Here is a 114,289-nt window from a genome sequence, read left to right as displayed (position 1 = left end):
CATTTTTAGTTTAAAAATTGCTCACTTACTCCACTAAGAGTTTTTTAATCTCATTTACCCAATCTAAAATTCATTGACAATTTTGCCCCCATTAAACAAATTAAAACTCATCATCTCTCTCCTCTCAGAATCACTCTCCTCTCTCTCTCTCTCTCTCTCTCTCTCTCTCTCTCTAACACGGACCTCCGGCGATTCATACCACGACCTCAGACCGCCGGCCTCCTACATCTCCTTCCCCCGAAATGACGTCTGGATGGCTGCATCGGGAACGATTTCTAAACGCCTAACAGAGGCTCCATTTTCGTTTTTGATCTTCGGTGCCAAATCGAAAGATCCGATTGTGCTGTTCCTTCCGAGATGTTGCTGGAGGATGGCTTCTCAACTCCGATCGATGTCTATGGATATTAGTCAATTATGGTGATGCAACGGGCTAGCGGTGGATTCGTCAATTACCCAGACAAAACTTTAGTGTGTTTTTAATGCTTGTTTTCAATGGGCACAGTTGGTTTTCGGTGGAGGAGGGTCCCCCATAATATTGACATCAATTAAATTCAAGCTTTGGGTCTGGAGTCTGGACCGTTTCTCTCTCCCATAGTCCCATGCATGAATTGATGGATGATGATGTTCTCCCTCCCATGCATGAATTGATGGATGATAATGTGGGTGTTTCGGGAATGCTCGCAAAATTAGTGACGATGGGTGAGCAATAATAATATTATTGAGGGGTAATAATGTTTCTATTAGGGTAATAATCATATTACTGGGGTCAATAATCATATTATTAGGGGGTAGTGATGTTTTTATTGGGGGGGGGGCAATAATAATATTACTGGGAGGCAATAATATGAGTATTGGGGGGCAATAATATGCATATAAATTGATCATTTGTGTCTGTAGTGTATTCATTTTGGTTTCGGGAGTTTATACAATTCACTGGAGGGCAATAATATGAGTATTGTGGACAATAATATGATTACTGGGGGACAATAATATGATTAATGGGGGCAATAATATGGTTAATGGGTATTATTGGGGGGGGGCAATAAATTCAGCCCCCGAAATCCGGTCACCGGTCGCCGGAGTCCTCAGCCGGCCACTGGTCACCGGAGCACAACAAGGTGGAGGATGACTTTTCTCTTTAAGTGAGAAAGAAGGAGAGGGCAAAAAGGTCCTAAAAATAAATAAAAAGAATAATAAAAAAAGAATTAATTGGGTAAAGGGGAAATAATCTCTTAGAGTGTTTTGGGTAAATGGGGTTAAAAAACTGTTAGTGGATCAAGTGGGCAAATTTTAAGCTGAAATTGGGTAAATGATCATTTCCCCTATATATATATATATAGTTGTCCTAGTTTCACATCTACCCCTTCCCAAGTTCTAAATATAATGGTATATATCTAAACTATAAAGTATATTGATCGTTTCCCATGTATACATGCAAGCACACATATGGATCTGGCCCTTCAAAAAACCTTCATTGCTGATGGGTTCTTAACTTCTTATGGAAAATCCTTGTTATGCTTCATCCGGTCGTATCCTACGTTCATCAAATTTTGATTTTGATTTTTTTTTATCTGATTAAATTCTGATGTTTTTTTATATTTTTATTCTGATGTTGAATGCACAACTTTGAGTGTGTTCATGAGGTCTAAATTTGATTTTTTTTTTTATCTGATTAAATTCTGATGTTTTTTTATATTTTTATTCTGATGTTGAATGCACAACTTTGAGTGTGTTCATGAGGTCTAAAAGGACACCCGGACAACTACAAAGTAGATGAGACCCAAATAGGCCCTGAGATTTTCTAAAGAAGAATTTCTAATCAAAATTAATTAACTAATGTCAGTTTTACCTATTTGTCCTTTTTGTTTATTATTATTTCTTCTATCTAATTATATGACTAAACCATATATATATAGTCGTCCTAGTTTCACATCTACCCATTCCCAAGTTCTAAAAGATAATGGTATACATCTAAACTATAACTTATATCACTACTAAAAAAAATTGCAATTGCTTCGCCTTTTTACTTCGGCAACAGTTGCCGTCGCAATTGAGACCCTATTGCTACGGAAAATCTTCCGTCGCGATTAAACTTTATCATTTGCGACGGAAAATGTTTGCCGTAGTAACTCTGCAATCAATTGCGACGAACTTTTCTCGTACCGTCGTAAACTTTTCTCTTACTCTTGGCGCTAACCCAATTATTTTCCCCCTGTTTTTACTTTTGGCCAAAGTTCCCACCAACAATACAGCCCTAATTCTTTATCCCTCTTTTTCCCAAACAACACCTCTCTCTCTCCCCCTCCCTCCCCAAGCTTTGTAGCTCCTCGAACTGGAACTTACCGCAGAGATCGACGAGGTCCGCACCGCAACCTACCGCCAACAGTGACGAGCTCCTCCGTCGACGTTAACGAGGTCTGCGCGCCGGAACATACCACCGAGACTGACGAGCTCCTCCTTTCCATCGAATAGCTCCTCCTTCACCAAATAAACTGTAACAACAGCTCTCTCACACCCCAGACACAACAAATCCAGATCAATATCTCTAGGAATCTAAGGTAAATCCCTTTGTTCTTTCCATTTGTCTCTTGTTGAATATTAATATTTATAGTCTTAGTTTAGTTTGAGATTGGGCTCTGTTAATTCAATTGGTTGTATATGAGAGGTCAATATTTAGATTGTGAGTTCAATTTTGATATGAAACTAATTGGGCACAAATTCAAATTTGAGCACCAGTGGCCAATCCTCCTGGATTATCTTCATGTTTAGTAAATAGATGGGTATCTTTCTCTTAGACATCGATACATTGACGAGTTTGAGGTTGAGCTTGATTTGATGGGGTCAGAACTTGACCTATACATTTGGGGTTTCTTCTTGCATGCAACTTAAATTAATGATGCATCAGATCGTAAATTTAAGTGTTCTTCTGGATTTTATAGGGCTACTGTATACTAATGGTATCTAAATTAACTAAAGGTCAGCAGTAGACTAAAATAATAGAGCTCAGAATAACTAAATAAACTTCTTTTGCAAGTATGCGTGCAGATTGAACGAGGTCTGATAGAATAACCTAGTTGCTCATTGTTAGATAGATATATGATTGAAAGTTAAAGTGCCATTTACAAGTGTTGACTTAATCTAAATAAGCATATGTAAACTTTGTTGTATCAGTTTCAAAGTTTGGCAAAGATAGTTCCTATTCGTGCCTAAGCTTTATTAGCAATATCTTTACCATTTTTAGACAAATTCTCTGAGTAGGGATGAAGAATTTCAGAGTTAAACAGGCATATAAAAGGTGGAAGTTAGAGCTAATAAAGTGGAAACATCCTGAGCAGTTCCTCTCCATTTTTGTTTTAATATTGTTCTTGTGGAAACATACTTTTGAGTATTCATGCCATATAGTAGGAACAGCTTTTTTTGCTAGGTTCCGAAATGTAGTCTTCACCTGAAAAGTTAATCTATAGACTTCATAGTTTAAGCTACAGCTTACAGGAATTTAAAATTGTCAGTGAACACATAAAACTCGGAAATTCTGGAAAAAGAATTTTGTTACCTAGCTTGTTAAGGTTGTTTCTCCAGGAGTTTGACATCAGTCTTTTGTTCATGGAATTGCTATTACAGGTTTTGATATGTCAAAATGAGGCTGAAAAATGCTTAATTGAGACATCTATTAGTTCCCTTCGTATAAGCCTCAAGGTGAGTATCCATATTTGAATGGTTTTTAGTAATGTAAGTGAGAGTTGGAACTATGGCTTTCTGAGTTTGAAATTATTTAAATAAATCACTACTTTTGGTTGGATTTTTTTATTTCTTTCGTCTGCTCGTCTGAACAACCTAAAAACAACTGTATCTTTCCACTCAGTTGTTATAGACCTTTCTCAATAAACCTGTTTTATAGAGGGTTTATATTGGGGACATCTATATGTACTTATGCTTTCTGTGAACCTTATTGGTGGATAATTTCTGAAATTTCTATTCACATTTGATCCAACTAATTGGAACATTACTATTTTCAGTCTTCAAAATAAAGTTTAATATGTGAATGATCGATGAAGTGGTCAAAAATAGTAAAGGTTATATAGTGATATGTAAAGTTCTAGCAAAATAATACACAGAACACACTATTTCCAATTATTAAACAATGTAGTTAAGGGAAGGGGCAGAAAGTGCACTCAATCTGACAACAATTCCATCTTCTCATTCATGGAATCAACAAGTTTTTAGTGTTAGTTTCCTTTAAGTGGAAACTTTGATTAGAGACTTGGAATATCAATTTTTCTGCAGCCTTATGTTTACAGTTTATTCCTCCTTTTAGAGAGGTTCTATAGTGTAATATAGTATCCTTTGTATACCAGAACCGTGTGGTAGGTTTCTTGTTTATGGAGGCAAGGTCCCAACTCTATTGGATGTAGATTAGGTACATTAGTTTAACGGTTCATGATCATTGAAAACGATGTCTTTACATTGCTGTACTTGGAACTTTGCATTCTTTTAAGTTACTACTTCTATTTAATGTAGGCATATAACATTACATTATCTTGCATTATACAGGAATAAGTCCTCTGATGTGCGAACTCTTTCTAAGAGAAAGATACATTGATTTCTAGATTGATGTATTATAATCTGCCATATGGCTAGTTGGTTCATGCTTACTCGATCACATTAGCATCTGCCATAATGTATTTTCTTATAATTATAACTCTGTTGAATTTTTTGTTTGTGCCCCAATGTGATTGGTCTTTGAAGTAGATGTTCTGGGTTTTGAATTTTCAGACTAGCAGGCCTAAAGATTGGGAGAAAGTCCCTGATCCTAAGAAGTATTTTGTCCAATTTTTTGGAACAGAAGAGATGTAAGTATATATTCTTTGATCATTTTAATGCCTATAAAGTGCAGTTTGTTAGTCATATGTATTACGTTCACTTTGAACTACCTGTTATACATGGGTCTCTTGACAAAACAAAAGACATTATGTATCTGAAAACTTAGGCCAGATATCACAGAATGGTTAAGAAACTTTGCATGGTGAGGCTTTACCCATAAATTGTTGTAAGATATTATCTCCGAATGTAAGGTAGATCGATCTGAGACAGTGTTAAAAGGACTTGGTTGTTTTGAATGTGGTATTCAGAGTCTAGTTTTCTATATGAACTGAACATAAATGCTCATAAAAATGACTAGAATAAAAAGCTTATTTTATTCAAAATTATATGGGAAAAATGTTTGGGTAGTAGCTTTTTATTCATTTGCGCTTCTCTAATGACAAGCAACACTCATATTTTATTTTCTGCAGCAGAGAACACCATCCATTAGTTGAAAAGGCAGCTCATTAGCAAGTCAGTAGTGAAGAATCTGGAGTTGATTTTGGCAATCCAAAGCCAAGAGCTTGATATTAGCAGGTTAGTACTTCATCCTCATTTTTGTATATATTTCTTGGTGTTATGATTCTGATCTTGTTACTTCTTCACTACATACGCATTTCACCTACTTCATGTGCTTATATTCAGATAATGAGTCTGCCAAAGCATCAAGACAACAGCTTAAAGAAGCTAGAAAAAAAAAGCTCACGTTTCCTAGGCATAAGCTAGCATACAGTTACTTTGGTGCTGCAATTCTTTATCTTCCTGAACTAGTACATAGGTGCCACAATCTTTGTGAAGAAATTCTATTCAATGTGCCACGATGGGCTTTAGTTATTTATTTCGCTAATATGAGGTTGTAATTGTTGATTGGTTTAGTTATAATGGATATTTGTAGTTTAACTTTAGATGCATGTATAATAGTTTTCATTTTTGCATGTTCTTAGAATGAAAATATGGTGCAATTTTCACCATATTTTTTTTTTAAAAAAAAATTCGTTTTTTGCGACGGCAAGGTTACCGTCGCAAATACCTCCACATGGATTATCCTAAAACAGACATTGCGACGGAAGTCACCGTAGCAAATGGGCCGTCGCAAAACAATAAATTTGCAACGGCAAGAGAAAACCGTCGCAAAAAAGTATTTGCGACGGCAAATTGCCGTAGCAATTGGATTTTGTGACGCCACCTATTGCAACGCCTGTCTTGCCGTCGCAAAAACCTCAATTTACAGTCGCGAAAAGTTTTTGCCGTCGCAAAAGCTCAATTTGCCGTCGCAAAATAGGCGTCGCAAAAGCAATTGTTTTTAGTAGTGTATTGATGATTTCCTAAGTATTTATTTATACTTACAACCTTGATGCACACTATAAGCCAGCCTAAGTCATGAGTTAAACTCGCTACTTAAGCTTGGCAAAAGAACTTCCTCTAGTTTCATCATAACCCTCCCCTACGAGTTGAAGAAACAAAACGCATTCAATATTGGAATGTTAACAGTGGAAAAGTAGTCGAACAAGGTTTACACTCCTTCTACGAGTGAAGGTAACTGTGGAATTAACGTGTATAGAGACCTTTAATAATTTGCTAGCTACCTAGTACTATTAATTGATGGTTCCCTAGTATGGTGAGACTTAAATCGGAAATTTCTTTACCGGCAGAAAGAAATGAACATTATTAATTTCTCTAACAACCAGCTACCTAACTAGGTATACTGATCTAATTCTGAGATGCATGTAGAATTCCAAGGGGGTTCATTGAATTGGATACAGGGCCGGCCCTGAGGGCTGCCGCCTGAGGCAGCCGCCTCAGGCCACCGGCTCCCGGGGGCCTCTGGAGTTTGGAATTTCTGTATATAAGTTAAAGATAATATATATATTAATGTTTGTTGCCAGAAGCATGTGGTTGCGTGTTGCTCCAGCGGAAGAGAGGTCAGACTCTATCCTTGGCCACCAAGGTTCGAGTCATCTTCTGCTCCATTTCTCTCTTGAATTTTTTTCAATCAATTAAGGGAATTGAGTGGCTGTGTGGGGCCCAGCAGGCAGCAGCTTCCCTTTCAGTTTTTTTTTTCATTCAATCCCTTAAACTTGGACCCGTGGCCCAGCCTCCTTTTTTATTTTTTATTTTTCCTTTCCTTTTCCTTATAAACTTTTCTTTCCTTCTATTCTTTTCCTTCTCTTTATGGAAAACTAACCCAAATTAAACCCTATATATTGATTGTGTATGCATAAAAAATTTCCCACATCAAACAAGATCGATTATTTATTGTTAAGATGCCTCCCATTAGAAAACACAAGTCTGGAGCTCAGAAGAGAAAAGAAAAGGAACGACAAGAAGCATTAACTCAATCTCTAACTAAAAATGCGAGCAGAGCAAGGTTTCAGTGATGCTTTGTAAATTTAAAGGCGTGATGGCCTAGCCTCCCACTGAGTTCCAGCCATCAAAAAAAAAATTTATGTTTAACTAGTTTTGTAATTCAGAATTTTATACAAGGAATAAATATTCATGTACTTTTGTATTGTTATTGATTTCATATTTACTTTTATTCAAAATACATGATTTTATACGGTTATTTGGCACACAAAAAAAAAATATATACATATATACACACCCACACACACAATAGGAGGCCACATTTTAATTCTTCGCCTCAGGCCGTTAGAATCTCAGGACCGGCCCTGATTGGATAGTACGTGCTTCCGTGTTTGTTAACTGCTTTCTTCATTATTCGTTGCTAGGTTAAGTAGTAGTCATATACGTTAAGGAACAAAGAGAAATATCTCGGACGTACACGAGAGGTCTGGCCTGCCATGAAAACTCAATTATGGGCAAGATGCATTGGCACGTAATAGGTAACCAAAGGTGGAATTAATATCTGTCAGTATGGTTGCTATCAATATGAAATGGATGACAAAGACTTCCCGACAGTCCAAACAATAAGAAAAACAGGTTCAAGTCAATAAAACTTAATTTTCACCAATAATCAATTATATATATCATGACCATATATATAACGAGATGCAGTCTCTCAAAATCAGATAATCAGATTGGCCGGCAGGATTTATAGAATACATTATTATTATATATTACTTCAGTAAGTCTTAGACATGGGGAACAATAATTTTTTGAACACCTGGGCACATGTATTTTGTCTGAACAGTTCCAGTAAGCCTCTACTACTTTTTACGTATGCATGTGAAGTAATTCCCGGCTTATATCCAAAATTTCCAAAGTAATAATCAGAGAATCTAATTTGAAGGTTTGTCTGTGTAAATATTTGATTTCAGCTGGCCTATATAACATGTAGGAACAGCATAAAACCCGGTCCATGTGGCCTTGCTTGGTTAGTTTATACTGGCTTCATATTTGCACGTATAAGCCATCACAGAAGTCCACCAGTATATGATTATTCTGCATAAGAATTGGTCTCTCCTTTGCACCATTGAAGATCCTGCTGTTTGGAGATTCTTCTACGTGTTTATATATCTGTTTGTTTACAATATTGCTAACATTCATAATTGAATGCTAGCTGTATATAAAAATAAGATCGCTATTCCATTATGTATATATAGCTTATTCGTTTCTATATGGATACTGAGTGGGAGCATGGATTTCACTTAATTATATATTTCTCGATCCGCAGATTATATATTAGGCCAGTTGGGTATATATGCCGCATGCGTTTGTGTATAACATTTAGCTAATTTTTTATTTTTATTTTTGGTAATATGTATACATCCCATCGATACAATATAGGGTCTGAAATTACAATAATTTTAAAGCATCATCATTTAGTAATGGATGTCAAATTTCTGTAAATTGGTGATCATTTTATGTCCGTTTATAGCTAGGTTAATTATCCAAATCTGCGGCATTTTATAACGAAATCTAACATTAGTTACAAAAGATGATTGATCATGTGCATTCAATATTTACTGTATGTCACATGTAAAGTAGAGAGTGCATGCCTATATCTAAACCCCAAGCTCTTAAACAACCAAAGCATCCAAAATTTATATGGCCGGGGTTATGTGGAAAGTACTATTTCTAGAAGCATATGTCTGTTGTTGCACTACAACTGGAAGGAAATTGATTGCAACGTAGAGCAAGAGAGACTGGGTTTTTGTTTTTGTTTGAGCATGTGAAAACACGAGAGCTAAAATTGATAGATGTGTGAAGATAATGGGATCCAACTTGATCTCAGATATCCCTAATTAGATTCCCAAATTGAAAAGTGAAACAACAAGAAAAGAAAGAAGTCGGTAACACAATATTGGGCCATGCATCAATCAGTAGTGGAAGATTGGTGACCACTTGAAAACGAAAGTAATAATGTGACAAAAATGGGCAATGATATGGGGCGAGGCCTAAGATTTGTGGCCTCAAATTCTAGGTGTTATGTCATGTAAGTAAATATAAATTTTATTTTCAATTTCACATAATATATCTTGCCACATCATACTATTGCAACACCAATTTTACCCTTTTACATTTTCTTTTAGATGTTAGGGGGTGAATAATTACATTAATGAGTTTAATTAGGTGACGAAAAAAAATCAGCTATTAATTATGTATTAATTTAAGAGATATATCTACAGATTATTTGACCAATATTTTTCTTCATTTAATTAAATGCTTTCCTTTAATTTTTCTTTCCAAATGGCATTAATATATTGAATTATGTGTCAAGAAATAGACGTTAACTTTTCTTTCCAAATATTGATTAATTTCATCCAAAAAAATAGTATTAATAAATTGAATTTGGCAAATATTGATGTCTAAATTAAGAGGTAAGAAAAAATTCCACATTAATTAGCAGCCATTAATTAACATCTTCAATATCTAAATATAAGGGAAAAATAAACAAAAAATAATAAATTTAGATCTAACGTTTAAACCCTAGCTACATAAAAGAAAACAATGAACAAAAGAATATATACAATCATATGAAATATGTATTTTTCACATTATATTTTTAAAATTTGCAGGAACCCAACAAAGGTTGAATTCATATACATGTGTTCTGCAAATCTATTGACTAAATTACATGAAATTTTTTCTGCTCTTGATTGAAGAAAAAAAAATTGTTGTGGTTCTAATCAGAGCTCCACATTTACTATTTGGACCTCCTTTTCAAGATCTTTCCCTTAATCTTCCAGTTTTGTCCCTCTATATTTTTTTAATATTTTTGTTGACCTGCACGCCACTCTTTTGGCTACCTCCTGCTTTTGCAACTGCTGCCTTCAGCTACATCCTTATAACCCCTTATTTAATGTTTTCGAGGAAGGACATATAGTTTGGTTTTCCAATAATTCAAGTTTAGATATTTAGTTCATGCTTTGGGTATGAATTCAACGGGAGAGTGATATTTTAGGAATTCAATTGCAAAGGATTAATGATTAATTGTCTAAATTAAGGGAATTCCTTGAATTTGAATGGTGACAGAGATAAACAGAAGGACTTGGAGCAGATCACAAACCTTAATAAGAAGCTTATTCTTATAGATATGCCTCAAACTTTCAGGAATGATGCAAAGACGGGGAAAAGTAATCACTCACATATATACTGAACTAGTATTCAATAATTAAATTCTAATAACCATGTATTGATTATGAATATATAACAATAGACATACAATGATTTGATAGCTAATAAGAAACCCAGGTGAAATAAAGAGTTTGGGAGAAGAAGAAGAAGCAGACGGAATGGCCTGTGCTTAGTCTATATATTTTTTTTGTTATTCTGTTTTCTAGAGGGGTGAATTAGGAATTAAATTTTTACAAAAATGAGTGGAGGTCCATATAACAAATATGGAGGTCTAAATAGAACCACCCTTGTTTAAATCTAAGCATGAGAGTAATGAAAAGAAAAAATTGAAAGAAAGCCAAATTTTTTTTTTTTTTTTTTTTTATAGAAGAAGCTAAAATAATTTAGAGTCATTAGATTTTGGAATGATAAAATGATATTTTTCTCAAGAATTACATGACATGATTTGACAAATACATGATGTGTGTAGATGACAAGACATGACACCTAAGATTGAGGCCACAAATCTTAGACCTCATTGAGGCCGCAAATCATTTTTCAATGAGAAATTAAGTATTTTCTCCATATATCTAGCTAAGCTCTCCTTTCCTCTTTGGCGTCTACTGCTTCATTCATACACGTGTCATCACACTCGAATGACGTGAATGGCTTCATTCACAGTCATGCAAATATGCAATACACATCTTAATCTCATTTTCTGTACTATGGAAATTAGGAAATATATATCGTACGTAAGCAGATCATCTTACTTTATCGATCTTCTGCTAAATAAGCCAGTATATTATAATTCTTTCATGATTAGTTCGATCACGATTTCAACTTAGTCAACTAGCTAACGTTGGTCTAATTCAGAACTAATGCCCTTGATCAATAAAATTGGTTGTTTGATCGATCAATGCTAGCTAGCTAGCTAGCTGCTAAACCTCTCTCTGTCAGTTTTCTTCCCTTCCCCAACCTCAACGTAATAGTACATAGCTAGTCTCATAGTTTAAAGATAACTTATACCAAAAACCATACTATAAGTAGGTAAACGATTTTGATAAAATTCAATAATTGATATATTTTATAATAATTACGACGTACTAAATAATTTTTCGATTTAGTTGGTTTTACCAATTGATTATGAAAGGGTTGTACGTTGTGAAAATGAATTCCGACTATCAAACTATACTACAAGATAGTACGAAAGATCAAAAGAAGTTCGAGAGCAGAGTTGCAACCTTCCTCCGGTTAGGTATGTAAATCCGATGAACCACGTTTTTCAAAGTAGCAAGCTAGGCAAGGTTATGAGTTATGACCAAAAAAAAGTTAGGCAAGGTTGCTCTGCATACATAAGAACCAAAATAGGGTTCCATGGGGTCCCTGACCTAATTTCACCATTACAAGCAAGAAAAAGAACAAGCATTTAGGAAAGTGGGCATGATGGGGGTCCATGCATGCACCCATGGATGTTATTTATTAGTGCTACATTTTCAAAAAAATTTGGTAGGTTTGGCTCTGTGTTACGTTACAATATTCTTCTTCTTCCTTGTAGTAGTTTGCTTGAAAAGAGTATTCAACCATGATTTTTTAATTTGTAGTAGTTTGCTTGAACAGAGTATTTAACCATGATTTTCTATCAGGTTTCCCGATATGATTGTACTCTTATTTGTTTTATTTTGATTTCTTTAGCCTTTCTTTGATTGAGGAGTTAGGTTCTTGCCCTCATGTTCAGGTATACCATTCTTACTGTAACTAATAAACCTTTTCTTTATTTCAAAAAAAAAAAAAATAATAAACCTTTTCTTAGTATCAAGGTTATAACTTATTTTATTTTCTATGATCTTTGTACCTTGGCTTAGAAGTTGTAGATGCTCTTAGAATCCAATTACGTAGATTAGGAAGCATCTGGTTCTTGTAAGATAGCTTAGACTAAAGAGTGAAATTTGCTTTAATAATATAAAGTAAAACTATATGTTCTAGATGCTTTGGGAGGCTTAACAGAATTTTTCTCTGGTTTATCTGAATTAGCTACATAGCTTAAACTTTGAATCGACATCTTCACTTTCGCGGCTAATATTCACATTGTAAGAAAGCTCTCACTGAGGGAAATACAAGGCCAGATGGAACCCGCATAGAATGGTGAATTTGGTGAGTCAAACTAAGTTCATTGTCGTTCAACAACAGCACACCTTTGAAATTTATTTATGCAAAGCTAGGAATCTATGAAATTCTGAGGTTAGGGATTAAGACATTAAGCTACGTCAGCTAACTTATGAAGTATGAGTTTAAGATAGTAGGTGGTGGTAGGCTAGTAGTCTAATCAATACTGAGAGAACAATGATACAAATAATTTGTTGTCAATTCCAAAGATAAATGACCATCATTTTCAAGTTTCATGAAATTTAATACTTATCCATTTATTTTGAAAAGATTCGTGAAATTTAAAGAAATCATGTTATACAAAATTTATATATTATGAATTTTTGTATGAGATATACATACGTATATTATATGTGTTTTGTGTTTTAGTTAACTATCTAAAAGATAAAGAAGGATTTACAATTAAAATCATTAGAATGGATTATAATGCAGATAAAAGCGACGAATGCAACATACGCCAGTCATCGTTGTTCTCCTCCATCGCTTCAAGCATTTGTAGGTTGCATGCCCTGCTCTACGCCCAATCTCCTCTAGTTTAGAACAAGTTTGTTGGTCTCTGTCTTTACTCTTTAGTCATTGTGATCGTCACTTCTCTCTGTAACATCAATCTACTTTAGGCAGGTGCCTTAGAGCCTTCTTGATGGTAGCAGGTTAGGTTTGAGATTTGTTTTGAGTTTGAGATTTGTTTTGAGGCGGCTCAAATTCGGAAACTGTCTTGCCATCCTGGGTAGCATTTTTGAATTTGCGGGTGGAGGATTTGTTTCTTAGGGGGGTGTATTGTATATGGAATTAGTGGAACTTTTAAAGAAATCTATGGAATTTAAAAGTCTGGGTGTATTCAATATAGACTTTTAACAGTCCATGAAAGTCTTGAGGTATTCAATTAGGATTTTTAAAGACTTTATGAATTCCACCAAAATCTAGGGGTATTCAATTAGGACTTTTAAAAATGAATCAAAGTACAGAGGTATTCAAAATATCATTCATACTTATGGAATTAGAAAATCATGGATAATCATAGACTTTGTAGTGTTAACTGTACATACCAAACTCCAATAATTTTCCAACCTCCAGACCAAAGATTTCAAAAAGTCTATCAAAGTTTCCTCTTCAAAAAAAAAAAAAAAAAAAAGTCTATCAAAGTTCTTCTCTCTACGCACGAAGAAGTTTGTCCTTCATCATATTAAGAAATTTTTTTGTCTTTTCTCTAATCTTTTATGATATCAACCTTTTTTGATACCCAACATGTTCATTGTAGTTGTTGAATGTGATTTTTGCTTTTGTTTGTTTGTTTTTTTTTTTTTTCAATTGTGATACTTCGAACCCTAATAGCAATAAAAATGATTTATGAAACCCTAAAACTCAAATATTGTGGTCTAACCCTAAGACCTTGAACCATACTAAATTTTATCTTATTAATTAATTATTCTCATTAATTTGAATTTATATTATGGTTCAAAAAAAGGTTGAACAATTGAATTTCAATTGATTGATTATAGATCAAGACATTGACCAATATTGCTACAATATATGTTAATCGGCGAAAACAAAATTGATGAGAATTAATCATAAACATCAAGTGATCTATATTGTATATTTATGTTGTTGGGAGATTAGGAATGAGAACAAACTCGCTAGACAGACTAACAATCATTTATTTGAGTCAATTTCTATTAGAAGATACTGAAGCATTGAAGAGACAACAAGTTATTATTTTGTTTTGTGTTTGGGCTGCATTTGTTTTATTTATTTATTATTTTTTTGTTTTTGTTTTTTTTTTTATTTTTATATTTTGTACATCCTAGGAAATCTGTAGAAGTCATTCATAATAAAGTATATAGATTTTCATGAATCAATAAAAGTCTGTTGCTAAAATCAATGGTTTTAAGAAATCCATAACAGTCTATCAACTTTTTAAAGAATCTGTGGACTTTTCAAAAAGTCTGTCATTTAAAAAAAGTCTGCACAAATCCAAATACAATACACCCCCCTTAGTAACTCCTCACAAGCTCGGAGTATAAGCTTTGACCTTTCATTACCTTTTTATCTTTCTTTTTTCTTTTCACTTAAACCACGGTAAAACACTAAGAATTTATTGCGCACCACAAATTTTTCTTTTATTGGAAGCACAAACCTCCTCGTTTAAGTGGCTTAATAATTTAGGGAAACAAAAAGTTTTTATCTATACTATTATTAAGAGAAGAGGTTTTGTTAGCCAAAATTGAAAATTTTGACAGATTTAACCCTGAAAGATTAAAAAACTTTGAGAATAAATTAAATCACAAGGATAAATAGGACAATTATAAAATAGATTTTTATTAAGAAAATTAAAAAGAAATGTTCCACAACCCTCACTTTTCTCTCCCACTATTTTCTCTATGCAATACGTCAATAACTACCAATAACTACCCACCTTTTTTTTTTAAAACCAAAATTTTTCGTACAGCAGAGCATGTGATTGCAAACTAGTTTTTATTATTATTATTATTTTTTTTTTTAGAAGGAATTAAACTTTATAAACAAACGTTACCTTTTTTCGGGGTAACTGAAATAAACGTTTGCCCTGTTTTTAGAGCGCGAATAATCACTTGTCCAATTACGCATTTCCCTCTACATCACCACACAACTTCAAGAATGCCATTCCCTTGGGTTCTTCTAGAATCTAGATAGAGACCAGTGAATCATTGGCAAGTGAGTGATGAGGAGGAAGCAGACTCAAGGTTTCAGTTTAATTGCTGTGTCAGAGCATTAATCTGAGGCAAGGAAAATATATAGATTATATAATTGGGTTTTTTTTTTTTTTTTTTTTCCTGATTTGAGAGGTCACACTAGAATTTGCCAGTTAGTGCATGCTTGTTTACAGAGCACTTGCCCACACTCTTTGTTTCCAGAGAGAGAGCCAAGTGGAGAGAGGAGAAGGATAACACCTCCAAAAATATTCCATCTAGAATCCAAACTAATCAAAACAACTACTTTAGCTGAAAGTGAAAACTGAGCTCAAAACCCACCATTGATTTACAAACCAAAAAACAGAAGAAGACCATCCTATCTCTCCCTGACCCCTCTTAAGTCATATTATATTCTGCAAGCTCAAATTCCAAGTTTTCAACCACCCCTCCTTGTTCTCTATATTTGTTTTTCCAATTGTCTACATTGGTTGGTCCTGGAAGATCAAATCTGCTTTAGTATCTTTTTTTTTTTTCTCAATTTGCTTGGCTTTCTTGGACTTGGTTGAACTGGGGAGGGTCTAATCCGGTCTTGTTTTATGTTTGCTTCAACTTGCTTGGGAAAATGGGTCTTCTATAATTCTTAAAACAACCCACAATGGATCTGGAGGGTGTGATCCGTACCCGTCCAAATAAGGTAAAAGCAAGTGGCAGAGAGTGGCAGTGTCAGTTTATAACTAAACTCAATTCAAATTTCTCAGCTTTCTGATAGTTTCTCAATTGTTGCAGAAGGATTCATGGAAGACACTGCTGACTTTGGCTTATCAGAGCTTGGGAGTTGTCTATGGAGATTTGAGCACTTCACCTCTGTATGTTTACAAGAGCACTTTTGCAGAGGACATTCACCATTCAGAGACTAATGAGGAGATTTATGGTGTTCTGTCCTTTGTGTTCTGGACACTCACACTGATTCCTCTAGTGAAATATGTGTTTATTGTGCTTAGAGCTGATGACAATGGCGAAGGTGGCACTTTTGCTCTGTATTCATTACTCTCTCGGCATGCCCGAGTTAGCTCCTTGCCAAATTGCCAGCTTGCAGATGAGGAGCTATCAGAGTACCGCAAAGATGGGATCGTTGCAAGCAGTGACAACTCTTTTGGGTCGAGATTGAAATCGACATTGGAGAAGCACAGAGTGCTGCAGAAGGTGTTGCTTGTTCTGGCTTTGATTGGGACTTGCATGGTTATTGGTGATGGCGTGCTTACACCAGCAATTTCTGGTACTTGGGATTATGTATGATACCGTTGGTTTTGGATGTTTAAGTTGTGGGATTGGGATTTTTTTAATAATGAGAATTGCTTCGTGTGGCTGCAGTGTTTTCGGCTGTATCAGGATTGGAGCTATCTATGTCGAAAGAGCAGCACCGGTGTAAGTTCTTCTCTATCAGAGCTTTCAATTGTTTCAACAACATTAATTAATTACGTACGAGTGGTTTCTGTTTGTGGTTGCAATTATGAGGGATTTGGGTTGTGTGGTGGAGTTTCTCAATTATTTTGGCATTTGGATGGAGTAGAATTTTTCAATTCCAGTTTAGGAGCTCAAAGAATAGCTTAGGAAGGTGAAACTGTTTGGTAGTCAGAATATATGCCTCTATTTGACACCAGGACTATCTTGGCTGCACTGTTTTTCACATAATTTCTTTGCATCTATCCTGGTTTCTTTTTTCTGCGAAAATGCTATTAGCAGAGTCATTAGGTATCTAATCTTGCGTTTAGTGCTTCTTATTCATATCTTGCTTATTCCAAATTCCAGAGGCTTTTTCTTCCTTTATGTCGCATAGATGGTGAAGTAGTGAGTAGTGACAAGCAAACAATACCAAATTCTATAATTTGATAGCATTACTGTGGGACCCTTTACAAAGACTTAAGACAAATTATCCTGCTTTAAGTAAAGTCAGATCACCATCAAGCTAATTAAATATAATTAGTATGATTGTAAGTTGATTGTTCTCTCTTTATATAAAGGAAAGCTGAAACATGTGGCTGAAAAATAGATTTAGTTCCCTGAATAGACCATTGAGAGTAAAAAGTTTTGCCTTTTTAAAAGTTACGATGTATGTAGTTATAAGATGAAGTTAAAAATAGTTTCTTTGCTTAACACTAAATGATATGATACGAATAATAAAAAGTGGGCAACAGCAGACCTTCTTATCCAGTTTCATGTTTTAATTGGCTATGTAGCTATTGCTAGACTTTTCAAGTTGATTTAGAGCTATGATTGGAGCCTCCTATCTGACATACATAATCCTGACTTTGGTACCAAGCAAAAAACCAAGTGGTGGCTGTCTAAAACATTTGGATAACCAGAACAATAGATCACCATCTAGTTTCTATTTCAAGTGTCACTACTGTTGTAGTTTTCTAGATTTGATAAGTGCCACTCGAGTAAATGATCTCCTTTGCAGTCATTGTGGACTTTGGAAGATATATATTTTGATGAGTTTATTAGGTATCCCATTCACTATTCCTCTTGATGCCAATTTTTAAATGTGTTTTTGTTTTGCAACTAGCATTCTCTCAAAGTGGAGTATTATCTACAACCTCTTTGGGAAGGTCCTGCCAACTTGATTCTTTTGGTGTTAGCTATTTGTGGGCAATGTGTTCTCCACTAAGAATTATCAAGCGATAATGGGTTACAAAAGGTTGTCTTATCATTTGAATATTCAGCAACCATTCGAGCTAATAGTGACGATTAGAGTACTTGTGCTGATGATTCATCTTTGTTTTTAGCTTATGCATATTAAGAAATTTCCTCAGAGCTTAACAAATGACATTTCTTTAGTATTCCTAGGAATATTCTTTTCATTAGACAGTAAATTAGCTTTCAGTTTTGCAGTTTGTATGTATTATATATTACATAATTCTTTTCTGGCAAGATACTTGGAAATCATGGTTTTGAGCTTATTATGCACTTCCTAATGGCTCATATTATCATGCAGATGTTGAAGTCCCCGTTGCTTGTGTCATACTCATAATTCTCTTTGCCATTCAACATTATGGGACCCACCGAGTAGGGTTCTTGTTTGCACCAGTTGTGATTTTATGGCTTCTGTGCATCAGTTCCATTGGTTTGTACAACATCTTCCATTGGAATCCCCATGTTTATCAAGCACTCTCTCCATACTACATGTACAAATTTCTAAAGAAGACCCAGAGAGGAGGTTGGATGTCCTTGGGTGGTATACTGTTGTGTATTACAGGTACAAGATTTGTGGGGTACACTTTCTTTTCATGGATGCTTATCTTTTCTTCTCTAATTCAATTCCATTTATTTTCCAGGCTCAGAAGCAATGTTTGCTGATCTTGGGCACTTTTCACAGTTGTCAATCCAGGTATTCAAAGTGAAGAAATTATATTTGTCAGATGAAGATTTTCATCTGTACCAAGTAATCTGTAACTTTGTATCTTTCAGATTGCTTTCACCTTTGTGGTTTATCCATCATTGATTCTAGCATATATGGGCCAAGCTGCGTACCTCTCCAAGCATCATGTCATAGAAACTGACTATCGCATTGGATTCTATGAATCAGTACCTGGTAGGTGTCTACTGATAGTTGCAGCAGTTGTAACTTTGAATTGCAGATTTTGCTAATTAGATTTTTCTCCCTGTCTCAGAGAAAATAAGATGGCCTGTTTTAGCTATAGCCATACTTGCTGCAGTGGTGGGAAGCCAAGCCATCATAACTGGAACTTTCTCGATAATCAAACAATGTTCTGCTTTGGGTTGCTTTCCGAGGGTCAAAATCATTCACACATCATCTAAAATTCATGGACAAATTTACATTCCAGAGATAAACTGGACTTTAATGTTGCTAACCTTGGCTGTTACCATCGGCTTTAGAGACACAAAATCCATGGGCAATGCATCAGGTACTCTACACTTCAAGTTTGTTTTCGTGTATGAGTTTATTTTTGTATAATGTTTCTGCTTTACCATTTATGGTTTTTAGTTACCTGGTGCTATGAAAATTGGTCTGATGTGGTGATGGGATCACTTAAAAGCTTTTCTTTTATTTTTCATGGAAATTATTACATGTTTATGAGTCCTAAACATGATATTTCATTTACCTTTATTATGCAGGTTTGGCTGTTATAACTGTCATGCTAGTGACTACCTGCCTTATGTCCCTAGTCATAGTCTTGTGCTGGCACAAAAATATCTTCCTCGCAATTTGCTTTATATTATTCTTTGGCTCCATTGAGGCACTTTACTTCTCAGCATCCCTTATAAAGTTTCGCGAAGGAGCTTGGGTTCCCGTTGCTCTTTCATTCATCTTCTTAATGGTTATGTACGTTTGGCACTATGGTACGTTCAAGAAATATGAATTTGATGTCCAAAATAAAGTCTCCATCAACTGGCTTCTCAGTTTAGGTCCTACTCTAGGCATTGTTCGTGTCCGGGGAATTGGCCTCATACATACTGAGCTTGTTTCTGGGATCCCAGCTATTTTCTCTCACTTTGTTACCAACCTCCCAGCTTTCCACCAGGTTGTAGTTTTCCTCTGCATCAAATCTGTCCCAGTCCCACATGTCAAACCTGATGAAAGGTTCCTAGTGGGACGAGTTGGTCCAAGGGAGTACCGGCTCTATAGATGTATAGCACGCTATGGTTATCGTGATGTTCACAAGGATGATATGGAGTTTGAAAAAGATCTTATTTGTAGTATTGCAGAATTCATTCGGTCTGAAAAACCAGAATGTAGTGTCAAACTGGAAAAATTGGAAGATGAAGAGAAATTGACAGTTGTTGGGACTTCATCATCAAATTTAGATGGCATAAGATTGTCTGTAGATGACACAGATTTCAAGGAAATGGCAAGCACCTCAGAGTTGAAAGAGATAAGGCCTACTACAGAAAAGGTGAGAAAGAGGGTGAGGTTTGTGATGCCAGAGACTCCACAAATAGATAGGGATGCAGTGGAGGAGTTGCAGGAACTGATGGAAGCAAGGGAGGCAGGAATGGCATTTATATTAGGCCACTCATACGTGAAGGCGAAGAGAGGATCGAGTTTGATGAAGAAGCTAGTGATCAATTTTGGGTATGATTTCTTGAGGAGAAATTTTAGGGGACCAACTTATGCTTTAAGCATTCCTCATGCATCTACTCTAGAGGTGGGGATGGTCTACCATGTTTAATTCTGCTTACATGGTACAGCTTTGTGCTCAATGTCCTCTTTTGTCTTTCCTATATTTTTGATGTTTCAGTCATTTTGTATATGATAGATCATGGCATTTCTGTGCTGCCTTTGCACTGTAAATTCTAGAGCTCTTAAGCATGGAAGTGCTGATGGTTCTGAGGTTTGCCTTTGAGATAGTGTCAGAGTGATGGTCCTGTTCATATCTTCCCAAGTAAATAGAGGCAACATCAATAAGAGAATTGGGTCAATTTTTGCTGCAAAAATAGTGTTCCATAATTTATTTTTGGCCAGAATGCAGTGATCTTTAACTGGTTAGGTTTGAAGGGTGGGGTTGTTGGTATGGTTAGCAATAATTATAAAACAAAGCTACGAAGATGGTGATTGAGTGCAACATTTACGTTTAAGACATCTTAATCATTAGATGTTAGATAGTGATAGAATTATTAGTTGGTAAGATCAGATGCTGAAACAAATGTAATGATGATGTGATGGAATTATTACTGATTATCGTGGAGATTTAGTCATGATATCATTAGAATGCAACTTAACTCCTTGCATTGTTGCAAAACTCTGAAAAGCTTTTCGCATACAAAGTGTTTGATGAAATGGTTCCCGGCATTTAATCACTTCGACATTACCCTTATCACGCATTATAGTGATATAGTTGTGTGGTTGGTGAAATGATTCACCGGCACAATCATTTATATTCACTTCCGCAGGACCCTTCTAACACCTCCTAGTGATGAATTCTGGTAGCACATAAGAAAGGTACTAACTAAGATTCAAAAAATAACAAGAAAAAGAGGAACAGACCATTTTGTTGACCATCAAAAGAAACAAAGATTCAAAGGAGATAAAAAAACATTCCCATAATCATGAGATTAGTGGCAATTTGATTTGGTACCTTATGCAAATGAGATAGATCTAAGCAAGCAGCACATGATAAGAGATGAGAGATGTGGGTAAAGAAACAAAAAGACAACCAAAAACAAAGGAATACAACACAACAAATAATTGTAGTTTTATAAAGAAACTCTTTATGATCTACACATCCTACAGCCTACCAACAAGTCTCACAATTTACAGCTGCAGAGACATCATCTGATGATGCCATGGTCCAAATTTAGGAAGGGGGAGAAACATCCCACACCCTCGTGATGAAATCACAATATCACCCCTGTTTATGATAATTTTTCAAGCAAGATTAGTAAATGTAATTAATAAATAAGGCAGCCCCTAATCTTGATTAACACAAATTTTAGTGGGAGGAAAAAAATAAAAAACATAGAATATGATTCCCTATGAGACCACAGCCACACTCTCTTTTACACACTTTACTACTTTTTCTTTTGCCTTGAACAGTGCTCCCAGTGTTGTTTACTACTAAACCTTCCATAACACTACACCTTCTTGTCTCTTTTACTTTCTTTGCCTGTTTCAGAAAAGGTTCATGCTTGATTAACTTGCAGAACATTGTCTGTGGGGTCTCCTACTTAAATGGGTTTCCCTCAAGCTTAGAGCTTTCACATCTTCCATGTGTGAGCATTCTGTTCTCTGATCAAGAACAACAACAACAACAACAATGTTGAGGAAATGGGTTTCTTTGGTTCTGATCTTTGTGATTCTCTCTGGGGACTTTTCATCAGCTTCAGCCACACCTCCTCCTGCAAGTAAATTTTGCATTTTTCTAACACACTCTTAACTCCTGCTTTGAACTTGTCATTTGCTTCAATCACTGATCTTGTGTTTTTATATAAATGTACAGAAATTGTAACTGGGATTGTCTCCAATGTGGTATCTGCTCTTGTTAAATGGCTCTGGTCACTGAAATCCACCACCAAAACCAGCACAGGTATGTCTCTGAGCTTATCAGATTCTCCAGTTGTCATCTGATTTGAGCTTGTCAATGTGGTAATTAGGGAGGGTTTGTGCAATGGTGAGGTTAATGAGGTTGATGGGTTTTCAATTTTTCAGCGGTTTCTGGCCGTTCAATGGTGAAATTTGAGGGTGGATATACTGTAGATACGGTTTTCGATGGAAGTAAGCTTGGGATTGAACCGCACTCCATTGAAGTATCCCCAAGTGGAGAGCTTCTGGTTTTGGATTCTGAAAATAGTAACATCTACAGGATTTCAACACCATTATCTAAATGTAAGTTGTGTAGTATATTAGTTAGTTGTTGAATTATGCGATGAAATCAATGCTATTGTTTGCTGTACCAACAGGCCAAGTTCTAATCCAATAATAGTTAGATTTTGTGTTTGGGTTAATGTGCAAGACTTTAGCATTGTACTTGGGACATTTTTTTTCTGATTCTTTTCTTGTGTTCAGGTCTTACCATATTCCAAGTTCGTACATAAAAAGTACTGTGGTGTTTTTATATGCTTTCTGCCCAGTCAAGTGCATCTTTTTGAAGACTTCAGATGTACTTTCTTTTTCTTTTGGTCTGGGATTAGTGTTATTCTTTTATGACCAATTAAACTTCTTGTTCACACATCCTAAGTATCTTTATTTTCTTAGCCAAGATTTGAGAACTTTGTGTACTTTAACATGGGAAACTTAGATACATCATACTTGATGCAATACCTTTAAGCTTCTTCAAGATAACAATCTTTTATCATTTATTGGTTAATGAACCCCAATGCCACTTTATCAAGAACTATGACAGAACAAATAAGAAAATTTCAGATTTTGTTTATTTTAGATGAGTGGATATGCAAACAGATTGGTTCTACACTCGTCAAATCTTTTCAGTCCCTTCATAGGCGAATTTTTCTGTGCATTTCTCACTTGAATGCTTGCTTTCGAAGTTAGGCTGAATGAACTGGTGATATGCAGATAGCCGACCCAAGCTCATAGCTGGGTCACCTGAAGGCTACTCGGGGCATGTAGATGGGAGGACAAGAGAAGCAAGAATGAACCACCCCAAAGGAATGACTATGGATGACAGTGGAAATATTTATATTGCAGACACAATGAATATGGCTATCAGGAAGATAAGTGATGCTGGTATGTAACTTTATGAATTGATTTAAGACCTTCGTGTCAGGAGATAATCCTTTCTTCTATTTACATTTTGTTACAGATGCAAAGAAAAACTTACTTCATCACTGATGTGCTTTTAGATAATATTTATTAATTTCATGCTTTCATTAGAATAGACATACACTTGAGCCACTCTCAAAACCCTTATTCTCTAATTCTGTGAAGTAAATGAAATAGTTGGACCAATTTTGAATTAAGTATACATTTCGACAGGTGTTACTACTATTGCTGGTGGAAAATGGGGCCGAGGAGGTGGTCATGTTGATGGTCCAAGTGAAGATGCAAAGTTTTCTAGTGATTTTGATGTGGTTTATATTGGAAGTAGCTGCTCTCTTTTGGTTATAGACAGAGGAAACCAGGCAATTCGGGAGATCCAACTCCACTATGATGACTGTGCTGACCACCATGATGGCAGTTTCCATTTAGGTATGACTCTCAGCCAGGGCTTTGAACACTGTAATTTGCCTTGAGGCTGATGCATGGCTTTAATCTTTCTCCTCTGTCATTGTAGGAGTAGCAGTGCTGCTTGCAGCTGCATTCTTTGGTTACATGCTGGCATTGTTGCAGCGTCGAGTGCAAGCAATATTGTCATCAAAGGATGTAAGTTATTACAGGATTTTTAATATCGTCTTTCCATATTTTCAACCCATTTCCTAAATATTATTTTAATTCTGCAGGACCAAACAACTGCTGCTATAAAGAGAGCTGCATCAATGGCTCAATACCAGATGCCTCCTAAATCTGTTAGGCCCCCTTTAATTCCCACTGAATATGAACCCGAAAAACCAGATGATGGCTTCTTTGGTTCACTTGGGAAGATGTTTCTCAATACTGGCTCATCTGTGGGTGAAATCGTTGGGGGATTGTTTTCAGGTAGAAGAAAGTCCCTCCATTATCAGATTCAACAGCAGTATCATCAAACTCACAGAAGTTCAAATCCATGGCCTGTGCAAGACAGCTTTGTGATTCCAGATGATGAGCCTCCTCCACCATCCATAGAGGCTAGAACCCCAACTCCAAAGAAAACCTACCCAGTCATGACTAAAGAACTGGAGATCCCCCGCCATTCTAAGCAAAGTCGAGCCTACTATAATTCATGGGATGGTGAATATAACCAACAGCAACAACATCAGATGCAAATGCAGATGCAGATGCAGCAACAGCAACAGCAACAGCAACAGCAACAACACCAGATGCATTTGCAGATGCAGCGCCAGCAGCAACAACAGCAGCAGCAGCAGCATCATCATAGGCATTACTCATCCAACCCAAAGACATACTACGAGAGGAGCAGTGAGACTAATGAGATTGTGTTTGGGGCGGTTCAAGAACAAGGTGGACGTCGTGAAGCTGTGGTGATAAAGGCTGTAGACTATTCTGACCCTACATATAATCACTACAACATTCGACCACGAGGCAATTATACTGATTATAGTTCCCCTGGTTATTGAACAAAACTATATCCTTCATGTTGTATGGGAGATGGGAAGATGAGATTTTGGGCTTCACTGTGTCTCATATCTCCTAATTTTCTCAAGGTAATGTTAGTTTTCCTAAGTTTTCAGTAGTTAGAAGGATGTACAAGTTATATTTTGGCAAGTTTTTCCTTTGTTTAGAAATCCACTAATCCAGACTCCAGAGAGCCAAGGTAGTGCTGATTATATAGTTCCCAGAGCCAAGGTAGTGCTGATTATATAGCTATTGAAACAAGAAATCTCATGGGCATGTCCAGTGAAAGTGTACATCTTTGATTGTATCAAACAGAGGCTTGTGCTAAGAAAACATTAGAATGTATATTCTCCATCTCCTGATCATAACCTGTCTATACAGCGAAATCTTTCAAATAATTGTCTGAAATGAAACATTTTAGTTTGACTGAACACATCCATTGCTTTGAACAAGAATTGTTGACTGAATCAAGGATGGCTTGCCAAATGTCAAGACCAACTAGTATGATTGAATACATGAAGGCCAAAAAAATATCTAAAACTCATTTCTATATGATTATAAATCCATCAAAATGTCTCTGAAAATTAATGAATTGAAAACTAGGAACATGAACAGAGACCAAACTTTGTCAACCAGGTTGATCTCCTTTGTTCACCAACGTGACAATTAAGCTTATCATCCCTCTTTATTCATCTGTTGCTTCTGTTAAACTGGTACCAGTTCATTTGATGATTCTTGATGTCAAAATGGTCCTGGACTATAAATCAGAGGACAGCTCTTCAGTGGCACAATCACCTAAGAAGTCAATATCTTATTTGGACCATAATCGAACTTATCAACTTTTTTTCTTTATTAGATTCAAACATTTCTTCCCAGCTTTGCGCTTCAATATTTAAATTCACATTGAATGAATAAGAAAGACCAATGACCTATAGTTCCAACACTTTAAAGGTAATAAACTAATAATAGCACTCTAGCTTGTACATGTAATTTCAAAAGGTGTGGCACTCTAGCTTGTATCAAAACAACAGTATATATAAGCTTCTATATTGAAATGATGAAGAAATCAATGAATATTACATGTGTACACAAATTGACCTTTTTCTTTATGACCGCCTAAAACTACAAGGTAAAAATTCAAACAATTTTCTTATTTTTGACCCAGTATCACACTGGCGGCACAGCATGGGCGAAAAGTTGGCAAGCAATTAGCTAAGCCTCATTTGTGTGCTAACTAGCTTCAGCAACACAAAAGATTCACTAATGGCCTGCACCAGGACTCGGACCACTGCTCTTGACTCCCCAAAGGGTCAGAAGATCAATAAAGCCTTGACCAAATGCCCCTGCTGGGCTTGGTACAGCCTTCCTATGACCATTGTACTTGTGGTTGTGCAGCTCCTTGTGGTGGTGAAACTGATGACGATGACGATGAATCTTCGAGCCATGCTCATGCATCGGCCGGGCTTCAATGGCCAGAGATAGCAAGATGAAGCTCAGGACGAGTACAGGAACAATAAAACGCTGCAGTTTAAGTACTCCGGCCATGATCGAATCAAAGAATCGAGAAAGAGAATATGGTTTCTTGGTAGCTAGCAATGAGCTAAGTGGAATGTGTTGAATGAGTTTGAGTTGTGAAGATGGGATTAGAGGGGGTTGGTATTTATAGCAAAAGAGTATGGTAGGTTGAGGTATGTAGGATTTGACTAAAACTTCAATGGAGGAAAAAAGATTGAAAGCCGATTCAAACAAGTAAATGGGGACGTGAAGTGGTTTCGTGTGAGGAAGCACGAAGGAAATTTACGGCATGGAGAAAGATTCAACGAGCATAAATTTCAACTTTGAAGAGGGAAACATGGCTAGCTCGATTTTGGTTACGTCGTTTGGATTAGTATTGTAGCCCGTGGCTGTCTAACTTTTTCTTTGACCAAAATGGAGAAATTAAGCATCTTTTAAGCTCATGCATTCGTCGTTTTGACTACACAGACGAATATTAATCTGACTGTTTAGTTTTTTTTAGTCTGATTAGCTTAGTCTAGTTAAGCTCTCTAAAGCCTTCAAAGGAACAATGTTGATAATTAATTGTAATATTTTTGATAGGTGAACTGATTACAGAATCAACTGATCATCAAAGCGAGATTGTTGTTAGAAATTAATACCATGATATTGGAAGAACTGGAATGGAAAATAGAGGAGTAAAGACGCTGTTTAACTTTGTAAATCCGTTGGACTGATTTGAGTCATTGACATGGTTAACGAGATGACATGGAAGAAAAAAAAAGGGAAATTTTAGTCAGAACCGGATCAATGTGACATTGGAGAGAAAAGTTCGATCATTGCCAAAGTCAAAGTCAACAATGTGCTTCTTGTTCAAGCAAACAAATAATAATCTTCATGCGTCATGCCCATTAGGTTGCCTCGGTCAAAGATGAGAGAAGAACATTCCTTGACAGAGATAGATTTAGATGATACAAATTTTATAATTAGATGGTTTTATTACAACAACAACAAAAAATGGATGTTAGATGGATTTGTTGCAAAACGTATGACCATTTTAAGGAAATTTGATAAAATCTGAAACGATACAACAAAAAATATTAGTCTGATTTTTGTATAAAGATGGCATGTATGAATCGATAAGCGATCTAACTTTTTGTAAATATATACAGTTAACGTTTTCAATAGGAAGTGTGAGAGTATACCAATTGATTAAGGAACTGGTTTGTCAAAAAAAGGCTCCCAAATTAAAGATTGACGGTCATTTTCCTCTGACATAATGGTGAACGTCCAATGCCGCTGATTCATTTTCTAATTAACAGTCAATTAAAACCAGCCTAGCTATCAGTTTAACAATATCTCTAATTAACCAAACCAATAAAAATCAATACTATTAATAAGAGAAGAGGTTTTGTTAGTCAAAATCAAAATTTTTGACAGATTTAACCCTGAAAGATTAAAAAACTTTGAGAATAAATTAAATTACAAGGGTAAATATGATAATTATAAAATAGATTTTTATTAAGAAAATTAAAAAGAAATGATCCCACAACCCCACTTTTCTCTCATACTATTTTCTTTATGCAATAACTGTTTTGTTTCATCTATTTTTTTCATTTAAAAAAAAAATTATTATGAGAGAGCATAGCATGCATGAACACCACAATCATCTTGAACCGTTACAGGGCCGGCTCAGCTAATAGGACTAACGCCCCAGAGAAACTCATCGATAAACCACCAATTTGGACCATTAAAGTAGAAACCAATCACCGGATATTCAATGTCGTTCTGTTTCAGTTCAAAAAAGTCAGAATTTACAACATGTAAAAATTTGGAATGGTTATACAAATACAACGAGTCATTAAAGAAAAGACGACCCTGTCATTTGTATCTAGCAACACCGGCACTTCATTTCCGGCCAGATTTCTGTTACCAAACATGAAACTCGAAGCTATATTTCTCTCCTTCGTAAACCGCGCACTGCAACGCTAATTCAGTTCACTGAGAAAGATCAAGAGATAGAGAGAGTAAAAATACAAACAGAGCGGGAGCCCTAGTTTAGGGTTTCTCTATCGCACTTTCTCTGTTTGTGTTTTCTCTCTCAAAATGTCTCCCACAACCTCATCAATGCCGGTTTCACCCCGAAGAACCGGCATTCATGAGGGTGTCATGTTCGCCAAGAGGGGGTGCTTATATTGGATTCCCTGCTTTGGTCTCGGACCACTCCTCTCCGGAGAGATCCTGGGAGCGGATCCCAGGACACCACCACGGATCTCTGTGGTGGAACTGGGGTTGGAAGAAACTCCGAGAGTGGTCCAAACTCATAGTGAGTCCGAACTCTGAAGTGGCCGGAAAACATTCATCCGCCGGTTCAATAAGGAAAACACAAACTCAGGATGCAAGCGGTGTGGGAACAATATTTTTTTTTTTTTTTTTTTTTTTTTTAAAATTAAATAGAGGATTAGGCGATATTAGTTCCTCTGCGATAGCCGATTTGGGGTGACTGGCACCCACCCACAATCTCGAAAGAAAGGGGGCAATCGCAACCGGGAACCCACCGCCCATCCCTCTATTTTATGTTATTAATAAAAGAAAAGAAATTACAAGAAGAGAGAGGGGGACATGAACCAAAACCTCTCTGAGAACAAAATGAAGTAAAGTACTCAAAGTGAGCAGTAAACAATAGTTACAAACTGATGGAAAGAAGAAGGACATGCAGTAACCATGCAAATATATGTGACCACGCAGCAACCACATATATGGAACACACCTATAGTTCATCAGCAACCATGCAGCAGAAATCACCATAACCCAAACCCACCTTTTCATGAAGTCTATCAAGCACCACAAAATTAGCGAATACGGAAATTCGGTAAACCTTGCAGATTGTGAACAAAGGCAGCTGAAGCACAAGGAGGGCAAGAGTCCCACCAATAATGCCCCTCATGATCCACCCCATAGTTAGCTAAGCAGTCAGCCACTTGATTCCCTTCTCGATAAATATGTGAAAAACGTATCTGCATAGAGGAGAGAATGGTACAACAATTGACCCAATCAACAGATAGACGCCAAGGGACTGAGCAATTATTAGTGGCAAGAAAGTGAATTGCTACCGCGGAATCACACTCAATCCAGAGAGAATTCCATTCTTTTCCTGATGCTATTGTAACTGCATGAATAATGGCTTGAAGCTCTGCTTCTAGAGCAGTAGCAATACCCATGGAACCAGCAAAACAACCCATAAAATTGCCCAAGTGATCACGAAAAATACCTCCATAGCCTGCAAGCCCTGGCGTCCCACGAGCAGCACCATCAGTATTAACCTTTAATTGAAAAGCAGAAGGAGCAAGCCAATTTACTTCATGAATTTGATGTGTTCTTGAGGCTCTACCACTGATTCCAAGAGCACTAAAAATACAAAGTTCATCTACTGAGTTACGCATAATTCCAAAACCCCAAGAGTCAACCTCTCGAATTTGCAGCTTGATAGAGTGAATCAAATAATCAACCGTTAAGCGACGCTCATCAAAACAAATAGAATTTCTAGCATTCCAAAGAGAGTAGAAGCCAGCTCCCATCATCCCCCACCAAAGCAATTGCAATTGAGTACCAAAACCATGTTGTAATGGGTAAGAGAAGAAAGCGGATATATCCAAGAAAAGAGTAGTGATTTTAAACCAAGATAAAATTGCGGACCAGACCTTCATAGAGAAAGAGCACTCAAAAAAAAGGTGGTGGGCTGTCTCAACCGATGCATGACAGAGGGAGCACATAGAAGCAAAAGAAAAGCCTCGCTGAAGCAAGAGATCATCTGTTAAAAGCTTACCATGAAGAAATTTCCATAACGTAATAGAGTTGCGAGGGCGAAAACACTGACGCCAAACCCATCTATCCCAAGGAACAATTGCTTGTTTACTCCTCTTCAACTCATACGCTATAGATAAAGATAAGTTCCCATCAGAAGAATCCAACCACACTAGCCTATCCTCCATGTCTGAATAAGGAAGTCTAATAGCTGAAATTTCTGACCAAAGTGTAGCAAGATCAACATATAAATTAGTAGAGCAATACCAAGAGCCATCTTTGATGAAATCAGAAACTTTGGCACATAATAACTTGCCAAGTTGATGGTCAATACCCAATTTGTCAACAACTGAACCATTAAGCCAATTACCATGCCAAAAATCAATTGAACGACCATTGCCCACTAACCATTTAGAGCTATAGAAAATATCCATAAACAAGGGTCGCATGCCAGGCCAAATAGATGATTTTTTATAGTAAGGACATGGCTGACCTGAATGTGGAAGAAACCGAGCAGAAAAAAAAGCAGCTGCTGGTGTAGACTTAGTTAAGAAATCCCAAAATTTTGACAAAGTTCAACTATAAGCTCAACTATGACAAAGTTTTAAGTTACTCCCTCAACTTCGACGAAGGCCCGGGGCACGGGGGCAGAGCGGTAATTTGAACGATGACTACTTGTACATGGGCTTCTCGTTTCGATACGCGGCCATCCCGACGCCAGCTAAGTCGTGCGACGCCGAGCTTGTGCCGGAGTCAACGGAGGAAAGAGCGTGGCAGTTGACTACGTTTCATTGGTCTTAAAAGATTCTTTTCCAAACCCCTTTTCAAAAAAAAAAAAAAAAAAAAAAGATTCTTTTCCTTTTATGTGTCGAACCGCTATAAACATTGGCTACATTATTGTTTCAATGTTCGCATTATATGCCTAGGTCTGCTTGTGCTTTGTGGGAATGCGAACCTTTGAGGCTGTAGTATATAGCTCGAGGTCTAAGAAATTAAAAAAAGGACAACTAGGATTGTTCATCATGCATACGATAATGGACCTATGTCGACGGACATTGTCACTGGTTGGCTTTCGTGAAACTTTGTTCAGCTGTGGTTTCGTTCTTTCAATATTGGGGACAAGCTATGGTATTTTGTTGATGAAGTGTTTGCAAAGATGAAACTTCCGGAAATTTGTAGTTTATCGGAGAGACTTAAATGCCGCAGGTAATGAATCTCTTTAATGTTGTTTTTTGTTTTTTTTTGTTTTTTTTATTTATTTATTTAAAATAGAGGATTAGGCGATATTAGCACCTCGTTAGCGGTCATTGCGCGGAGCGCCTACCTTCCCCAAAAAGGGGAAGGGACCACTACACCCGGAAACCCACCGCCCGTCCCTCTATTTTAGTTTATTGAATAATAAAAAATAAAGTGTACAAAAGGGGAGAGGGGGAAATAAACCGTAACCCCCTCCCAAAAACAAAAAGAAGAACAACCCGAAACAAAATACGGGAACTGCGAAGGTCACCAAAAAATAAAAAATAAAAACCAACAGATAATAGACCTTTGGAAGCCAAACAACAACAATTGACAGGATCCGGTGCATCCGCGGAGGAGACTTCCATTACTAAAAAGCATAGCAAGCCAAGCTACTTATCAACCCCATGTCCCACTGATAATTAAGTCAAAAACTGAAGCGATAGTTGGGAAAACCATTTAAATCACGGGAATAGGCTGTAATTGCACAAGGAGGACATGAATCCCACCAATGAACTCCCACATTATCCACACCAAAATTTGCTAGGCAATCAGCAACACTATTACCTTCCCGAAAAATATGTGAAACTTTTACATGCATAGCAGCCAGAGTAGCTCGACAGTTAAACCAATCAGTAGTAAAACGCCATGGCACATCCAGTTTAAGCGATGAAAGAAAATGAATAACTAAAGTAGAATCACGTTCAATCCAAATCGAATTCCAACCTCGTTGTGAGGCCAGATGAATGGCATGAATGACTGCAAGCAGCTCAGCTTCCAAAGCAGTAGCGACACCAAGATTACCCGCAAAACAACCAAGAACCCGACCCAAATGATCTTTGAAAATGCCATCAAAACCTGCCAAACCAGGAGAGCCACGAGCTGCACCATCTGTGTTGATCTTGATTTGATGAATAGAGGGAACATGCCACATAACTTCAACAATTCTTAGAGCTTTAGAAGGCCTGCCACTAATACCAATCCGATGCAAAATACAAATTCCTTGTCTGTGTTGTTCTTTAATGTTGTTACTACAAGGGATGCATGTGGAATGTTTTGACATATGGGTTATGCAAGAGTATGATAATGATGAGTCCCTTGTACTAAGCAATTTACGATTGGTAATAATGAATATCAATTTAACCTAAACAGTGTAGGGTTAATCGAACATTCTACTATACACCGGTGTATGCCATGTACCGCGTTTTTAAACCACCGGAGCAGATTCAAGCAGGGATAAAATGTAATTGTGTAGGGACGAGATGAGGGCTCATCCTCCGGCATTTCATATAAATCGACAACTCGGTTGGGCCTGGCAATGCCTGGACTCACGCGTTTTGGAAGCCATAGCTTACCCCAACCTTGCCATGCGATCAAAAGAACACAAATGATCTCCCACTTAACAAAGCACTAGGGATAAACCTACATATACAAGGGACAAAATCACAAATGTAACTTATTCTAGCATTGATTGAGGTCTTGGTAACCGTGTGCTACATTTTCCCATAGGGAGGTTTAAACAAAACAAGATCATTTTACCATATCCTCATATTCGAATGCAATCCCAAAATAAATAAATAAAGTAGTAGACCCTATTCAAATCTGTTTCTTTAAAAACAAGTTTTGGCATTTGCTAGTACTTTGTAGTTTGGAGCAAATTGACAACTCGTCTCCCAAAACAAAATCACGGGTCCTCATCCCCTGCAATTTCACATCTCATATCTTATTTGAATGATTACAATGTCCAAGCCTCATCTCAACTCTTGGAATTTTGTTCAAGTACACTTGTACTGGATTTTTTAAGAGATTTTTAGCAAGCTTTTTTCAAGCCCCTTCGAGTAGCGTTTGAACCTTCTTCCAAGTGGTACTCTCTAGTAATGTGCTTGAATTCGATCCGTAATGCTCAACACAACATGGGAGGTTATATTTCTAACAACCTAAAGACTTTGTCTTCAAAAGGTGCACATTTGGACTACTTTGCAAGTTTAGGGAAACTTAAAAGTACATTTTAAAAAATATTTGAGGGAATTTGATTTCAACATGGCCACATGGGAATGGCACAAAGAGACCCCATTCCAGCAAGTTTTTGAATAAAAGGTCTCATTTCACAAGAAGGAAAGATTCTGTGTAACACAGCTTTCATGGATCCCACAATCATGATACCGCCCAAAAGATCACTAGGACACTAGGTATCGTAGCCTATTAGATTACATTCACATTATCATTCCAAGATCAGTGGCTACAGCCAAAGTCAGAACACCCAATTCATCAAGAGCCAAAAACAATGCGTACGATTGACTTAACTGACAACTAGGCCCTTGCAATGAATCATAAGCATGTAAATGGAAATGAACAACCCAAAAAAGACGGGTCAAAGCTCAAAACCAGTATAATCATTGCTTAACATTACTATGGAACTGTTGTTTTATCTCAAACACTATGCAAGTTTAACACGGGTAATAATATTGGGCAGAAACATGGGGACAGAAACATGGGGAAGATAGAGAGCTTTTTTTGGCCTCTAAAACTTTGCCCTTTCATAAAAACCTATCCACAGTGCCACAATGTATTATTGAACAGAAATCTTCTGGCTGCAAACAATTTAGTCCCATTTCATTGCATAGCCCATCTGATGAACTAGAAAAGGATTTGGATTCTCCAGTCAAGATAACTGTTTGCAACCTTGCAATTGAGGTCACCAAAATATGCTCAAGTAATCGATGTGATCAGATTAATACATTTTTCTGTAGCACACAACAATGGCATAGCCCAATATCTCAGTTGGGCACACCTAGAGAAACCATCATACATTGTCATTCCCTAAAATCAGAAAAAGCCTTCTTCACAAGACCAAACATCTCGGTTTCAAAGGACAAGATATGGTACAACAACAGTAATGCACTAATACCACACTCAATCACCACCATTACTGAAATTAGCATTGCAAAAATATTTGAAAAGGCAAAACTAGACTAGGGTGGAACAACCTTGGATCATTCTATTTAATTCAACCACGGACGGTAACAATAAGGAATTATACCTCTCACGCTTCTTGTGTTCTTCTCATCCATGGCAAGTCTGTATTAAGAGATGAAGGCATACCCGTCTGTGTATCAATTGAGCTTGAATACTTGCCCTTCTTAGACCAGAGCCAGATCTTGGAAACAGAGTAGCTTTCACCTTTAGTCACACTACCAATCTTCTTCGCCTCTACATCACTATCAATTGAAGGATTACCATTGTGTTCCTCTTTTGTTAGCTTTATATTGCGGCCCTGTTGATCCTTCGATAAGGCAACCCGGAGTTCTGAATTATCAAGCACATACTGATACGATCCCATTGAATAGCATCTTCTTGCATCCAATGTACTGCTACTAGTCTCTCCTCCTGCGGTGTCCCCTACCTCAGCATCTACCTTTCTAAACTTGCCAAGTCTCACAGGCAAAACCCCATTGTCAACAACAACTTCCTCAATGTCCACTGTCTTTTGACTAGAAGTGAACCCACTTTCTCCATGACCAGGATACCCATCTTCTTCTCTGTAGTCATCAAAATCGAACATTGGGTTCTCAACCGCATAATCGGGAGTGAAGAGGGTACCCCTACAAAGAGGACATGTCGAATTCGACAGTAGCCAAGTATCTATACAGTTGATATGGAAAGCATGGCTACACATAGGAAGCAATCTGAGCTTGTCCTTCTCAGTAAACTCACACAGACAAACAGCACAATCAAACGGCTCTTTCAAACCCACAATCTCCCTATACTGGAAAACAGGAAGAGCATCAATAAAAGCCTGATCCAGACCCGAATCGTGAAGGTGGAAGAGTTGCTGAAGCTGCCTCTGAAGAACATCAGCAGTAGAAATTTCTGGGTACCTATTATTATTAGTCTGAGAAGAAGCTGAAGATGGGTGCTTTATAAGAAATCTAACAAGCAGGTGAAGCAAACCAGAGATGAAGAACAGTACAGCCAGAATCACAATGATGAAAAGCACAGCAGGACTGATCTTTGTACCAGATGATGATGCAGGTGGTGATGGTACTACTGAGGGATTTGCTTCTCTATAAAAGGGACCAGCATATGGAGGTGGGTAGCTCAAATAACCATCATTAACCTTGATTTGTTGCTGAACCCAAGACATCTTGAATTGGGTTTTTCCCAAAAAACCATCTAACTCTTAACTCTTCTCAACTCAAAGATCAAACACAACCCAGTTTACTTCACAGCTATCTGGGCTAAAATCAACCACCTTTTCTTCCATATATCACTGACTACTTAATAAAGCACCAAATTTCTTGTCACAACTCTAGTGTAGATAACAATTTCATAATCCATATGAAAATTGAAAAATTGAGAAGCTGCTAGTAGAAAATTTAGCGTAGAACAAACATACCTAACATGATTCTGGGGTTGTACACCATTTGTGGTGTTGCAGCAGAGAACCCTAAAGAGTGAGGCTTTTTGGGTCACTGAGTTAAAAAGAAGAGGAAAGTTGATTCAATGGGTTCTGTCTCACTTCTCTGAAAGTGTCACTTTCTCTCTCTCTATTGAGTTCTTGATGGAAACCAGAGAGACCAGAAGAGGTGACAGTGGCCAGAGTTCCTAAAGTGACAAAAAGAGGCACTAAATATATTGGGTTCTCCACGTGCTTGAGGGAGCGCGTGGGAGTGGTTTGGTCAACTGCTAGGTGACAAAGTCATGGGCTTCGAGGTGGGCCTGGGCCGGTTTGAAAAAGCATTGTCCGGATTCCGGTGGATCAGGGTCGGCTATCATAACGAACCAGGTGGCTCTGTTTTCTTTGGCACACATCTAAGAGGGTGGTTGGGTTTTTGGAAAATTAATAATTAATTTAATTTGGTATTATTAGAGATGTGATGTGATTCTGACACCCAATCTGATTTGCACTCCATGTTCTATTTCCATACATTCCATAAGTTTTAGGACAAGAGGGAATTATAATTTTCTAATTTGAAGTGTAAATTTTAGTGCAAGTTAGTCACGAATTTTCAACTTTGCATTACTAATTCACTATAGTCAAATTCTTTCGCAAAACCGAACTTGGAGTGGTTGATATTATTAGCTGTTCTATAATTATTTTCAATGATCTAAATCGTTCAATTGTTGAGTCTTTATCAGTCTTTATCAGATGGTTATCTTGAAAAAGACTAAAAAACAAGTAATTGAGTTTGTCATGCATTTGTGACCAAATATGTGACCAAGTCTACAAAAATGCAATTTCCAAGTACATTTTTAAGAAAGAATCTGATACCCACTAGACACTAATTGTGTGCATATTCTAGTTTCAGCTTGTGCATATATATATAATTAAGCTGATCTGTTACATTCCTTGAGAATCTAGGTAAAAGATATTACTTGTATTTGGGGCAACCGGGTGTGCCTTAAAGTACAACACATGTGAATACTCTATCTTAAGTTTAAAGGCAAATTAGGTAGTTAGGTGTGAGGGTTCAGAATGACAATCCCATATTAGTTGAAACTCATCAGAAGGAAAGATTCTGGGTTGCAGTTAGGTAAGTGAGACATGTATAATTGCCAATCAGGTTAGGTTAGTGAACAACTAATTAAGGGCAGAGATTAAAGTAGAAGTTTGATTAATCTCTGGAAAATTATAATCCTTCTTAAAACTGTTGCTTGCATCACCTGTGATGAGGACAAGTTAACACCTTCTTTATACTCATAATCAGTCCATCTAATATGCCAATGCACTGTTAAAAGAAAATTACATATTTCTTATTTTCTATATATTCATGTATCTGCACTTCTGCAGGTACAGATAATTTCATCAAAAATCTTCAAGAATCAATATGATGGTATAACTTTTTGGTTCATTGTGTGGATTTAAATGCTTGACTTCTCGTTGGGTTGGTGACCTTTCAAAATGGAGAGGGAACAAGCATTCTGGTGCTGCATGATTTGTGGCTTGACTAGCAGCAGGGTTTTGGTATTGGTTCACTACCAGATTTGTGTTCAAGTCATGATTTTGTCGATTACTAACTTAGAAGCACTGTTTCAAATGGTAAGTGGTGCTCGGAAAAAACCCTGTCATTTCATATCAAGTATTATATCCAATGGAAATACCCAAATAGTAGTCTAGATGCCCCATCAAAACTAGTAAACATGCAGAACGAGAACTACTAGTCCTTCCTTTACCTAACAAGAAAACTACTGCTATGATTTCCAAAAAAAAAAAGAAAACTACTGCTATGATGGTTCTCTCAGCCTTGAAATGTTCTTGCTTTTAGACTTATTCACTTTGATCCATTTTGTTTCCAAAGATTAGTTTCTGTGATCTAGTATCCGTAGTTAGAAGATTAGTACTAACAGAAAGTTCTCTAGCTGCAAGTTCATTGATAAATTCAAAATTGTTGGTTCTTTTGAAAGGGTTTGAACCCTTGACCTAGCCAAATCCTAATCTGTTACCCCACCCTATCTCACTAGTTGTTGCGCGAACGAAGAAATGGGTAAAACTAATAGCGGAAAAGAAGAGAACTATCTGGTTAAGTAAACTTAGTTCTTAACTAATTAAGACATGAGCTAGAAGGTGGTTGCATAGATATGCTTTAACTTATTGGATGAAAGTACAAAATGTTCCTAAAACGATTTGATGCTATTATGGTCTTAATACATTAAAGGGAACCCTACATTAAAATACAGATATGGGATAAAAGTGCTAATTTACTTTGCAATATATATCAACACAAATCCAACTCAATTTATAGGGAGATCACTACTTTTCAGTGTCATGATTCATACATCAAAGAATGTGGATTTGTCTTCATCCTCTCTTATGGTATTGATCATGGTAGCAACTTGTTTCATGCTCGGTCTTGCCTCTGGAGAACGGTTGACACACTTTATAGCCACTTGGAGCAAGTTCACCATCCTCTCCTCGCTTGCACCTTCCGAATATAAGGACTTGTCAAACACTTCTGCAGTCCATTCCTCTCGAACCACCGAGTGAACCCAAGATGTCAAGTCAACTCCGTTGTGCTGCACAAGTTTGCCTGTAAGTAGCTCAAGAAGAATCACACCAAACCCATAAATGTCTGCTTTAAATGTGGTAGAAGCACTACTGGCAGCAGACACCTTCCCCGGCAATATATTATCATGATCGTTGATCTTCATAAGACCATACTCGCTTATGCAAGGCTCCATGTTATTGTTCAACAAAATGTTTGAAGATTTTAAGTTGCCATGAGCAATCCCATCTTTTTGAAGATCCTCATGCATAAAAGCTAATGTGTCGGCAATGGTTGCTGCACAAGAAAGTCTGCTGGTCCAGCCAAAGGCTTTGCCCCCTTGGTTTCCTGATTCATAGAGTTACCACATCAGAATCCTGGAAATTATGGATAAATTGATAAACTTCTATACTAATTGAGTAATGTGACAGTGTCTCATTTGCTTATTTCTCGATGCGCCCTTATTTATGCATAGCAAGTAAGATTGTCATGCTGTCACATCATTAAGTAACTAACATTTGGTAATATTTTTGGTGACTATAGTTCGATATTTAGTAGTCCGAATTTATAATAATGCGAAATACTTACCGTGTATGAGCCTGAAAAGGCTTCCATTGTACTGATATTCATAGACCAGAAGCTTTTCTTGTCTGGAGGAGTAGAAGGCAAGAGCAGACAATACATTAGGGTGCTTGGCTTTGTCTAACCTCTGCATCCTCAGCTTGAAATCATTAGTCGAAATCGTCCAATCTTTAATCCTTTTGACAACAAGGGTCGCCCCATAATCAATGATGACCTTGTACAGGCTACCATGCTTGCCTCTTCCAAGCATCTCAGCAGGAGCTTTGAGCAACTCCTCAAAATTCAATCCATTGACCACAGGGCTGGAGAGGACAACAAGTGAGGAGGAGGTCATATTAGCATTGCTCTCGGCTGAGAAAGTTACCGAACATTGTGATTTGCTGAAACCGCCTTTGAAGTCAGTCGATGAAGCACTGTATTTGCTGTCCATGCTTTCATCAACTGATGCTACCTTGTTCTTTTCAGGTGCATCAACAGCCTTCTTATCATTTTTCTTTTTTCTTTTGCTACATATCCTGGAAATGAGTAACACTAGACAAATCAAGGCCAAAATACCATACCCCGAGTAGATGAGAATTTTGTTTGAGGAGGTCCCCCTTGAGTGTGAGTTGTCACCCGCTGTTGCTGTAGTAGAAGAAGAAGAAGAAGTTGTTGAACAGTTGTTTGGCAGTGGATCTCCACATAATCCAGGATTACCAAGGAAGCTGCTTGCAGAGACATTGCCATTCACATTCTGGATTGGACCATGAAAGTTATTGTTGGAGACATTGAAGGTGTCAAAATGAGAGAAGTTGAATTTTGGTATCTCCCCAGTAAGCTGGTTATCTTGAGCAAGGAAATCTGTAAGGCCTGAAATCAAAGACAACTCAGGTAACTTGCCAGAGAAGTCATTGTAGGAAATGTCAAGCCTTCTCAGGTTGCTTAACATGGCAAGTGAATCAGGAAGGTTTCCTGAAAGCTGGTTTCCGCTTACATTCAATCTAGTGAGCTGCTGACAGTTCTGAATATCAGCTGAAATTTCTCCCCCAATGCTGTTGTCATTAAGGTCAAGAATGGTGAGAGAGGCAGCAACAGATTTCACATTGCAAAGGGTAGCAACATGAAGGGTTCCAATGAGGGTTTGTTTGTTTAGAAAGAGTCCTGTGACAGAAGTTTTTTGGGAATCACATGTTATACCTCCCCATTGTTTCTCACAGGGATCAGACAAGGTGGTCCAACCCAAAGTGAAGCCAGGTTGAGTAGCACCGTTTGAAAGTTTATCAAGGAAGGAGAGTAGTGAATCCCTGGTCTCATCATCCACTTTAGAACTAGTGCTGTGGAGGAAGAGAAACAATGAAAGGAAGATTATGCAGATGGAAATTCTGTTCATTTTGAATGATCTAAGCACTGTTGGTGTGCACCATATGGCATATATGAGACCACATGGTTGGGATTGTGGAAGGGGAAGAAAATTTCAAAGCTGAGGTTAGTTATAATTGCCGATATTGGCCGACTCTACAGTGAGCATTTGAATTCTTGTTGGTTACCTTGATGCTATGTAATAGTTAGTGCATAAGAAGAAGCCATTGGATGATTGGAATTTGGCTCAAACTTATATTAATTTGAAAATATGGCGCCGGCAGCTTAATAATGGTTGGAAATTGTCTGTCAGGTCGTTTTTGAATGAGGTCATGGTTTTAAGTAAAAATACTCACGTTAACAATGATATTGGTTGTGACAATTCTTATAATTAATCAACACTAAATTAATGAAGTTGATCCTGTCAAAATGTCACCTATCATAATCAACATGGCAGATTTAGAGTGGACATATGCAGAAAGAAGAAAATGATGACCTACACCATTTCAGGTCTCCAATATTACATGGATCATCTCCACGAAAAATCATCAAATCAACAATCATTTAGTCATCTAAGTTGTTTTTTTTTTTTTTGAATTATAGTCATCTAAGTTTATACTGACAAAGGTTTTTCTCTCCAATCATGTTTTAGCGAAAAAAAAAAAAAAGCTTTAGAATATCGGATGAAGTACTAAGATAAAAAATTATGGCATTCAAACGCTAAACAATTTTCGATTGAATGGTTCTGACCATTGAGTTACACGGTGGACCAAATTGAAAAATGCAGACACTTGATATAGAATCGATCGGTCTGACATGATCAGATGGTTGAGACAAAGCTTTGACCTATCAAACAAGTTCTAGAGGAAATACTACAATGCCATACAATACTACAATGCCATACAATACAACTGTACTACAACGTACAATGCAAAGTCATTTGGGGTCCTAATGCACTTGTTTAACCACCATAAGAGGGATTTGCAATTCTTTAATCCACAGCCATTAATCAAATCTCCCTTAGATTTCATATTCTAGTTGAAACTATTGGTTTTATCATTCCCTATCAATAAGCTCATCATAGTGACTGCATCCTTGGCTTGAGGGAATATTGGATTTCACAAAACTGAAAGCATAAGACAAAGAAAGCCCTATTTTCTTTAACAGATTCGCATCCTTGTGTGTTCACATGCTTCTCATTTGGCCCAGATCTCAATAGACAATCTGAGGATGCCAAACTTGTATAGTTGTATATGTTACCTGTCATTCCTGCCTGTACATATACATATATATGGACCCTAGAATTGACTCTTCATCAAGGCTTTTACTGCTAAATGCCAATTACTACCGGAAGGTGAAAATTTGATGAGGCAACTCCCGGCCATGTAGCTGTAATTTCAAGACTAAAAATTGAGAGGAAAGGTTGAGAAAATTTGGCTGCTCAAAGTTAATTACAAATTTATATATGCAGATTTTTAAACTAAAAGTCAGTACTGTGTGAAAGAGAAAAGGATGATTAATTTCATATTTACTGATTGTAACATTTTATATGATCCAGTTTGCCTGCATATATAAATAGCATATTCTGGAGATGCTGTCTCTAGCTATGTTCATGATTACATCAGAAAGTGGAAATATTCATAGAGCTGTACATATCATTAGGACCATATGTTTTCTACAACTCTCAGGATCTGCAACACTAAATCAAGACAAATGGGATTCGACAACGAGTGAGACGATTGGAATCTAAAAATCGGCCTAATTCTGTTTGAATAAGGCAACTCAAATTAAGAACAGTTTATTACCTCATCATGATGTGAACATCCTTGAAGTGCTTCAAAGGCTCAATGATAACTACTAGTCTAGACTGCAAGAAGAAGTAGTTCATGGAACCTTTTGATGCTGGTCACTATTTAATGGGAGTATGGGACGTACAGCAGGATTTGGGTCAGGCCATGTAGAACCTGTACAGGGGGAAAAAAAAATTCTTCAAATTCAAAAACCAGGATAAAAAAAGAAAAAGGAATTTTATATTTGACTTCATGTATAGAAAATCGATCCTTCACTGTTGTAAAAGAAAGCAAAGCCAAATCAGATTGACAAGATAGGATATGCAACTTCGAAATGAGTCTCATTCCATTATAGTTAGGATCTTTCATTCATCAATGAATGTTCTTCAATAGTTGCACTGGCTGGACATCAGGCAGACTTATATGATGGAATAATATATAAGTTTCACAACAACATCAGCCAAAACCCCAATAAAAGATCATCTTAAGCCAATTTCCAGCATGCTTCCTATTTCCAAAGCAACTAAGAGTTTTCTCACAGGAGTATGGAATCATGTTCAGCATTTGCGACAAGAACAAACATGTACTTAACCGCAAGTAGGATGAATGTGCCGGATGCACATCCGGATAGCCAATAGATTGGTGTGCATGATTCAAAGTAAGCACCAGAAAGCATTTTATAGTTAAGAACAAATTGGACAACAATATGGGTTGATGATAAGTTGATAACATCCAGGGCATACATCTAGAATCAGAACCGCAAATTACAGACACTTTTTTTGACAGATTCATAACAGCCAACACTCAGCTTTCAAACATTCCTAGAAATATCAGCAAATATTCAAGAAGCACATTCTTTCTTTTTGTCCCCTTGCAGACCTGGAAGAAGAGTGTCCAAAATTTAATGAAACCAGGGGAATCATTGTTGTATATTTTATGATATAAAATGGTAGCCAACAAATATGGGAATGTTGAAGTGAGAACTTGCTTGCACCTCAAAATCCTTTCATCTTTGCGTCAAATGCAAATGACAGCCTAGATGATGCAGGGTATTCGCAATTACATATCAAGCATGTAACTTGAGTAAGAACTATGGCAAAGCTTTTATCTCTGTTTTTTTTTTTTTTTTTGAGGAGCAAAACAAAAAATTACAACCGAAAGGGGGAAGCCCCTAGGACAACCGAAACTAAAAGAATCAAAGTTGAAAGCAGAAAGGGCAGAAAGGGGGAGTCTCCCCTTCCAAGTAGTAGGAGTCTTCAAATGGTGACCTTGATTTGCCATCGCATCAGCCACAAAGTTTGCTTCCCGATGGATGAACGCAAAGACAATGTGCTCAAAATTGCTAGAAAGGTTAGCGATATCTCTGGCAAGAGTACGAAGCCTCTAGGGAGTGACACTCTTGTTATTGACAACATCAATTAGAAGCTTGGAATCACCTTCAGCCAAAATCTTCCTACAGCCGAGGAGAAGGGCATGATAGAGGCCATCACGAAGTGCATTTCCTTCCGCAACTGGAACAGAGGAGATCCCGATATTCCTGGACCCGACAAAAATAGGGTTACCATGCTCATCTCGAAGGACAAAATCCGCAGCAGCACTTTTGTTCCCGACAACGGAACCATCAAAGTTTAGCTTCCAGAAACCAGGATGAGGAGGTTTCCATTTAATGTCTGAACGTTGAGGCCGAAGAACAGAAGGGGAGGCCCAATCTGAATAAGCAGTTGGAATGGACACCGAGTTGGCGCATCTGAAATCTTTAGCAATTGCCGCAGCAGAGAATACAACTGAGGCAGGGGAGGAGACTTTCTGCCGAAAGACGAGGTTGTTTCTTGCCTCCCAAATTTTCCAGCAAATCAGAACACAATTTTTAGTAGATATTTTTTCATATCCAATGTCAAACCAAGAAGAAAACCAATTTATCTCTGTTGCATACCTTTAATTTTTATGATGTGGAGCCAAGTGGTCAAAATATAACTTTTATACTAATTGTTAAAGGGCGTGGATTCCTATTTTAATTTTCATTTCTCGATCATGCTAATATTTATATCTTTGTTAACTTTAATTTTTGTCTATTTTTATCGCAAATTATACTCTATACTAAAACTCAAACGTTAAATCATTGTTCATTTTGTTTGTTTTTTTTCTTAATAGTGATGGGACGGTTTTGTTCCTGGCTATGTCTTGTAATAAATTGACGGAAACAGGGACATTGGCAGATATGAAGAAAGTCACTGTGCAACAACGTAAAATTGATAAGCTACTGTTCAATTATTTAAATAAATAAAAAACTACTGTTCAATTTGATACTTCGGGAACAAGTTAGGGTGTGTTCTAGGAAATGGGCCTCACTGTGTGTTGAGGCCTCCAGCTGCATCAGTGTGCGTGTCCGACATAGACTCAAGGCTCAAAATAAGCCCAAAACCTACGATAAAGTAAAGTGGCCCAAGACTGAAAAGAAAAAGACTGGCCCAAAGCTCAAGAAGCGGGACCGTTAATAAGAGCTAGAGGCTAAACGACATCGTTTCACCCGTTTCGCTCCCAACCGACCCACATATATAAACCTCCCGGCGGTGAAGAAACTGAAATCAGAAAGCGTTTTCAGCAAGCAATTCGAAATGGGAGTCCACGGTCTCTGGGAACTCCTCTCCCCCGTCGGCCGCCGCGTCTCCGTCGAGACCTTAGCCGGAAGAAGACTCGCCATCGGTAACACCCACCCACCCCGTCCCTCTAAACCCTAGCCCAATCCGCACCGTTTCATTCACGCTAATCTCATTTCTCTTCGTCTATTTCAATTTTCCACAGACGCGAGCATATGGATGGTTCAGTTCATGAAGGCAATGCGCGACGAGAAGGGAGAGATGGTCCGCAACGCGCATTTGCTCGGCTTCTTTCGCCGGATTTGCAAGCTACTCTACCTGCGGACCAAGCCGGTTTTTGTTTTCGACGGCGGAACGCCGGCGCTCAAGCGCCGCACTGTGATCGCTCGCCGGAGACAGCGGGAGAATTCTCAGGCTAAGCTCAGGAAAACCGCCGAGAAATTGCTTCTCAATCATGTAAGCAAATTTTGGCAGAGTTCAATCAGGTCTAGTTTGATTGTTGAAGATAGTGCATTTGAAAATTTGGTTCTTTAACTTGATCATGGTGCTTGAACTACATAAAATGACTTTGGTTGAAATTGAATAGGACTTTTTGTTGTGTATCAGTTGTGGTTAATTTATGAAGAATTTGATCTTTTGTTATAGCTTAAGTCGGCGAGGCTGAAAGACTTGGCTGAGGATATTAAGAACCAGAGGGAGAATCAAAAGAATGATGCCAAGGGTAAGGAAGTTTCGGATAAAGCTGGTAGTTCGGGGAGTGGTGATTTAGAAATGAATGATTTGGCCTTGAAGCGTTGCAACCAGGAAAAGCTGGATGAAATGTAAGCCAAGAACACAGTTGGAGTTATTAATGTTTTAATTATAATGTGGTTAGATTAGTTATTTAGTATGTAATTTGATTATAATTTTAGGTTGGCAGCATCGATTGTGGCGGAGGAAGAAGGGGGTTTAACAAACAGTTTGCCAAATACTTCTGCTGCTGTTCCTTGTGAGGAGGAAGACAAAGAAGAGGATGAAGAGCTGATACTCGTAAGTTATACCAGACTTTGAAATCTTTATTTCCTTTCCAGCTCATCTCATGTGAATGTTATTGGTGGTTTACTTCAATCCCATATCTGGCAAAATATAGACTTTCTGTTTGTGGCTTTGTTGTCTTATGCCTCAGTTCTTCGCACTTATGAATCTCTTTACTGATGTTGAAATGTGCTGTTGTTGTTGCTTGTAATATATGTTGCAGCCAGAGATGCATGGCGAAGTTGATCCAGCTGTGTTAGCTGCTTTGCCTCCATCAATGCAACTTGGACTTCTTTTGCAGGTAAGTTTCCATATTTCTTATTTTTGGTTTCAATGAGTGAAGCTCAGAGAACTGATTAAGGGTTTTTGACCAGAAAAATAAGCAGGCGAATGATGCCAAGGGTAAAAAGATTATGTCAGATCCCACTGAGGTAGTGGGAATCAACTCAGAAAAATCTGATGCGGTATTGAGGACTGTTGATCAAGAAAAGCTAGACGAAATGTAATTGCATACAAGATTGTTTAGTAGTTCTTTTAAGTATGTGATTGGATGAATATTGATATTTAATTTTTAATTTAGGATTGCAGCATCTATTGCGGCAGAGACAGATGCTAGTGTAACTAATAATGCATCAACATCAACATCAACATCAACTGCTTCTGTTCTTGTTGATGAGGATGTCAATGAAGAGGAAGATGATGAAGATGAAGAGATGATACTGGTATGTTTATTCAGATGCAAGATTTTAAAACTGATTTAGGAGTATTAATCTATAATATTTGAGAAATCTTAAGTGCATGTTCAATTGATAACTCTTAAGTTAAAATCATGTAATATGAATATAGTTGGTCTATACTACATCAGGATAGTTTAATCAACACCAAAACCTCGAATTGAAGATTATTCTTCTTGGGTCTATGGGATCTAGTGACTTAGCTTCAATAACATATGAGTCTTCTTTGGTATGTTTGACTAATATACAGTGAATGTGTATAATCTATGTTGTAGCCAGCAATGCATGGTGATGTTGATCCAGCTGTATTAGCAGCATTGCCCCCATCGATGCAACTTGATCTTCTTGTTCAAGTAAGCACTTTATATGCTGGCTATGGTTCTTTTTAGGCCCTGGTTTTATTAATCAATCTTCAGATATTCTATTCTGATGCGAATTATTGGTATATATTTTCTTTTCCTTAGATTAGAGAGAGATTGATGGCGGAAAACAGACAAAAGTATCAGAAGGTCAAAAAGGTTGGTTCCTATGGAAATGTTCACATCGAATTATGATCTATAGTTCTTCTATACTGTGAGTTATCTGCTAGATTGCAAACATGGTTTGACCTTTCAGATGAACTAATCAATGTCATCTATTTTTTTATTTTTCCTAATTGGAAGCATAAAATAGGGAAAAACTAAACAATACAATACGGGAAATATATCCCTTGGACTAACTACTGTATAATCAATGTCTCATAGGTTTTCTTTTTATGAGGAATGCTTGATTGGTATTGAAATTTGGTAGCCTGAAGTTTTTGAAAATAAAGTACTCTTGGGGAACTCTGCTTCATGATTTTTCCTTGAATGTACTCAAGGAGCAATGACACATACGTATGACCTTTGCATTGAATTAGGAGTAACTTAATAATAGTGAATAATGAGGAACTTTCATGATTGCCGTACATCTACAATTTGAGATGTAGACAATGAAGGAGGAGGTCTTTTGAAATGCTCTGCAAGCATTTTCTTTCTTGACAGAATAGAAACAACTTAGCATGATTTATTGGTTGAGAACCAATGGAAGCGACAATTTAGTAAAAGGATTAACAAATTTGTATGTTCAGAAGACACATCTTCGTGAAGCTTTGGCATGCATTATCTGTATATATGTTGTGGGCGTTTATTTTTATTATTAGGCCATATAATATAATACATATGTTTTAATCGGAGCTATTAATGATTAGTTGCATTACACTTTCACACCTATACTCTTGATCTTGATGGATTTCTAAGTCTGGGTTTGTTCTCTTTGGTTCATCTTACACATTAGGACCCTGAAAAGTTCTCCGAGCTACAAATACAATCTTACCTTAAAACTGTTGCTTTCCGTCGCGAGATAGATCATGTGCAGAAAGCTGCTTCTGGAAGGGGGTTTAGTGGTGTCCAGACATCACGGATAGCCTCTGAAAGCCACAGAGAATTTATCTTCTCATCATCATTTACTGGTGATAAACAGTGAGTAGTAATTCTCTGTTATTCTTTGATTCGCCATGATAGTGAGTATTAACTTTGTGAGGTTTAATGCTTAAATGGTTCAGAGTACTTACCGCTGCAAGAGCTGATAGAAGTGGAGACAAACAACAAGCACCAAAAGAGCATTCTTCAAAGGTCAAGAATACTGTTCCATCTACCAATAATGTGACTGGATCAACCCCTGAAGAATCCCGAAGGGTTTTTGATGATAACATTGAGACATATTTGGATGAGAGGGGCAATGTTAGAGTCAGTAGAGTAAGAGCTATGGGGATCCGCATGACCCGTGATTTACAAAGGAATTTGGATCTGATGAAAGAGATGGAACAAGAGAAAACCAATGCAAACAAGGTAACCAATGCTGGGAATGTGCTAACTAGAAATAACACTGGCAGCATTTTGAGAAGGTCCCCGAGTAATGGAACACTCAAAGAAACATCACGCGGTGATAACGGGGATCTTGATAACACTGCTGTGCCAAAAAGTCTTCCTGGTCAAAACAAGGTTGGGGAATCCTCACTCAGTGATAATAACTTGAATGAGAGAAATCATCAGTGCATTTCAAAACTTGTTACTCCTATAGAGATATCCATTGAAGACGATGGTGATGGAAAGCCTTTTGATGCTGAAGATGATCTATTTGTTCGTTTAGTAGCAGGTAATCCTGTAACTATTTCTTCAGCTAATGATACTGTAAAAGAACAATTTTCTGGTTCTGATTCAGACTGTGACTGGGAGGAGGGGACTGTAAAAAGTAGTAGTTTTCCTGTTGATAGTGAATTGAAAATTAGTTCCTCTGATTTGAAAGCCAACAATAGTGATGACAGTGAAGTGGAATGGGAGGAAGGATTTTCTGGAATTACTGAAAATACCTCATCTTACCCTGGCAGAAAAACAACATCTAAAGGTTATGTTGAAGAAGAAGCTGATTTGCAGGAAGCAATAAAGAGGAGTCTCGAGGATATAGGGGATGAGAAGTGTAGTCGTGCATCATTGGAAGATGGAAAGTTGAAACCTCTTGGAGAAGAGGTTCAAAAATTTAGTGGATATATTGATAGAGAAACCAAGATGGTTGACCCAGTTTTGTTTAGTACCCAACTAAATGGATCAGTTGTTGATGGATTTGCAAAGCTGAATGGTGTAAGATACTTAGGCTCTTCTTCAGAACAAGTAATGCAGGATGCAAGTGAAAGGGTCAATTTGCATGGAGAAATGCAATCCACAGTATCTTTTACTCCTTCAGGCACAAAGGAGGTCCATGCGATGAGGGAACAAGTCTTGGGTACTTTAAATGAGGGTGGTGGCATATCTACTGTTCCTAATGTGTGTGAAAATATTAATGCTGATAATTCTTACAGTTTGTGTGGTAACGTTACTCATTGGGTTGATGACCAGAAGAATGATATTGAAACAGAATCGTCATGTCATTTGGTTGAAATGGCAAACCCTTCTTCCATAGTGGAGTCATTGCCAAACAAGATGACAAACGAATTTGATGATCATAGAAAATGGGATAAGGAAAAGAGTCATGACAGTTTTTCTCAGGAAATTAATCACAATTTGGAAAAATCTCCTGTTAAGGGTATTGGTAATGCAGATATTGAAGTCATGGAAGCTAATTTGGAGGAGGAAATGCTAATTTTAGACCAAGAGTGTATGAATCTGGGAGATGAGCAGAGAAGGCTTGAACGTAATGTAGAATCCGTAAGCAGTGAGATGTTCACTGAATGTCAGGTACCTGCTCTATATTTGTCACTAGGCTTTATCATGTTTCGAAATGCAGTACCCGTCTGTTAGTGTTTTGTTTTGTTGTTTTTGTTTTTTTATTTCTCTGTTGTGTGTTTTCATTTATCTCTCTTAACTTTTATTGACAATTGAAGGTGCAATCTTTTGTAATGACAGGACTTTTTTTAATTTTTTTATAGCTTTTTGCTTATGGAAGCCTTGTTGAGGCATTGATTTACTAAAGTTTATACCTTATCATTTGACAAAAAATGAATAGAAAGTCTTCTTACTTATTGAACTTGCGGCATGCACTTGAAAGTAACGAGTTTTTTTTTTTTGTTTACTTTCACATGTTAGTATGTAATTGCTGCTGCTCTCCAAGTGCCTCTCTGTAGAGTATTATATACTTATTAAGATGCTTGTCACGAATGGGAAGGGATAACATTTTCTTTTATCCCTTTTACTTGGATAAGTTCTTGTTTGCTATCCTCTGGTTTTTTCATCAGCATATTTCATTTGTCCTTGGAAACGACAGAGTTACTTCATATTTTCGCGTATCTTACTTTTTGTAGGAGCTGTTGCAAATGTTTGGTATACCATACATTATTGCACCGATGGAAGCAGAAGCTCAGTGTGCATATTTGGAACTTGCAAACCTTGTTGATGGTGTTGTGACCGATGACTCTGACGTGTTCTTGTTTGGGGCGCGAAGTGTTTACAAAAATATTTTTGATGATCGAAAATACGTTGAGACATATTTTATGAAGGTCTGGATCTTGTGAGCCAATTTTGCTGCTCTTATATTCTATTTCATAAATTAATTAGACAGATACTTCAATTCCACTATTTTGGGGCCTTTTGTTGCCCATTTTTATACCTTTCATTCATTTTCTTTGTCCAACCTTGTATGAATTAAGAGATGCAATGTATATAGCATACTGTGTATGCTCACACTTTTTCTCTTGTCAGGACATTGAGAGTGAGCTTGGCTTAACGAGAGAGAAGCTAATTCGTATGGCACTTCTTCTTGGGAGTGATTATACTGAAGGGGTTAGGTAAATGATTGCAGATTTTTTTCCTTTTAATTCTTAGGAAAGGTTGGTTGTCATATTGCAGATTTATGGATGCAGCTTTTCAGAATATATTTGGTTAAAAACAACAAATTCACATTCTGGCGGGCAAACCTGTAGACTTTGGGCGTTATGCAATTTAGTGTTTTCTAAATCTGTTATTTGCATTCTTGATCATTCCCATATGTTTAGTGATTTGGAGTCTATTGGTTTTCTTACACAGTGGGATTGGCATTGTCAATGCTATTGAGGTTGTGAATGCATTTCCTGAGGAGGATGGCCTCCATAAATTTCGGAATTGGATTGAATCACCTGATCCTACCATTCTAGGTAAGTTGGACGCAGAGTCTGGATCAAGTGCCAGGAAAAGAGGGTCAAAGTTTGGGAAGAATGATACAAATAATACAAAGAGCCATATGGATGAAGTCTCAGATTTTGAGAAAAGCAATTGTCAAGATCAAGAACACAAGCAGTCAGATGATCCGACTGAGGGTGTGAAGCAAATTTTCATGGAGAAGCATGTAATGAAGTTAACGTGTTTCTCGCTCTAGAATTATTCTATTCTTTCTTTTCTTTGTGTATATCGAAGTGGTTATAAAGAATGATTCTGTCATCTTTAATGGTAATATTTTATTTTCTGCAGAGAAAAGTGAGCAAAAATTGGCATATTCCCCTATCTTTTCCAAGTGACACAGTTACTTCTGCTTATACTTGTCCACAAGTGGACAAGTCAACTGAGCCTTTCACATGGGGAAAGCCAGATCATTTGGTTCTTCGCAAGTAAGTTCTCTAATGCTTAGGTTTGAATTTTCTTGATGTTCAGCTTTTTAATAAAGAGTATCCTTTCCGTTCAATGCATAAGATCTGGAGATTGTTGTGTGTGATTGTGTAATACTTGATATGATGGTGATCTCCCTTTGTTTGGAAGGATAGACGTTAGTAATTACTTTCGGTGGTATACAATTTTTGTATATAAATAAGGCATGTGCATAGTGAGATTAGTCTCTTGATTGAGGCTTTCCTTGCTGCATCTAGGTTGGAAATATCATGTTTTAACCTGTGCTGTGCTACTTCTAATAACACACTAGTACTTTAGATTAGATAAATATCTTCCTACTTTGTAGGATGGGTTTTTACTTTTCAGTCAAGGAACCAGATCAATGAGGGTATAGTGGGTCAGGCCTATGGTGGTCTGAAGCTTGAATCCTCTCGAAGTATCTACCTATCTATTTTCTGGAATCTCCTGTTTCCTAAATATTGTGGGGTTCAGCAGAAGGCTCCAGTTTCAAATTATCCAGCCTGGGTCTGCAAATCGTGTCTGGTGTATTTCTGGATATCTAAAATAAAAATGATGAAAATTAAGGCACCTGTATACTCCACTTTAGAAAAGTAAGGCGCAGATTTGCTGCTGCAATGCAATTTTTTATATTTTCATACCTCAAAACCTGCTTCACTGATGCGGTCTTGAAACTGGTGCCTAACATTGGAGAGAAAATGAGCCTTACCAGCCAGTAACTATGGGCTCACACTGAAGTGTGTCTCTAAATAATATGGTGTTTTCTATGTATTGGCGCCTAGTTAGTCCAATTCTCATCAGCTCTGTTTGCATGTAGATTGTGCTGGGAAAAGTTTGGTTGGGTTAACCAGAAGTCAGATGAACTGCTAGTGCCTGTTCTGAAAGAGTACAACAAACATGAGGTTGGTTCTCTCTCTTTGTCACCCTCCTCTCCTTCTCCTCTCTCTCTCTCTCTCTCACACACACACACACACACACACTTGTTGTGTTCTGAAACAGTCCCCATCACATTGTCATGTTCTATTATTTTTATTGCGAGAGGAAGATGACATCTTTTTTAACATGTTTGTTGAAGACTCAACTGCGGCTGGAAGCTTTTTACACGTTCAATGAAAGATTTGCAAAAATACGTAGCAAGAGAATCAAGAAAGCTGTCAAAGGTATCACTGGAGATCAACCTTCGGAATTGATGAATGCTGCTTCACAAGAAGGTTCTAATAGTAGAAAGAAGAGAAGTGTAAGTACTGATGAAGCTGGGGTTGACAATTCAGATAAATCTTTAGTTGGAACAGAGAAAACCACAGTTAGAAATCAGAGCAATTCTAAGGGGAAATCAACTCGTAAGCAATCAAGTAAAAGGCAGACTGCTGAGGGCAGACAAACCAATAGAAAATCAGTTGCAAATGGAAGAGGCAGAGGAAGAGGAAGAGGTACAAGCAGGGTACTGGGAAGAGGAAAGAGAAAAGTAGATTCCAGCTCTCCAGAAACTCAAAACACTTCTAATGATGGTGAAGAAGATGATGAGTTGGAAGTTCATATGGCAACATTTGAAAGCTCGGAGGAAGTGCGCAGGGTAAGCTTCACAATTTGTTTTGTTCCATTTATATTTTAGTTTCTTTAGAACACTAGAACCATATGTGTACTGAAGGAGCTGAAATTTTGATAGGAACAATGAATTTTATTTCTCATTGCATTTTCCCTGGTTTTGTTGTGCTCGGTGACATTCTTTTGGTGAGGTTTTGGGTTGTAGTGGCTTTTAAGTTGGTGTAATTCATCAATTTGAGGGGAGAGTTAATGTCAGATCAGATACATGGAAGAATTAAAGGAAAGTTTTATTCGGTATACCAATAGTAACTGCAACAGCGTGTCTTGCATTGAGTTTAAGATTGAAGTTCCCTCCTTTTCCTTTTTCCTCGTTAAAGCAGGAAAACAGTTGTTGACTAGGATTCTTAGACTGCTGCTCCTTTGATCCTCCTGGCTATGCTAAATGTTTCAGGAAATTGTTATTGATTAGTGTAATTAGTTAATAAATATTAACAATGGTAAGCTATTGAAAGCAATTTCCTATCTAGTCTGAATATAGTTGATGTGTGATGGGTGGTCTGACCATTCCTCGGAGTTTTGTGCCCATGGTACTTGTTCATACATAATTTTAGAAGTACCTGGGATATGCATGTATCATATTGAATCTTTCTTTAGTTTGACTATTTCTTTTTTCTTGGCATTCTCATTTGCAGTCTGGGCGGTTGCGGAAGCCTGTGAATTACAGAGTCAATGACATGGAAATTGATGATCTGGATCACACTGATAGCAGAGTTTCCGAAGTAGATGCAGGGAAACAAAGTCTATTCAAGGCCGACGGTATATGTGATGAAATTGTTTTAGGTGTCAATGAAAAGAAACAGGAGAGTGCAGGGAAGTTGTCTCCAAAGGAGGGCCAGCGTAAAGATTACCTTGAGTTAGGGGGTGGGTTCTGCCCCTCTGAAGATGAAACTAGTGAACCAGGTTTGAGCAATGTTGATCAACATTTTCAGGGTGATGTTTCTGAAGACAACATTCAAATGGTAGGGGGATTTAGGGGAAATGAAAATGAGTTTGGTACTAACCGAGATGGAATTCATGATCTAGCTACAGCTACTACTGTATCGGGAAATGGCGACCTTTCTGATTTCTCTTGTTTCCTCGATGAAGCTGATGTTGGTGATATGTCAGTTCAATCCAATCTTCCCACAAAAAGACCGTTAGTGGGATTACCAGGTAGTGGGAGGACATCTGCCTATGATTCCGAACAGAGCTTAAATCATTATACGAGTAATGATCATTCCATGTCCAGTGTGTCGCCACAGGAGAATACAGTAGATAATTCTAGACAGCCACCTATTGGAGGTCTAAGTGCGATGCCATTTCTAAGGAAAAAAAGGAGGAAGAGTTGAGGCTACGTATTTTTTAAATGTAAATATTCGTTGTAAAGAGGAAGACTATTTTGCTTAATGAAGTTTCTATGTTGTTCCAGTTGGATGAAATGCCAGAATGTATAATCAGGGTTGTGAGGTTGGTTTAGTGGTGGTGATTACTTGACTTGAACTTCAGCAACCTACAAGTTTTGATATCAATCTTCAACCCACCTTGGTAGCTAGCAGGTTTTTTCCATTATGTGGCCTTTGATACTTTGGCACTATCATTCAATATGTGAATGATGAATTAACAATCTTCTTGGACAGGTTGCCAAGTTAATTAAGAGAAAATTTGTTGGGTCTTTTCATAACTAGGTTCCTGCTGTACACGACACAAATCTTAAACTAATCCTGCATAATTTGGTGATCAAACCTCATTTGCATTTTCAATACAGACAAAACCAAAAATATTATCTTCCTTTTTGCTATTAACTCACTCAATTATAATATTCAAATGACCAAGCGAAAAGGAAAACACTAATTATAGTCTGATTGCAAGATTTTGAACATGTCAGATGCCTTTTCCTATGTTGCCTAACCATGGTGTGTGAATAATTAAGAGGTGTTTCATGTTTAAGGATAATCAAAATTGACAGAGAGAGAGAGAGTTTCGATTCAGAGAGAATGAGAATTCATGTGTATTATTCTTCTCACAAAGGAATGTATTTATAGGAATACATAGCTAGTGTGAAAGCTCTAAGAGAAACTCAATTTGGTAACAATCTTCTCTTGTTGATTGAGGGCTGCAGCTCCACATACTTGCATTCAATGATGAAATCTGCCATGCTTGTTGCCTCTTGGTATAAAGCATGTCACACAAGTCTTCATACACTCAAGTACCTATGTTTATACACTCAAGTACCTATCTATACACTCAAGTACTTATTACATGATATAGACATTTATACTATGACTCATACATACTACAACATGAGTCATATATACTACAACACTCCCCCTTGGATATTTCATGTCAATAGTATTGTCTATGCCGTGCGCTTCGAAGTTGCCTCGTTAAAAACCTTGTCAAGTAATAAAACCCTGTGGGAAAAACAACCTTGGTCGAAGGAGAAAAAGAGCACAACGCGCGTTGAGTGTGGAGTATGCAATATCATAGCTTCAGAGATAAGTGGAGTCTTCTTATCAGCATCATAAGTAGGTAATATGTCTACGAGAGGGATGCAAATAGAGTTGCTGCAACAAAACCTTGCCCGGAAAACCCAGTGGGAAAAACCCGTGGTCGAAGGTAAAAGATGAGCAAAAGCATATATGTTGAATCAAAACATCTTCAGGATGTAGTATAAGTGGGGCGACCATGCTAAAGATGTGCCTCGTTAAAACCTTGCCAGGTAACAAAACCCAGTGGGACAAAATAACCCTGGACGAAGGACAAAAAGAGTACACGATGGTCAAGTGGGTATACTTCTGGATACTCCCCCTGATTTCAACATCTCCTTTGTGTCTCTCAAACGTGGTGCTTCTCTCGTTGCCTCATTAAAAACCTTGCCGAGTAATAAAAACCCTGTGGGACAAAAAATAATCTCGGTCGAAAGGGAAAAAGAGCACAACACACTCTTCACGTTTTGAGACCATATATGTAGACATCCCCCCCTCTTATTGATCTTTGAGGAGAGTCTGTTATTGCTGATTTTATGCTTGATGTTGTCGCTTTTCATGCAGCCTTGCTTCATTTGTTTCAAAATAAGCAGCATTATCTTAAATGCTTGTAGGCTCATCTTGTGGTAGACTTCAAACCACAACTATTCGAACATGCGTAACTATGGATCCAATCCATATACATTCACGAACCACTTCGTGAAGAGCAATAATCTCTGCATCGTTCGAAGATATAGCGACTAAGGTCTATTCTATAGACCTTCAAGATATCACGGTCATACCCATGGTGAACACTTCACCAGTCTGGGAAGACCTTTGTATGGGTCAAGAGATACTCAATATCAGCAAAAACCTTCCAAAACACTTATGTCGTTTTGGGGTAGGGATAGAATACGCAGGCCAGCGTTTGGCGGCGTTTCTGGTGTGTGATGGATCTGAATCCATCATCTCTCTATAGGGATAGAATAAGCCCATATCGATCGTATATCTCAAGTACCGAAAGATATCTTTTTACACCAATCTAATGGCGTTGCGTTGGCGCAGAGCTATACCTTTAGCTAACAAGTTTATGGCAAAGTGAGATGTCCAGTCTTGTGCATTGAGCTAAGTACAATAATGCGCTTTATTGTACTTGAGTAAGGCACTTCAGCCTCTCTAGCACATCTTCGTCTGATCATCCATTCAGACGAAGAGGATCCTTTTCAGGATCAAGACTACGAATGATCATGGGGTGCTTGAAGGCTTGACCTTGTCAAAATGCCTAAGCATCTATCAACACGGTGCTCAAGTTCAAAAACCGAGGCTTAATTGTGTTTCCCCAAAAATCCTTCATCTCAAACTCGGATTTCAAGTGTTCAACGGTTTCCCTTAACTCATTAAGGGCTTCTAATGAAGATCATGTCCAACATGAAAACCGTGATAGAATCCGAAACTTGTTATGGAAACGCACGGGCATATCCCTTCCCAATCAAGTAGTCACTTTAGTGAGCGTTTCAATTCTATTGCAAACGCGCTCCGTGGTCTAGAGCCACTTGATTTGGGTAAATAAAGTTTCACTATGAACTTTCATGTATATTCCGTATCTAGATCCCCATAGAGATACGTAGTGACCACTTTTATAAGCTGCATGTTCAGTTATTTGGAAACTACCAAACTGACAGGGTAGTGGATGTAATGTCATCCATTACGTGAGAATATGTCTCATCGTAGTCAATTCCAGGGCGTTTTGTGAGAAGCCTTGCGCCATAAGGCGAGATTGCCATCTCGTTTTCTCAACACGCTTTCTAACGAAGACCCATTAATCAATAGGTTTTATGTAAGGAGGTGTTGGCATCACTGGCTCAAAGACCTTCCTCTTCGTTTAATCTGGATCGCATCTTTCCATTTAGGCTAAATTTCTCTACGTTGGTATTCATGCTTCAACGGAGCGTGGTTCGATATCATCGGTCTCAACAAACTCATGCGCAACAGAATGCGCAACTACATCATCAATTATGATGGAGTTTCTATTCCACGTCTCATGTACACTAGTGTAATTTTCATAGAGCTCTATATTCTCAGGAATAGGTTCTGACGTTGAGGCGTCCCCCAATGATAACCATAATCCAGAAGATACTCATGAGACGGATGTTGAGTGTCGATGATCTAAGGATGCCAAAATATCCTTCGAATCCACGGGCTTCCCACGCATCCTAGCTGGGGCCATGGCCTGTAACGCCAGAGTGCCACTTTCTATGACGTTGGCGCCTTGCCTACCTCTGTGTAGGGTGGCGCTACGTCCTCTTATAGGGACGTCCTTCCTTGCAGGCATTTGTGCAGCAAATGTGTGTGATCTCGTCACTTTAATAGGGATCGAGATGAGACATAGTGGGGACAGACCACGACAATTCTTGTCGTTCCTGCTGAACATTCGTGTTCTTATCTCCCCCTAACGACGGGAAGACTGTCTCATCAAAGTGACATCCGTAAATCAGACGGTAAGGAGATCGCCTTGCAAGGGCATTAAGTGGCGAACGATTGTTGGAGTCTCAATTCCAACTAAGTTGCTCACTTGTTTTTAAGGACCTACCATAGGCGCTGTGGCGGCGCAATTGGCACATAAATGGCTCACATTGGCACATAAATGACTCACTCGAGTGTGCGTAAGTACAAAATATTTGTACCCAGTCACTAGCTGTAACGCAGGGATACATTGAGTGGCGGTAGGTCATAGAGGAATTAGCATAGTTGTATGCGATATTTGCATCACCCCAAGCGGATATAAAGAGATTGGTGCGCATCGCCAATGTCTGAACTACCATCGTAGTTATTTCCACGAGACCATTTAGGTGTGTATATGGGAATGTGATGTCCAACATCACTCCCTTTGCAATAACCATCGAAAATCTTCGATGTATACTCACTAGCATAGTCAAAATCCAATTGACTAAATAGGATGATCCGGGGAGTGAGCCCGTTGTCATATTATATGTGCTATGAGTATAGCATAAGAAGCTTTTATAGATGGACAATGGCACAACACGTGATTAGTGTGTTTGCGTGTCAACCAACATCATGAGATATTTAAACGTCCGCAAGTTGGTTGAATAGGTCCACAAATATCACCTTGGATTAATTGTAAGAATGATATATTTTCTTTAGTGTCCTTTGCATAGGATGGTCTCGATCCTATCTTTGCTAAAGAGCAAGCTTTGCAAAACGAAGTAACTCTTTGGACCAATCTTTGGTTCATACTTCTTTTCGTTTTGAGGAATGGATGTCCGTGAAGTCTTTAATATATGGAACATCATATCACGACCTGGATATCCCAAACGGTCTTGCCAAAGCCTATATGTGTCAGAATCTCATAAGTCATCTCTTATGACATGGTTTGATTCAATGACTCGAATAGTGGTTGCATGCAACCCACTAGAGCGACACATAAGTTTCTCTAATACTCGTTTATGTCCGTAGTCATTAGAGGCGATGCAAAGGAACTCTTGTCCATTCTTACAATGTGTTTTCACATGAAAATCATTGGCTCTTATATCTTTCAAGTAATAAAGTTCGGAAATTAACACATGTCCATGATATTGAATAATAATGCGACACTTTATTAATAGCCAATGATTACATCAAAGTTTCCAAAATCTATTCCAAAATAAAATCAAACTTATACAAATTGTAATTGCCAATCCGTTTGGTAATTCCAATGAAATATGACCAGGGAAGTAGAGAGATGTTGGTGGAGCGAGGCTCGCTTAAATACCCCGATCTCAATTACTTTCCTAGACATCATACTTCATTGGGTACGCCACATGAGAAAGAGTCAATACAATTGTCATTTGTTGACTAAGGCACATTTGCCGTTTTATTGGAAAATAGAAAAGGACTATTCTAATCAAAGTCTGCGGCATCCTCGTGCTCTTTACAACTTTGAAGTCCTCAGTGGTGAGAGTGATATCTTCACCATCTTCATCTTCAGCAAGATTGATATCTTCATCTTCAGCAAGATTGATTTCTTGCTCTCTCAATTGCCTATACTCCTTGTAGCTTGCAGCTAGTTGGGTACTTGCATGGCATTGCTTGAACCAATGCTTCAATTGATCCATATGGTATCACATCAAGATAATTACTTGAGCAGCATGCTTTGTGGGTGTTCGTTGGAACACAAGGCCCTGGTTAGGTGCCTGTATTATGGGCAATATCCCTCTCGTAGTGAGATGGTTCTCAACGTTGGTTACCCAGCCATGGTATTCCGAGCCTGTTGAGTCAAGCATTGGAAAATCGAGTCTAGGTTCATTCGACATCCTGAACAATAGGAAGATAAGATATACTAGTTTCGGAGTTTAAACTTCCACGAAAACTAAAATAATAAGATTTCTGAGCTATGCTACCAAGAAATCAATTTCCAAGAATATTTGGATTTAGATGAAAACAATGATGTTTGCGGATGCTCTTAGTCCGATTATTATGAACACTCTTAGTTCATTGATTTACGAACACTCTTAGTTCGTTTAGAGTGAATCCCCACGATTCCACTTTTAGTCCATAAATTGATGTTTTGCGGACGCTCTTAGTCCGATTATTATGAACACTCTTAGTTCATTGATTTACGAACACTCTTAGTTCGTTTAGAGTGAATCCCCACGATTCCACTTTTAGTCCATAAATTGATGTTTTGCGGACGCTCTTAGTCCGATTATTATGAACACTCTTAGTTCATTGATTTACGAACACTCTTAGTTCGTTTAGAGTGAATCCCCACGATTCCACTTTTAGTCCATAAATTGATGTTTTCCGGACGCTCTTAGTCCGATTATTATGAACACTCTTAGTTCATTGATTTACGAACACTCTTAGTTCGTTTAGAGTGAATCCCACAATTCCTGCTTTTTGATTACAAGTCCCTGAAAAGAAGAGAAAAAGAAATACAAACTCAAAACAGGAACTTTAATCTTTAAAACTTACTTGTTGAAATTCGGAGCAAATTTGCTTCTGAACAGATCGCACTTCAAATGTTATACAGGTCTCAAAACTGCTCCAACAGGGCTGAAATTTGGAGATAAGATATAAGAGACAGAGATTAACAACTTTGATGAAGAAATGATTTTGATTAGATGTCCCGAAAAGGACGTTTATCGGCGTGCAAGCAGGTTGATCTGCACAGGAACGATCATACTGAATAGCTCCCACTTTGAATGGTGTACATGTCTTAAAACGACTTCAACAGGGCTGAAATTTTGAAGTCAGATAGAAAAGACATATATGAAGAACTTTGATGAAGAAAGTATTTTGATTAAAGGTGCTGAACAAGATGTTTCAGGGTGTGCAAACAGGCTGATCTGCACAGGAACGAGCGTGCTGAACAGCTCCCACTTCGAATGGTGTACAGGTCTCAAAACTACTCCAACAGGGCTACAATTTGGAGGTCAGATAGAAGAGACATAGACGAACAACTTTGATGAAGGAAGGATTTTGATCTGAGGTCCCTATCAAGATGTTTCGGGGCGTGCAAACAGGCTGATCTGCACAGGAAAATCACTTAAAAGTGTTTGGCAGGTGACTCGGCAGCTGCTGCGCAGCTTCTCGGCAGCTGCTGCGCAGGTCGCTCGGCAGCTGCTGCGCAGCTTCTCGGCAGCTGCTGAGCAGGGTCTCGGCAGCTGCTGCGCAGGTCGCTCGGCAGCTGCTGCGCAGGGTCTCGGCAGCTGCTGCGCAGCTGCTCGGCAGCACTTGGCAGCGGTCTGGTTCTGTTCAAAAATTCCGGCGGCCGGTTCAGGTCTTTTCCGGCAGGTTCCGGCGATTCTGAGGCCGGTTCTGGGATTCTGGGATCAATGGCTTTGATATGAGCTAGGTTTTGGAGGTTTTTTTGTAGGTTTGGAAAAATGACTTCGATTGATGATGAACTCTACTCTTGTCAATTTTCGATTCTAATTCTAGAGCAACTTCGTGCTGATAACGTGTTTAAGGATAATCAAAATTGACAGAGAGAGAGAGAGAGTTTCGATTCAGAGAGAATGAGAATTCATGTGTATTATTCTTCTCACAAAGGAATGTATTTATAGGAATACATAGCTAGTGTGAAAGCTCTAAGAGAAACTCAATTTGGTAACAATCTTCTCTTGTTGATTGAGGGCTGCAGCTCCACATACTTGCATTCAATGATGAAATCTGCCATGCTTGTTGCCTCTTGGTATAAAGCATGTCACACAAGTCTTCATACACTCAAGTACCTATGTTTATACACTCAAGTACCTATCTATACACTCAAGTACTTATTACATGATATAGACATTTATACTATGACTCATACATACTACAACATGAGTCATATATACTACAACATTTCATAAGTTCTTTGATAGAAAGAGAGGGACTGGAGGAAGCATAGATATGGTGCCTTGTACATGGGGTGATGTTCTACCTTTTGCAGCTATGATAATGATGGAAATCACAGATGTAGGTGCAGCAACTATAAGCAAAGCAGCCATGTCAAAAGGGATGAGTGGTTATGTTTTTGTCGTTTACTCTAGCGCACTTGGTACCATCTTTCTCCTTCCTTGTTTCATATTACAGTAAGCAACATATAAAATTCTGATAGCCTCTGTGGAAATCATTTAAATGGATTACTGCTTCATGTACTAATGAAACTAGTTCCTCTGCAGAAAGAAGGTTTGTCTTACTTTTTCACTCCTTAGTGGACAATTCCTTCTTGGCCTAATTGGGTACCTATATATGGTTTTTATATTTTATGATATATAGAGAAAATTTGTGCTACTGATCAGAGAAAAGTTTGTGTCTGCAGGAGTTCAAGTTTGTTGTTAGCATATAATGGGATCAACTACAGCTCACCAACACTAGCTTCAGCTATAGGGAATCTTATACCAGTCTTTACATTCATGCTGGCAATCATTTTCAGGTAGGAAGGTGAAATGAATATAGTATTGATCATTCTTTGATTTTGTTCTGATCAATGCGTTTATAAATTACTAGGATGGAAAAGCTAGATTTGAGAAGATCAAGCAGTCGAGCCAAAGTGTTAGGGACTATAGTATCAGTATCTGGAGCATTTATAGTAATTTTATACAAGGGATCAGTAATCTTTTCACCATCCAACTCTCCTCACAAAAACTTCACGATAACCTCACAGCAAACAAAGTGGATCTTAGGAGGTCTTATGCTTGCAGTGGCATGCCTTTTGGCAGCAATATGGAACATTCTTCAGGTATTTGACGATCCACAAATATTCTTTTGTTCTATACATATCTTTACCATTAATTGTTGGAGATAGAAACTTCCCTATCAAGCTAACAATCTCCTAAATAGAAAAATTTCACCCTGTTGAAGGAATATCGATTTAGTGTGCCTTATCAAACTAGGAGTAGCAATAGGAGAGAAGGTTCTAGATTTCCCAATCCTACACGGATTGGTATTCCTTGTAACATTAGAACTAGTACTTTGTAATCCCTATATATAGGGCTCCTATTCTCAATAATATGATGACAATTCTCTCTACAATTTCTCTCAAATCTCTTTTTCCTTAAACACGTTATCAGCACGACTCTAACCACAAAACAGAAAACCAAAACTCATTCACAAAGCAGCCCCTAGCCCGAGCTAGCCGAGCCTTCGCTGCAGCCCGCGCGCCCGTGCGTTTGCAACCTTGCACAGCAGCTCCTGCTGTCCCCTCCCTGCAGCCCCCTGCGTTCCAGCCTGCTGCCACCGAAGCATCCCTGCTGCGCAAACAAGCCAACGCACACCCACTGCATATTTTTCCCGTTCCTGTGCACATCCTTCCCCCTGCAAGCCTCTAAACATCTAGTTCGGAAGCTCAGATCGAAAAACTTTCTTCATAAAAGTTGTTCGTCTCTGTCTCTTCCATCTAACCTCCGAATTTCAGCCTTATCGGAGTTATATTGAGATCTGTACACCAATCGAAGTGCAAGCTGTTCAGAACAGAATCTGTTCCGAATTTCAACAAGTAAGTTTTTAAATTAAAGTTCCTGCTTTCCGAATTTTAATTTCTCCTTCTTTTTCTTCGGGGATTTGCAACCTCCCTTCTTCTACATCCCACCTTTCTTATAACGTGGGTTCGATTCTTTGAGAGAGCGGAATCGTGGGGATTCACGCTATTAACGAACTAAGAGCGTTCGTAAGACTTCGGACTAAGAGCGTCCGTAAGCATCGATTTATGACCATCTAAACATCATTGTTTCGGTCTAATCCAAATATTCTTGGAAATCGATTTCTTGGTAGCATTAAGGCTCAGAAATCTTATATTAGTTTTCGTGGAAGCATTGACTCCGAAACTAATACGTTCTTGCTTTCCTTTTCAGGATGTAAGACTTGAACGAGCTCGATTTTACTCCATTGGATTCTACGGGCACGAAATTTTCATGTGGGCTCATAATGTTGAGCTCCACCTAATTGCCCTTGATTTATTGCCTACAATCCAGGAGTCTTGTTCTAAAAGAACCACTCAAGGCCCTCAAACTGAGATAGATAATTCCAGGGCATTTACCCTGATGAAGCGCCACATGAAGATGGCCCTCCAGTTTGAGTACATGAATGAGGATAACACTAACAACCTTTGGGTTGCGCCTCGTGAACGTTTTAGTAACATTCACAATTTTCCGAACTTAGAAGCATGATGGAATAATATCCGCTTATCTAAACTTTGAAAGAGTTATGAAATATTGTTCGGAGGCTCTCTGCATCATATTATTGATGCATGATTGTGAAAAACACAAAAGAACAAATTGATTGAGAAAACCCTAACATGACCATAGGAGTCATGACGTTGAGGGTATAAGGTTGGACACCATGGCGCCACTTTTGGCCATGGTAGCACTATTTCCAACGCCATTGGTCCTAGGGACCATATGTATTGTGTCAATACATCTCAATCAAGAGAGCATCCTCTTCATGGTATTTTATGGAGTACCTGATCAATGGTAATCAAGATATCGAGCTATAAAAGACTTTAAATCTGGCGATGAAGACAAAATGCCGCAGATTTTTATTAGAATAGTCTTTTATACTTTCCAAGAATTATGTAATGGCAATTATGCCTTAATCAATAAAATGACTTATTGGATTATCTCTTTTCCTCTAGGCGTACTCAATTAAGTATGATGTCTAGGAAAGTAATTGAGATTAGTGGTACTTAAGAGAGCTTTGTTCCACCGACATCTCTCTCTACTTCCCTGGTCATATTTAATTGGAATTACCGAACGAATTGAGTGACTACAATTTGTCTAATGTTTGATTTTACTTTGGATTAGATTATGGTCACGAAACTTTGATGTAATCATTGGCTATTATTAATAAAGTATCGATTTATTTTATCTCATGTCATGGACATATTTTTCGAACTTTATTACTTCAAAGATATAAGAGCCAATGGTTTTCATGTGGAAACACATTGTGAGAATGGACAAGAGTTCCTTTGCATCACCTCTAATGACTACGGACATAAACGAGTATTAGAGAAACTTATGTGTCGATCTAGTGGGTTGTATGCAACCACTATTCGAGTCATTGAATCCAACCATGTCATGAGAGATGATTTATGGGATTCCGACACATATAGGCTTTGGCACGACCGTTTGGGACACCCAGGTCGTGACATGATGATCCGTATATTAAAGACTTCACACGGACATCCCTTTTTCCGAACGAAAGGAAGTAAAACTCGAACTTTGGATCAAGGAGGAGCACCTGCGCCTCACGGCGCCTTCCCCCTTCAAGTCCGGCCACCACTAGCCGGCGCCGCCATCCCCCTGCGGCTCAAGGGTGGCTTTGACGCCACCCCTGCTCCCCTGACTCCAATTTCTACTTCTAACGTCACTTGTGACTTTGTGGCTCAACCGAAATCCTCATTGGTTGTTTCTAAAGCCCATCATTCGTTCTGCAAAGCCTGCTCTTTAGCAAAATTAGGATCGAGACCATCCTATGCAAAGGACACTAAAGAATATATACCATTCTTGCAAAGAATTCAAGGTGATATTTGTGGACCTATTCAACCATCATGCGGACCATTTCGATATTTTATGGTGTTGGTTGATGCATCGACACGCTGGTCACATGTCATGCTATTGTCCACTAGGAACGCTGCATTTGCTAAACTCCTAGCACAGATTATTAAGTTAAGGGCTCACCACCCTGATCATCCTATTAAGTCTATAAGGTTAGACAATGCTGGAGAGTTTACATCAAAGACTTTTGATGATTATTGCATGTCCATTGGGATTGATGTTGAACATCCTGTTCCTCATGTTCACACCCAAAATGGTCTCGCAGAAGCCGCCATTAAAACGACTACAAATGGTCGCTAGGGCATTGGTAATGCGCACCAATCTCCCTATTTCTGCTTGGGGCTATGCAATATTGCATGCAGCTGTGCTTATTCGTTTGAGGCCCACTGCCACTCAACCCTTCTCTGCGTCCCAGATGGTTACTGGGTATGAGCCTGATGTCTCACACTTACGCATATTTGGGTGTGCAGTTTATGTGCCAATTGCGCCTCCACAGCGCACCAAAATGGGTCCTCAAAGACGATTAGGCATTTATGTTGGATATGATTCTCCAACGATTATCCGCTACATAGAACCCTTGACAGGCGATCTCTTTACCGCTAGATTTGCGGATTGTCACTTCGATGAGACAGTCTTCCCATCGTTAGGGGGAGATAAGAACATCAATGTTCAACAGGAACGACAGGAATTGTCGTGGTCTGTCCCCACTCTGTCTCATCTTGATCCCCGAACCGCACAGTCCGAAATTGAGGTGCGAAGAATTCTTGATCTTCAGAACGTAGCAGAATCGATGCCTGATGCATTTTCTGATATCGCTAAAGTGACGAGATCACACATACCTGCTGCAAACATGCCTGCAAGGATTGATGTCCCTAAAATCAGAGGACATGACGCCATCTCAAGGGCATTTGAGCATGGCGCCAACGTCCCTAGTGATGGTGACGTTGTGGCTAGGCCCACGGCTCCTGCCAGGAAGCGCGGGAGGCCCATAGGTTCGATGGATTCTCGCCCAAGAAAGAAAGCGAGTTTGGCACAAAATAATCCATTAATCATCGATGTGAATAATCCATCTCATGAGAATATTCCGGATTATGGTTATGTCCAAGAGACATCATTGGGGGACGCTCCAATGTCAGAACCAACTCCAGAGAATAGAGAGATCTCCATAAATTACACTAGTGTACATGAGATGATGGATAGAAATTCTATGGCGATTGATGATGCATTTGCATATCATATTGCAAAAGGAATTATAGAATATGATGATATCGAACCTCGCTCTGTTGAAGAATGTCAACGAAGAGCAGATTGGCCTAAATGGAAAGATGCGATCCAGGTTGAATTGGATTCACTAACAAAAAGACAGGTATTTGGGCCTGTAACGCAGACACCCCCAAGTGTAAAGCCTGTTGGCCATAAATGGGTCTTTGTTAGAAAGCGTAATGAGAAAAATGAGGTGGTAAGATATAAAGCCCGCCTTGTGGCGCAAGGTTTTCTCACAACGCCCTGGAATCGACTACGAGGAGACATATTCTCCCGTAATGGACGTTATAACGTTCCGCTACCTTGTCAGTTTGGTAGTTTCCGAAAAACTTGACATGCAGCTTATGGATGTGGTTACAGCATATCTCTATGGGGATCTAGATTCAGAGATATATATGAAGGTCCCAGATGGACTTCAATTACCCAAATCAAGTGGCTCTAAACCACGGAGCGCGTTTTCAATAAGATTAAAACGCTCACTATATGGATTAAAACAATCCGGACGGATGTGGTATAACCGTCTAAGTGACTACTTGATTGGGAAGGGATATATTAACAATGAAATATGCCCATGCGTGTTCATTAAAAGAACAAGTTCCGGATTTGCAATCGTAGCAGTTTATGTCGATGACATGAACCTAATTGGAACTCTAGATGAGTTGAAGGAAACTGCTAAATACTTGAAATCCGAATTTGAGATGAAAGATCTTGGGAAAACACGGTTTTGTCTCGGTTTAGAACTCGAGCACCGTAGTGATGGGATTTTGATCCATCAGTCTGCATATACTCAGAAAATTCTAAGGCGCTTTAATGAAGATAAAGCAAAGCCTGCGAGTACTCCCATGATCGGCCGTAGTCTTGAGCCCGGAAAAGATCCGTTTCGTCCAAGGGATGAGGACGAAGAACCATTAGAGGCCGAAGTGCCCTATTTGAGTACAATAGGCGCATTATTGTACTTAGCTCAATGCACAAGACCGGATATCTCATTCGCAGTGAACTTGTTAGCTCGACATAGCTCTGCGCCAACACGCCGCCATTGGATTGGTGTAAAGACCATCTTTCGATACCTAAGAGGTACGATTGATATGGGCCTATTCTATCCCTACAAAGAGAAAAGGAATGACGGAAAGTTGGGATCGGACCCCAAAAGGCAAAACGCCCCCGTCCATGGAATGGCCGCCGGCCATGTTGCCGCCGCCGGCGTCGCCGCCGCTCATGGTGGCCGGCGTCCTCCTATCTCCCTCCATCAAAACGACAATGATGTCTTGATGGGTTTTGCTGATGCAGGGTACCTCTCTGACCCTCACAAAGGTCGCTCCCAAACAGGTTATGTCTTTACCATGGGAAGCACTGCGATATCTTGGAGGTCTACAAAGCAGACCCTTGTCGCTACTTCCTCGAATCATGCAGAGATTATTACTCTACATGAAGCCGTTCGTGAATGTATATGGCTAAGATCAGTGATTCGACATATTCAAGGAAGTTGTGGTTTGAAGTCTACCACAGATGAACCTACATGCATTTATGAGGATAATGCAGCTTGTATTGAGCAAATGAAGTTAGGTTTCATCAAGGGCGACAACACCAAGCATATATCGCCTAAGTTCTTTTATAATCAGCAACAACAATCACTTCTAAAGATTGAAGTGAATCAAATCCGATCAGAGGATAATGTAGCATACTTATTCACTAAGTCGTTACCTAAATCCACTTTCGAGAAACATGTGAAGAGCATCGGATTGAGAAAGTTATCCGAACTCCCACGATTGTAGCAATCAGGGGGAGATATCGACATCAGGGGGAGTTATGATGTCTACATGTTCGATCTCGAAGAGTGAAGGACGTGTTGTGCTCTTTTTGTCCTTCGACCAGGGTTATTTTTATCCCACAGGGTTTTTGTTACCTGGCAAGGTTTTTAACGAGGCAACGGATGAAGCGTCACCACCAAGTTTGAAGCGGCACAAGGGGGAGTGTTGAAGGAATATCGATTTAGTGTGCCTTATCAAACTAGGAGTAGCAATAGGAGAGAAGGTTCTAGATTTCCCAATCCTACACGGATTGGTATTCCTTGTAACATTAGAACTAGTACTTTGTAATCCCTATATATAGGGCTCCTATTCTCAATAATATGATGACAATTCTCTCTACAATTTCTCTCAAATCTCTTTTTCCTTAAACACACCCTAGGTTCTTTCTTATCTTCAGAAATCACTTGTTGAGAAGTGAGAACTGTCCGTCAATGGTTACCATAGTCTTCTTCTACACCTTATTTATGACAATCCAATGCACAGTATTCTCTCTGTTTGTGGAAAGGAATCGGAATGCTTGGCTATTAAGGTTTGACATCAAGATGATCTCCATTGTCTTCTCAGTAAGAAGAGCTCACTGATTATATATGCAATGATTATGTTGCTATTTTAGTCTTTTTGATGTGCAATGAATTATATATGGAAAATAAGTACTGACTTAGATTACTAATTTTAGGCTATATTTGGGAGTGTGTTGCGTATTGGTATTCATATCTGGTGCTTGCACCAAAAGGGGCCTATCTTTGTAGCAATGTTTAGGCCTTTGGGAATTGCCATTGCTGCAGTGATGGTAGTCATCTTCCTCGGCGATTCACTTCACCTTGGCAGGTTTCTACTTCTTTATATCAAGTTGAACCAGAAGATAATATTTGACTTATATTTAAGCTAATGAGGCCAAAGTTGATAATGGGGGAATTTTATGTGTATGACAGTGTGATTGGATCTATCATTATAGCAATTGGGTTCTATGCTGTGATGTGGGCACAGATCAAAGAAAAGAGCACTACTCTCATGCAGAGTGATGTCCAAAGCTTGGCATCATCCACCCAAAAGACCCCACTCTTGCAATGCAGAACCACCGGAGAAGATGTATAATAACAAAGAACTCAGCTTGTGACATTTCATTCATGACATCAGACATGATACATCTACTATTTTAGTGGTCCTCATTAGAAGGGCTCCCCTATATATAATTATAAATGTAAAACTACCTAATATTCTTCTAGCTAATGGAATTGCCTGTATCTTGTTATCCTATCTGTTTTCATCAATAAGTTAAAAAGTCCCAGTAAGCAAGGCCGGCCATTCAAGACTTAAAAGTAATCACGGTTAAATCTGTAGAATATTATAAGTGAGGATGATGGACATACCAAATATCTTAGATATGCTTAAGGAACCTCATTCTGCATTGAATCTCAAACAAAAATAGGTTTTGGCTTGAACTTGCGGTTTGAGCTCTTTGCATCAAAATACTTTACTATACCTTATTGAATCTTGAAATTTATCTGCTAAAAGAAAGAAGAAACGTTCAAAATTTGCAATAGAAACCGTGCACAGCAACTGCAACCAAGTGATTCAAGGTCTCCGTTTAATTATTTTCCAAGTACAATAAAGAAAATTATGGAAGCAATCATGGGACCTTGACATTATCATTTATTAATATGTTAATAATGGACCAAGATTTTTCTATCACAAGTTGCCTAGTTAATTAAGACAAAACTATGTTTCCCTGAAGGTACACTACATGACCTGCAATCATTTGTCTGGGATCAAATCTCATTTGCTTCTCGCATTGTAAAGACAACACCAAACATATTCTCTTCTTTTGGTCTACACTCTACACACATTAATATCAAATTCGGATGTCAAAATACAAAAAGATATACAGATTTTCTGGTGACAAGATTTCAAACATGACAGATGCATTTTCCTCTGTTTCTTAAGCTTGTTAACGATCAAGAGGTGTTGTTTAAGTACATTGAAAGAAGGAAGAGGAGTTGAAGAAAGCATATATGGCGCCTTGTACATGGGGTTATGTGTTGCCTTATGCAGCTATGGTAATGGTGCAGTTCATAGATATAGGTGCAGCAACTATAAACAAAGCAGCCATGTCGAAAGGAATGAGCAGTTATGTTTTAGTTGTCTACTCTAGTGCGCTTGCTACCATTTTTCTCCTTCCTTGTTTCATCTTACAGTAAGCCCTATAGAAAATTCTTATAGCATATTTGGAATTAGTTTGAATGGATTGATACTGTGTGTACTAATTATGAAACTATTTCCTCTGCAGAAAGAAGATTTCACTTACTTTTTCATTCCTTGGTGGACAATTCCTTCTTGGCCTAATTGGGTACTTGTATATGGTTTTTCTGTTCTATGATATACAGAAATTTTTGGCTACTAACAGAGGAAGTTTGTGTCTGCAGGAGTTCAAATATGTTATTGGCATATACTGGCATCAACTACAGCTCACCAACACTTGCTTCAGCTATGGGAAACGTCATTCCAATCTTTACTTTCATACTGGCAATCATTTTCAGGTAGGAAGGTACAATCCTATTTAATGTATCGATGTTAATTTGGACTCACAGTATGTATCATTCTTTAATTAAGCTTGTGATATGTTTCTATATTACTAGGATGGAAAAGCTGGATTTGAGGAGGTCAAGCTGTCAAGCCAAAGTGTTAGGGACTATTGTATCAGTATCTGGAGCATTTATAGTAATTCTATACAAGGGATCAGCAATCTTTTCACCATCCAACTCTCCTGACCAGAACTTCATGATGACCTTGCAGCAGTCAAAGTGGGTCTTTGGAGGTCTTATGCTTGCAATGGCGAGCGTTTTGAAGGCATCATGGAATATTCTTCAGGTATTTGATGATATATCCACTAGTGCTATTCTGTAAACTACTTAATCTTTACATATAATTCTTGGAGATGGAAACTTCATTTGCAATATAACGAACTCCGAAACAGAGAAATCTGACCTTGAGTTTCTTGTTCTCTCTCAGACATCAATTGTTAAGAACTGTCCATCAATGATTACCGTACTCTTCTTCTACACCTTCTTTGTGACAATTCAATCCACAGTGTTCTCTCTATTTTTGGAAGGGAATCCAAATGCTTGGGTACTTAGGCCTGACATTGAGATGATCTCCATTGTCTTCTCAGTAAGAAGGCCTACCTATAAACCTTGCATTATGTTGCTATTTCAGTATGTCTGATATGCAATGATTTTATATGGGATTATGGATATCTAAGTACTGATATCGATTACAAATTTTAGGCTATCTTCGGGAGTCTGTTCCATATTGGTGTTGAAACCTGGTGCTTGCACCAAAAGGGACCTATCTTTGTAGCCATGTTCAGGCCCTTGGGAGTTGCCATTGCTGCAGTCATGGTAGTTATCTTCCTTGGCGACGCACTTCACCTTGGCAGGTTTGTACTATTTCATATCCACTTCTTAAATTGAGTTTAATCAAAAGATAATATTTTATTTATGTTTAAGGTAATGAGTTAAAACTTAACAAGGGTGGAATTATGGCAGTGTGATTGGATCTATCATTATTGCAATTGGATTTTATGCTATGATGTGGGCACAAGTCAAAGAAAGTAGCACCAGTGTTATAGATAATGAAGTTCCAAGCTTGGCATCCACTCAAAAGACCCCTCTTCTGCAATGCAGAACCTCAGTAGAAGATGTGTGATAACAAAGAACTTCGATCAGCTTGTAACATTTCATTCATGTATTTGCTATGTATAAGATAATCAAGAGGAGCTATGATTAACTAATCAATAATCTCCTGATTCAATTGCCTGTATTTTGTTTTCATTGCAAGAGAGCAACTTATAGAGTACTTTATACATAATGGTTGATAGGAGCATAATTATGCGGTATTAATAACGTTAATCTCTATACTCTCTTTGTTAGTTTAGTGTATTTTCTCGTTATTTACGTTGTTTACTTGTTTTATAGGTATTTGGAGCAAAGAAGAAGAAAAGAAGTAAAAGAGGGACTGAAAGGCAAAATCGGCAAATCTGCCTGTGCAGATCAGTCAACTTCGACAGACCACTGAGACCAGCTCAGAACGATTCAGAGGATGATCTTTATATTGACGGAAAGCCTTGGATGTCTAGTTTCCAGATATTTTTACGGCTCATCAATATCATTTTTCTAGAGGAAGTTATGACCGATTTAGTACAAGAATGTCATACTGCGCGCGAATCTGAGGTTGGACGGGAATTTATGTTCCGAATCCCAAATCACACTGAGAAGCCCAAGGACGATTTTGTGCTTCATATTACGACTTATGATGGACAAATGGCATGATGTGAATGGTTGGAATAAGTCATCAAGTTCAAGAGCCAATAGGAAAACTCCACCTAAGCACGTGAACCCTAATTCTTTTAGGTTTTGGATTTCCTACACAACAAGAAAGATGAAGGCAACCTCTAAGCATATAAAAGGGGATCATTCTGCAGCTTCTTTTCCTTTCTTCTCTTCTCTTCTCTCTTCCTCCCCTTCTTTGTTTTGTTTTCTTCTATGTTTAACTAGTTTTTATTAGTTAGGGGGCTGCTTGAAGCCCCAAATCATGATTGTAAACTTATTATGACTTTCAATTAGTTTTGTTTATTTATTGGATGAGAGCCTAATTTCTATCTTCACTATGATGATTCCTTTGCATGTTTTCTTTGGTGCGCAACTTAGATTGCATGTTTAGGATTCTATTGCTAAGAATGATCATTGCCTGTGCCTTGTTTCGAGGGTTCCGTTGAGAGTTCTAGAGTAGTAAATTGTCTATAAGGCAAGTGATTAGGTTCCTAGGTTAATTGAGACGCGTCGTAGTCAAGATGTCTTGTGATGTCTCGTTTTTCTATTGCGTAATGATTTCTTTGTGTTCAATCTAGAGTTGCGTCAACCTAGGTTGCATTTTAGAAAATAGGTTAGGTGTAGAGCGTCTCTCACCTAGCATAAAAGTAAGGAAAAACAATAGGTTAATTCAGGCGTTGGGTTAACTTGAGCATCTTCATCCATAAATAAATGAAATTAGGTTGAACATGATTAGTTTACTTGATTGATTGGTGGTGGATGCAATTCCTCTAACTTGTTTTATCTTTGATTTTGAAAACCCTTAATCAAGTCCTTTTATTTTCGGAGTCATTTAGTGTTTCGTTTTTATTTAATTAGTTCGTGAACCAAAACACCTTCAAAAATTATAAAACTTTGTCAGTAGTTAGTTTATCATGTCTAGAGTCTGTCTGTAAATTTTCGTGACATTTAGAGTAGTTTAGAGACGTCTGCCAGTCAGATCTTTATAACTGAACAGTTTAGGATTTATTTTGTTTTGAGTCTTTAGATTAGTGATTAGACCACAATCTCTTGCGGGAACGATCCCTACTTACCTATACTATTTTCGACATTCTTGTAGGGTTAAGTTATAGGCATTTTTGTGCATCTATTTTGGTGGATAGAAATAGCCTATCAATGGTGCTGAATTTTCAGCTTATGACTTTAAAATATGGGGACCCTTGATGGTGTCACTGTCAATTAGTTGCCAATTAGTTTAATTAAGAGCAAATTTGTGGGGACTGGCGGCCTGCTTTCGTTTCTTAAATGTGATCATCTGAAAACATAGAAAGTTTCTATTGCCGGAGTCATAGGCAAGGTCCCAATTTTTCCATGTGGGATCTATATGGGTAAAGCTATGGTATGTTAACATTTCTCATACATCAACTATTTTTATCACTTTAAGGACTCATGTTACCACTTTGAGGATTAATATTACTATTTTGAGGACTCATATGATAAATTAAAAAAATTTATCACTTTAAGGACTCATGTTACCACTTTGAGGACTAATATTACTATTTTGAGGACTAATGTGGTAACTAAGAAAACTTACCACTTTAAGGACTCATGTTACGAGAAAACCAGAGCAGAGCAGAGAGAAAACCAAAGTGTGTTCCCTCCTGCGGCTCGCCCTCGTGGCGGCGTCGTCGGACGGGATTGGAAGGGGCCTAGTGCCCGGTCGTGGTTGTCCATGTAATAAATCCCGTCAGAGAGGAGGCTGTGTGGTGGTTTCGCTGCCCAAACCGCGTGGTGGCTGTGCTTGCGGGCTCGGTGGCTTGAGTGTGGGGCTGGGCTCGATCTCCTCACGACCGGAAGGCGGTCTGCAAGTAGTGGCGTCGTCCAAAGGAGTGAAGGCTGGATCTGAGGGGCTCAGATCAGATCGGAATCCGATCTGGGGAGGTTGGCGAGGCTGGGTTCTGTCTGGGTTGGATCTGATCGGGATTTTTCGATCGGGTTCAGTTCGTGTGGATCCGATCTGGAGAGGGGAAGGCTTGGGCGAGGCGGCTCATCTCTTTGGTGTGCTGGGAATGAGGATGGGCTGGTGGATCGACCTGCGTTCGCATGCTGCAAGGGAGGTGCCGGCGGAGGCACTGCCGGTGATGGAACGCCGGAGGAGTTGCAGACGGGGTGGTGGGGAGATGCTTGCAGATCGGTGGCGAGATGCTTGCAGGCAGCTGTTCTCTTCGATTGGGCTAAGTGGGGTTTGGGCCTGGGCTTGGGCTATGGGCCCAATTTCCCTTTATTTTATGTTTTATTGTCTTTGGTTTTTATTAGTTAATTGTGGCTTTATGCCGGTAATAAGTCCTTACCGAGTAGTGGTAGGGCGACGTGGGCTTGGTCCCGGACTGCACACCTTGTGTGTCTTGTCTGCTCTGGCTAGGCGGCGAGTTCCTTGCTTCGTCAAATGGTCGCAGCCTCCTAGTGGCAGGATGAAACTTAGTGTCACCGAAATTGTTTTTCGGTGGCAATATAGTGGGAAAGCTGATAGAAATAGTAAATTATGGCTCCGCGTGAGCAAAATCTTTCCGGTATGTCACCACCTTTGTAAAGCGAATAGAGTAGCCAATGATGCACTCTTCGCTAATTGGTGCTCGTTAGAATACATATTTTTTGTAGAGACTCTCGTTATGATCTCGGGTTGTTCTCTCCATGCTTATTGTAATCTGGGGTTTAGGTATCATGTCCCCCCCCATGTATTCTGAGGTTTCATTAATGGTCAAGGCTTGAGGGCAGCCGTACTGACCCTATTTCAAAAAAAAAAAAAAAAAACTCATGTTACTACTTTGAGGACTAATATTACTATTTTGAGAACTCATTTTACCACTTTTAAGGCAATTGTATGCATGTCATACGTTAACACATTGTAGAATTTTCCGGATCCGGATCTTGAGAATATATACAGTTGGAATTTATGTGCTAAAAGAAAGAGAATTTGAAATTCTGTATTAGAGAAGTTCAAATACCGCAGCTGCCAAGTAAGTAATTTAAGGTCTTCGTTTAATTATTTTTTAAATACTACAAAGCAAAAGATGAAGCAATCATGGGACCTTGATCGTATCATTTATTATTAATTAATAATGAACCAAGAATTTTCTATCACAAGTTGCCAAGTAAATTACGAGAAACTTTATTGGGTTAAATTTCCTGTTGTACTAGGCACTAATCCTAAATGGAATCCATACATGATCTGCAATCATTTTTCAGGGATCAAACCTCACAGAAAACACCAAACATATTCTCTTTCTTTTGGTCTGCACACATTATTACACTATTAGGATGAAGAATAAATTAAGAAAGAATAATGATAAATAACTATATTCTGGTGACAAGATTTGAACAGAAGAGGTGTATAAGTTCACTGAGAGGGAAGGGCTGGAAGAAGGCATAGATATGGTGTCTTGTACATGGCGTGATGTGCTACCTTTTGCAGCTTTGGTAATGGTGCAGTTCACAGACATAGGTGCAGCAACTATAAGCAAAGCAGCCATGACGAAAGGAGTGAGCAGTTATGTTTTAGTTGCTTACTCCAATGCACTTGGTACCGTCTTTCTTCTTCCTTGTTTCATCATACAGTAAGCCATATGTAAAATTCTCGTAGCCTATTTGATTGGAATTAACATGATCAATGGACCCATACTTGATGTACTAAAAAAGTTATTTCTGATGCAGAAATAAGGTTTCTCTTACCTTTTCACTCCTTGGTGGACAATTCCTTCTGGGCATGATTGGGTACATATATAGTATATACTTGGGTTTTTTCTGTCCCATGATATAGAGCTATCTTCTGCTTCTTAGAGGAAAATTTTGTGTGTGCAGGAGTTCAAGCTTGTTATTGGCATATAGTGGCATCAACTACAGCTCACCAACACTTGCTTCAGCTATGGCAAATCTTATACCAATCTTTACATTCATACTGGCAGTCATTTTCAGGTAGGAAACAATTTTACAAGTATAAGGCTCTCTTACAGCATAGATCACTATTTAATCTGCTTGTGATTTATCTGTTTCTATTTTCTAAATCACTAGGATGGAAAAGCTAGATTTGAGGAGGTCAAGCTGCCAAGCCAAAGTGTTAGGGACTATAGTATCAGTATCTGGAGCATTTGTAGTAATTCTATACAAGGGATCAGTGATCTTTTCACCATCCAACTCTCCTGACCAGAACTTCATGATGATCTCACAGCAGTCAAAGTGGGTCTTTGGAGGTCTTATGCTGGCAATGGTGTGCCTTCTGAATGCAATATGGGGTATTCTTCAGGTATTTGACCATCCACTAATCCCCTTATTCAAACTACTTCATCTTTACAAAAACAATTTTTGGAAATCGAAACTTAACTTGCAATATATCGAACTCCGAAACAGAGAAATCTGACCTTGAGTTTCTTTTTCTCTCTCTCAGACATCATTTGTTCAGAACTGTCCATCAATGATTACCGTACTCTTCTTCTACAACTTCTTTGTCACAATCCAGTGCACAATATTCTCTCTAATTATGGAAAGGACTTGGAATGCTTGGGTAATAAGGCCTGACATTGAGATGATCTCCATTGTCTTCTCAGTAAGAAGACCTACCTATCTTTGATATGTAGTGATTTCTACCAAATTATGGAGTATATAAGTGCTGATTTAGATTACTAATTTTAGGCTTTATTTGGGAGTGTGTTCCATGTGGGTGTTCAAACCTGGTGCTTGCACCAAAAGGGACCTATCTTTGTAGCCATGTTTAGGCCCCTGGGAGTTGCCATTGCAGCAGTCATGGTAGTGATCTTCCTCGGCGATGCACTTCATCTTGGAAGGTTTGGATTAATTTATATCTACTTAGATTGAGTTTAATCAACAGATAATGAGCTCAAAGTTAATTATGGTGGAAATTTATGTCTATGCATGGCAGTGTCATTGGATCCATTATTATTGCAGTTGGCTTTTATGCTATGATGTGGGCACAAATCAAAGAAAAGAGCACTACTCTTATGGAGAATGAAGTCCAAAGCTTGGCACCATCATCCACCCAAAAGACCCCTCTTTTGCAATGCAGAACCTCAGGAGAAGATGTATAATAACAAAGAACTCAGCTTGTAACATTTCATTCATTTATTGATGATTAAAAAAAGAAAAACTTTCAAAGGTATCCTCTCGGTATTCCTTGCTAAGATTTTTTTTTTCAAGTATGTACTGTTGAATTTTCTGGACAAGAAAATATTTTTCTGTACAGATGGCTGGTTTTATCTGTATACAGATGGAATGGAGCTCTGTTTGGATGCATCAAAGTGCCTTTTTTTTGGCTAATGGATGCATAAAGTTTTCATTTATCAGTTCTCACTTTGAAGGATTGGATTATTTTGCCTTTTATATAAAATACTTCTGCACTGAGGTAAAGATAAAGCAATATGTGTAGTTATATATGCATTGGTGTTGAATTTTCTACTTTTCACTTTAAAATATGCATTGGTATATGAATCTTTCAGGTACGAACCCTAGCACTGAGTTCAGTTACTTCCAAAGATGATACGTATATGAGTTCATTTTTGTATTTATTTTTCTCTGAATAAATCATGTGCTTTGTTTATGGTTGAACATATCATCTTGACAACAGTAGTCCCAATATGCAAGGCTGGCCATTCAAGACTTGAGAGTAATGATGTATGGACAACAAAGGGTAATTCTTAACTGATGTTGGAAAATTCACCCCTCCTGTTGCACAAATATCCGTTAAAGGTTTATGCTCTACTTAGATGAATTGATTAAAAAAAATTTAGCATTCGCATGACAGCACGGTTAAGTCTGCAGAAAATATTATAAATGAGGATGAGGGACATTCCGAATATCTTAGATGTGCTCAAGGAACCTCATTCTGCATTGGATCATTAACGAAAATAGGTTTTGGCTTGATCTTGCAATTTGAGCTCTTTCCATCAAAATAATTTACTATACCCTACTGAGTCTGGAGATTTATCTGCTAAAAGAAAGTACAATCAAAATTTGCAATAGAAAAGGTTTAAAATGATTGTGCACAGAACTGCTACTGAGTAATTCAAGGTCTCTGTTTTATTATTTTCTAAGTACTATAAAGAAAATTATGGAAGCAATCATGGGACCTTGATAGTATCATTCAATATGTTAATAATGCACCAAGATGTTTCTATCAAAAGATGCCAAATTAAGAAAACTTGGTTTCCTCTTGTATTCGACACAAATCTTATATCAATCCCTACATGATCTGGAAGCGTTTGTCAGGGATCAAACCTCATTCGCTTCTTGCAATGTACAGATGCCACCAAACATATTCTCTTTCTTTTGGTCTATACACATTAATATCATTTAACCGGATGTCAATATATAAAAGATATACAAATATTCTGGTGACAAGATTTTGAACATGAGAGATGCCTTTTCCTCTGTTTTGTAAGCTTGTGAATGATCAAGAGGTGTAATATAAGTACATTGAGAAAGGGAGAGGAGTTGAAGAAAGCATAGATATGGCGCCTGTACGTGCTGCCTTTTGCAGCTATGGTAATGGTGCAGTTCACAGATATAGGTGCAGCAACTATAAGCAAAGCAGCCATGTCGAAAGGATGAGCAGTTATGTTTTAGTTGTTTACTCTAGTTCGCTTGGTACCGTCTTTCTCCTTCCTTGTTTCATCTTACAGTAAGCCCTATATAAAATTCTCATAGCACATTTGGAATTATTTTGAATGGATTGATACTGCATGTACTGATTATGAAACTATTTCCTCTGCAGAAAGAAGATTTCACTTACATATTCACTCCTTGGCGGACAATTTCTTCTTGGCGCAATTGGGTACCTATATATGGTTTTTCTGTTCTGTGATATAGAGAAAATTTATTCTACTAACAGAGAAAGTTTGTGTCTGCAGGAGTGCAGGTATGTTATTGGCATATAATGGCATCAACTACAGCTCACCAACACTTGCCTCAGCTATGGGAAATCTTATACCAATCTTTACATTCATACTGGCAATCATTTTCAGGTAGGAAGGTCCAACCTATTTAATGTATTGATGTTAATTTGGATTTCCAGTATGTATCATTCTTTAATTAAGCATGTGATATGTTTCTAAATTACTAGGATGGAAAAGCTGGATTTGAGGAGGTCAAGCTGTCAAGCCAAAGTGCTAGGGACTATTGTATCAGTATCCGGAGCATTTGTAGTAATTCTATACAAGGGATCAGTAATCTTTTCACCACCAACTCTCCTGACCAGAACTTCGTTATGATCTCGCAGCAGTCAAAGTGGGTCTTTGGAGGTCTCATGCTTGCAATGGCGAGCGTTTTGGCCTCATCATGGTGCATTCTTCAGGTATTTGATGATCAAATAGTGCTCTCCTAAACTACTTAATCTTTACATATAATTGTTGGAGATGGAAACTTCAGTTGCAATATGACGAACTCCGAAACAGAGAAATCTGACCATGAATTTATTTTTCTCTCTCAGACATCAATTGTTAAGAATTGTCCATCAATGATTACCGTAGTCTTCTTCTACACCTTCTTTGTGACAATTCAATCCACTGTGTTCTCTCTATTTTTGGAAAGCAATCCAAGTGCTTGGGTACTAAGGCCTGACATTGAGATAATCTCCATTGTCTTCTCAGTAAGAAGACCTACCTATATACCTTGCATTATGTTGCTATTTCAGTATGTTTGATATGCAATGATTTTATATGGGACTATGTACTGATGGAGATTACATATTTTAGGCTGTATTTGGGAGTGTGTTCCATATTGGTGTTGAAACCTGGTCCTTGCACCAAAAGGGACCTATCTTTGTAGCCATGTTTAGGCCCTTGGGAGTTGCCATTGCTTCAGTCATGGTAGTCATCTTCCTTGGCGACGCACTTCACCTTGGCAGGTTTGTATTCATTTATATCCACTTCTTAAATAGAGTTTAATCAAAAGATAATATTTCACTTGTGTTTAAGCAAAGGTGCTAAAACTTAATAATGGTGGAAATTATCGCAGTGCGATTGGATCTATCATTATTGCAATTGGGTTTTATGCTATGATGTGGGCACAAATCAAAGAAAAGAGCACCAATGGTACAGAGAATGAAGTCCAAAGCTTGGCATCATCCACTCAAAAGACCCCTCTTTTACAATGCAGAACCTCTGGAGAAGATGTGTAATAACAAAGAACTCAGATTGTAATATTTCATTTTATGTATTTGCTATGGACAAGATAATAAGGAGGAGCTATATATAATTAACTAATTAATATTCTCCTCATTGAATTGCCTGTATTTTGTTTTCATTACAAGGAGTGCTATTTTGCATTTTTTTCTTTTGTGGGAAAAGAGCATTGTTTTAATGTATCATTGGCTGGCTTTATGATAGATATCACCTTATATCTGCATTATATTATAAAGTGCTTTTGGCACTCAGGTAAAGAGAGAGCAACTTATAGAGTACTTATAAAAAATGGTGCTGAATTTTTAGCTTTTGCCTTTAAAATATGAGGACCCTTGATGATGGTGTCATTGTCATTCACTATATGTTAATGATCATCTCTCTGAGTTAATCTAACACCAGTTGCCAATTAAGTTTACTTTACTGAGAGCAAATTTGTGGGGACTGGTGCCTCTGTAGGTTTCTTGTTGTACCAAGCATGAAGTCTTAATTAATACACTAATTTTACCCATGGTAACCGTGCAATTTACAGATGTGAGGATATCAACTATGAGCAAAGCAGCTATGTCAAGAGTGGGATGAGCAGTTATGTTTTAATTGTCTACTCTAATGCCTTTGTTACCCTCCTTCTCCTTCCCTCTTTCATTTTACAGTATGTCATGTTTTATATCATTTCTGCAAGTAATTAATGTACATATGGTGGATACTTCATTATGTAATAAGGAAACTCTTCATTCTACAGAAAGAAGCAGGTTTCTGTTTCTCTTACGTTTTTGTTCGTTAGCGAACTCTTCCTCCTTGGCCTAATCGGATAACATTAATAGTTGATGATCTGTATGTTGCAGAAATATCTGTTGAAGGTTTAGGCTATAGTTAGATGGCTTGATTTCAAAAGTTTAGCTTTCGCATTTGACAGCAAGGTTAAGGCTGTATATATATGACGAATATTACATATGATGATGATGGACGCTCCAAATATTTTAGATGCTTTTAAGGAACCTCATTCTGCATTGAATATCCAAGGAAAATAGGTTTTGGCTTGAACTTGGAATTTGAGCTCTCTGCATCAAAATACTTTACTAAATCTTGAAATTTATCTGCTAAAAGAAAGAAACATTCAAATCTTCAATAGAAAAGGTTTAAAATGATTGTGCACAGCAACTGCAACCAAGTAATTCAAGGTCTCCGTTTAATTATTTTTTAAGTACTATAAAGAAAATTATGGAACCAATCATGGGAACTTGGGGGTATCATTCAATATGTCAATAATGAACCAGGATTTTCTATCACAAGTTGCCATTTAATTTAGAAACTAGGTTTCCTCTTGTACTCGGCACAAATCTTAAATTAATCCCTACATGATTTGGAATCATTTGTCAGGGATCAAACCTCATTTGCTTCCTGCAATGTATAGAACCCACCAAACATATTCTCTTTCTTTTGGTCTACACACATTAATATCATTTATTCGGATGTCAAATTGTAAAAGATCTATAGATATTCTGGTGACAAGATTTTGAACATGACAGATGCCTTTTCCTCTGTTTCGTAAGCTTGTGAATGATCAAGGTGTGTTATATAAGTACACTGAGAGAAGGAAAGGAGTTGAAGAAAGCATAGATATGGTGCCTTGTACATGGAGTAATGTGCTCCCTTTTGCAGTTATGGTAATAGTGCAGTTCACAGATATATGTAAAACAACTATAAGCAAAGCAGCCATGTCAAAAGGAATGAGCAGTTATGTTTTAGTTGTTTACTGTAGTGCTCTTGCTACCGTCTTTCTCCTTCCTTGTTTCATCTTACAGTAAGACCTATATAAAATTCTCATAGCACATTTGGAATTATTTCGAATGGATTGATACTACATGTACTAATTATGAAACTATTTCCTCTGCAGAAAGAAGATTTCACTTACTTTTTCACTCCTTGGAGGAACATTCCTTCCTGGCCTATTTGGGTACCTATATCTGGTTTTTCTGTTCTATGATATAGAGAAAATTTATGCTACTAACAGAGAAAGTTTGTGTCTGTAGGAGTGCAGGTTTGTTACCGATATATAATGGCATCAACTACAGCTCACCAACACTTGCTTCAGCAATGGGAAATCTTATACCGATCTTTACATTCATACTGGCGATCACTTTCAGGTAGGAAGGTACAGTCCTATTTACTGTATCGATGTTCGTTTGGACTTACAGTATGTATCACTCTGCAATTAAGCTTGTGATATGTTTCTAAATTATTAGGATGGAAAAGATGGATTTGAGGAGGTCAAGCACTCAATCTGTCAAGCCAAAGTGTTGGGGACTATTCTCTCAGTATCTGGAGCATTTGTAGTAGTTCTATACAAGGGATCAGTAATCTTTTCACCATCCAACTCTCCTGACCAGAACTTCATGATGATCCCGCAGCAGTCAAAGTGGGTCTTCGGAGGTCTTATGCTTGCAATGGCCAGCGTTTTCACCACATCATGGAGCATTCTTCAGGTTTTTGATGATCCGCTAGTGCTCCTGTAAACTACTTAATCTTAACATATAATTGTTGGAGATGAAAACTTCACTTGCAATATAACGAACTCCGAAACAGAGAAATCTGACCATGAGTTTATTTTTCTCTCTCAGACATCAATTGTTAAGAACAGTCCATCAATGATTACCAATCTTCTTCTACACCTTCTTTTTGACAATTCAATCCACTGTGTTCTCTCTATTTATGGAAAGCAATCCAAATGCTTGGATACTGAGGCCTGACATTGAGATGATCTCCATTGTCTTCTCAGTAAGAAGACCCACCTATAAACGTCGCACTATGTTGCTATTTCCGTATATTTGATAGGCAAGGCTTTTATATGGGATTATGGATATGCAAGTACTGATATAGATTGCAAATTTAGGCTGTATTTGGGAGTGTGTTCCATGTTGGTGTTGAAACCTGGTGCTTTTCCCAAAAGGGACCTATCTTTGAAGCCATGTTCAGGCCCTTGGGAGTTGCCATTGCTGCAGTCATGGTAGTCATCTTCCTCGGCGAAGCACTTCACCTTGGCAGGTTTGTACTATTTTATATCCACTTCTTAAATAGAGTTTAATCAAAAGATAATATTTCACTTGTGTTTAAGCTAATGAGCTAAAACTTAATAATGGTGGAAATTATGGCAGTGTGATTGGATCTATCATTATTGCAATTGGGTTTTATGCTATGATATGGGCACAAATCAAAGAAAATAGCACCAAAGGTACAGCAAATGAAGTCCAAAGCTTGGCATCATCCACTCAAAAGACCCCTCTTTTGCATGGAGAGGATTGTATGCACCGACAGTGTAAGTGCACTGTCAGTTATTTTAATCTCTAAAAAAATAACAGCCACTCATCTAATCCACTCCTTTATATATTTTAATATCAAAAAAATTACATCCATTCATATTGCAAGTACCCATGCACTGACGGTGCATGGAATATACTCCCTCTTTTGCAATGCAAAACCTCAGGAGAAGATGTGTAATTACAAAAAACTCAGATTGTAACATTTCATTCATGTATTTCTCTGTATTAGATAATATTTTTTTTTTGAGTTGAAGGAGGTCAGACATTTTTATTCAATATGGAAGAAGCAATATTACACAGTGACCCGCCCCTGTGGGGCCGTCAGAAAGAGACACCGCTAAACGCAATATCACACAACCTATTGAGTGAAGCTCAGGGGTGAGTAAACTAATAAGAAACTGATAATAAAAATTTTCTACAGAATCCATCAGTAGACTCGCTGACAACCTCAGACCAATAATCCCGTCAGTTCCTCGCAAGTACTGATCCCAATAAAAAATTAGGTATCTAGACAAAAACCGTCCTGGATCCCAAATTTTTATACAAAAACCACCGGGATCCCAAATCCAGATCCAAAACTGAAGAGGCCCACATGGACCACATGCTGCAGCCCTAGGCATTCCATTAAGTCCCAAGCCCAAATCAGAAAACCAAAGCAAGGCCCAACAGCACTTAGGGTTAGCCCTGGCAACCAAGAGAACAGAACCGTTGACTTTACCGCCCCTGACACCTGCACCCAAGCTACGCCGACGTCGGAAACTGCCAAAATCCCGAGAGAAGCTGACTGTAATTCCAAAGCGCCGCCCCACCGTGCCTCCATCCAACCGATGACGAGGGACCAAAAGATTGAGCCCAACGTCGTCAACCTGGAAAACAGACGAGCAAAACGGAATTGGAATCGCAAGTTGACTTTGCCCCCATACCAGTAGACGCCGGTCAGTCGGAAAACAACCATGAAGGGCCTTGAACAGAATCTGACCCGACCCGTGCAAAACCCAACCCGGGAATCGCAGCTGCCATGCTTGAACCAGATCTGCCTGCATCTCAGATCCTTTGAGCCGCGCACGCCGTGGCCTAGACGAGCCACCAAAACTTGATGGCACCCCTGAGATTGCACAGTCCTGCACCGCACAAGGCAATCGCTCCAGAAAAGACCAGGTCCCCAGTCCTATGAGCCACGATGGCGCAGGAGAAACCGGCGAAAGAGAAGACACGGCAAAACCCTGCCTTGATTTGGGCGATCCCAAAAGAGACGCCGTAGTTGTACGCCATACATGACGGAGAGAGGTACAGAGAGGCCAAACCCGAAGGCGGCTCTCTCCCAACCCTAGCAGAGCTCTGCTAGGTCGAGACATTTTTTTTCATAATATCTCTGTATTAGATAATTAACAGGAGCTATATATAATTAACTAATCAATATTCTCCTCATTTAATACCCTGTATATTGTTTTCATTACAAGGAGTGCTATTTCCCTCCTCTTTGTTTTGTGGGAAAAGAGCATTGTTTTTACGTATCATTGGCTGGCTTTATAATAATTATCACTATATTTGTATTTTATTATAAAGTGCTTTTGGCACCCAGGTAAAGAGAGAGCAACATATAGAGTACTTAAACATAATGGTGCTGAATTTCTAGCTATTGCCTATAAAATATGGGGACTCTTGATGGTGTCACTGTCATTCACTATATGTTAATGATCAACTCTCAGTTAATTTTCTAAACCCAGTTACCAATTAAGTTAACTAAGAGCAAATTTGTGGGGACTGGCTTGCCTTTGTAGGTTTCTTGTTGTACTAAGCATAAGTTTTAATTAATTCCCTAATTTGCTTCAATTGTCAAAGTATTGAAGTCATTGAACCCTCATTTTCTTCACCCTCCTTTTCTTGTTGCAACACACTGACAACACTCGTATCTCGATGGATTGAGCGACAGGGAAGGAGAAGGTACGAAGCATGGATCAGCCTTGTAAATGGGGCATACTGCTACCTTTTGCAGCCATGGTTACAGTTCAGTTTACCGATGTGGGGATATCAACTATAAGCAAAGCAGCTATGTCAAGAGGAATGAGCAGTTATGTTTTGATTGTCTACTCTAATGCCCTTGCTACCCTCCTTCTCCTTCCCTCTTTCATTTTACAGTATGTCACTTTTTATCTCATTTGTGCAAGTAATTAGTGTCCATGTAGTTAACTTCATAGTGTAACAAGGATTCTCTTCACTCTGCAGAAAGAAGCAGGTTTCTCTTACCTTTTCGTTCCTTTGCGGACTCTTCCTCCTAGGCCTAATCGGGTAACATTAACTGTAGAGATGATCTGTATGAGCCTTGTAGTTTTGTTTGTTTTATAAATCATAGAGCAATTTGTGCTCCTTAAATGTAATCATCTAAAGACACAGAAAGTTTCTATTGCAGGAGTTCAAGTATATTATTGTCATATAATGGCATCAACTACAGCTCACCAACACTTTCTTCAGCTATGGCAAATCTTATACCAATCTACACGTTCATGTTGGCAATCATTTTCAGGTAAGATGGTAACCATTAGAAAGCTAGGTTTTGTGTACTTTCTTCTTTTTCTTGAAAGTGTTTCTGAATTAAATAATAGGATGGAAAAACTAGATTTGAGGAGATCAAGCAGTCAAGCTAAAGTGTTGGGCACTATAGTATCAGTCTCTGGAGCATTTATAATAATCCTATATAAGGGCTTAGTAATCTTAAAGCCTTCATCACCATCCAACTTCCTCATGATCTCACATCAGTCAAACTCAAGGTGGGTCTTTGGAGGTCTTATGCTGGCAATGTCCTGCCTTTTGTCTGCAATTTGGAACATTGTTCAGGTATGATGCAGCCAGAATCACGCATTGCATTGCGTCACTTCTTTCGTCTAACTTGATCTCATATTCTTTTCACTCAGGCATCCATTGTTAAAAACTGTCCATCAAAGGTGACAGTGGTCTTCTTCTACACGTTCTTTATGACAATCCAATGCACAATATTTTCTCTGATTGTGGAAAGGAATCCGAATACTTGGGTTATAAGACCTGGCATTGAGATGATCTCCATTGTCTGCTCAGTGAGTAGTACTATATATAAGCGTAGACTATGTTACTAATCCGTATATGAAACTTTTTTTTTTGTTTGTGTATAAAGTTTAGTTCCTGGTGTATAAATTGATAGATACTGGTTTGTTACTTTAGGCTATAATGGGGAATGTGTTCCATGTTGGTGTTCATACTTGGTGCTTGCACCAAAAGGGACCTGTCTTTGTAGCCATGTTCAGACCTTTGGGAGTTGCCATTGCAGCTGTCATGGTGGTCTTCTTCCTCGGCGATCCGCTTCATCTTGGCAGGTAATTTCTTGACTTGATTCATTAGATATGTATTAATTAGGTACATTACTTATATTTAAACTAACTCAGGCAGTAGTTAATATTAATAATGGTTTGACCTTATGTCAATGGCAGTGTGGTTGGATCTGTCATCATTGCCATTGGGTTTTATGCTATGATGTGGGCACAAATCAAAGAAAAGGGCAGTAATGTTGTGGAGAATGAAGTCCACAGCTTGGCATCAACAAACCAACACACCACCCCTCTTTTGCAATGCAGAAGCACAGAAGAAGAAAATGTTTAACACAGTTCATTTAGGGATTGGATAAGTAATCGGGGCTTCATCTATAGATGAAGATCTTCAAATCATTAGAATGTTCCTTTTTGTTTGTTGATTCAAGCCAAAACGAATAAGATCATGTGCTTTAGGTAAAAGAGGGATACAATGAGGATATCTACAATAATTTTATGTATATGACCAAAAAAAAAAAAAAACCCTGGTGTCACCTTTAAAAAATGTCAGAACGTATGGAAACCAAATCTAGAATTTTATCTCCAAAAATAAATTTATAAATTTGTCTTGGATTTTGATTTTTGATTCAAAACTGTGGGACTATAACACACCGTTTTTTAGTCAAAATCACATGTTCCTCTCACTAAATCATCCCACCCTCAAATCATGATTTTTAGACGCTTCTCCAACTGACAAAACTAAATATCATCGACCTAATTTTTTTACGATTTTTTTAAGTTGGAAAACAAGAAGGGAGCTTCTATTCATACCTCCAAATTTGACATTTGGACCTCCCTACTTAATAGACTATTTACTTTTACAAATAACCAATTTGCTATCTACACCTCTCTAATTTTCCTATAATGCCCATCGTCCAATAAAATCAATAAAAGACCTTTTTTCTTTTTTTAGATTCTATTCATACTTTCAAAAATCAGTAGTTGGATCTCCTTCAGTTTTTGAAGATTTGGAATTGCAGCATTTTTTTTTTTTTGGAAGTTCATCCTCCATATACAAGTAACAGAGGTGCTAGCATTTTTTCAATGAATTGTCGACTCTTGGTTAGCGTAGGCAACAATACCATGTTTGCTCTTCATCTCGTATAAATATGTTTTCCAAGTATTATTTTCATTGCATTTAGGTGTCATTGTCCCTAAACTGATTCTCTCCTACTTGTTTCCATAGCAGCTTGAAATAAACATGCATGGTCCTTTTGTTTTAGATATGTATGGGATAGTGGAGGAAATTACAATAATCAACCATAAGTCTAGTGCATTCTCCATAGATTTATATCAGATGGTCGAATTTTTCATCATATCTATAGAATAGTTCCACATAAAATTGCTCTGCACTGATGATGTGCGGGAAGATCTTGTGGACAACTACCCATTGTTGAGTTTGTCATATAAACTTGTTGAAGTACTGCTTTTTGTCACCGCTCGTTCACATGTTTGATTGCATTCATAATGAGTAGAGCTTCATCAACTAAGGTGTCTTTGTATTTCCCATTTTCTCTCCTTTTTTTTTTATAGCGCAGTGATAGATCTTGTAAATTGTCAGCCATGTGAGCAAGGAAGTCTATCACTTTACGAAGACAAAGTCAAATTCAGAAAATTTTGACTTCAACGTTAAATAACATTTGGCAATATATATTTTAGAGTTTACATTGGAGGAGAAAATTTTTCCCAAGTTGAAGACTATTACTGTTCGTAGAGATAAGAAGAGATTTTTTTTTTCCTTATTATTTGTGTCTTTATTGGTAATTTGACATGAGTTGACAAAGTCAACTATTACTTGGAAAAAGTGAGAGGTCTAAATACCAATTTTGGAGGTATGAATAGAAGCTCCCAAACAAGAAGGTCCAAACAAGAAAATTCATAATAAAAAATCGGTTCGAAAATTTTGAATTCCCAATAATTTTTTTTTTTTCTAAAAATCATCATTCACGAACGGTACGTGAGCTTATGACATAGGAGAATTTCAAGATGAAAATAAAAAATCGGTTCAAAAATTTTGAATTCCCAGTCAAAAAAAGTTCTAAAAATCATCATTCACGAACGGTGAGCTTATGACATAGGAGAATTTCAAGGTTTAGCATGTTTCGACATGTCATCATGCCACAATCACCTCTGAACCATGAGCACGACAAACTCCAATTTTTTTAATCTATAATCGAACCTAGGAATTTCAAAAAGAAAAAAAGAAAAAAAAATCTGAGATCTTAGTTTTTGACAAAAAAACTGTTATTTATAATATGCGCTGCCACAATGGGACCGACCTCATCTTTCTCCTACCTCATCAACTGGCGTTCCAAAAGGCTATTTACATGGTTCCGTCTTCGTCGTTGATCTGGGATAGAGAGACCATTTGCTTGTTCTTATTTCCTCACCAAAATCGTCTCACTCTTTCATTTATATAACAAACAAACAAATCTTTCTTAAGTTGAAAACTGGAAAGCTTTTATCCGATTTCGCCGATGATGACGCAAAAACCCAAAGGATGAGAAGCCGAAGAAGAAGTGACTCGCTCCCCATTAAGGGCGTCAAACCTACGCGGCCTTCACTTTCTTGTGAAGAACCCTCCTCTAGGTTTTGATTGCTTAATTTGACAGAACGAGAGAGAACACTTCTCCAACTAATGATACTAAAAAATTTCAAACAGACTATTTTTTATGATTTTTCAAAGTTGAAAAACATGAAAATTTATAACATAAAATGTGATGCCAAAGTTTTGAGTCTTGTCAACTGGAATAGATCCCATAAATCATTCTCTACGAATGATAAACTTATGATGTAGGCAATTTTTAAAAAAAAAAAAAAAAATGTTGATCGACAAGGTTTAACATGTTTCAGCATGTACAAACATATCCAAACCATGACCATGATAACCTCTAAATTTTATTTACAACCCCCGGCCCTTAAACTTTCTATTGTAAAACTTAATTTTAAAAAAAGTGTTCCAACTAATGGAACTCAAAAATATTGAATTGATGTTCTTATACTATTTCCTGAAGTAAAAAATAAGAAAATTCATGAAAAGAATTCCGTTCGATATTTCGGTGTTCCACGACTCCAGGCACCTTATTAAAATTATGCTTAACAAATGAGATGTTTATGTCACAAGAAATTTCTTGAAAAAGAAATAGAATTAAAGGTTAAGGTGGCTCCTTGCCTACCTTTTACTTCAGCCACAAAAAAAAAAAAAAAAACAACAACAACAACAATTTTGACATGCCACCCCCGTACCTTCAAATGATCGTTTCAAACTCCTATTTTATTACAAGAGTGGTTGCCAAACTAATAATTCGAGCTACAATAGTAAACAGTTTCCATTCAAAATCAAGACCAATTGTTTTTTTTTTTTTACTTTTAAATATATTTGGCAGCATACTACTAAAATGCCTTGTCTTCTCTTTATAAAAGTGGCAATCGCCAGTTGTTGTCTTGATGTTATAATGATAATAAAATATTAAAAAACGACAAGTTCACTTGTTTTGTCGTTACCCTTTAGTCCCTACCGACTACCACATTTTACCTTTTTTTTTTTTACACTTGTCTAAGGTAGTACGCGACACTTTGAGCTCTTTAATTTGCTGACATATATAGAGTCATCCTATAATTCAATCAGATCCCGCACTTCAATGTCGACTAGCACGCACACCGCACACTAACTGAAAGAGGCGGTGGAATTTCAAAGGATGAAGCTGAAATAGGTCAAAGCCAGCAACACAGAGCAAATCTATTACACTCCTTAATTTCCTTGCAGATATACCTCAAAAATGAGAGTTGCAGATATACCTAAAAAAGAGGAGGATATTCAAGCTCTCCACTCCATAAGAACAAGATTATTGGGTTAGTTTCAAATTTCCCATTAAAGGTGTATATCACTTATCATTGTTTAATTGTTTTTCTTTAAACAGGTTCCAAGTTGATAACAATAATGGAACATTGAAATGCATGAAGCACGCCGTTGTGTAGATTTCAAGGTCAATAATGATGGGATTAAGTTATAATATGTCCATGTCCACTTTAATGCATGTCATCAACATTACTTGTTTAATACATAGGTGGAAGTAAGTACTTGTGAGTGGACTCTACCTTCTGTAGTTTTCTTTCTGGATGTGATGCTTTGAATCTTTCATGTTGATTATCTATTTATTGCTTGTATTTTGAGACTTTGATTATGGCCCATTTTGTTGTATGTAAAGCAATGAAATTGGAGGAACTTAGCAATAAGTAATAAGAAGTTGATTATATGCAGATGGTTGACTGGCTGGTGGTGCATCCAATGGTCAAATCAGATTGATATAGAACAAAGTCAATGATTCAAGTTCTGTTCTCTTTCTCTTGATTTTTTCTGTCTCTCTGTAGAAGGTAAGGAGTAAGGACTAAGGAGTGTTCTGTGAGTGAGGAGAGAGTAAGAGATGGCACTTCAATCTCGTATATGGGGCTCAGTGCCTTTTGCTGCCATGGTGCTGGTCGAGTGCGCAGAAATTGGAGTATCAACGATAAGTAAAGCAGCCATGTCACAAGGGATGAGCCATTTTGTTTTCATTGTTTACTATAATGCACTAGGTACCGTCCTGCTTTTCCCTTATTTCATCTTCCAAAGGTGGGCTTTCTATTCCTTCATTTGATGATTTTAGATTTTTAGTTGCTGTTGGGTTAGTGTTATCTCAATGTGACCACTAACCATGAAGGTTTGAATGTTCCCTTATGCAGAAACAAGAGAGCTCCTTTGAATTGCAAACTCATTTGTAGATTCTTCCTTCTTGGCTTAATAGGGTAACCAGGACACTTACTAATGCTCTCTCAGCCTCTCATATTCAATTGGTCATTGAAATGAGGTGAATATATGAATGATGGAGAAATAAATTGCAATTGCAGGAGTTCAGGAAAAATTTTGTTCTTTGCTGGTGTCAAATACAGTTCACCTACTCTTTCAGCAGCACTGGCAAATCTTACCCCCATCTTCACTTTCTTGCTTGCCATAGCTTTCAGGTACTAGGCTGCTTTACTTACAATTGCAGACACACTTGGAACAAAAATACTGTTGATTTATCTTTTTCTCACATTAGTAAGTTCTTACTTCTTAGTTCAAAAAGCTAGACTATTGTGATGGTTTTGAATTTTGACTGAAAAATACTTGAACTTCAGGATGGAAAAGCTTGATTTGAGGCATCCAAGCGGTCAAGCCAAATCCTTGGGCACCATTATATCAGTGTGTGGGGCACTGATAGTGACCTTCTACAAGGGCCCTGCTGTTTTGATGGCTTCCTTATCACATTCTGGCTTCAAAAATCAGCATATACATTCAGAGCACTCAGCGTGGGTTTTTGGAGGTCTTCTACTTGCAATTCAATGTATTGTGTCTTCATCATGGAATATCGCTCAGGTAAACAAAACAAGTCCCATAACTAACCTCGTACTTTGGTGCCTTAGAATCATTTTGGCCCTGTCTTACTTTTAAGTTGCAAAATAAGTAGTGTACTTACTAGTGGTATCAAAACTGGTTTGAATAATCAGGCAGCTACGGTCAAGGATTATCCAGAAGAAATGACCATAGTCTTCTTCTACACCCTCTTTTTGACGATTCAATGCTCAGTTATCTCACTGTTTGTGGAATGGAAAAATCCAAGTGCATGGAAATTGGAGCTCGGAATTGAGATGGTTGCCATTCTCTATGCGGTGAGAAAAATAATAAAAAGTAAAAAATAATAATAACAAAAAAAAAACTCATCTTCCTTCATTTCACCTTTTAGGACGAACAATTATAATCTGGTGTTGTCATTATAGGCGATTTTTGTGAGTGTGTTCCGCATTGGTGTTCATGTTTGGTGCTTGCACAAGAAGGGGCCTGTTTATGTAGCCATGTTCAAGCCATTGGGAATTGCTATTGCAGTGGCAATGGTTGTTATTTTCCTTGGTGATGCTCTTTATCTTGGCAGGTATATATTTCTCTCTGCGGTTCTAGCTTTTATGGTCTTCAAGTGAATTAATGAAGAGAAAATGTGGCATTCTACTTATGATTGCTTTCTTTTTGTGCAGTGTGATCGGATCTGTTGTAATTGCGTTCGGATTTTATACGGTGATATGGGCACAAATAAAAGAAAAGAAGATGGTGCCTGATAATGAAGTGCAAAGATTAGAATCATCCATCCAAAGGGCTCCTCTTTTGCCAACCGATGTCACTGAAGTATAAGAGACTTGTAAGTGAAAGTTAGAGTGGTTATAGTACTAAAATTTGGTCTGTATATATAGTTCAATGCCAAAAATATTTTGGCATGACGAGTCAAGTCAAATTGAAATTTTACTGCGACATTGTTTGGGAGGTAGTTTGTTATGTCAAGAATGTAAGTGATAGCTATATATCACACTGAAGTCTGATTTTAAGTAGGTTATATGTACTAAGACTTTGCCCATGGAACAAGTGGAGTAGCAACAATGCAACATATCTTACTCTTAAAAAGTCAACTGTTTAGGATCATTGATCACATCTTTTACAATACCTTCCTGTAAATGTCTTCTTTAAGATACAATATGCACGCTATGATAATTATTGTAGATGAATTGAAGTAGTCAAGTCTCATAACAAAACAGAGAATCATAGAGAAGCAAATTGTCTAAAGGACACTGACTGCCAGAAGGAAAGGAAGAGTTTTAACAATTCTAAATGATACACCAACCATTTTACCAAGACTTTAAATAACTATAAACTAAGACCTCCAAACTTAAAACAGAAAGAAGAACAAAGAAGAAACTATAAACAAAGACAATAATGTTCTTCATGAGTTTACATTATAAAGGTGTCCCTGTGTGTAATTGTGAGAATGAGAAAGAGAAGAGATGGAATGGATGTCTGGTCACAAGGATGTTCTGCCGTTCACCGCCATGATTATCGTGGAGTGCATCAACGTGGGGTCAGGCGTCTTCTTCAAGGCAGCTGCCTCAAGAGGGTTGAGCTACTATGTTCTCATTGTCTACTCTTATGCAATTGCCACCATTCTCCTCCTCCCTCTGCTTTTCATCTTTCGCAGGTATTTGTTAATCTTGAGTCCTGCTACGTTATTACTCTCTTAACTTGTCACTACATACACTAATATTGCAATGCTTCTTTACATGTCTGATGTGCAGAACAGGGCTTCCACCATTCAAGCTCTCTCTCATATTTAAACTCTTCCTCCTTGGGATAATCGGGTATGGTAATGTGATTTTGTTATCTAAGAAAACAATGTAAAATGGCTATTCTTACTACATTTAAATTGTTTATCTATTCGATGAAGCAGGTTTTCGGGTAGTTTATGTGTATATAAAGGTATAGAATACAGTTCACCAACTCTTGCTTCAGCTATTGGTAACCTTTTCCCAGCTTTTATCTTCATACTTGCTGTAACCTTTAGGTTCGTTTCCACTTAATTTTCTTCAGCTTTGATCATTGACAAATGTAATGTTTCTAACGCTGAGTAGGATTCACAAAATGATACCGACATCCAATAAAATTTTCTCTTGATAATAGATGAGTTCTTGTAATGACGCATTTCAAATGCTTTTAACTACACATTCCTTTTAGCTTTCATTTGTTCCAGATGTGTTTTCTACTCATATTAGTCGATTAAACTAGAACACATTCCCATTTTGAAAAGTCAATTATAGAGCTTCTAGTTGCACATAAGATCATTTTCTTTTTTAGATCATTATAAGGTCATCTTTCTTGGAGGTATTCTGATATGATAGGGTGTGCATTTGTTTTCTGCTGGACAGTATGGAAAGACTAAATTGGAGAAGCAGAAGCACACGAGCCAAAGTGATGGGTACTCTAGTATCAATATCAGGCGCACTAGTAGTGGTGCTCTATAAGGGCCCAACAATTCTATCACCTACGACTCCATCCATTCTCGGAATGTCAGAAAAGGAGTGGGTAAAAGGTGGCCTATTACTTACTCTTGGATACCTTCTCTTCTCTATGTGGGCTATCCTTCAGGTATTTTGAACAACCTCATCACGAGTAGTAAGTTTGAGAAATTAGCGTTGGATTCTGATGCATGTTTGTTACAGACCCATATCATGAAGACAGACCCAGATGAGCTAGTTCTGGCCTTCTTATACAACTTGTGTGGGACAATTGTATCAGCACCAACATGTTTGATAGCAGAGAAAAACTTGATTGCCTGGAGATTAACGCCCGGTATACCATTGCTTGCCACTATATACTCAGTAGGAAACTATCCAGTCATGTGTTAACTTGATATACAATGTTGGCTAGATTAATTCTCCTGTGACAGCATAAGATTTTGGCTTTAGGGGTCTGGTGGTTGTCTATTGCTTTTGTTTCTATTAGGGGTCCTTTGTTTTATCCTTTGGCATCCTTGTTCACATATGGGGCATGCACATGAAGGGTCCTGTGTATGTAGCAAGCTTCAAGCCATTATCAATTGTTATTGCTGCTGCTTCGAGTTTCATATTCCTTGGTGATGCTCTCTATCTCGGCAGGTCTGTTTCTCTTGCTCTCTCCTCAGTCTGTTATTAATTTTTCAAGAGGTTCATGGCCTAATCACCTTCAAGAAGAAACAAAGAAATAACTAATCTTTGCTTCTGTGTTGTGTGTTTTAACTTATAACACTAATTTTATCCATTTGCAGTGTTGTTGGAGCTATAGTACTCTCCATAGGATTTTATGCTGTTATATGGGGAAAGGCAAAAGAAGAAAAAATGAATGAAGACTGTGTCTTACCAATAGGTAAGACACCTTTGTTGGTAGGCTACAAATCGGTTGAAAATATGTAACACTGTGTAAGATGAAATACTAGCTGATTAAATTTCCAGCACTTACTCCTCAAGAACAGACTAGGAATAAATGTTTAATATCCTATGCCACTGAATTTTTCTTCTTTTTTATCATTTGGGTGCAAACCCATGTATGGAATTAACTGAAAAAACAAAATATATTCTTCTGCCTGTGGCAAGTTGCCAAGATATATGCAAATAGATTGAGTAAACAATCTTCAAATGTTCTTTAGTACCAAAAGTCCCAAGTTCCCTGAGGGAAGTTTTTGGCTTTGAAGTCTGAATTTATGAATATTATGCAAAGAAAGTAACATGTCTTTGTCATCCTAATTAAAGTCAGCCCTCTTTAGAATCACTCAACATATCTTTCACTAAACAACATTACGTTGCCTAAAATGCCTTTTAAAATTATTTGATTTCATTACACAAACTATGCAATATGATTGTGGTAAATGAATTGAAGTTAAGTCTCAAATAAGGAATGGGAGAATCGTAGAGAAGCAGATTCAATAAAGAAACAGTCAGTTGAATATAGCTAGCTCTCCAACTAGTTTTTTAAAAAGGCCTTCTTAAAATAATGATAACTATAAAATAAGACCATCATGTTGTTCTTAATGTATTTACATTACGATATTGTCTCCATGTGTGTGTGAGAGAAAGAGAGGAGATGGCAATGGCATGGAGGTACTATCATAAGGATGTTCTACCGTTCATCGCCATGGTTACAATGGAGTGCACTAATGTTGGGTTAAACGTCTTATTCAAAGCAGCCACCTCAAGAGGGTTGAGCTACTCTGTCTTCATTGTCTACTCTTATGCAATTGGCACCATTCTTCTGTTTCCTCTGACGTTCATCTTTCGCAGGTAAGTAACTCAGATATTAATTCTCTTGATTTCACATATAAACCAACAAAAAGCATAAACTAATGCAATTCTTCTTCACTTATCTGACATGCAGAACAGAACTTCCTCCCTTCAAGCTCACTCTCCTCTTTAAACTGTTATCCTTGGACTGATTGGGTATGGTAGTTTGAATTTGTGAATGTTAAGAATTAACAGACTAGCTATTCTTTATTTTGACATTGAAAAAGCTCATATATGTTTGATCAAGCAGGGTTTTGGGTAGTTTATGTGTATATAAAGGTATAGAATACAGTTCACCTACTCTTGCTTCAGCTATGGGCAACCTCTCTCCGGCATTTATCTTCATACTTGCTGTAGTCTTCAGGTTTTCACTTTCTTTAGATTAATTTCATCTTGTTGAACAATTAGTACAGAAGAGGTACTTTAACATGATTTGAGTGTGCCTTTGTTTTCGGTGGACTCCTCCAATTTAATAGGATGGAAAGGGTGACTTTGAGAAGCAGTAGCTCTCAAGCCAAAGTCATGGGTACTTTAGCCTCATATCAGGTGCAATGATAGTGGTCCTCTATAAGGGTCCAACAATTTTATCTATTACAACAGAAAAGGATTGGATAGACGGTGGCCTATTACTTACTGTTGGGTACCTTCTATTCTCAGCCTGGTGTATCCTTCAGGTACTTTTGACAAGCCTATCATAATGTGAAAAAATTTCAACCTGTTTATGACCGACACTCAAATATATTTGGAAGAGAGTAGTCTTGAATTTCTTTAACATGTTACAGACACATATCATGAAGATATACCCGGTTGAGCTAGTTCTGGCCTTCTTATACAACTTGTGTGGCACAATAATATTGGCACCAGTATGTTTCTTAGCTGAAAGAAACTTGAGTGCTTGGAGACCACGACCTGTTATTCCGTTGCTTGCCATTATCTACTCGGTAAGCTACTAGACAGTAATATCTAGTTATTGTATATCTGTGTCAGCGTGATATATATTGTTGACTCAATTCCGATAGCTTAAAATTTGTTGATCCTAGTGATTATATGAAGCTATTGTTGTGTAGGGAGTATTTGGTTCATCCGTCAGCATTCTAGTTCACATATGGGGCCTGCACTTGAAGGATCCTGTTTATATTTTGAGCTTCAAGCCATTGTCAATTGCAATTGCTGCTGCTTTCGGTGTCATATTCCTTGGTGATGGTCTCTCTCTCTTTCTTCTCTCCACATTCCATCCTTTTTCAAAAGCTTCTTGACCGAATCATAACCAATTTAGAGAAAAAAGAAACAACTAAGCTTTCCTTCTACTATCTTGTGTATTAACAGTTTAACACTATTCAAATCCCTACTTCTGCAGTGTTGTTGGAGCTGCAACGCTATCAATAGGTTTTTATGCAGTAATTTGGGGAAAGGGAAAAGAAGAAGAAATTAGTGAAGACTGTGGCTTTGATAGCTTGAGAGGCTTACCTATTGGTAAGGCACCTTTGTTAGAAAGCTACAAAGTTGAAGCTATGTAACATTATGTGTAAGATGAAGAATACTAACTGTCCAGCACCTATAGTTGAAGATCATACTAAAAACATGTTTATTGTCCTCTACCACAGAATGTTTCCTTTTCTTTTATCAAAAATCATGTAACTAACTTGAATGCAAGTTGCCAAGAGATGCAATATAGTGACCAAAGTAAATTTACCAAAAGTGCAAACCATTATACATTATTGGAAGTAAGTTTCAAAAGAAGAGAGTACAACATTGACATGAGCCTAAGAGAAATCTTTTGGCTTTTGAAGCCTGCTAAATGTCAAAGTGTAGGGTCACTGATCACAGTGAAAGATTACCATTATCATATTGCTTTTTTAAAGATAGAATTTGATTCCTTTAGACAATCAGTTGCACTATATATATGATTATGGTAATTGAATTAATGAAGGTAAAGCTTGAAAGGAAAGAGAGAATAATAACTTAAAGAGGAAGCAAATTGATAAAGAAGCAATAAGATAATCTTCTTCTTTATGAATTTGCATTAAGAACTGTCTCGATCTGTGTGTGTGAGCAATGGCATGGAGGTATGCTCAGAAGGATGTAATTCTGCCATTCACCGCCATGGTTACAATGGAGTGCATCTATGTTGGGTTGAACATCTTCTTTAAAGCAGCCACCTCAAGAGGGTTAAGCTACTATGTCTTCATTGTCTACTCTTATGCAATTGCTACTCTTCTTCTCCTTCCTCTACCTTTCATCTTTCGCAGGTAAGTAACTCAGAAATTTTTCTCTAAACTTCACACTATTTGCATACACTAAGGTCATTCTTCTTTACATAACTGATATGCAGAACAGGGCTTCCTCCATTCAAGCTCTCACTCCTCTTTGAACTTTTCCTCCTTGGACTGACAAGGTATAGTTTGATTTTATAACAGTCAAGAATTAGCTGCCTACATTATGAATTTTTACATTGAAATTGCTGATATATGTTTGATAATTTATGTCCATATGTTTTATATAGGTTTTTGGGTAATTTATGTCTATATAAAGGTATTGAATACAGTTCACCAACTCTTGCTTCTGCTATTGGCAACCTGTCTCCAGCTTTTATATTCATACTAGCTGTAATCTTCAGGTTTTCACTTATTTTCTTCACGTCTCATCTCTGACTAATTAGTACATATGAGGTATTTTCTTCTTTTAATTTGGCTGCCTAAAATTCTATAGGATGGAAAGGCTAAGTTTCAGAAGCAGCAGCAGTCTAGCCAAAGTCATGGGCACTTTAGTATCAATATCAGGTGCAATGGTAGTGGTTCTGTATAAGGGACCAACTATTCTATCCACTACAGCAGAAAAGAATTGGGTAACAGGTGGCCTATTAGTCGCTGTTGGGTTCCTTATGTTCTCAACCTGGTCTATCCTTCAGGTGCTTTAAACCTGCCTATTTTGTAACTCAAATATACATATGTCAAAAATACTAGTGTTAAATTTCTCTAGGATGTTGCAGAAACATATCATGAAGACAACGTGCACAGATGAGCTAGTCCTTGCCTTCTTAAACAACCTGTGTGGGACAATTATATCAGCACCTGTATGTTTCTTAGAAGAAAAAGAGTTGGGTGCCTGGATAGTGAGGCCTGGTATACCGTTGCTTGCCATTTTATACTCGGTAAGACACTAGTGGCAGTAATACCTATATTTTGTTGGCTCATCCCCCAACAGCTTAAGTTTGTTAAGGTCTAGTGATTGTCCGACTCTATTTTTGTGTAGGGAGCCTTTGGTTCATCCCTCAACATTCTAGTTCACATGTGGGGCGTGAACGTCAAGGGTCCTGTCTATGTATCGAGCTTCAAGCCATTGTCAATTGCCATTGCTGCAGCTTCTGGTGTCATTTTCCTTGGTGATGATCTCCATCTTGGCATGTCTGTCTCTTGTTCTCTTCATGTTATGTAATTACTTTTTCAAAAGTTTCTTAATCAACAAGATTATAATCAAATTCGAGAAGAAAGAAGCAGTTAATCTGCTATTTTGTGTTAAACACTATTCATATCCCAATTTTTGCAGTGTTGTTGGAGCTGTAATGCTATCCATAGGGTTGTTTGCAGTACTATGGGGAAAGGCAAAAGAAGAAGAAATGAGCGAAGACTGTGGCTTTGATAGCTTGAGAGGGTTACCTATTTGTAAGAAACCTCTGTTGGAAAGCTACAAAGTTGAAAACATGTAACATTATTTTTCTTATTAACACTAGCTGATTAAAGATTTTTCAGAAAGGCAAAAATGTCCATTGTTTACATCAAATTGAAGTCATGTAATAATCAGCTGAAACTTCCTTCCGTCTATATGTTGCTAAGATATCAGACATGCAATAATTGACTCAACAAGCTCCAAATTTTCCTTGGCAAAAGTCCAAAGCACATGGAGGTTGCCTGAAAGGAAAGCTAGAGTTGAAGAGAACAAATGGGCTAAAAGCAGCCATAGGCAAAGCAAGAGTGTGACAATGATATATTGGTTCACCAACCACAAATTAAAATACTTCCTTAACAAAAAAGTCTTCAGATGAGGAACAGCTCCTTGAAAACCTCGCCCAAAAAAAAAAAAATACTTCATTGAGAAATGATTTAGAGAGAGAGAGAGATGGCAGAGAGGTCTTGTTACAGAGATGTGTTGCCCTTTGCAGCCATGGTTACAGTGGAGAGCACCAACGTTGGCTTAAACATCTTGTTCAAGTCAGCAACCACAAAAGGGTTGAGTTACTATGTGTTCATTGTCTATTCTTATGCTTTTGCCACTGTTCTTCTCCTCCCTCTTCCTTTCATTTTTCCCAGGTACTAATCCATATAATATACTGTCTTAATTTTACACTGCAGCCTGACATATTCGCCCCAATCTATGTTCTTATTTACATATCTCATATGCAGCAGAACAACGCTTCCTCCATTGAACTTCTCTCTTCTCTTTAAAGCTTTCCTCCTTGGACTGATCGGGTATGAAATTATTACTTGAACACAAAGCTATGTACCCTGTTCTTCTTACAGTTAAAAGTGATGGCATATTTTTGATCAAGCAGGTTTGTGGCAAATATATGTGCATATAAAGGTATAGATTACGGTTCACCAACTCTTGCTTCAGCTATGAGCAACCTCACTCCGGCTTTTACATTCATACTTGCCGTCATCTTCAGGTGAATACCACTTGTTTTTCTCCTAATTTTTGTGAACCTGGACCATAGAATCAACCTGGACCAGAGCGCTGCTAAATTAGCCTAGTTTTGTATTATTTGATTGATTAAGACATAGATATTTTGTGCATTAATTTTTGTTTCTCCTTGTGTAAAGCAACTTCTAATGTAATTGGGTGTGCACTTGTTTGTTGTGGATGCACCAATAAAAGAATGGAAAGGCTGAGTGTGAGAAGCATCAGCACCCAAGCCAAAGTCATGGGTACTTTAGTGTCAATATCAGGTGCTCTAGTGGTGGTTCTCTATAGAGGCCCAACAGTTCTATCCAATACATCAGAAAAGGATTGGGTAAAAGGTGGCATATTACTTACTGTTGGGTACCTTCTGTTCTCTACCTGGTCAATCCTTCAGGTAATTTCCACAAGCCTAGTAATACATTAACTTTTGGCAATCAAGGTCTCGTACTTTAGTTCAGCTCGCGATCAACTTCAGTTTGTCATATCCATCACATGAAGAGACGAAACGATCCTGGATTTTGAGGTAAGAGTAGTGTTCAATTACAACCTACTGACGTTCATCCCAGATCATATCTATCATTTTGATCGATTGAAGTTGATAGCAAGTGTGACTAAACTTCTGGACCTTGATTATCAAAAGTAGAACTACATTAACCAAAGCAGAAAACCAGGTAAAATGTTGTATTCCTTAAATGATTTCAAACTGGTTCCAGTCATATTGGTCATGAATTCTGTAGCATGTTGTTACAGACACATATCATGAAGACATACCCGGCGGAGCTAGTTTTGGCACTGTTATACAACTTGTTTGGAACAATTATATCAGCACCAGTGTGTGTACTAATAGCTGAAACAAAGTTAAGTGCCTGGAGACTAAGGCCTGGGGTAGCATTGGCTGCCATTATATACTCGGTAAGAAACTAATCCGATTGAGGACTATCATACACATTGATGATGCTTCTAGCTAATGGTAATGTGGAATTAATTATGGATTATAGGGGCTCTTTAGTTCAGCCTTGAGCACCCTTGTTAAGACATGGAGCCTAAACTTGAAAGGTCCTGTGTATGTATCAATCTTCAGCCCAATGTCAATTGTCATTGCTGCTGCATCCAGTGTCATATTCCTCGGTGATAATCTCTTTCTCGGCAGGTATTGCTAGCTCGCTCTCTCCTTAGTGTTATTACTTCTTTTTTTCAAGAATCTAATCAACTATATAAGAAGAAAAGAAGCTGCAATTAATGTTGATACCTAAATCTGCAGTGTTGTTGGAGCTGTAATGATATGCATAGGGTTTTATGGGGTAATATGGGGACAGGCAAAGGAAGAAGAAATGAAAGATCAAGACTATGGCTTTGATAGCTTGAGAGGGTTACATGGTGGTAAGGCACCATTATTGGAAACCTACAAAGTTGAAACTTGAAAGTATGTAACATTATGTGTAGATATAAATGTTCATTAGATTTGATTCAGCAACAAGGTGTAAGGTTATTTTAAAGAACAAATTACATCCAAAACATAAACAAGCCCAAAATCTTCCTTACCAGAAACAGTAAGTCCAAACTACAACCTGTATGAGCACCTGAATGGTTTCATGGCAGAACAAGCTTGAGTTACGTGCTCAGACTGAAGGCCTTGAGTACCTTTTTTTATTATTATTATTATTATTATTTTAAATGCAAACAAAAAATGTATTCAATAAAATCAAAATACCACAAACGCTTCTAATCCATGATACAAAATATCAACCAAAGATATTTTGAATTGAAAAAAAAATAATAAAATGTTTAAGTAAAATAGATTCGAGAGAGATGTATATTATTAATGAGAATAGGAGCCCTATATATAGGGATTACAAAGTGCTAGTTCTAATGTTACAAGGAATACCAATCCGTGTAGAATTGGGAAATCTAGAACCTTCTCTCCTATTCCTATTCCTAGTTTGATAAGGCACACTAAACTTGATTTTCCTTCAACACTCCCCCTTGTGCCGCTCAAACTTGGTGGTGACGCTTCATCCGTTGCCTCGTTAAAAACCTTGCCAGGTAACAAAAACCCTGTGGGATAAAAATAACCCTGGTCGAAGGACAAAAAGAGCACAACACGTCTTTCACTCTTCGAGATCGAACATGTAGACATCATAACTCCCCCCCGATGTCGATATCTCCCCCTGATTGCTACAATCGTGGGAGTTCGAATAACTTTCTCAATCCGATGCTCTTCACATGTTTCTCGAAGGTGGATTTAGGTAACGACTTAGTGAATAAGTCCGCTACATTATCCTCTGATCGGATTTGATTCACTTCAATCTTTAGAAGTGATTGTTGTTGCTGATTATAAAAGAACTTAGGCGATATATGCTTGGTGTTGTCGCCCTTGATGAAACCTAACTTCATTTGTTCAATACAAGCTGCATTATCCTCATAAATGCATGTAGGTTCATCTGTGGTAGACTTCAAACCACAACTTCCTTGAATGTGTCGAATTACAGACCTTAGCCATATACATTCACGAACGGCTTCATGTAGAGCAATAATCTCTGCATGATTCGAGGAAGTAGCAACAAGGGTCTGTTTCGTAGACCTCCAAGATATCGCAGTGCTTCCCATGGTAAAGACATAACCTGTTTGGGAGCGACCTTTGTGAGGGTCAGAGAGGTACCCTGCATCAGCAAAACCCATCAAGACATTGTTGTCGTTTTGATGGAGGGGAATAGGGTGAGGCCGGCCACCATGGGCGGCGGCGGCGCTGGAGGTGACAACATGGCCGACGGTCATGTTATGGACGGCGGCTCCATGCCTAATGGGGTCCGATCCCATTCTTCCGTCGCTCCTCGTCTCTCTGTAGGGATAAAATAGGCCCATATCAATCGTACCTCTTAGGTATCGAAAGATTGTCTTTACACCAATCCAATGGCGGCGTGTTGGCGCAGAGCTATGTCGAGCTAACAAGTTCACTGCGAATGAGATATCCGGTCTTGTGCATTGAGCTAAGTACAATAATGCGCCTATTGCACTCAAATAGGGCACTTCGGCCTTTAATGGTTCTTCGTCCTCATCCCTTGGACGAAACGGATCTTTTCCGGGCTCAAGACTACGGCCGATCATGGGAGTACTCGCAGGCTTCGCTTTATCTTCATTAAAGCGCCTTAGAATTTTCTGAGTATATGCAGACTGATGGATCAAAATCCCATCACTACGGTGCTCGAGTTCTAAACCGAGACAAAACCGTGTCTTCCCAATATCTTTCATCTCAAATTAGGATTTCAAGTATTTAGCAGTTTCCTTTAACTCATCTAGAGTTCCAATTAGGTTCATGTCATCGACATAAACTGCTACGATTGCAAATCCGGAACTTGTTCTTTTAATGAACACGCATGGGCATATTTCATTGTTAATATATCCCTTCCCAATCCAATAGTCACTTAGACGGTTATACCACATCCGTCCGGATTGTTTTAATCCATATAGTGAGTGTTTTAACCTTATTGAAAACGCGCTCCGTGGTTTAGAGCCACTTGATTTGGGTAATTGAAGTCCATCTGGAACCTTCATATATATCTCTGAATCTAGATCCCCATAGAGATATGTTGTAACCACATCCATAAGCTGCATGTCAAGTTTTTCGGAAACTACCAAACTGACAAGGTAGCGGAACGTTATAACGTCCATTACGGGAGAATATGTCTCCTCGTAGTCGATTTCAGGGCGTTGTGAGAAACCTTGCGCCACAAGGCGGGCTTTATATCTTACCACCTCATTTTTCTCATTACGCTTTCTAACAAAGACCCATTTATGGCCAACAGGCTTTACACTTGGGGGTGTCTGCGTTACAGGCCCAAATACCTGTCTCTTTGTTAGTGAATCCAATTCAACGTGGATCGCATCTTTCCATTTAGGCCAATCTGCTCTTCGTTGACATTCTTCAACAGAGCGAGGTTCGATATCATCATATTCTATAATTCCTTTTGCAATATGATATGCAAATGCATCATCAATCGCCATAGAATTTCTATCCATCATCTCATGTACACTAGTGTAATTTATGGAGATCTCTCTATTCTCTGGAGTTGGTTCTGACATTGGAGCGTCCCCCAATGATGTCTCTTGGACATAACCATAATCCGGAATATTCTCATGAGATGGATTATTTACATCGATGATTAATGGATTATTTTGTGCCAAACTCGCTTTCTTTCTTGGGCGAGAATCCATCGAACCTATAGGCCTCCCGCGCTTCCTGGCAGGAGCCATGGGCCTAGCCAAAACGTCACCATCACTGTGAGAGGGGACGTTGGCGCCATGCTCATATACTCTTGAGTTGGCGTCATGTCCTCTAGTTTTAGGGACATCAATCCTTGCAGGCACGTTTGCAGCAGGTATGTGTGATCTCGTCACTTTAGCGATATCAGAAAACGCATCAGGCATCGATTCTGCTACGTTCTGAAGATCGAGAATTCTCCGCACTTCAATTTCGGACTTGTGCGGTTCGGGGATCAAGATGAGACAGAGTGGGGACAGACCACAACAATTCATGTCGTTCCTGTTGAACATTGATGTTCTTATCTCCCCCTAACGATGGGAAGACTATCTCATCGAAGTGACAATCCGCAAATCTAGCGGTAAAGAGATCGCCTATCAAGGGTTCTATGTAGCGGATAATCGTTGGAGAATCATATCCAACATAAACGCCTAATCGTCGTTGAGGACCCATTTTGGTGTGCTGTGGAGGCGCAATAGGCACATAAACTGCACACCCAAATATGCGTAAGTGTGAGACATCAGGCTCATACCCAGTAACCATCTGGGACGCAGAGAAGGGTTGAGTGGCAGTGGGCCTCAGACGAATAAGCACAGTTGCATGCAATATTGCATAGCCCCAAGCAGAAATAGGGAGATTGGTGCGCATCACCAATGCTCGAGCAACCATTTGGAGACGTTTAATGGCGGCTTCTGCGAGACCATTTTGGGTGTGAACATGAGGAACTAGATGTTCAACATCAATCCCAATGGACATGCAATATTCATCAAAAGTTTTTGATGTAAACTCCCCAGCATTGTCTAATCTTATAGACTTAATAGGATGATCAGGGTGGTGAGCCCGTAACTTAATTATTTGTGCTAGGAGTTTAGCAAATGCAGCGTTCCTTGTGGACAATAGCATGACATGTGACCAGCGTGTCGATGCATCAACCAATACCATAAAATATCGAAATGGTCCGCATGATGGTTGAATAGGTCCACAAATATCACCTTGGATTCTCTGCAAGAATGGTATATTTTCTTTGGTGTCCTTTGCATAGGATGGTCTCGATCCTAACTTTGCTAAAGAGCAGGCTTTGCAGAACGAATGATGGGCTTTAGAAACAACCAATGAGGATTTTGGTTGAGCCACAAAATCACAAGTGACTTTAGAAGTAAAAGTTGGAGACAAAGGAGCCTTGGTGGCGTCAATGCCACCCTGAGGCCGCAGGGGGAAGGCGGCGCCGGCCAAGGATGGCCGGATTTGGGGGTGAACGGCGCCGTGAGGCGCAGGGGCTCATTCGGTGTCCAAAAACCGAGTTTTACTTCTTTTCGTTCTGAAAAATGGATGTCCGTGTGAAGTCTTTAATATACAGATCATCATGTCACGACCTGGGTGTCCCAAACGGTCGTGCCAAAGCCTATATGTGTCGGAATCTCATAAATCATCTCTCATGACATGGTTGGATTCAATGACTCGAATAGTGGTTGCATACAACCCACTAGAGCGACACATAAGTTTCTCTAACACTCTTTTATGTCCGTAGTCATTAGAGGTGATGCAAAGGATCTCTTGTCCATTCTCACAATGCGTTTCCGCATGAAAACCATTGGCTCTTATATCTTTGAAGCTCAAAAGGGTTCTTCCTGCCCTAGGAGCATAAAGAGCTTCGGTGACATTTAAAATTGTGCCATTTGGCAACAGAAATTGAGCTGGTCCTCGACCATGAATCAATTGAGATGATCCAGCCATCGTAGTCACAAAAGATCGAGTAGGCGTCATCTCAAGAAATAACTGCCTATTTCGAAGTATGGTGTGCGTAGTAGCACTATCCACGAGGCATTCTAGCTCTCCGGGAAACATACTTGAAATTAATAAAGTTCGAATCAAAATCGACACTTTATTTCAATGAAAGCCAATGATTACGTCAAAGTTTCTAAATTTAATCCAAAAAGGATAATCAAGCTTAGACAAGTAGTAGTTACTCAATCCGTTTGGTAATTTCAATTTGATTGTGACCAGGTAAGGTAAGGCGAGATTTTGGTGGAGCATTGCTCACTTTTAAAACCGTTCTCTCAGTTCAAACCTTGCCTAGACATCACAATTACTCTTGAGTACGCCTAGTGAGAAAGAGTTATAACCACTGTCTTTGTTGATAGTTTCCAAATTTTTGGATATGGATTGAAACCAATGACGCTTATATGGTCAGATTTTTATGCTTACGAACGCTCTTAGTTCGTAAAAATCGATGCTCACGGACGCTCTTAGTCCGAAGATTACGAACGCTCTTAGTTCGTATGTAGCGTAAATCCCCACGATTCCGCTTTTAGCAAATCGAACCCACGTTACAGAAAGGTGGGATGTAGAAGAAAGGATTTTGTAAGTCCCCGGAAAAATTAAATTTTGAATTATAGGAACTTCAAAACTTACTCTTTTGAATACTTACTTGTATTTGGATCACGCGCGTGTCGATGCAGGCGTGTAGGATTGCAGGTGTGCTATCGATCCTGGGTCGGGATTGCATATGCTGCTTCAATCCTAAGCTAGGATTGAAGTGGATGTTTGATCCTAACCTGGGATTGTAACTTGTTTACAATCCTGGTCGTGGCAATGGCTCGGCGGTGCTAGGCTTGTGCACTAATGGGATGGGGCCGAGAGTGTGGCCGGCAGGTTGCGTTGCTGGCCGACGGGGCTACAAAGGTAGCTAGGATGCAGACGCTGTAGAGAGGAGCAGCAGGGTACACAAGCAGCAGGGGCTGCGGTGATGCTGCAGTGGCAGCGATGCTGAGCTGCAGGCACGTTGTGGGACGCGGTAGGACTGCGGGGCTGCTGCAGCAGCAGGGGGCGCTGCAAAGGGCAGCAGGTGCGGGGCAGCAGGCACACGGGTGCGCAGAAGCTGCTGAGGCAGCGTGCGGAGCAAGGCTGCAGCGGACGCAGAGGCGCGTAGCGCGGGGCAGCTGGGCGCATATGCTAGCGAGGCTAGCGATCGCGAGCTAGGCGCGGGAGCGTGCTGGGCTGCACGGGAGCGTGCGAAAGGGGGCGCAGGGGAGCGCGCGGGGCAGGCTGCAGCGATGCTAGCACGGGCTAGGGGCTGCGGCAGTTTTGGCGATATGAAATTCTTTTCGGGTTTTGGCTTTTTGGCTTTTGTGGTTTAGGGCTCGTGCTGATAACGTGTTTAAGTAAAATAGATTCGAGAGAGAATTGTAGAGAGAGATGTATATTATTAATGAGAATAGGAGCCCTATATATAGGGATTACAAAGTGCTAGTTCTAATGTTACAAGGAATACCAATCCGTGTAGAATTGGGAAATCTAGAACCTTCTCTCCTATTCCTATTCCTAGTTTGATAAGGCACACTAAACTTGATTTTCCTTCAACATAAAAAAAATAAAAATAAAAAGAAGCAAAAACAGCTGCCTTCTTGACAACGAAAACAACAAAAACTGGTTCAGCCGATGACAATATATTGAGTAACTTCAGAAACCTTTCAACTTGTTTTCGACATAAAATTCGGTCTTGACAATGTTGCCCACTCGTCCATCAAATTCGGCATTGAAGCGACCAAATCCTTCACTTTTTTTTTTTAAATAGAGGATTAGGCGATATCAATCTCTTAATTATTAGCGATCATTGCGTGAAGTCCCTACCCTCCTCGTAAAAGGAGAAGACCGCTACACCCGGAAATTCTCCGCCCGTCCCTTCATTTTATATTATTAAAAAAAAGGGACCAAAACCAAAACCTCTCCTAATAGAAAAGAATACAATGCTACAAGTTTTGAATGACAAAAGTTTTAATCTTAAGAAACTGAATTGAAAACTACTAAGGCCTCCCAAAAAGAAAAACCCAAGAGCAACTGATCTTCTCCAGCCAATAATATAGCAGCAAAAGAGGAAAGCAGCCGGAACAGCATGCCATCTCTAGAACACGGACCCCAAGAGGTATAAAAGAGGTTGATGTAAGTAGAAGTTAATTACCAGCACAGCAATCTCCATACGAGTACCAACTAATTGGAAACCATAATTGTAGAGAGAAAGATGGAGAAAGATAATACCATTGGCCCATTGCCATCATATCTCCTCGTTAAGGTAAGATATATTGACGTCTGCCTAATGACATCGAAAGAGAGAGAACGAAATCTGCCCCAACATATTGTTGTGTTAGCACTATTTATATCTAGCAAATCGAAGCCCACCAATAGACTTTGCAGTTGAGGAGTTTCAAACGAAAATGTGTTTTTGGAGGGACTTGAATTTAGCTAGATCTATAGTATATATCATAAATTACTACTCAACTTTCACATGTTCGATACGTTTTTTGAGTAAAATAGATAATTTCATTCATTTATTCATAGTCAGAAGGCACGTACATCAAATGTTGTCTTACACCAGAGTCATAAATGGTATAAGCAATCAAGCAAAGGACATGTGACCCTCACTGCTAACACATTCGCTAACTTATTGGGCCTAACAACAAGAAACAAAATCCTCCCTACCAACTTCCCATGAAGTAGTAACCTAGCCGCCTAGAAATCTCAATTGGTGTACAACTAGAGAAACTAAGATGAAAGTAGTAGAAGACTCAACTTCTAGTATTAGGCAAGGAAAACCTGGAAAAGCCTAAAGCTTTCCCTTGCCCTTGTCGCTAGGGCTGGGATCAGTACCAGTAACTGCAAGGTAAGAGAGTCACAAAGTAGCGACATTCGGCTTCTTGCCAGGGCTATGATTCTTGTTCCTACTCCCAAGTAGCTTGCCCGACTTCTTTTTCAACATCACTAGAGTGACATCCATCCAGGCATGAAGGAAGTGAGCCTTGAAGGCCGCAGGGTTGACCGGTCGGCGGGTCAGAGGCTTCCCAATCAGAAAAGATTTGGAAGACTAACGAACAGGGCCGCCACCAATTCTCCCCAGATCAGGAGCGCAAGTGCAAGGGAGGCAGCACAGCTAGCGGTGATAGCATCAATGGAGGCCATGTGGTTGAGTGAGGGTTGAGGGTGAGAGATGTAGAGAAGAAAACTAGGAGAAGAGGAGGCGAGGGCGCCGTAGAGAGCTAGGGTGAGAGAGAAAATCTCTCCTAGGGTTTTTTTCCTTCTAATCTCAACATATTAGCGTATCTCCTCACATGTTCGATACTTTGATTATTCACTTTTTAAATATATTACTTTGATCACTTAAATTTAACTGTGTTATTTGTAGATACCTCTACTAGCAATGCTAGTTTGCTATCTCACCAAGCATAATTAACACCCTCTTTGGGACACCCACAAGCCATGGTGAGGCCCAACCGCTACTTACATCTTGTAGCCCTATGTTCAAGCTACGCTACGGTATCCGGAAGTGGCAAATCTGTCGCCGGGAAGCCACCTTTCTGGCCTTGCCAATATGCCCTCACAACTAGGCTTTATGCACTAGAATAGTGTTGATTGCATCCCACATCTAAGAAAATGTAATTGGGAGGGGTTCCCTTACCTATAAAAGGGACCCCTCCTCACACTTAGATTCCATTCCATTACACACTTTGTAATCCACTTAGGCCGCAAGGCCCAAACACACATAGTTAAGCATTCAAGTGGACGTAGTTTCCCGCCTTAGCGGGAAACGAACCACTATACATCTTGTGTCGCTCTCTCTCTCTCTCTCTCTAAAGCTAACTAGAGATCCCACGGATCACTAACGTTAACATTATTCACTTTACTCACTCTGTTATTTTTTCGTTAAAAAGAAATCTTTTTTGCCACAACATCAAGGATATTTTCGTCCAACTAGTGTGAAAAACTGAGAAGTCTGAACTAGATTGATTAGTCACTTCTCAAAGTGAGATTTTGACTAAATTACCCTCTAAAATGCATATTTACAAGAATATCTTCTATCTAACTGAGATTTTGACAGATGATTTAGTAAAGCAACTAAAGTGATTGACAAAGTTATAGTTGAGTGATCAAAATGATATATTTAAAAAGTTAGTTATCAAAGTGTCGAATGAGTAATACACTAATACTTGAGTGACCATTTGTGATATTCTCTTCTAGATCTATGTCAAATGGATAGTATAACACACCCTTTATAAGGAAATCTGCAATTTTTTTTATTGAGATTTTGTTGTGTGAGTTATAACTTATAAGGAAGTTGTTATGATTTACGACCTTGTGAGACCCAATATCATGAATATTTAACACTAATTTTTTTTTTTTTATCGAAAGTTCAGAGTACGAAGTTTGGAAACCATTAAAAAGTCATACATATATAAAAATGTGGAAACTAAAGTTTGAGCCCAGATCCCCAAAACAAATGTTTGATGTCTAGGGCCTAGAAAGCCTTTGAGCTATGTCAATAAATAAATAAATAAATCTTTATAGGTGGTCGAGTTTGCAAGAGCATCCAGGAGAGGTAACTCACACCTGGGTTCGAGTCTTACTAACGGTGATTGTAGTTAAATCTCAATTTATTTTTGGTGGTCAGGCACGATACCATGTGCTCTCGATGAAGAAGAAAAAAACAGATGCCTAAATGTAGCCATAATTCCAAAAGTATGAATATGTTTTTCAAAAGTCTCAAATGGGATACACTGTTTTCAAGGAAAAAGTCATCGGTAGAAGGTTTTCATAAGGGAAAAAAAAAAAAAAAAGTCTTTCATAAACACTATAAATAAACAAATCTTTGCCCGACGAATCGCTGGTAAAACCACTCATAAAATAAACAATTGACGATGGATAAAAATCATCGGAAAAACCTCCCATAAAAATTATAAAATGAAATAAACACCGACGACAAATGTGTCTTCCACTTTCATTAATTATTTAATTGAGATGGTCTTGAACGGACCATACAAACGCAAGTAAGAAAGGACACACCACGCATTATTGAAGGATTTTAAGCAAACATATTATAATTCAACTTGCGTATCCCCTAAAATTGAGATTCACATCCTAAGTTATTATATCAAAGATCCTTTTCACACCTACTAATATGATATTACTAACATATTACTATGATGCAGGACTTCTTCTTCTTTTTTTTGAGTAAAAAACAATAATTTTATCTATCATTGGTAACATTATAAAGAGTAATATCACATAGTGATATCTGATATCTAAATATAAGTCTCCTACATATAACCTTAAATTTACATACGCATATTCGCTTAAAAATATAAAAAATTTACAAAGTACAAAGTAAAATCAAAATCCAATAGTCTAATTTAACTGTGTAATTATCATCACTATTCAAAACTAATGAATGATGTAGGACTCCATTAATAACACATAATCATGAAAACTCATAAATTGCTTGTACCCCAAACTACCCCCCAATCAAAGAGCCGCATACACTTGCTTTTTGTTGCATCTTTAAATTCTGTAAAAAGAAGAAAGACAAAACCCAATTGTCCAATCGTAAGACCACATTACACTTCTCATCCTCCCATCGTTGTCAAGCTATCCCCTCACCACCTAGCTAGCTACATTCCACCCCTAAGCCATTATAATGCTGCTTTGTTATCTCAGAAACCCCATTTAACTTTCCCATTATTCTCTGTCTCTGAGTGACTGGTGTTGTCTTTGAGTGTGTGTGAGAGAGAGAGAGAGAGAGAGAGAGAGAGAGAGAGAGAGGAGAGGAGAGAGGAAGATAGAAAGAGAGAGAGAGATGGCAGGAAGGTCTTGTTACAGAGATGTGCTTCCATTTACAGCCATGGTGACTATGGAGTCCACCAACGTGGGATTGAACACACTGTTCAAAGCTGCAACCATGAGAGGGATGAGCTACCATGTCTTTATTGTCTACTCTTATTCCATAGCTGCTCTTGCTCTTCTTCCAGCTCCCTTCATTTCCCACAGGTCTGTATC

General features: G+C 38.2%; 15 protein-coding genes, 5 long non-coding RNA genes and 1 pseudogene across 38 annotated transcripts in view; 17 read left to right on the top strand and 4 right to left on the bottom strand.

The window, feature by feature from the left end:
- Positions 1 to 1,991: 1,991 nt before the first annotated feature.
- On the top strand, positions 1,992 to 5,874 carry LOC133706593 (uncharacterized). Of its 2 annotated transcripts, XR_009844631.1 has the most exons (4): positions 1,992 to 3,696; positions 4,774 to 4,850; positions 5,292 to 5,397; positions 5,506 to 5,874. It is a non-coding gene; the product is annotated as an uncharacterized LOC133706593 (long non-coding RNA). The 2 variants fall into 2 exon arrangements; XR_009844628.1 differs by having other exon boundaries at positions 1,992 to 4,850.
- Positions 5,875 to 15,155: 9,281 nt separating this feature from the next.
- Positions 15,156 to 20,917, top strand: LOC133726527 (potassium transporter 8-like). 2 transcript variants are annotated; one of them, XM_062154097.1, is made up of 8 exons: positions 15,156 to 15,903; positions 15,996 to 16,485; positions 16,581 to 16,632; positions 18,326 to 18,465; positions 18,545 to 18,597; positions 18,678 to 18,801; positions 18,881 to 19,135; positions 19,347 to 20,917. In XM_062154097.1, exons 1-8 carry the CDS (start codon positions 15,865 to 15,867, stop codon positions 20,399 to 20,401), a joined length of 2,208 nt encoding a protein of 735 aa, XP_062010081.1. In that variant the 5' UTR covers positions 15,156 to 15,864; the 3' UTR covers positions 20,402 to 20,917. The 2 variants fall into 2 exon arrangements, with proteins under 2 accessions (XP_062010081.1, XP_062010080.1); XM_062154096.1 differs by having other exon boundaries at positions 15,159 to 15,903; positions 16,581 to 16,634; positions 18,205 to 18,465.
- Positions 20,918 to 21,733: 816 nt separating this feature from the next.
- LOC133726528 (uncharacterized) lies at positions 21,734 to 25,288 on the top strand. Of its 2 annotated transcripts, XR_009854839.1 has the most exons (8): positions 21,734 to 22,073; positions 22,169 to 22,255; positions 22,378 to 22,554; positions 23,242 to 23,412; positions 23,662 to 23,874; positions 23,960 to 24,048; positions 24,126 to 25,096; positions 25,129 to 25,279. XR_009854839.1 is itself a non-coding variant. In XM_062154098.1 (7 exons), exons 1-7 carry the CDS (start codon positions 21,986 to 21,988, stop codon positions 24,897 to 24,899), a joined length of 1,599 nt encoding a protein of 532 aa, XP_062010082.1. In that variant the 5' UTR covers positions 21,734 to 21,985; the 3' UTR covers positions 24,900 to 25,288. The 2 variants fall into 2 exon arrangements, 1 of the variants encoding a protein (XP_062010082.1); XM_062154098.1 differs by having other exon boundaries at positions 24,126 to 25,288.
- An 8,832-nt stretch (positions 25,289 to 34,120) lies between these two features.
- Positions 34,121 to 36,053, bottom strand: LOC133726526 (RING-H2 finger protein ATL46-like). The gene is given in 3 exon segments (XM_062154095.1): positions 34,121 to 34,494; positions 34,496 to 35,705; positions 35,828 to 36,053. Coding segments are annotated over 2 exon segments (1,176 nt in total). The 5' UTR covers positions 35,576 to 35,705; positions 35,828 to 36,053; the 3' UTR covers positions 34,121 to 34,398.
- A 1,975-nt stretch (positions 36,054 to 38,028) lies between these two features.
- On the bottom strand, positions 38,029 to 40,529 carry LOC133706575 (probable inactive receptor kinase At2g26730). Its single transcript, XM_062132108.1, has 2 exons — positions 39,003 to 40,529; positions 38,029 to 38,762 (listed from the first exon to the last, which is right to left on the bottom strand). The coding sequence occupies exons 1-2, from the start codon at positions 40,363 to 40,365 to the stop codon at positions 38,203 to 38,205; spliced, it is 1,923 nt and encodes a 640-aa protein (XP_061988092.1). The 5' UTR covers positions 40,366 to 40,529; the 3' UTR covers positions 38,029 to 38,202.
- Positions 40,530 to 41,847: 1,318 nt separating this feature from the next.
- Positions 41,848 to 44,039, bottom strand: LOC133706566 (uncharacterized). 2 transcript variants are annotated; one of them, XR_009844607.1, is made up of 2 exons: positions 42,717 to 44,039; positions 41,848 to 42,298 (listed from the first exon to the last, which is right to left on the bottom strand). It is a non-coding gene; the product is annotated as an uncharacterized LOC133706566 (long non-coding RNA). The 2 variants fall into 2 exon arrangements; XR_009844608.1 differs by having other exon boundaries at positions 42,401 to 42,761.
- Positions 44,040 to 44,669: 630 nt separating this feature from the next.
- Positions 44,670 to 54,842, top strand: LOC133726524 (DNA repair protein UVH3). Of its 4 annotated transcripts, XM_062154091.1 has the most exons (18): positions 44,670 to 44,827; positions 44,927 to 45,177; positions 45,367 to 45,542; positions 45,633 to 45,750; positions 45,959 to 46,036; positions 46,110 to 46,237; positions 46,316 to 46,457; positions 46,745 to 46,822; positions 46,934 to 46,987; positions 47,784 to 47,968; positions 48,052 to 49,720; positions 50,284 to 50,478; positions 50,681 to 50,766; positions 51,005 to 51,302; positions 51,425 to 51,561; positions 52,395 to 52,479; positions 52,653 to 53,150; positions 53,815 to 54,842. In XM_062154091.1, exons 1-18 carry the CDS (start codon positions 44,740 to 44,742, stop codon positions 54,508 to 54,510), a joined length of 4,962 nt encoding a protein of 1,653 aa, XP_062010075.1. In that variant the 5' UTR covers positions 44,670 to 44,739; the 3' UTR covers positions 54,511 to 54,842. The 4 variants fall into 4 exon arrangements, with proteins under 4 accessions (XP_062010075.1, XP_062010076.1, XP_062010078.1 ...); XM_062154092.1 differs by lacking the exons at positions 44,670 to 44,827; positions 44,927 to 45,177 and having other exon boundaries at positions 45,404 to 45,542; positions 45,641 to 45,750; XM_062154094.1 differs by lacking the exons at positions 44,670 to 44,827; positions 44,927 to 45,177; positions 45,367 to 45,542; positions 45,633 to 45,750; positions 45,959 to 46,036 and having other exon boundaries at positions 46,107 to 46,237; positions 46,324 to 46,457; positions 46,749 to 46,822.
- A 4,414-nt stretch (positions 54,843 to 59,256) lies between these two features.
- Positions 59,257 to 60,737, bottom strand: LOC133706552 (uncharacterized). Its single transcript, XR_009844597.1, has 2 exons — positions 60,598 to 60,737; positions 59,257 to 59,937 (listed from the first exon to the last, which is right to left on the bottom strand). It is a non-coding gene; the product is annotated as an uncharacterized LOC133706552 (long non-coding RNA).
- A 1,293-nt stretch (positions 60,738 to 62,030) lies between these two features.
- On the top strand, positions 62,031 to 62,873 carry LOC133706546 (uncharacterized). The gene is made up of 3 exons (XR_009844594.1): positions 62,031 to 62,298; positions 62,432 to 62,545; positions 62,620 to 62,873. It is a non-coding gene; the product is annotated as an uncharacterized LOC133706546 (long non-coding RNA).
- Positions 62,874 to 70,496: 7,623 nt separating this feature from the next.
- LOC133706527 (WAT1-related protein At5g40240-like) lies at positions 70,497 to 73,377 on the top strand. 3 transcript variants are annotated; one of them, XR_009844591.1, is made up of 8 exons: positions 70,497 to 70,928; positions 71,022 to 71,081; positions 71,158 to 71,271; positions 71,371 to 71,602; positions 71,744 to 71,902; positions 72,019 to 72,170; positions 72,280 to 72,626; positions 72,709 to 72,848. XR_009844591.1 is itself a non-coding variant. In XM_062132072.1 (8 exons), exons 1-8 carry the CDS (start codon positions 70,747 to 70,749, stop codon positions 73,060 to 73,062), a joined length of 1,407 nt encoding a protein of 468 aa, XP_061988056.1. In that variant the 5' UTR covers positions 70,497 to 70,746; the 3' UTR covers positions 73,063 to 73,377. The 3 variants fall into 3 exon arrangements, 2 of the variants coding, with proteins under 2 accessions (XP_061988056.1, XP_061988061.1); XM_062132072.1 differs by having other exon boundaries at positions 72,280 to 72,433; positions 72,709 to 73,377; XM_062132077.1 differs by lacking the exon at positions 71,744 to 71,902 and having other exon boundaries at positions 72,280 to 72,433; positions 72,709 to 73,377.
- Positions 73,378 to 76,276: 2,899 nt separating this feature from the next.
- Positions 76,277 to 79,685, top strand: LOC133706517 (WAT1-related protein At5g40240-like). Its single transcript, XM_062132062.1, has 7 exons — positions 76,277 to 76,655; positions 76,753 to 76,812; positions 76,900 to 77,013; positions 77,110 to 77,341; positions 77,483 to 77,641; positions 77,728 to 77,879; positions 77,975 to 79,685. Exons 1-7 carry the CDS (start codon positions 76,474 to 76,476, stop codon positions 78,138 to 78,140), a joined length of 1,065 nt encoding a protein of 354 aa, XP_061988046.1. The 5' UTR covers positions 76,277 to 76,473; the 3' UTR covers positions 78,141 to 79,685.
- On the top strand, positions 78,296 to 81,408 carry LOC133734174 (WAT1-related protein At5g40240-like; annotated as a pseudogene).
- Positions 81,409 to 82,953: 1,545 nt separating this feature from the next.
- LOC133707102 (uncharacterized) lies at positions 82,954 to 83,473 on the top strand. The gene is made up of 3 exons (XR_009844921.1): positions 82,954 to 83,031; positions 83,125 to 83,184; positions 83,261 to 83,473. It is a non-coding gene; the product is annotated as an uncharacterized LOC133707102 (long non-coding RNA).
- A 141-nt stretch (positions 83,474 to 83,614) lies between these two features.
- On the top strand, positions 83,615 to 84,606 carry LOC133707093 (WAT1-related protein At5g40240-like). The gene is made up of 4 exons (XM_062132634.1): positions 83,615 to 83,713; positions 83,849 to 84,005; positions 84,121 to 84,272; positions 84,383 to 84,606. The coding sequence occupies exons 2-4, from the start codon at positions 83,940 to 83,942 to the stop codon at positions 84,573 to 84,575; spliced, it is 411 nt and encodes a 136-aa protein (XP_061988618.1). The 5' UTR covers positions 83,615 to 83,713; positions 83,849 to 83,939; the 3' UTR covers positions 84,576 to 84,606.
- A 1,790-nt stretch (positions 84,607 to 86,396) lies between these two features.
- Positions 86,397 to 88,242, top strand: LOC133706506 (WAT1-related protein At3g28050-like). The gene is made up of 7 exons (XM_062132053.1): positions 86,397 to 86,685; positions 86,774 to 86,836; positions 86,958 to 87,071; positions 87,151 to 87,382; positions 87,460 to 87,618; positions 87,743 to 87,894; positions 88,009 to 88,242. The coding sequence occupies exons 1-7, from the start codon at positions 86,501 to 86,503 to the stop codon at positions 88,175 to 88,177; spliced, it is 1,074 nt and encodes a 357-aa protein (XP_061988037.1). The 5' UTR covers positions 86,397 to 86,500; the 3' UTR covers positions 88,178 to 88,242.
- A 3,285-nt stretch (positions 88,243 to 91,527) lies between these two features.
- On the top strand, positions 91,528 to 94,359 carry LOC133726519 (WAT1-related protein At5g40240-like). Of its 5 annotated transcripts, none has more exons than XM_062154080.1 (9): positions 91,528 to 91,737; positions 91,806 to 91,871; positions 92,147 to 92,497; positions 92,608 to 92,670; positions 92,773 to 92,886; positions 93,043 to 93,280; positions 93,412 to 93,573; positions 93,682 to 93,833; positions 93,934 to 94,359. In XM_062154080.1, exons 3-9 carry the CDS (start codon positions 92,310 to 92,312, stop codon positions 94,085 to 94,087), a joined length of 1,071 nt encoding a protein of 356 aa, XP_062010064.1. In that variant the 5' UTR covers positions 91,528 to 91,737; positions 91,806 to 91,871; positions 92,147 to 92,309; the 3' UTR covers positions 94,088 to 94,359. The 5 variants fall into 5 exon arrangements, with proteins under 5 accessions (XP_062010064.1, XP_062010063.1, XP_062010062.1 ...); XM_062154079.1 differs by having other exon boundaries at positions 91,806 to 91,958; XM_062154078.1 differs by having other exon boundaries at positions 91,806 to 91,968.
- LOC133726523 (WAT1-related protein At4g15540-like) lies at positions 93,959 to 98,202 on the top strand. The gene is made up of 11 exons (XM_062154090.1): positions 93,959 to 94,094; positions 94,692 to 94,922; positions 95,020 to 95,082; positions 95,172 to 95,285; positions 95,647 to 95,866; positions 95,941 to 96,099; positions 96,224 to 96,375; positions 96,525 to 96,622; positions 97,440 to 97,533; positions 97,628 to 97,689; positions 97,784 to 98,202. Exons 2-10 carry the CDS (start codon positions 94,732 to 94,734, stop codon positions 97,683 to 97,685), a joined length of 1,149 nt encoding a protein of 382 aa, XP_062010074.1. The 5' UTR covers positions 93,959 to 94,094; positions 94,692 to 94,731; the 3' UTR covers positions 97,686 to 97,689; positions 97,784 to 98,202.
- Positions 98,085 to 98,919, top strand: LOC133734166 (WAT1-related protein At4g15540-like). The gene is made up of 4 exons (XM_062161805.1): positions 98,085 to 98,207; positions 98,316 to 98,474; positions 98,601 to 98,736; positions 98,891 to 98,919. The coding sequence occupies exons 1-4, from the start codon at positions 98,085 to 98,087 to the stop codon at positions 98,917 to 98,919; spliced, it is 447 nt and encodes a 148-aa protein (XP_062017789.1).
- Positions 98,816 to 101,293, top strand: LOC133726522 (WAT1-related protein At5g40230-like). Of its 4 annotated transcripts, none has more exons than XM_062154086.1 (8): positions 98,819 to 99,006; positions 99,464 to 99,782; positions 99,866 to 99,928; positions 100,037 to 100,150; positions 100,243 to 100,441; positions 100,523 to 100,684; positions 100,786 to 100,937; positions 101,080 to 101,293. In XM_062154086.1, exons 2-8 carry the CDS (start codon positions 99,589 to 99,591, stop codon positions 101,237 to 101,239), a joined length of 1,044 nt encoding a protein of 347 aa, XP_062010070.1. In that variant the 5' UTR covers positions 98,819 to 99,006; positions 99,464 to 99,588; the 3' UTR covers positions 101,240 to 101,293. The 4 variants fall into 4 exon arrangements, with proteins under 4 accessions (XP_062010071.1, XP_062010070.1, XP_062010073.1 ...); XM_062154089.1 differs by having other exon boundaries at positions 98,820 to 99,006; positions 100,786 to 100,915; XM_062154087.1 differs by lacking the exon at positions 100,037 to 100,150 and having other exon boundaries at positions 98,816 to 99,006.
- A 216-nt stretch (positions 101,294 to 101,509) lies between these two features.
- Positions 101,510 to 103,853, top strand: LOC133726521 (WAT1-related protein At5g40240-like). Of its 3 annotated transcripts, none has more exons than XM_062154085.1 (7): positions 101,510 to 101,759; positions 101,883 to 101,999; positions 102,083 to 102,196; positions 102,406 to 102,604; positions 102,961 to 103,122; positions 103,209 to 103,360; positions 103,472 to 103,853. In XM_062154085.1, the coding sequence occupies exons 1-7, from the start codon at positions 101,650 to 101,652 to the stop codon at positions 103,629 to 103,631; spliced, it is 1,014 nt and encodes a 337-aa protein (XP_062010069.1). In that variant the 5' UTR covers positions 101,510 to 101,649; the 3' UTR covers positions 103,632 to 103,853. The 3 variants fall into 3 exon arrangements, with proteins under 3 accessions (XP_062010069.1, XP_062010068.1, XP_062010067.1); XM_062154084.1 differs by having other exon boundaries at positions 101,510 to 101,840; positions 101,937 to 101,999; XM_062154083.1 differs by having other exon boundaries at positions 101,510 to 101,840; positions 101,934 to 101,999.
- Positions 103,854 to 113,846: 9,993 nt separating this feature from the next.
- Positions 113,847 to 114,289, top strand: part of LOC133734157 (WAT1-related protein At3g28050-like) — a 2,106-nt gene continuing 1,663 nt past the window's right edge. Inside the window, exon 1 of the mRNA XM_062161797.1 lies at positions 113,847 to 114,280. Coding sequence (XP_062017781.1) covers positions 114,090 to 114,280 — 191 coding nt within the window. The 5' untranslated portion in view covers positions 113,847 to 114,089. The remainder of the gene's footprint in view (positions 114,281 to 114,289) is intronic.

Source organism: Rosa rugosa, chromosome 1 (genome assembly GCF_958449725.1).
Source record: "Rosa rugosa chromosome 1, drRosRugo1.1, whole genome shotgun sequence".
Lineage (NCBI taxonomy): Eukaryota > Viridiplantae > Streptophyta > Magnoliopsida > Rosales > Rosaceae > Rosa > Rosa rugosa.
This window is presented reverse-complemented; position numbering and strand designations above follow the sequence as displayed.

Bases quoted from the DNA above. Each gene is read 5' to 3' on its own strand.
- LOC133726527 (XM_062154096.1), top strand. From the start codon at position 15,865: ATGGATCTGGAGGGTGTGATCCGTACCCGTCCAAATAAG. The intron at 16,486-16,580 runs GTACTTGGGATT...GTGTGGCTGCAG, and splicing joins GCTTACACCAGCAATTTCTG to TGTTTTCGGCTGTATCAGGA. The intron at 16,635-18,204 runs GTAAGTTCTTCT...ATTATCATGCAG, and splicing joins GTCGAAAGAGCAGCACCGGT to ATGTTGAAGTCCCCGTTGCT.
- LOC133726528 (XM_062154098.1), top strand. From the start codon at position 21,986: ATGTTGAGGAAATGGGTTTCTTTGGTTCTGATCTTTGTGATTCTCTCT. The intron at 22,256-22,377 runs GTATGTCTCTGA...TCAATTTTTCAG, and splicing joins CACCACCAAAACCAGCACAG to CGGTTTCTGGCCGTTCAATG. The intron at 22,555-23,241 runs GTAAGTTGTGTA...GGTGATATGCAG, and splicing joins TTCAACACCATTATCTAAAT to ATAGCCGACCCAAGCTCATA.
- LOC133706575 (XM_062132108.1), bottom strand. From the start codon at position 40,365: ATGAACAGAATTTCCATCTGCATAATCTTCCTTTCATTGTTTCTCTTC. The intron at 38,763-39,002 runs GTAAGTATTTCG...TCTATGAATCAG, and splicing joins CCTTTTCAGGCTCATACACG to GAAACCAAGGGGGCAAAGCC.
- LOC133726524 (XM_062154091.1), top strand. From the start codon at position 44,740: ATGGGAGTCCACGGTCTCTGGGAACTCCTCTCCCCCGTCGGCCGCCGC. The intron at 44,828-44,926 runs GTAACACCCACC...AATTTTCCACAG, and splicing joins CGGAAGAAGACTCGCCATCG to ACGCGAGCATATGGATGGTT. The intron at 46,823-46,933 runs GTAAGCACTTTA...TCTTTTCCTTAG, and splicing joins AACTTGATCTTCTTGTTCAA to ATTAGAGAGAGATTGATGGC.
- LOC133706527 (XM_062132072.1), top strand. From the start codon at position 70,747: ATGGCGCCTTGTACATGGGGTTATGTGTTGCCTTATGCAGCTATGGTA. The intron at 71,903-72,018 runs GTAAGAAGGCCT...TACAAATTTTAG, and splicing joins TGATCTCCATTGTCTTCTCA to GCTATCTTCGGGAGTCTGTT. The intron at 72,171-72,279 runs GTTTGTACTATT...GAATTATGGCAG, and splicing joins GACGCACTTCACCTTGGCAG to TGTGATTGGATCTATCATTA.
- LOC133706517 (XM_062132062.1), top strand. From the start codon at position 76,474: ATGGTGTCTTGTACATGGCGTGATGTGCTACCTTTTGCAGCTTTGGTA. The intron at 76,656-76,752 runs GTAAGCCATATG...TTTCTGATGCAG, and splicing joins CTTCCTTGTTTCATCATACA to AAATAAGGTTTCTCTTACCT. The intron at 77,342-77,482 runs GTATTTGACCAT...TCTCTCTCTCAG, and splicing joins CAATATGGGGTATTCTTCAG to ACATCATTTGTTCAGAACTG.
- LOC133707093 (XM_062132634.1), top strand. From the start codon at position 83,940: ATGGAAAGCAATCCAAATGCTTGGATACTGAGGCCTGACATTGAGATG. The intron at 84,006-84,120 runs GTAAGAAGACCC...TTGCAAATTTAG, and splicing joins TGATCTCCATTGTCTTCTCA to GCTGTATTTGGGAGTGTGTT. The intron at 84,273-84,382 runs GTTTGTACTATT...AAATTATGGCAG, and splicing joins GAAGCACTTCACCTTGGCAG to TGTGATTGGATCTATCATTA.
- LOC133706506 (XM_062132053.1), top strand. From the start codon at position 86,501: ATGGATCAGCCTTGTAAATGGGGCATACTGCTACCTTTTGCAGCCATG. The intron at 87,619-87,742 runs GTGAGTAGTACT...TTGTTACTTTAG, and splicing joins TGATCTCCATTGTCTGCTCA to GCTATAATGGGGAATGTGTT. The intron at 87,895-88,008 runs GTAATTTCTTGA...TGTCAATGGCAG, and splicing joins GATCCGCTTCATCTTGGCAG to TGTGGTTGGATCTGTCATCA.
- LOC133726519 (XM_062154081.1), top strand. From the start codon at position 92,310: ATGGCACTTCAATCTCGTATATGGGGCTCAGTGCCTTTTGCTGCCATG. The intron at 93,281-93,411 runs GTAAACAAAACA...TTGAATAATCAG, and splicing joins CATCATGGAATATCGCTCAG to GCAGCTACGGTCAAGGATTA. The intron at 93,834-93,933 runs GTATATATTTCT...CTTTTTGTGCAG, and splicing joins GATGCTCTTTATCTTGGCAG to TGTGATCGGATCTGTTGTAA.
- LOC133726523 (XM_062154090.1), top strand. From the start codon at position 94,732: ATGGAATGGATGTCTGGTCACAAGGATGTTCTGCCGTTCACCGCCATG. The intron at 94,923-95,019 runs GTATTTGTTAAT...TCTGATGTGCAG, and splicing joins CTGCTTTTCATCTTTCGCAG to AACAGGGCTTCCACCATTCA. The intron at 97,534-97,627 runs GTAAGTAACTCA...TCTGACATGCAG, and splicing joins CTGACGTTCATCTTTCGCAG to AACAGAACTTCCTCCCTTCA.
- LOC133734166 (XM_062161805.1), top strand. From the start codon at position 98,085: ATGATAGTGGTCCTCTATAAGGGTCCAACAATTTTATCTATTACAACA. The intron at 98,475-98,600 runs GTAAGCTACTAG...ATTGTTGTGTAG, and splicing joins TGCTTGCCATTATCTACTCG to GGAGTATTTGGTTCATCCGT. The intron at 98,737-98,890 runs GTCTCTCTCTCT...CTACTTCTGCAG, and splicing joins TGTCATATTCCTTGGTGATG to TGTTGTTGGAGCTGCAACGC.
- LOC133726522 (XM_062154086.1), top strand. From the start codon at position 99,589: ATGGCATGGAGGTATGCTCAGAAGGATGTAATTCTGCCATTCACCGCC. The intron at 100,151-100,242 runs GTTTTCACTTAT...AAAATTCTATAG, and splicing joins ATACTAGCTGTAATCTTCAG to GATGGAAAGGCTAAGTTTCA. The intron at 100,442-100,522 runs GTGCTTTAAACC...AGGATGTTGCAG, and splicing joins CAACCTGGTCTATCCTTCAG to AAACATATCATGAAGACAAC.
- LOC133726521 (XM_062154083.1), top strand. From the start codon at position 101,650: ATGGCAGAGAGGTCTTGTTACAGAGATGTGTTGCCCTTTGCAGCCATG. The intron at 101,841-101,933 runs GTACTAATCCAT...TCTCATATGCAG, and splicing joins CTTCCTTTCATTTTTCCCAG to CAGAACAACGCTTCCTCCAT. The intron at 103,361-103,471 runs GTATTGCTAGCT...CTAAATCTGCAG, and splicing joins GATAATCTCTTTCTCGGCAG to TGTTGTTGGAGCTGTAATGA.